Source organism: Gigantopelta aegis, chromosome 4 (assembly GCF_016097555.1).
Source record: "Gigantopelta aegis isolate Gae_Host chromosome 4, Gae_host_genome, whole genome shotgun sequence".
Lineage (NCBI taxonomy): Eukaryota > Metazoa > Mollusca > Gastropoda > Neomphalida > Peltospiridae > Gigantopelta > Gigantopelta aegis.
Window position 1 is genome coordinate 99,392,462 of NC_054702.1, and position 144,179 is coordinate 99,536,640.

General features: G+C 37.0%; 7 protein-coding genes across 17 annotated transcripts; 4 read left to right on the forward strand and 3 right to left on the reverse strand.

Moving 5' to 3' along the window:
* The first annotated feature begins 13,875 nt into the window (after positions 1–13,875).
* LOC121371555 lies at positions 13,876–30,077 on the forward strand. 6 transcript variants are annotated; one of them, XM_041497538.1, is made up of 9 exons: positions 13,876–13,952; positions 19,766–19,885; positions 20,171–20,236; positions 24,684–24,755; positions 25,234–25,302; positions 26,059–26,133; positions 27,318–27,622; positions 28,244–28,348; positions 29,510–30,077. In XM_041497538.1, exons 2-9 carry the CDS (start codon positions 19,873–19,875, stop codon positions 30,011–30,013), a joined length of 1,209 nt encoding a protein of 402 aa, XP_041353472.1. In that variant the 5' UTR covers positions 13,876–13,952; positions 19,766–19,872; the 3' UTR covers positions 30,014–30,077. The 6 variants fall into 6 exon arrangements, with proteins under 6 accessions (XP_041353472.1, XP_041353471.1, XP_041353470.1 ...); XM_041497537.1 differs by lacking the exon at positions 13,876–13,952 and adding an exon at positions 15,954–16,084; XM_041497536.1 differs by lacking the exon at positions 13,876–13,952 and adding an exon at positions 15,956–16,089.
* A 1,631-nt stretch (positions 30,078–31,708) lies between these two features.
* Positions 31,709–41,364, reverse strand: LOC121371557 (clathrin heavy chain linker domain-containing protein 1-like). 4 transcript variants are annotated; one of them, XM_041497547.1, is made up of 10 exons: positions 41,253–41,350; positions 40,653–40,694; positions 39,409–39,664; positions 38,485–38,672; positions 37,501–37,643; positions 36,729–37,061; positions 35,848–36,072; positions 35,107–35,281; positions 33,840–34,225; positions 31,709–32,079 (listed from the first exon to the last, which is right to left on the reverse strand). In XM_041497547.1, the coding sequence occupies exons 3-10, from the start codon at positions 39,601–39,603 to the stop codon at positions 31,880–31,882; spliced, it is 1,845 nt and encodes a 614-aa protein (XP_041353481.1). In that variant the 5' UTR covers positions 39,604–39,664; positions 40,653–40,694; positions 41,253–41,350; the 3' UTR covers positions 31,709–31,879. The 4 variants fall into 4 exon arrangements, with proteins under 4 accessions (XP_041353481.1, XP_041353483.1, XP_041353480.1 ...); XM_041497549.1 differs by lacking the exon at positions 40,653–40,694 and adding an exon at positions 40,214–40,287 and having other exon boundaries at positions 41,253–41,295; XM_041497546.1 differs by lacking the exon at positions 40,653–40,694 and having other exon boundaries at positions 41,253–41,364.
* A 21-nt stretch (positions 41,365–41,385) lies between these two features.
* Positions 41,386–55,132, forward strand: LOC121371558 (26S proteasome regulatory subunit 6B). The gene is made up of 9 exons (XM_041497550.1): positions 41,386–41,442; positions 47,818–47,919; positions 48,242–48,428; positions 48,967–49,113; positions 51,393–51,596; positions 52,113–52,280; positions 52,835–52,911; positions 53,728–53,952; positions 54,926–55,132. The coding sequence occupies exons 1-9, from the start codon at positions 41,410–41,412 to the stop codon at positions 55,037–55,039; spliced, it is 1,257 nt and encodes a 418-aa protein (XP_041353484.1). The 5' UTR covers positions 41,386–41,409; the 3' UTR covers positions 55,040–55,132.
* A 652-nt stretch (positions 55,133–55,784) lies between these two features.
* LOC121371556 lies at positions 55,785–71,810 on the reverse strand. 3 transcript variants are annotated; one of them, XM_041497543.1, is made up of 15 exons: positions 71,578–71,809; positions 70,937–71,074; positions 70,265–70,442; positions 68,659–68,782; positions 67,985–68,173; positions 67,443–67,633; positions 67,037–67,210; positions 66,128–66,402; positions 65,483–65,619; positions 63,962–64,135; positions 62,851–63,485; positions 61,962–62,055; positions 60,005–60,150; positions 58,332–58,519; positions 55,785–57,232 (listed from the first exon to the last, which is right to left on the reverse strand). In XM_041497543.1, exons 2-14 carry the CDS (start codon positions 71,070–71,072, stop codon positions 58,366–58,368), a joined length of 2,607 nt encoding a protein of 868 aa, XP_041353477.1. In that variant the 5' UTR covers positions 71,073–71,074; positions 71,578–71,809; the 3' UTR covers positions 55,785–57,232; positions 58,332–58,365. The 3 variants fall into 3 exon arrangements, with proteins under 3 accessions (XP_041353477.1, XP_041353479.1, XP_041353478.1); XM_041497544.1 differs by lacking the exons at positions 55,785–57,232; positions 58,332–58,519 and adding an exon at positions 58,640–58,905 and having other exon boundaries at positions 71,578–71,810; XM_041497545.1 differs by lacking the exons at positions 70,265–70,442; positions 70,937–71,074; positions 71,578–71,809 and adding an exon at positions 69,568–69,627.
* A 33,493-nt stretch (positions 71,811–105,303) lies between these two features.
* LOC121371559 lies at positions 105,304–108,685 on the reverse strand. The gene is made up of 3 exons (XM_041497552.1): positions 108,637–108,685; positions 108,322–108,363; positions 105,304–106,388 (listed from the first exon to the last, which is right to left on the reverse strand). Exons 2-3 carry the CDS (start codon positions 108,361–108,363, stop codon positions 105,450–105,452), a joined length of 981 nt encoding a protein of 326 aa, XP_041353486.1. The 5' UTR covers positions 108,637–108,685; the 3' UTR covers positions 105,304–105,449.
* An 8,318-nt stretch (positions 108,686–117,003) lies between these two features.
* LOC121371560 (lysoplasmalogenase-like protein TMEM86A) lies at positions 117,004–122,745 on the forward strand. The gene is made up of 2 exons (XM_041497553.1): positions 117,004–117,545; positions 121,572–122,745. The coding sequence occupies exons 1-2, from the start codon at positions 117,487–117,489 to the stop codon at positions 122,248–122,250; spliced, it is 738 nt and encodes a 245-aa protein (XP_041353487.1). The 5' UTR covers positions 117,004–117,486; the 3' UTR covers positions 122,251–122,745.
* Positions 122,746–132,596: 9,851 nt separating this feature from the next.
* Positions 132,597–140,682, forward strand: LOC121371561 (lysoplasmalogenase-like protein TMEM86A). Its single transcript, XM_041497554.1, has 2 exons — positions 132,597–132,871; positions 139,286–140,682. The coding sequence occupies exon 2, from the start codon at positions 139,293–139,295 to the stop codon at positions 139,965–139,967; it is 675 nt and encodes a 224-aa protein (XP_041353488.1). The 5' UTR covers positions 132,597–132,871; positions 139,286–139,292; the 3' UTR covers positions 139,968–140,682.
* Positions 140,683–144,179: the final 3,497 nt, after the last annotated feature.

Below are 144,179 nucleotides of genomic sequence, written 5' to 3' on the forward strand. Positions count from 1 at the left end.
GATACAGGTTACATAATAATTATTCAAATTTCACACAACTCAACCACCATTCAATTCCCCGCCAATGAAACATTAAGAATCCCAATATGGATTACCATTTGTTTATTCCAAGAGAATGAAAATCCATCGAAAACGTAGCTAAACATTCATTTCCACTCGTGAAACCACAAGATTCCCAAACGTGGATTTATTATGTGAGAAACGACAATGATAAGCTATTTATTTATTATGTAATTCATTAACCAAATGGTAGTGTATTTTTGTTAGTTGTCACCGTCTCGCATTGCATTACCGTAAACCTTAAAATTATTGTTAGGCATATTTTGCATTGACACTTGAGAGGTTACTAAAGTATTTTTGAAAGAAGATTATTGGAATTTCGGGGAGAGGAATGGAGTGAAGGAAATATTATTTCTGTCTCGTAAATTACCAAGTATTCCACGTTTGGAAATCTTGTGGTTTCACGAGTGGAAATGAATGTTTAGGTACGTTTTCGATGGATTTTCATTCTCTTAGAATAAACAAATGGTAATCCAAATTGGGATTCTTAATGTTTCATTGGCGGGGAATTGAATGGTGGTTGAGTTGTGTGAAATTTGAATAATTATTATGTAACCTGTATCTCTCAATGTCAATCATGAAATCTATTAAAAATCTTAATTATTTTGCTGGTTAACTGTAATTGTTTTTATGATCTATTGACACCCTTAAATAAACACTGTGAAAAAGGACGACTTATGTGATTATTGTATTAGTTAGTGAGAAAGGTTAATCATGAGTTTACATATTAAAATGTGAGTTTTGGAAGTCTACGACCGAAAGGGGTAGCCGAACCCAGCAAGGCATTTTTAGAATTGTATTTAATTCGATTCTAGCACCGGTCTATAAGTGGGCACGTGCTGAGAAAGCGAAATCGTTACATTGGAACCTCCGGCGGGACTCCACAACTAAAAAAAAAAAATAATAATAATAATAATAATAAATAAATTAATTAATTTTTGTTAAAATAAAGTTGCATATATTTTTTTGTTGATATGGATAGTCGAGAGCATGAAGTATTTGATATGGAAAGACAAAGGTTAGAAAGAGAGATTGCAGAAACCCGCGCTAGACTGTCGGCAAGCGAGACGTATGACCGTATACCGTTTTTGATAAATGAAAATAGCTATCACGAGGGAGAGAGAGTCATTCTACAACCTGTAGTAGTGCCCGAGACCATAGATTTAGGTCATGATTATATAATGCCTCCTACTAGCACTCCAAATATTGTGACATGTGACCTACTTAGTTTGGTGAGGGACGGGGAAGAAAGAGTTGGGATGGGTAGACCGAAAGTTATGACCGATACATACGCTGGTCAAACAAGTTGTAGAGATTGGCTTACTCACTTTCAGTTGTGTGTAGGAATAAATAATTGGTCGGAATCTCAGGCATGTCAGTTTCTAGCTGTTCAGTTAAGGGGTAATGCATTACAGGTTTACAGTGATTTGCGTGTCCATGAGAAAAACAATCTAAAATCAATTACGTCTGCTCTTTTGAATAGATTTGAGCCTGAACGAAATGCGGGTGTATATTGGACACAGTTAAGGAATAGGTTGAGGAGAAAGGGAGAATCATTATCTGAATTAGCAGGAGGTATTCAACGGTTGGTGGGTTTAGCGCATCCATATGCTGACGATGTGACCCAAAACAATATTGCTGTTCAACAGTTTATCGAGGCTTTGGAGGACCTTGATATAAAAAAAAAACAGCTGAGAAGAGCTCAACCTGTAACTTTGTCGTCAGCATTACGCATAGCCCTTGATGAAGAAAGTTACCAAAGGCTAGATGGTAAAGCTAAAATAGGTCAGGTTGGGGAGAACAGACTGGAGATTGATGAGATGAAAAGTAAAATGGAAAGGTTGCAGGATCAGTTACAGCAGTGTTTGACAGAAATGAGTAACATAAGAAGTGGGCACGTGCTGAGAAAGCGAAATCGTTACAGTACATGTCAGAATTACCAAATGTTTGACACCCAATAGCTGATGATTAAGTAATCAATGTGCTTCAGTGGTATCGTTAAACTAAACTAAATGCGTTACACAACGAAGAGAGAGAGAGAGAGAGAGAGAGAGAGAGAGAGAGAGAGAGAGAGAGAGAGAGAGAGAGAGAGAGAGAGAGAGAGAGAGAGAGACGTGCCCGCTCTCACAAAACCAGCAACCAATCTTCTATATGCACTTTGCATTGTAAATGAAAATGAACTAAAGTCCATTGTAGCTGGCAGTCATGCAACCCATCGTACTTCAGGTGAAAGCTCTACTACTGAGCCTTATCGACCCCACCCCGAGGGAAGGGGGAGGTGGAGACCCTGAGACCTTGAGACCTGCCGCTGTTCAGTGCATTGATCACAACGTCAAGGACTTTGACTCGGAAGATCGCTTTCCTTGTTGACTTTAGGTAAGTAATCAGACTTACTGCTTACAGACCCTCACAGATGAGACAACGCCCTGAATAGGATACCTAATGTTCAGGTTATTTAACAACTTATCACATAAGGGGTGTTTGTAGAGGAAACTTGAAATCAGTCACATTAAAGATGCAATCTTGAGTAGTTGTCGCTTTTTAAGCATTTAGATTACAGTGAGCATGCGTCAAATGACACATGAACTGGAGTTTAACTACATAATGAATAATTCTAAAACTTGTATGTGAACATTTTATTAACTTTTAAACCCATACCAACTAGCATCATAACATATGTTACAAACTATTGTCAAAATAAATAACAACGTTTCTTGACAAATCTCATTTGAAAGCAAAATGCAAGAAGAGACAAGGTTGGTAGTTTAAGTCTGACTTTGTTACGAGTAATATACATTGTATATACAATACACAATCTAAAGGAAGAACGTGCAATTGCTTCTTCTGTATGTTGCCTTCATCCCTGTATTAAAAAGCAGATTTAACATAGTAGTATATGCAGTTTGATGGTAATTTGATAACTTGTTATTTACTACGAATTTTTTTTGTAGTAACAAAATACTATAAAAGTTGGTATAGATTTAATTCTTAATATGTTTTTTATGAGTCTTAGCATTATTCAGTGCGAAGTTAACAATTCATCAGTTTCCTTTTGACGCAAATGGACTACAGATCTATCCCTAAGAAACAGCACTGAAAACAAGACGCATATATACAATTCAATTACAATCGTAGCCATCTGAATAGATTCAAATTATCAGAAGCTAAGAACAAATACAAGTTATCACAAAGGAAACTGCGTTCATCTTACCTGATGCAAGAAGGAAATATGATTGGTACTCTCAGGAAAAACAACCCCAAAGCATTTTACAAGAAATTTAATAAATCTAAAAAAAGGCATAACCGTAACATAACAATAGACGAATTTGTTAAATACTTCAAAGACCTCGTTGGTTCTAAGTAAGACGATAATACACAAGGAACGAACGATTGCACTGATCAAGATAATCAAGCCTTGTATGAAGGATTAGACAGTCGAATTACTGAACAAGAGATCCTATTTGCGTTAAGTAAAGTTAAACATAACAAAAGCCCCGGAATAGATGGTATATTATATGAGTTTTTCACGGAATGTAAAGATATAATGGTACCTATTCTCTGTAAACTTTTTAATGTTATTTTAGATTCGGGTATCTTTCCAGAGAACTGGTGCAACGGCACTATTATCCCCATATTTAAACAGGGAGATAAAAACGATGTAAACAATTATAGAGGTATTACTCTCACGAGCCACTTAGCAAAATTGTTTACCTCAATTTTAAACAATAGATTACTGAATGCGAGTTCAACCTACAATATAATATCTGATGCCCAGTTTGGCTTCAGGTCTGGTTTCAGCACAGTTGACGCTATTTTTGCTTTACATAGCCTTATAACTCTTACGCTTGGCAATAAGAAAAGACTATATTGTGCCTTTATTGACTATAGTAAAGCATTTGATACTGTTGAACATAAGGCATTATGGCTAAAAATGTATAAATTAGGATTAAATAGCAAGCTTGTAAATGTTGTAAAATCAATGTATGGTCAGATCAAATCATGTGTTAAATATCAGGGGAAAATATCTGAATCGTTCTGGTACAAATCTGGTCTAATTCAGGGAGAAGCCCTCTCGCCATTTTTATTTTCTTTATTTGTCAATGATTTAAAAATGGAACTGTTAAATACCACGGACTGTCTATACCAGTTAAATATGCTTCACCTCTGTCTTCTAATGTACGCCGATGATACAGTATTGTTCTCTGAAAGTGTACATGAATTGCAGAGTATGTTAGACACTTTGTATATATACACAATTGAGTGGAATTTAAAAGTAAATATTAATAAAAGTAAAATCATAGTATTCAGAAAAGGTGGAAATGTGAAACCTGAAGAAAAGTGGACCCATCACGAACAAACTTTAGAAATTGTCGATAGTTTTAACTACCTGGGGGTCTGTCTTCATTATAATGGAAAATTTAACACCTCTCAGAAGGTAATATGCAACCAAGGTAGAAAAGCTATGGCTGCTTTATTTGCTAAAACTAGTAACTATTTTTTAAATGCAGAAACCTTACTATCATTGTTTGATACATATATTAGTAGTATTTTAACTTATGGGTGTGAAGTGTGGGGTTTTAACAAAGCAAACAGCCACGAGATTCTACATTTGCAATTTTGTAAACGAATTTTAGGCGTGAAACGGAGGACTACTAATATGATGGTGTATTATGAATTAAGCCGATCACCTCTGTATATCAGTAGGAATATACGAATTGTAAAATATTGGATAAAGTTGTTGAATACAGATAACTGTATTTTAAAAGAGTGTTATACCGCCCTCTATGACGAGTGCATAAGAAAACCACGTACCATCAACTGGGTTAGTCAAGTACGAGACCTCCTTCTCACTAATGGTTTTGGCCATATATGGTACAATCAAAATGTAGAAAATAGCAGAACATTTTTATCATTATTCAAGTAGAGAATGACAGATCAATTTATTCAGGCTATGTTTGCTGTATTTAATAATTCTCCAAAGTGTCTCCTATACAAATTCATTGTTAATTATTTTTGTCTACAACCTTACCTTCAGAAACCTATCGCCCTGAAATATAAACGTATTTTGAGTAAATTTAGACTTTCTGCACATATTCTCTCCATAGAAACGGGCAGATACCATCATATCGATAGCAACATGAATGTACTAGAAGACGAATATCACTTTGTTCTAGTTTGTCCGTTCTACTATACTATAAGAGATAAATATATTAAAACTTATTATAATAAACCATCAACTCTGAAATTAACACAACTACTGTCCACCGATAACTCAAGAGAGTTAATTAAACTGTGTAAATACTTGATAACTGCTACCACACACAGAACAGACAACCTTGATTTATGAGTATGTTTTTATTTATGTATTTATTTCTTTGTTGAACCAGTTATGGATCACTGGTCGGTGCAAGTGGTTTACACCTACCCATTGAGCCTGAGTGCGGAGCACTCACTCAATGGGTAGGTGTAAACCACTTGCACCGACCAGTGATCCATAACTGGTTCAACAAAGGCCATGGTTTGTGCTATCCTGCCTGTGGGAAGCGCAAATAAAAGATCCCTTGCTGCCTGTCGTAAAAAGAGTAGCCTATGTGGCGACAGCGGGTTTCCTCTAAAAACAGTGTCAGAATGACCATATGTTTGACGTCCAATAGCCGATGATAAGATAAAAAATCAATGTGCTCTAGCGGCGTCGTTAAATAAAACAAACTTTACTTTTCATTACTGTATTTTACTATCGACTGTGATAACTTTTAATAGGTCTACCCTGTAGACCTCACCATTCCCCGCAATGTGTACAATGTATTATTTTATTGTAAATATGTTTGTATGCCTATGAAATGTATATTTTTTGGCAAATAATAAACTACTTAATAACTGGTAGTCTACATAAGTGGTGGATCGTCAATTAAGCCAGAGAGCTCACGTATTTAACGACACCACTAGAGCACATTGATTTATTAATCATCGGCTATTGGATGTCAAACATTTCGTAATTTTGACATATTATTTTCGAGAGGAAACCGACTATATTTTCCCATGTGTAGCTACGTCCGGCTCCTTTCAAAATATTTTTAATTTTAAATATCGGGGTGTGGGGTGTAATCAACCACCCTATGGACCCACTTTAACAACAGGTACTGCCTGCTAAATCGATAACTAATCAAAACATATGTTATTGGTTATGACAACATAATAAGTTAATATCGAACCCTACCCTCGCTCCACCACTGCAAAGGTCACAACATTAAGTAGAAAGTAACAGTTAATCAGTCGTCTATGAAACTAAAATTCAATTTCTTTTATTTGCAAGGTCTCAAAATTGAAGTAGAAAGTAACAATTAATCAGTGTCATTTTGGCTAATTTCTAAAAAAAAAAAAATATATATATTGAGATATCTAAACCTATTTGTTTGTAACGGTCGGTAACCATGCCCGTTTGTTACTCAGCCGGAATGTTTTGTCAAACAATTTTCTTTTCTAATCAACATTAGATTTGACATTTGATAACAATTTTTTATTTCTTTACTTTTTTTCCTTGTATATCTTTGTATTTTTTTTTTCATTTTCATTTTCATTCTTTCTTTGCTTTTTTTAAAACCACTAAGCAGTACATAAAATGCACCGGAATGACTTCATTATTAATTCATTTGCTACGCCTGACATCGCCATAATATAAATCAAACAATATTTTGCGGCAGACTTACAATATCTCTTCATCTAAACTGCACTGCTATTAAGTACAAGCATACGAGAAACTATTTTTCAGTTCTGTTCATGATAAAAGAAACAACGGCCCCTGCGCTCCTTACAGAGGTTTACCATTGTCTGTTGCAGTCAGTCCTGGACTTTTGAAATCGCTTTTTGAATGACATTTTTGGGACTTTATTAACAGCGTTACGTCGTGTAACCGTGTTAACGCGTTGTCAAATTGCAGTTCGATTCACTGCCGATTAAACCTTCATACAGAATAGAACTTTTCTTTGGTACCTTTGAAATTTCAGGTTTAATCCGTTACAACGCATCGTTGAACTCTGGGTAAACTAATGAACAGTCTCTGCATATTTTCTAAAGATAATTAATTTTGATGGATTAGGGTCGGGTAGTTGGTAAAGGCTACCCCTCTATAGGACTAGTAATTCTTAATTCAGAATGGAAATTTGATCCTTTTGATGTGGAAAAATTGGTGGGGAGCTTACGTAATGATTGATATTGACAGAAAAAACACCGCAACTTACTTCATCTCACCAGAAATATTTATGTATCTTTGATGCTCTTAAATATATACTAGATTCTTTCAAAGAAGCTTTTCTTTCATTTTATAGCCATCCTATATCCGACTTTGTATATATTTCATATAAAAAGTAGGCCTACTATTTTGTTTGGTCCAACAGACAAGACTGGAAAGAGTCATTATAAACCCCAGTATATTCCCTGCATCAACCATTTAATTTTGCTATTGGTTATAGTAACCAGTTTCACTACATTTTGTAACTGCGTCATCGGTCATCGCCAACAACACCAGCTAGGGATATTTATCCGGGAAAACAATACACGATGTAAACGGTGTTTTAAGTATTGGTTTCGTCTTTACTAACCCGCTTTAATACTTTGATATCTTATATCAATGGCATCGTAAGGTATTAGCAACGAATTCGCTTTTTATAGTGTTGGGTCACAAAGAATCCTGTATTCCTGTGGGAACTGGATACATCCCAGGTGTGCACTCATTAACCGTGTCCAGATCTAATGACTCAATACACTCTGGATACATTACCTATTATTGATTAAAACTAGCTTCCAGCATGCTTAATTTAGACAAACCGTATATCGGAATCTCGGAGATTTTATACTCCACTGTTGGTGTAGGATTCTGGTTCTCCAATAAAAAGGAAGGTGAACTAAACCCACGGAAGAAACCCCTGCCCTCTGTGGTGCAATGGTTGAGTCTTCCGGTTAAGGCCGGTGTGTATTGAGTTTATACCCCAGTACCAGCTGCAGAGTGAGATCACAACCCGGTGACGAAGCGTAATACTGCGTACTACACAGACTTCTAATTACGTGCCCAAGACATTTTGTTTGAACCTTATTTCGATATGAGTTCATAAAATAAAATTAATAAGATTAATAACATAAAATAAATCACAAAGTCATCTCCCATTCTCCTTTTCTAAATTTCGGTCCTTCGGGCAGTATTTGTGGCAAAGATAAAGGGAGATATATTAACTGTTCACTCCGTATCGTATTTTAATTTTTTGAAACAATACTGAACTACTAGTATATTCTTCGTTTTCATTGTGACATGGGCACCAAATGGCACACAGTATTTTCCTTGGGTGTGAATAAATTGCATTTACAAACAACTTTGTGGCAGTTCAAGAAGGATGTATAGTCCAGCAAAGGATCCCGGCCTTTGATACAACAGCCGTGGGGAACTGGCTGGGACGGGCAAAACAATGAGTCCACCGAGGAGATTCGATCCTAAGACCCATGCAATGCAAGCAGCGAGCTAAAACCAAAAGAAAATCGCCTGCAACACACCCCAAATTTCATATCTAAGTACGATTCTACGTCCTCTTCTGAAGATTAAGATCAATTACATCTGTAGAACTCCTTCTCCCCGCCATCCCACAGACATATGTCTAATCGCATGCCTCGCATCAGTAGGTATTCACACTCCTTTTAGAGAAAAAAATATTCTGAATAGAACTTTTCAGGGCCCCGTTCCACAAAGCGATCTTAGCGCTAAGATCACCTTAAATGCATATGTTAGTTGTACAGTTACGGTTATCTTAGGGCTAAGATCGCTTCGTGGGACGGAGTCCAGTACAGTAAAATAATTATTAAGGATTCTCATTTTAAAAACTTTAAACGTTTACGCCTAAGGACTTAAAGGTCGTGGGCTATCACATTCATAACGCTCACTGCATCCTCACGAAGTCCATTACCAAATTCTAGCAGACGGCGACGATATTGTTTTGGGCTCATTAATGTCCGTGAATGACCACTCTACAGGGTTTCAGACGAGTAAGTACGCACAATATTGTGATAGTTGGGTGTCCATTATATATCCGCCTCTAAATGTCAAAAGTGGCAGATTGTTTGGCAAGATAAACACCCGAGCAGAGATACTTACCTTGCTTTTGGGCAAATTTTAAATAAAGTATCGAAACGATCTTAACGGTGGCTTGGACGACCAGTTGATATGTAATTCGATACTGTTGAATGACATTTATGGTAGGGAAATACGAGACAATATTAATCCAGTGGAAACCGTGTCAAAACAAGTTCTAAACCTATTTTTGTCACACAAGAAAATAATGGCTGTTATAACAGCTTATGTTTTGATTTCTAATACAAATATATCAAGTTACAAAATATGCTCAATGTGCGATCGCTTCAAAAACGACAGCATACCGGTTTAAATGAAGCGTGTGAACTGAAGTTTTAGGTTCTCCATGTCCAGTAGAGATATGAATAGCTTGTTTGAAAGATTTGTTTTCATTTGTTTGCTTTTTAACCTAAAATGATCATGGCTGGAGGCGGATGTTTGAGGAATATTAGCTCATTATTAATCAAGCGTTGACAAAATAGAGGGCAAGGCCATTTGGCTTAGAATGTTGGCGATGTTTTGAGGATATTACAGTTGAAGGCAGGGCAACAAGGCAAGCTTCAACAAGTGTCTTAATGTAACACATCAGCACCAATTCAAAATAAAGAAGAGTGAATTCTTTTATGTTCTCATAATAAAACAACTTACAGAAGTAACTTGCGTTTGAGTATGATGACCAATTACTAACATGCAAACTAAGGCACGGCACATTTGGCCGTAAGACTGTCTTTAATTTTCAGGGCATTAGAGCATGCGACTAACACATTGCATCAATTTACCGCATGGCCGTTGTTAAAGTATAGCCCTGCATTATATATACATGTATATATTCCCATTGTTACTGTACTTTAATAACCAATCAAACTATAATTAATTTTACTATACCAATCAGAAACAATTTCCGGTACATTTATACAAGGTTTAAACATTTATTTATTACCACAATGAGATCACTCATACAAACCCTAAAACCACCAAGATGGATTCTTTTTTAGGAAGACGTCTTGCCCCCGCGATATTTTTTCCAATTATTTTAGTCGATTGGTTCGGCGACTCGTATGGCAGCTATTCTGCAGAACGCTAGGGTTATTCGCACTTATTAGTCACTAACGTGTCCAGCCTGTGCTAGCAGCACTGGGAGATTGACCGCCCCACTCAACGAACAAATAGGAAAAGGGATCGGCTCCTACTGCTCTTTTCTAAAGTTTATTTTATTTAACGACGCCACTAGAGCACATTGATTTTTTTTTATCTTATCATCGGCTATTGGACGTCAAACATATGGCCATTCTGACACTGTTTTTTGAGAACGTCTGGTGCCCACATTAAGACTGGCTATCGTTCTGCATTACGCTTACATTACTATTAGAGTAGCACTTTTGGGGTGCCAGTGTAAAGAAAAATATCGCGGCAAAATATAACAATGGTTTGTAAACATTTACATTGTTTATAGTTTAACTTACTTGAATAATACAAGATCAGTAGGTATATTAATGTCATGAATGTGTCACAGACTACTGGTAGCCAAATATATTTAGTGAAATGTTTTTAGTGAATCTAAACTGTTTCAGACCTCTCAAAGTTGGAACTTTCGCAAGGAGTGAGATTTTATCTCGTCGGAATCCGACATCATGAATCCTAATAAACCGGCGCGAGAAATAACCGCGCTGACAATTGGTCAAGGTTCGAGATTCTGACCAATAAACAACGCGGACACCTATTAAATATGATTTTAATGCCTTACGATGCTTAAACGGCCGACAGTCGCAGGCTTGTCTGTCGGTCGTCGAGATAGAATGAACAACAAAAAAAAAAAATATGTATATGTATATATGTGAGAGCGTGACACGACGTTCAAATGCGTGAAACTTGACAGCACTGCTGTTTGTGGAAAGTGAAAGTAAAGATGTACTTTTTGAAAGTTCAGTGGTAGATTTAGAAACTGATGATGTATCTGTGACACAGTGAAAACCGAATGCTTAATGACTATTGTTAAGCAATTACAAATTCTTCTACCAGATGTCACAGAACACTTACGTAAACACAACATACTGTCTGTCTGCCTCTCTCTATCTCTCTAGAGACTCTCTCTCTCTCTCTCTCTCTCTCTCTCTCTCTCTCTCTTGATATATATATATATATATATATATATATATATATATATATATATATATATATATATATATATATATATATATCTTTCTCTCTCTCAGTCTCTTTCTGTATCATCTTAATTTTCCTAAGGGTTTAAAATAAACCACAATAAACTTGTGTATGTGTGTGTACGAGGTTACGCGTATATATGCATACTCGTGTGTGTATATATCTTGCAGAAATCACAGTTTTTATTTGATTGAAAGACAACGTATGAAACCAAAGTGAAAGAAAGCAGATGTGCCTAGTGTCGACCAACCTGCAACGGGAACAAGACCAGTTCGCCAATTCCACCAAATGGATAGCTCAAAGATCCTGGCCCATATTCGGATGGGATTATCAGACATATAAATTGAATACACTTCTGAATTTTAGAAATGACAAAACTATATTCATTGTTTATCAACTATGTTTTTATCTAATCAAAACAAAAACATATTAAAATGGTCAAATAATCATGTACTTTTTAAATTATTAATATCCGAGAAGGAACAGCCAATACAATATCATAATGACAAAGAGGAGTCAAATGAACAATTTAACCAACAATTCAACTGAATTGAAAACAAAATCGTCATACTAAATATTCCATATTCCTGAATGTAATGTGTTAGATGGCCTGTGATGATGATATTGACTGGTTTGGTGTAACGAAAATCACATTACGCTATTTGAGTATTGTAATATTTTTACAGCACACATAATAAAAGAGAACTCATTATTAAACGTAAATGCATCTTGCAAATGAGTAGTTAGCATTACCCAATAAAATCAACTAAATTGTAAACAATAACCTGGATCTAGAAAAATGGGGGTTTCAAATGCTGAGTACGTACCAGTACTACACAGTCGAAAATTAACAGTGTTCATAATTTATAAATAAAACTTAAAAAGTCAAATGATTAAGTTAAAGCTACAACAGAAGTTTCGGGTTTATTCGTGCATAGTTTCTTTGCCACATACGGTTTTAAACAACAAGTTGCATTTGACCAATTTTACCCATCTTCCTGTGTCATGCAAACAATGGACGCCATTTGAATGTTTTACCACATCCACACATTTTGTTCATGTCACCGTGCTTACCAACCATGTGATCTTCCAGGGAATCTGACGTTTTGAGTTTTGAACCGCATTCTTTACATGCATATTTTTCAGGGTTATATCGATACATGGTCCTTTGTGTTTTCACATACTTGAAACATATGGAAACTATTTTTTCAGTATTTTGGGCAGTTGTAAGGCTTGTTTCCAATATGGTTATTCAAATGGCCGAAATAAAGTGATTTATCACAGTTATGTCTTATCACAATACGTACACGAATACTTGTATGTCTTAGCATGGTAACGTTTCTTGTATATAGAAAGTTCCTGTCGAGTTTTATAGACCTTGGAACACACCTCACATAGCAGTTTGCATCACCGTGCGAGAAAGTACTGGAATACCTTCTCGAACATTTGTCACAGCTGAATTTTTTTTCTCATGCTTAGCCTTGACATGTCGTTTCAAATTACCGCCAACTGGACTTTCCTAAGTACAATGATCACTTCCTTTTTTCTTTAATAGGCCTACTCCACTAACCTTTGATAATGAGTTGATGTTATAACAGGTTAAGTCAAAATTAATATCAGTACAGTTGTCAGAATAGGTGATATTGTTTTCGTTGACATCTGGCAAAGAAATGTTCATTGATATATCACTTTCATTAATGTTAACAGACGATTCATCAATGAATGACAATTCTATAATCAAACCAATTAGGTAAACACGCCGTAACATCATTGGAAGAACGCCGTAACCTATAAATAGAAATCGTCAAAACTCCGTATGATTTCTGTTTTGATTTAGAAAAGATAAACATGCATTTTCTGATATTTTAAAGGAACATACCCTAGTTTTTAAAGACTAAGGCATATTGTTTGCTATTAGAGCCGATTTTGATAACTGAAATCATACTTTACTTAGATTTTATTGTTTAGATTATTCATTTCCGTACATTCGAAGTGTTTTTGGTCATCCTGGTGTTGTTAATATCACAAAATGCATTTCTGATATTTTTAAAAACGCACGTGCGTCTGAGAAGTAACAGTTTTGGAGTCGAGTTTTAGTCTATTTTTAGAGGGTATTTCAACATGTCAAAGTCAGAGACTCATGTTTCACTCAGTTGTAACTTTATTCAAATTTGTTACAGGTTTGTAGATTAACTGAAGTTAGTGTTAATTTTCACGGATTGAAACTAGGGTTGGGCCTATGTCCCTTTAAAGCAATGTTTTAACAATAAATTGTTGGTATGAAAGTTACAGTGAACATAGGTAGTCTTGACATATTTTTCTACGGATTTTTTTAAAAACATGCAATATTGCACGACACTGTATTAAATAGTACTTTAAACTACGCTATACATCGCTATGCACTAAATTAAACACGTGCATATATGTACGGAACGTTAAAATTAATATCTGAGTTGTTTGAATAATTAAATATGAAAGTTACCTTATAAGCATGAACAATATTGTCTAAAAATCTACCGGAGCTCGTGCAAAAAACAAGCAACACGCCGTAACAAAAATCGTCATCAGTCTACTCTCGCTGTAAACGAGTACCGACACAGTGAAAACAGTCACTTGCGTAAGTTGCGAAGTCAGAGATTGTGCCCGGTGAATACGAGTCTGAACCGTAATTGGATCTAAACCCATCAATATGGTATCAGGGATGGAAATTCTCCTTGGATTAGCTGTTTTCCTCTCATGGAACACTTCGTTTCCTCGCATTTTAATCGTCCTTTCCTCCAAAAACCTAGGATTTCAAGAATTTCCGGGACCCCTCTAGATTTCCTCTTTTTACAGTTCACCAGTTCCCGCCCCTGGCCCGTATCTCTTTAATATACAAAGGAGCTGAAAATATTCATCAAAGACACCGATCATTAGCTTTATGCGTATATTTAATTATTGCCATTTAATGTCCTATTATTTGAAAACACATATTTATTCAGTAGTTGTGCGAATGGACCCTACTACACGCCATTCCGAAACGTTGTGTCGAAGTGTTTATAAATACTGTCAATGTGTCATTCCTTGGAACAATTTTAGCACACAAGTCTTATGATAAAGAATAATACATGAGTGGCCGTTAGACACCATTTCTCTTACAACGGGTTGTTTTAAAATGTATCTAACGAGCGAAAGCGTTTTCAGAGAAAACAAATAGCTGAGATAGCATATATAAAATAACAAAATCGGCACCAGTTATTATCAAATTCATATCCCTCAAATTTATATCCCCCGAGGACATAAAGTTGAGAATAACTGGCAACTCATTTATTATCATTGATAATAAAAGTTATGTCTGTTTAAAACCACAAGTTTAAAATCTCAACGTTTCGTCAACTAAATGTTAACACCGTCAGGAGAAAACTTCAACTTTTTAATAGTCGATATTCCCTTTATGTCGAGCAATATTCCTTCTGTTCCAGCTTTTAGTATCTATAGATACCACAATTTCTGAGATATATCTACTGCATACCGCTAGCAAACAACGCCATATTATTGTGACATAGAGGATGGTTCACCAGGCACTCCTGAATGTAGTGGTGTTTCGGTGGTCGAAAATGATCAGTTTGGTTCTACTGATATGATGATCGATATATATATATATATATATATATATATATATATATATATATATATATATATATATATATATATATATATATATATATATATATATATATATATATTTAAAAATCCATAATCGATTCTGCGGGAAAATGTTAACAGTGATTAATTATTCCTCCAGTTTAGATTATGGAATTGATGTAAATATGTTAACTGGAATTCGTGTTTGTTTTCATGTGTAAATAAAGAAATAAGATATTAAATAGTTATTACAGGTGAAATGAGCAATGTGCAGGGTCTAGATCCTGGTGAAATGATAGTAGGTACACGGTTCTTATAGCTCAATGCTTTCCTATGTCCATATATTTCTCACCAATGGTGTAATCGAAAGATGATCGGCGGACCGTACCAATGATCACTGAAGAAATGCTAACTGATTCCCAACACCACCTGAAGGCTTTCACAAACTGACAACACTATACATTTAGAGGCTATTTCCCGACGTAATGGACGCATGACTAAAGTGATATTTGATGGTACACATTCTTTGAATTTTTACATACTTTTTTTTTCTTTTTATCTTTTTGATTAAAATATTGTACATAGTTAAAAAAAAAAAACCCCAAAAACCCACACCTGACATTGCTTTACAACCTTGTCAAAAAGTATCTTTGACTTTAATTTGTACAGAGATACGACTAGAGATTGCGGTACCTGTTTTATTGTTCAAATTAAAGGTTTAAAAGCGCCCGTATCGTTTTTATGTCTCTCATCTCCCTATGAGTATGACGTCTCCCTTCCCCCGTAGGCCTGCCATATGTAAGTTATCATATTGACAGGCTGTCTTTTATTTTAGTCGTTAAATTGTCAGTAATATCTGTTATCATTGTTTTCCGTATTGTTAATAAAAAAAATTCCAAATATTCCTACAGGACTCGCTTTGAACGACAACAATAACCAATTGAGACTAACAGTTTCTGCGGTGCTCCGAAAAGGTTCGGGGGATTTACAACCTATCAATCTTGCATGGCTGGATCCATGCAATTTTGATGTTTACAAACAAACTCAAGTCAGAATGTTGGTTCCGACTTCTTTCGTAGAATTAGGACTTGGAGATACATATCGTCTGCCACATATACCATTAATGTAGGGTCTGTTGATATTTCTTAATGAGTTATTTAGACATCTGCTTGTGATGGTTGAGCTGATTTATTATTAATATTAATCTTTGGTGATATTTCCTGTTGTCAGTGTTAAACTAGTCCGAAGCACAGGTACCTCCAAACAGAAACCCCTAATACAAATACTATAGTTACATATATATAACTATTGTGTTTGGGGATACCTGTGCTGTGGTCTGAAGGGCCATAAAAGTATAGTTCTTAGTATGTCCGGATCGTGTTACATACCCTATATAATATATACTAATACAGTGCTGTCCGGTGTATCGGCGCACCTAAGCTTTCAAGGACCATTTTCTATGTGAACATTGTGAAATATTTAATAAAATGAGTTTCTCACCAATGAAGAAGTGCATAATCTGAAATACACTACAAAATGTTTTATGTCTGTAGTAAATAAACATTTTAAAATGGTGCATAAATATAGGCACCCCCTTGTATCCAAAACGATTTGCATGTCCGGTGATTCGGCGCAGTAGATGTGGATCGTAGACCCCGCTATTTATAAACTGCCCATGACCTCACTTTTAGCCCATAAATGCTACACTATAATTATCCCAGAATTATTTTAGTACTTTTTTGTTTTGTCTTGTTAAAAATATTACTATGAAAATGAACGATCACATATGACCCATCTCATGATCAGTTTCGGAATCGTTTTCTTGAGTGGCACAGTACTACAGATGCAGACATGTTCATTGTCATGCATGGCTAAGATGCCTACATGGATTTTATTTTTCTCTGGTAGATTATGCACACACGTGGATCTATTTTTTATAACAATGTGACAATTGTGAACTGGGATGACTGTCAATTAAGGTGTAAAATATTCGTTTTCTTTACATTTGTCTGTGTTTTCTTTTTCGGTTTAAATAAAAAATAATTACATTTATACTCTTTACTATAATATTTAAAATGCGGGAAAGGTGTTTTTAGACTGGTTTTAACATTCTTAATATCAATAAGGCTGACCTACTTCGCGTTTATAAACACGAAAACAGGTGAATGATTTATTTTGAAATTATTATATAATTATTGATAATTCTAAAAAACAAATTAATTGCACCCTTAACAATAAATATGTTAATACTTGATTAACCATTGAAAAAGGAATTGAACTTTAATTCGTTAAAAACTCCGACAACACGACAACTTCCTCAGCTGTGACGGTACATGCTCTTAATTTCTTTTCGCCTGTGGCGATATTAATTGTGTTAGAGGGCCGTGTGCAGTTCATTGCACTTAGCCAGGTGGGCAACTTGTTACGTAATACTTCTGCGCGACAGTCCTCGATCGGTACGCCTAATACACACCCAGAGCAGGTGTGGAGGCCATGTGGCTAGTAGTTACGTAATATCTCCGGTAGTGCTGTTTATGGCCAGGGGATTGGTTGCGGATTGGCGACAGCCAGACTGACGATCAGAGAGAAATATACTGACTCTGGTAGAGGTGGAATATCAGATGATAAGATTCGGTGCCGCGATTTACCCCCAGGCGATATTTCGATTTATAATAAATAGCTAGTGTTTTAGAGTTATGAGGGGAAGCAAAAAGGGAGAACGAGAGGAAGGTATCCTGGGGGAACGTTAGTCCGGTTGGACTTTGGTAAATATTTTATTTTCTGCTCTGTGTATAACCTTGATGTGATTGATGTGACTTTAAATATTTTAATACTGTATTATACCAATATTCTTTAGACAGTGTCTTCGGTCATCTGATGAAGTAAATCGTAGACTTTTTGTTCTAAATTTATACGAGAATTTGGTAATATAAAGCTTAGCCAGTCATCCTAGAAGACCTAGGTAAACTGTAGGTTATTGTCTTTATTGTGATAGGTACCAGTATTAATTCTGTGTTACAAGGTTACTGAATGATTTGTTAGGGTTAATTAAAAATTAACCAGTTAGGAATAGAGCTGTAATTCCTTTATTAATTAAGTTCCCCTGGAAGCGTTTCTCAATTATTACACGTGTGGGTGTTGTGTCACGGTGAAGTGATTAGCATATTGTGTAAACTAGACACCTAGAGATTAACTAATTAAGTGATCAGTTCTGGGTTGTTATTATTGTTGTTATTAATTAACTACTGCGGCTGTGCATTTGTCAGCGTAGGTTAATACAGATTCCAAAGTGTATTGTGTTTTCTAGTGAACTAAACGTGCTATAATAACATATACTTTATATAAGATCGTATCTCTGATCATACCTAGAGATGAGCCAAAGCAGTTTTGAACCGCCTGTTACAGAGAGATCTAATAGATATACAGTTAGGAGAGATATTTGGACAATCGTGTTTTATTCAGTTACGGGTATTATAGAATCCCCGTGACATCAGCATACTTAAGCAAAATACCAAGTGCGCCAATACACCGGACACGGTTGTATAGCCTGCAGTGTATTCAAAACTTGTGGCACCATGTTTCAACCATTTCTCAACCAAAGGTATCATGTCGTTTCGCCCGTATCCAGATTCGCCCTGAGTCGTTTCGTCCCAGGTAGGTTCGTCCTCCAAACAGGTTGTTTCGCCCCTCCCCTCCCACCCTCATATATAAATATTGTATCTTTTTATTTGAGACTCTACTAGTGATAATTAATTTCAATGTTTGTGTCTGTATATTATATACAAATAATTTTTATAATAATAATATGATTATTTAAAAAAAAATATATATTACCAACAAACTAAAACTGTATTTACGTGAAGGTTCATGCACGTCCATCCCGATTGCCTCCTCTGACAAATGTTGGTTGTATTGATCGGTATAGAAGGGAGATTGTTTGAATATTGGGGGAAATTTAGATTGGTGTCTTTCACTGTCAAATTTCATCTAGTTCGCAGATTCATAAGAGTTTTGGTGATGTCACGTGACTCTTGAAAAACTATAGCCTGTTTTACGGGAGTTGCTGAAGAATGTCAATACTAGACTAAAACATGCAAGTAATCTCTTCACAACAGAAAATGGCACGAGGGAGAGGACACAAGCCACAAAGATTTAGATCAAAATACACCAGGGGTGAATCGACCCGGATAAAGGGCGAAATGACGTTACCGGGGAGCGAAACGACTCAGGGCGAAAATGGATACGGGTGAAATTGTTTTGGGCAAAACAACCCGGATTCAACCAAAAGTATTGACTTAATGTGCCCAGTGCACTAAAGTGTCTCCTCTCTTCCCAGAAGAAAGGGGAGAAGTTTGATAAAGATAGGTAAACATTTATCGGTACATTTCGTAATGTTTCACTGTGTTCTGCATTTATTTGGAAAAATTCCAAATTATACACTCTGTTCTAATTGTAATATTTGAATATAAAGTAGGCCTACTACTACTTGTGTGATTTTGTTTTTGAAATTGGATTAGGTCCAAAATATTACTAAATATTGTGAATAACATGGCGAATGTAGGAGTACCAAACATATCACAACTTGACAAGCTTTACCACTAGCTGGTCTGTGTCCCGCCCAAAACTGGCATTTGTATACAATGGCATGATCACAGAGTCCTGTTCAGTGACAAGGATGGGTAAAATCAGTCTGTGTAAACTGGCACATTTCATAAGTCTCACTTAATCTGATTTAGACAGAGTCCACTGTATTATTTTTATTTTACATGTAGCAATAACTCTTTGTTTTATTTAAAAATATTATAGGACTGGATGAATAAACGGAATCTTCCAAGCATATACAAGTGCCGAGTATGGATGATTGATGTGCTAGCAGAGAAAACTTGTGATGGTGCTTTGAAGATTTGGTTGCAATGAAAATTTGGGGTAAATGTTACTTCACTATATTAATATGTACATTATCTTAGTGATTATCAAGGCCAGTGCTTATAAAACCTTTAGAGTTGAGACTCAATCTTCAATGACATCACACACATACAATTTGTACGACACATTAAAGTCTCAGACTCTGTTAATATTAGAGTCTTGTGTTCAGACTCTAAACGTTTTATAACCACAAGGCCAGATGTTATTTTCATTTTTGTGCTTGCATACATCGTACAAGTGTTGAAATTTGCTTTTGTAATTTATAATGTTTTCTCTGTGTTTAAGATTTCAACAGAAAATGGTGCAAAAAGATTATACTAGCTAGTGTGGCTCTCACTAGCTTTGTGTTTGGTGAGTGTTTTTTTAATATATTGTAGATAGCATGGTATCTATGTTTATATTCATTTGCAAAATGTGTTGACTGGTTTTAAAAATGTAAAAATGTATCATTAGTTTTTGCATTTACACAGCTATTCCCCCACCCCATTTTTTATGGACATAATTTTTATTTAAAAAAGCATAACGTGTCTTCAAATATTGCATGGTTTAATAAAGAAAAATGTGTGTATGAGTACACTTGTGAATGAATGCCAAATAAAGACAATGCTTTGTATACTATAATGCAAACAGGTATTGGGAATACTTCAAACTAACAGACTTGTAAATAAATTACCTGGTATAAATTTACAAACTGCTGTTTATTAAAATAATTTATCATTCATTTTAATTTTAGGTTTAAAAATTTCTTTTTTTACTACCGTACTATGTATTGTACATTTTGATATAATTGGTAAATGACATTACTTTTCAGCTTTTATTTTATAAAGGTACACGTATGTAAGTGTTGTTGAAACCTTCAGGCTTGAGCACATTGTATTCAGTAGCTATCTAATCTTTGGTTTGTAAAATGAGAGAAGAAACCTGAACTGCTCCCACCTACATGTAGACTAGCCAGGCCTCATTCCCATGTTGCTCATTGATTTAAGCAAGTTACATCTAGGACATATTATGCAAAAATTAAATAAGCTACCTAAATTTGTTTTTGCATAAGCCAATTTTTAATTTTAATTCTGAAAAAGAAAGAAAGAAATGTTTTATTTACTGATGCACTCAACATGGTTATATGGAGTCAGACATACGGTTAAGGACAACACAGATATTGAGAGAGAAAACGCGCTGTCGCCACTTCATGGGCTACTCTTTTCGATTGGCAGCAAGGGATCTTTTATATGCACCATCCCACAGACAGGATAGTACATACCATGGCCTTTGTTACACCAGTTGTAGAGCACAGGCTGGAATGAGAAATAGCCCAATAGGTCCACCAACGGGGATCGATCTTTACTTCTGAGATACCTGCTAGTCCTGTCACTTAATGCAAGTAGTGATGGGATTATGATGAAACATGATTGATCACAAGTTTGCACCAATTTTAACTGATCAGTGATCCTTGAACGTAACTTATTTTCTTTTCTTTTGAGGCATTTGTAGGTTTCCTATATTAAAAATCAGTTTCATTTCTTAAGTAAATACTAATTAAATAGCATGTTACTTCTGTGACAGTTTTATATGAAATAATAAGTCATAGTCAGCCTTTCATTCAACTTGAAAATATTAGAGAGTAAATATGAAATAAATTTACAGTTCACTTATCCATTTATATGAACTGTAAAATACTATACTGGTACCGTACTAAGGTCTCACTACACAGTTCAATTCCGGGTGAGAGTTCATTCATCACGATCCACTATAGTTCCTAATTGTGACATATGTTGTGGTTCACATATTCTCTTCTAGTAATTGGGGAAGAATTAAAACAATTGGTCTTTTTCAATTGTAAAATAAGCCTCCTGGCTGGATTTTTCCCATGTCATTTTATAATATTGTGCATTGACTTTCTGGGAAATGGGTGTATAGCAGAAGAACCGGTGGTTGTGAATGGGTTCCTGAACCAGTAGTTCGAACTGGTACTACAGCCAGATGCATATAAGATGCATATATAACATATAGCTAAAAACTGAGACGGAAATGTTGGAGTGAAAATAAATGCTTATATAATGTATGTTTGCAATGGTGTATGTTGTCAATGGCAACGAGAACCTGTTCTATTGCCAATCTTCATTTGAAGTTGGTCAGTTTAACATGGATTTCAATGGCAGATGACATCTGTGTAATGAGACCAAAACAACATCAGTGCTAGAAGGGACATAACTCTGAATTGTAATCTGTCATGAATTTTGTACTTGGTTAATTGGTCAAATGGGTCTAGCAAACGTTACTCAATTTAAAAATAAATATTTGGGTCTTATTAGAATGATGTACATAACCAGAAGAAACATAACCAAGGCCGTTAGAACCACTTGCCCAAAACATTTACTTTTTGTGTCCTGTTATATAAACCAAGAAAAATATGCTTGTGTTCCCTAACTTGGGCATGTGCCCTGCCCTTCCCCCTCCCAAAATGCACTAAACATTGTTCCTATGGGCCTACTAATTTAGGGGTTGGTGATGATTAAAGTTTTCTTAACTTTGAATATACAATAATTAATGTCTCTATTTACTAACATAACATACACAGTCTGCATTTTTCTTTTTATGATCATGGGCTTGTTTTCTAGTGTATACACATGCTTATTTTGTTTTTTTGTGGTTGAAGGGTTTGCTAATATTATATCATAATTTATGGCTGCACATTTTATTTTTTAAATGTCCTTATGATCAGAACCCGTTACAGGTATTGAAGAAAGTTACAGATTTATTACATGTAAAAATATTAAAAGTAATATGTACGATTATGATTTATAAAAAAAATCCCAATCCTTGATCCTTTTGATTTCTTTTATAATTACTGTATTAATAATATAACTACATTAATTTGGAAAAGTGGCTCAAAGCCAAATACTGAGCGACAAAAGAAATGTGAGGAAATTCATACATCGTGCACATGTTGTCCTGAGCGGAAATTATAATCATAGCTATAAAATAAGACACAAACTCCCTTGTTGTAAGTATTTGTTGGGTTAAGTTAAAAAAAACCTGCAACAATTTCATATTCTTTTGCCTATTTCAAATTGCTTGATCAAACACATTTTGCACATGACTTGTGCATTGCATGCTTTTCATGCAATAAAGAATTACCTTTTTTCTTGTAACCTTGTGTCAATAGAAGCTAGAACAGTTGGATTTTTTTTTTAATGCTCACATAATCACTTCATTTAAATGCTGCGCCTAAGTACAGATGATAGGAATAGAGCATTGGGGTGTGTTGAAGCAGGATGGAGCGTGCCAAGAGTTGCACAGCATTTTGGGGTACACCAGTCTACCATCAACAGGCTTTTCAGGCGTCATCAGCAAACAAACGTTGCAGATCGACCATGCAGTGAAAGACCGAGGGTAACAACAAACAGCAGGACAGGTACATCGTGACATCACATTTACGTAATCGCTTCTTGCCAGCGTCGTCAACGGCACAGCAAACCATTGACCAATAGACCAGTAAGTGAACATACAGTGTGACGTCGCTGGGGAAATGCACTTCTTCATAACCGATGTCCTTATGTTGAACCAGTTGAACGAGACGTCATTGACGTAATTGGGCCCAGGCTCACCGGAATTGGTGGAACAGGCAATGGCAGAACATCGTTTTCTTGGATGAAAGCAGGTTTTGTGTGCATGTGGCCGATGGTAGAGCCCATATATGGAGACGTCACGGTGAACGATTCAGAGATGCTTGCGTTATGAAACTTGACTGCTGGGGTGGTCCATCAGTCATGTTGTGGGGTGCCATTAGTTAGGGATGTCGTATCCCACTTGTCATCTTCCAAAACAACAGTGCATGTCGTGGTAGAGGCGTTACAGCGAGACATTACATCGATGAAGTCCTGCAGCCTGCAGTCGTCCCATTCATGGTGGGTCGATGTCAGTTGATGTTCCAGCAAGACAACGCGAGGGCTCACACAAGATCTCTTAGCACAGAATAACATCCATACCATTGATTGGCCTGCGTTGAGTCCTGATTTAAACCCAACTGAGCACCTCTGGGACAAAATTGAATGTAGGATACACCACCGTCATGTGCTGCCAGCAACGTTGCAGGAACTTTGTGATGCCATCATTTATAAGTATGACAACATCCCTAGAGCCTTGATACGGAACCTGTTTGTATCTACAGAACGACGATGTGCTGCAGTGATCAACAACAATGGTGGCCACACCCAGTACTAACTTTTCGGATCCATTCATTAGCGATTTTTAATTAATTCTGGCAGATAACGACATTTGCTGATTGAAACAATAAAGTTCATTTATAGACAGCTTCGTATTCACATTGGGGTTTTTCTGTAATAAAATATCACCTGAGAAATATCTGTTTAAAATTTGGCATATTTGATGATAATGTTGCACCTCGAGTTTCTTTTGTCGCTTAGTGTATATAAATTGTTATTTTTATATTCTGTAATCTGGAGTTTCTTTCCAATAAGTTCTTCTTTGTGAAACCTTTCCCATAGCTTTCACCAACTGATGAAGATCATACTTTATTTACATGCCATAACATGGCTGTGGATACATTTTTATGAAACACCGTTTTAGTATTTAATCAGTTTTTCTTGGTATAAAGAATTGTAATTCTTGTTTAATAGAAATACCAATTAATTAACAGAATGGCACTTATTAGTGATACACTTTTACAAAGTTATCATCTGTTGAGTCTAAATAGAATAGAAGTCAAGGGTAATAATCTTTTATGTATTAATAAATATAAAATAAAATAAAATACCCTTCTTCTTTTTTTGTTCAGTATTTCATTGGATACGAGGAATCTTCAGCAATGACATTTATGTTTCTTATTTGAAGATTCCAAGACCCTCAGGTAATCTATTTTTATTATAATAACGTCATGCTCATTTTAGTTTTACTAAATTAATATACCGGTAATATTAAGTCTTTATTTGCATTGATGTTTTCTATTATTTATGTGGTTTCATTTTCCATCTGCATGTCGTAGGTCAAAGAGGTAAATAAGTTTCAGTATGAAACAAAATGTGAGGTGGTATGATTTAATATTGAATTGGCAGAAATATTTAACACTTTTCAATTTTTCACTTATCATTTCTATCATGTATATGTAATGTGAAAAAAAGAAGAAGAATATAAATAATAATAATTTATATCTCAAATGTATCTTAAGCTTTTTTACATATTTTATTTGATTAAAAATATTTCATTTGTTTTATTGTGTTATACCTATTATGTACTACTACCAGAATGTTTTTACTTTAATCTTTTTTTATTTTTTTATTCTTTTTTATATCAATGCTTCTTAACATTTTAAAATATTTCATTTACAGGAATTATTAAGCTGCATATCCCAGATGATATGAAAAGTGGAGTGGCATATATAGAGTACCTCAAGAAACGTAGGTATCATATTGACCTCGGTGGCATAGTAGTTAAACAATCAGACTTAGGGCTGGTACATTGTGTAGGTACTGGATTCACACCCAGGTACAACCACCCAGAGGGAGTTTTAACGGCTTATTGTGGAGGTGTAAGACCACTACACCAACTGTTCTCTCACTAACCACTGTTCAGGACAGACAGTCCAGGACCCTGTTTTACGAAGCGGTCTTAGTGCTAAGATCACCGTAAGTGCATAGCTACTTTATCTACTTAATATGGTGATCGTGGTGCTAAAATTGCTTCATATAACAGGTCTGAGATAGCTAAGATGTGTGCCCTGGACATATGAACATAGGTATTAGGTTCTTGGAAGAAAATAAGTTGACCATTTATAGTGTCTGACCTGGCTGTACTGCAATAGAAGAATCTATCAACATTCAAGCTGCTCATTTCATTTAGCATCAAGAAATCTTTAATTAGGGAGTACCCAGAAACATGACAGCACATACCAGACTTTAATAAAACCGTTGTGATCCCAGTCATGACAGCATATATGACAGACATTAACAAAACAATCTTAAAGAACTGGTCCCATTAGACATGACCACATATATCACATATGTTAATAATAGATATGGTATTATATATATTAAAGACTTTATTAAACCAGTTGTGAAGGACTAATTGGTATACCTAAAACTTCACGTTCTTTGTAAGGGCTTCGACGATATGTTGAAGTGTTGGATAATCTCTTTTGTATCTGTTGGTTGTAGGATATGACAAGATGAAAGACTACATGTCCACAGCAGCATCCAGCAACATATCATGTGACAGTCTTAAAGACGATGGTGAGTGTTTGTGTTTTATATTTACTCTGTTACTAAATGCAGTTTATCCATTTTTTAGAGCATTACAATCACAGACCTTAGTTTTCAGGATAGTCTCCTTTACAATTATTTTGGATTGAGCATTTGAATATTGTCCACAATTTTATTTTGTTTAATGACATCACTAGAACACACATTGATTTATTAGTCATCAGCTATTGGATGTGAAGCATTTGGTAATTTTGACAGTCTCAGTAAGGAAACCTGCTATATTTTTCCGTTAGTAGCAAGGGATCTTTTATATGCACCATCCCACAGACATGATAGCACATACCACAGCCTTTGATATATTACTATTACTAGTCGTGGTGCACTGGCTGGAACAAGAAATAGCCCAATGGGCCCACTGAATGGAGATCGATCACAGACTAACAATTCATCATGCGAATGCTGTACCACTGAATTTCATCCCGCCTAGAATATTGTCAACTGAACTGCCTTGATTCAACATTGTTGACATTTTTGTCTCTTCTCGAAATCCAAAAGGGATGTATAGGTGTACCTTCCATGCTGTGTGAAAATATATTTTAGAATTATTCAGAAAAACTTTTTAAAATATCAAATTGTCAAAATATTAAACTAATGCTGACAGTGATAAATATCTGACAATTAATTTTAATTGACTTTTACTTGATTGAGTTATCATATTTCAGAGTACTTTTACTGTAATTTCCTGTATATTGCCTATGGACAAGACATTTTAAAACATCAAAAAATACCCCAAATTGACTTTCATTGGTGTGGGCTGTGACCATTTCTGTTCCGCAGAAAAAAGAAATGTGCAGGCAATATGCTTGTTTTGGACAGATTGTATAATAAAACAAAATGAAGTAAATAATGGTACATCAGTCTATTTTAAAAGCACTAGTATTTGAACAGTATTTTAGGTGGAATTATAATAAAAACAACAGTAAATAACAATCAGTTTACACAGGACACACATGCAAACAGTGTTCATGTTTGTAACATGATCGATTGTCTTTCGTATAGTAGTCTTATGTCTATCCACTAAGCAGGCTATCTGACTTTTTTTTTCATAAAACCTAATTACAGTTATCAGTATCTGGTTTAGTAGGCAGAGTACAGGTTTTTTTTTAATGATTTTAAAAATTATTAACCATAACATAATGGGGTTTTCTTTTCAGCACAAACTCCCTGCATTGACAACACATGTAATGTATTCTTTTCAACACCGGAAGAAAATTGGAAAAAGATGGAAAATTACCCATCATTGAAGTATGATGAATATCTGGCCAAGATGAAGGATTTGGTTAGTGCTGTGGCATCAGGCAGTGAAAAGAAAATCGTCATGGTGACAGCAGCAACATCAGAGTACTTCTACCGGTCTCAGGGACTTCTTCAAGAACTGCACGAGAAGGTGTTGCGTTACTACAACAACGTGTTTCTCATCTATTATGATCTCGGCCTGCATCCGTGTGAACGTCGTCTTGTGAGTATATAGGTCAAATGACATCTGTGTGAACGTCGTCTTGCGCGTATATAGGTCAAATGACATCCGTGTGAACATTGTCTTGTGAAATGACGACCTTTTGCAGGCACTGTCAAGCTCAATGATGATACATGTTTCATAGTGGGGTTTAGTAAAATATTAATTGATTAATTAATTAACTATGTGATTAATTAGTTCATTCATTTATGCATTGTCAGGATGAGAATAAAAACTAAACAATTCTTATTTGAACAATTGGATTCTAGAATTTCTCATTTAACATGTGTTAAATGGCAGCATGAAAACATCCCCATTAACATGTAAGGCAGCACATATGGCTTATTATTAAAACCCTAAATCAATTCCTTATAAGACATATTCAGGGAACATTTTGTGTTCAAAATCCTGATTAGAAATCTTTCTAGTCAATTGAAAATTGATTAGCAACTACTGTTTAATGTTTTAAAATGGTGTAGCGATCTCTGAAACTTGCATAGCGAATCATGATGCAGTACTGAACAAAATCCCCTGATATTGTATTGAAGTTCATGCAGATAATGCATCATAATATATTTTGTGCTCACTTCTATTTCTATTTTAATTTTCTTTTTAATACTTTAGATTGAAAAATACTGCAGATGTGAAGTGAAAGACTTTCCATTTGAAATATTTCCTGCACATGTGAAACATACCAAAAACTATGCATGGAGGCCTCTACTTATCCAGGTATTTAGTTGATGTATAGTCTAGCGTCTCGCTATTTATAACAGCAAGCCTCAGAATATTGTTTACTAATAAAAGGCAAATGCGGAAAGCTACATTGGTGTTTTAAAATGAAAGGTAAGAAAGCAAACAACCTTTGTGTAATATTTTGACTCCCAATAGCCGATGATAAGATAAAAAAATCAATGTGCTCTAATGGCCTCGTTAAATAAAACAAACTTTACTTTTTGTGTAATATGTACATTACTTTATAAGACAGCTTAAAATTTTTATCTTGGGCTACTCCTTGTAACATTTATGAGCCTAGACTCTGGGCACAGTCTTAAATCATGTTATGTTCGATTCAAACTTAAATCTTGTTATGTTTGATTCAAACTTAAATCTTGTTATGTTTGATTCAAACTTAAATCTTGTTATGTTTGATTCACTTCAATCTGGTTATGTTTAATTCAAACTTAAATCTTGTTATGTTTGATTCAAACTTAAATCTTGTTATGTTTGATTCAAACTTAAATCTTGTTCTTTGATTCAGACTTTAAGTGAGCCTCGAAACAAAACTTTGAAATTGTCCAAGTGTAATGTCTTGGTTTCATAGTTTTTTGTCAGACTTCTGCAATTAGCCCTTGTATTAAGTACTTGTATCTAGGTAGAATTGTCCGGATCCATTTCATTTTAAATCAGTTTTCATGTTTTACATTTATATCCACTTGGTTTAATCGTGCAGCTTTGGTAACACAACAGCTAACTGGGCTATCTGTTGAGGATAAAAGTTAATTGTTAGTTATTAAGAAAGTAGTTGATGTTGTGACCTTACTCCCCCTCATTAAGCTGTTGCGTTAAAAAGACAGTATTATATTTAAATTATTAAACAATTTAAGTTGCATGTATTACATGTCCAGTGGTTATGGAGTTAACTCTTGTATTGAGCTCCAATAGTCAGTTTTGCATTTATGTCGACTTCTCACAAATTATACATTTTAGATCAGTGAAATGCGGTTTATAGTTGGATCTACGAATGTTCATCTCAATACATATTTTAAAACAATTCAAAATTAATTGTTTTAAAGCATTTGATCCTAAACATTATCTTTATTCACCAAATCAGTTTACGATAGGTGAAAAGTTTAATTCCACAGTATACGTTATATTCTTTCTTACTTTCAGCTGGAGTTGTTGCAGCATGAAGTTGTGGCCTGGTTCGATACATCTGTCCGATTTAAACCTCAAATTGTGGCAAATATCTTTAGGAAAGGTGTGAGTTTCGGTATAATGCCACTCTATGGCGAGTTCTCTGTAGCACAACAGTCTGATGTTAAAATATTCCAGTGGTTTGGCGAAGAGCCATGCTCTTTCTCCAATTACTTTGAAATTCAAACTGGACATATCATGTTTTACAAAAGTAGTCTTGTAGAAAGCATTATCAAATATTGGGTAACATGTGCTTTAAACAAGGAATGCATATCACCTGAGAACTCCGTGTACGACTGCGATAGTTCTACTAGGAAGTATGGAAAGTGTCACAGATTTGACCAGTCAGCATTAAGTATCATATTAACTAGACTCTTCCAGGAGTCTAGAGCTGTGTTACATTTGACCAAATTTGTTCTTCACAAAAGACAACCAGTCCATTATTTCCCAGAAGAACCTTCTCTTTTCTGTCTACAATAGTGATTTTATATAATTATTTATTTATACCGTATGTGTTATGTGATTAAATGTTTTCTGAAAACCAGAATGCTTGTTTTGTTGAACTAGAGTCTCATATTGGATGTCATTTATATGTAATTTAAGAACAAGATCTTGACGTGATATTGAATTAATACAATCTGTTGTTGTCCGTCATCGTGCTTAAATGTTTCACATTTTCGACTTCTTGTTCCTTTAAGAGGTAAACTTTGTCATTAAAATTATGAGATGCACAAAACATTTAAATAATTTTGTTCAAATGGAACATACTGAAGCTAGGAACCAAGGGCAATAACTCTGGCAACTACCTCAATTTGTATGGTATAGGGATTAACGTGCACATTCAGAGCAAGCTGTTTTAGTGCACGCTTATCATGGGCACAGGTGCCGGCCTCAGCCAGCTCCTCCGTCCAAGACAAGAAAGGGTTGGGGTGGATGGGAGAAGGGACCACCTGCACTGGTAGGTGCAAGAGAGCACCAGCAGCACGACCGGGGTCGGTAGCAGGCGGAAGGTTGGTTTTTGATGCTATGAAATTTGGAATGTCCTGTAGGATTAATGCCAAAGGGAAAACCTACACAATTTGAATGAAGGAAATTTGGTGCATTTTTTATCAGTCCACGGAATGGAAAAGGGAGCTATATATGTTTTGTAAAGTTGGGATTTTTAAATAAATGAATGGACAAAAAGGCCCAATACTCTATAATCTGGTTGCCAGCTTTGGTGGTACAGTAGGGGTAGGATACATCTCAGTGGTAAAACCCTTGCATGAGGCATGACAGGTCATACGATTGGTTAATGGTTGATTGCAATGGAATTATATGTTTTCCTCATCCCGACCAGTGCTCAACGTCTTGTACCAAAAAAGTTGGTTTTGTTTAACAACACCACTAGAGCACATTGATTAATTAATCATCGGCTATTGGATGTCAAACATTAGGTAATTCTGACACTTAGTCATCAGAGGAAACGGACAGGAAAGCACATACAGTTGTGGTGCACTGGTTAGAATGAGAAAAATTAGAATGGATCCACTGAAGATGTTCGGTCTTGCGATGCAAGCACCACAAGCGAGCACTTAACCGACGGAGCTAAATCGCACCCCAACTTGTACAACAAAGACCAGTTTAAAATGTGCTCAGGTGTCATTAAACATTCCTTTTCTTTGGTTATGCCATAATGTCTGGAAACTACTGAATGTAAGAGAGTGCATATAATGCTATTCGGTTGGAGTAATAGTTTCTTTTCACTACTGAGACCAAATGACAGTTAAACAGGGTTTTTTTTTGTTCAACAACAACATTACATCACATTAGTAATTAATCATCAGCTACTGAATGTCAAACATTTGGTTGTTTTTGACATGTAGTCTTAGAGGAAACCTGCTACATTTTTCCATTAGTAAGAAGGGATCTTTTGCATGCACTTTCCCACAGGACAGCACATACTATGACATCCGTTATACCAATTGTGAGGCACTGGTTAGAATGGGAAAAAATATATCCGTGAAAGATCCACTGAAGTGATTCGATCCTACGATCCATGCATCTAAGGTAGCTAGATCCTCCCCCTAGATCGATATTAAATAGCCATGCTGGGAAGAATATTACTATAAATATAGCATGGTTGTGCAGCTTGATAACCTTTTAAAATATTATTAGAAATAAAAATAAAACACCTTTAACTGTTCATCAATATATTATTGTGTGAAAATATCACAATTTACTTCAAAATGACTAAAAAAACTATAATTAGTTTATAAAATTAAATATCACAGCATATTAAGAGAATGTTAGGATGTGCACAGTAGACTGGTACTGATACTTTGTTGATAGCCCTGAAGACTGTCATCATAGTAGACTGGTACTGGATACTTTGTTTATGGCCCTGTATAGGGCGTCCACCACGGTGACGATCGCTGTGAGCTGCAGACCGGCCTCCTGGTAGTCGGTATTGTAAAGGTGTTCAATAATTCCATGCCAACGGTCCAGGCTGGTCTCTTTGTCTTGTAACACTGCACTGCGCAGCGAGTACGAGTAAACACTTCCAGCTGAAAATAACACACAAAAGGAACTTTATGACATAAAAACATAAGTTGAGATAGATATTTGGAATAGTAGCATAATTATAGTGAGATGTATTAAGTTTTGAAAAGGTTAGCTGTATTTAAATGCTTATATAAATGAAAAACTAAAACCTGTAAGTTTTTTATTATGTGAAGCACGGTCCTGTTTTTCATTTAAAATGTTTCTCCCATTTTAGTGTAAACTGAATCATTAAAACCTCCACTGATCATGAATGATACCAGTGGTGTACAAGACATGGAAACCGTTGTGTCTGAACATACAAGAAAGCTTGTTTTGTTTAACGACACCACTAGAGCACATTGATTTATTAATCATAGGCTATTGGATGTCAAACATTTGGTAATTTTGACATGGTCTTAGAGAGGAAACAAAAAGTTTGTTTTGTTTTAATGACACCACTAGAGCACAATATATTAATCATCGGTTACTGGATGTCCAACATTTGGTCATTTGTTTTATTTAACGACGCACTCAACACATTTTATTTACGGTTATATGGCGTCGGACATATGGTTAAGGACCACACAGATTTTGAGAGGAAACCCGGGATCTTTTATTTGCGCTTCCCACAGGCAGGATAGCACAAACCATGGCCTTTGTTGAACCAGTTATGGATCACTGGTCGATGCAAGTGGTTTACACCAACCCATTGAGCCTTGCGGAGCACTCACTCAGGGTTTGGAGTCGGTATCTGGATTAAAAATCCCATGCCTCGACTGGGATCCAAACCCAGTACCTACCAGCCTGTTGACCGATGGCCTAACCACGAAGCGGTAGTTTACAATGTGGAAAAGAACGGGGTAAATATCACCACGTCTATTTGGTGTCTAACACGTTATTTCCGCTCTTGATCCAGATAGAAAAAAACACCCGGCCCGATGCCGACAAGCAAGCTATTCCTACCGAATAAGGATATTTCCCATAAACAGGAATGCGCGTATCACGGCTTTTGATACATCAATCGTGGAACACTGGCCGAACCCAGTACCTACCAGCATGTAGACCGATGGCCTGCCACGACGCCACCGAGGCCAGTTCTTAAAGTGGAAACCTGCTACATTTTTTCATGAGTAGCAAGGGAAAACAGTTTGGTTCACAGAGGGTGACTGATTGTAGGACTCGTCACACCTCATTGAAACCATAAAATAGCATAAAAACCATGGGTTGGGAAGTAATTAACACAAATGTATCATAATTTAAAATTATTATATACAAAACACAAGCCATGACAAACATCCTGTCTATAGTGTTCTCTAGCTTGTTTTAGCATGGTGCCTCATTAGGCTAGAGTCATCTTGCCTTAAACAGTGCCATGCTGCCCTCTGATTAACCAGACTTTTTCAATAATTAATTCTAAAATTGCCTTTATAAAACATGCAGAAAATTTATTATTAATTAATAAAATATCGCTGTTATATACTTTGTCATTTATTTATTAAAAAAAGAAAATTAATTACATATATTTTTATTTAAATAATTTTTTTGTCTTTAATGAAACAAAACAAAACAAAAAATGGTGAAAATGCCCCACACGTGTTGTCAATGTCATGAAAAAATACTATAGGCCAAATTTACAAAGCCTATTTATGTCTTACATGCATATAACTACATGCATTTAAGAAAAACAGGCTTCGTAAATATGGCCCTAAATCTACCATTGGATAACAGTTACTGTTCTGTAATATTTTCTCTTTATTTCGAGTTCCCAACCACAAGCACTAACCTTTAGAAGCTCCCTGTAACAACTTCTGAATGAGTTGTGCCAGGAGGTGTGTGTTTCCCGACTCCTTCAGAACGTGACCCACAGTTCCGAATGGCAGCAATGGCGGAGAGTAGGGGTCTTCCTCTATCAACACCTGTGCCAACTTCAGGGATGGACAGTTTATTAGCATGTTGACGAGGTTTTCCTCCGACTGTATGTGCTTGATCTTCGCATACTGCAGCCCTGCATACACGCGGCCTTGACGTAGCAGGCAGATGATGACCTCCTGGTGGGCGCGGAGTCGACTGAACACGTTCTGGGCAAGGGCCTGACAGTTGCACATGCACGGGATGGAACACGAACAGTGGTCTTGGATCATCTTCCCAATCAGTAGGGAAACAGTCAGTCTGCACAAAGATAAAAACCAGAGGATCTGTTATTTATTTCAACTTGTCAAAGAGCTTAATAAGCAATCCAGGAATATTTCCATGGCAGTATACTTTTAAAATTTATAAAATGTATGCTTCAACCAAGATGCAAACCATAGACACTGCCGCCCTTTATTTCAGCTAGTACAAGAGCTTAAACAGTTCTAAAATATTTCTATAGTTTTTGTTGTTGTTTTTCATCAAAATAATCAAGGGGATAAATTTACTACCAAAAGCCCATGACTGATTAGTTTCTTATGCTTTCAGAGAATCCATTTCAGAGATATTTTGACTTGTTACAAAAGAGAAACCTTGTGGGTGATGTATAAAATTGATTGCAGTTTTTTGTTTCATAAAACTGAATTGAAACTACAATATTAAAAGCTCCAAGTGCATGTAATTAGTCAAAGTTTATGTGAAGCTTAAATTTCAAGCATGTTTTAGATAATCATTTGGCAGAGAATACATTTTCCTGAACAAGTTTACAAATTATTTCCACATATATAGTGTAGAAATGAGCCAGTGTGTATAACGAAATCTGTTTCTAAAAGCCAACAAATAAATGTTTATAAGAGGACTGCAAGTTAAAATACTGGCAATTAAATAGAGAACTGAGTATTCATTAGATACAGTTGAATCCCATTGGCTCAAACACTGCTGGTGCTCGAGAAAGTGTTCAACCCATCGGGTAGTTCGACCTGACCATTTGGTTAACATCGTGTAAGTGTAACTCGGGACTTTGTTTTTGGTTCGAGTGTTGCAGTGTATTCGACCCTACCGAGTTCGACACACCGAGATTCTACTGTATTACATACAACTGATTGTTAAACAAATATGCAGGTGGAGTGTGTGATAATTACCTGTCCTGTGCCAGCCAATGATACAACAAATCCAGCTTGTTTTCATCGAGTGCACACCGGACACAATCTGCCGAGAGACCTTCATTTGGCTTGGAACCAGCAGCTTTCACAGAGGACATGAGGGCATCACAAAAGGCCAGAAGAGGTGATCGACCAGTGTATGCCCCTTTATAGTCTAAATTGAAGACCGATCAATCTTAAATATGTCAACCAGTTTCAATAATGTAGGATCCCATTACATTTACATAATAATAATAATAATAATAATAATAATGCATGTAGACTGTAGACTATGGTAAAATATAGAAAATAAATAAATATGAAGGACAATCTGAAAAAAGAATCATTTGTTGTAACCATACAGACTCCAGCCATTACTTTTTGTCTGTAATTTTTAATTTTTCTTTCTGCCTTTGTTACAATAAACTGATTAGGCCAACTAACCAATTGACTGCTAAAATGACCATAAGAGTTATAATAAATACTACACCTCATAATAATCACTGTTTTTAGGGTAGTATAAAAGTGGTTACGGATGCATTAAAATACTAGAAGTAACCACTGAACACTCTTTGAAGTGATTAAACACAGAAAACAGCCAAAACTAACTGGAAATGACAGGTGTGTAGAGAAACCTGTAGCCACAAGAAACAAGCACACATTGTGGTTACAGAACCGAGAACTGGGATGTGGAGGTGGACAACAAAGAAAGTTGAAAAAGAAGAATTAAAAAGTGAATACCTCTAAATTTGGCAAGGGTCGCTTGTGTCCTGAGGATTCCTTTGGGGCTGTTGGCAGCGTGGATCGCTGCTTCTTCAAAGTTTCCATCTTCAAAGAGCTCGTTAAACTTCTCAATGTATTCCAGCATCATCTCGGCTTCCTTTTCCTTGTTTGGGTCATCCTCTTCAAATAACCCGGTGTGAGAGGGAGTACTCTCACGGGCCAACCCATCAACACCATCCTCCACTGAAATTGGTTTTCAGATAATAATAATATTTCCAGAGATGAGAATAACTGAACACAAAATCCAGATAACGTTGCAGTGTCTTAAAACGTTAGGGACTACTGTTGACTTTTTATTAAAAAAAACAGGGACAGGAACACTTTTTGAATGTCACTAACCTTTGGAATTCTGACAAAATCTTGAGAATTTTTATCTAAGTCTATATATTTTTTTAAATCTGGATATTTAGAAAATGGATGTACTGTGATTGCGAGGGTGGGGGTGGGGGGTGAGAGGGGTTGTGCCCCTCTCTTAAGACCTAAAACATTACTTTTTTGTTTTACAATAAATTAAAATTTTAAGTGTGAATGTGTCCCTACTATGCATGTGACAACACCCTACTTCACATATTGTTCTTATGCTCCTGGGAATAACAAAAACAAAAAATTAATACACAAATACAAAAATCTTTTCATCATAATATGTAAGATTTGAATACTTAAAACTGTGTAACATATAACTAATGCTTCAAAAAGAAAACAAAATAGTGAGGTGAAAGATGATGAAACATCCCAGACAATTATATCTATTTAGATTTGAAATAGCAAATTAATATTATAATTCTGACAGTATACTTGTGACTTTACTCGCAAATTAATATATTTCTGACCCTACTTACTTCTTTCTATAACTTGCGCACCAAACACATGTAAAAATGCATAAGCAACAGCATCGCCCACTGTCTGGTGTGGTGGCTTTACACGGTTGTATTCCTCCGCAGCCTCAAGTGCGACCTTCAACCTCTGTCTCTTGGCCTTGTACACTTCTCTCTGCCACAGCAGGTCATCTCGGTATGTAACCTTCTGGTCGAGAGTTTCCTTAAGTTCATGTTTTCTACTCCTAGGCAGGAACCGAGTTTTATAACTGATGTTCAGTTCCTTTAACTGCCGGTCAAGCTTTTCCAGTTTCTTGTGTAAGACTTTCAAATCGGTTGTTTCTTCCAATGACAAACCTGTATTTCAAACAGAGAACAGTAATGATAGATTTTCATTCCTTTTATTATGTCTAACAATAGGTAAGGAATGTAAACAGATCATGATTCACTAAATATTGTCAATCGTCCATCTTTTAACATCACCGATATCATTTTCGCATTTATTTTAGTCTGACACTCAATAGCTGATATATTTTTCATGCTGGGGTATCGTTAAACATTATTCATTCATTCATTATTTTAACATCACTGAATTATATATATTCATGTTTCAAATGTATAAGAAACACAGTTGGAACTTTAAAGAATCCACAGAAATTGTACTACTATGATGAAGTATTAAGTTTTTCAGTAAACTAGTATTAGATCAAGTAATACTGTATGGATTACAGACCAGTGAGGAAAATAATTAACTCTTGTTCCATCAATCTTTACTACTGGTACAATAGAAGTCAACCTGGTATTCTTCTGCTGTCCTTCTTTAACCGATGTTTGGGTACTTCCTTGGGGTCTTCCTTCTTCTCTCTTTCAGCCCTAACAGATCTTAGTTCAGCCAGCTCGTTTTTCAAACGGTCGTTATCTTTATGTACTATTAATATGCTACAATTATAATGGAAAACAGTAAATCAATTGGCCTACAGATGTACATGTAATGCAACAATATAACATAATATTATAAATTGATAATTTTAAACCAAATCTATTCACCTAGCACTCTAAACAACATGAAAGCTTCAGACATATTATAATGCATTTCCAAGCCATTCCTGTTGAGTAGAAAATCATTACATTGCTGACCTGTTTATTATTATTTTTAAATTATAAATTCTGTATTTTTAGTTATTGTGTTTTTATAAAACCATTTGACTAAAGACTACATGTACATGTAGCAAAACTATTTGTATTAAACTGAAAATCAGGTAAAGTATGTAGCAAGATATATTTGGCTTGTTATAAAAATTAAAGTTCTAAAAAATAATGACTAATGAAGTAACAAATAGCCAGTTATCACTGAAGAAATGTAATAATTCCGGTTAGGAAGAATTTTACAAAAAAAAGAAAGAAAAAAGAAGGAATATTTGTTTAACAACACATCAACACATTTTCAACTACAGCTATTTGGTCTCTAACATATGGCTATTTCATCATATTATGTTGAGAGACAGAGAAAAACCTGCTGCCATCACATAGATTACTCCTAACAATAAATCATTGAGGGTACGGTAATCATTCCTTTGACCCAACACAGCACAGGAAAACACTCTACCATTGGTCTACATCTCACCAACAATTTTCGAGAAATGATCTTTTCTGACCAAATATTTAGGGCTGAATTTGCTATGCCTGTATATGTCTTACATGTGTGTGACTGTATACATTTACAATGCTTAAATACCTGTATTTAAGAAAAACAGGCTTCATAAATTTGGCTCTTAATTACCGTTCCTCAAGCTCATCAACTCTTTTTCTGTAGTTTCTTATTGTAGACGGTTCTGATGCCATGGCTTTGAGTTTCTCCTGCAAGAAAATGGCTTCTCGGTGGTCTTTTCTAATTGTTTCAATCGTATCCTCGTATTCTTTCTTGATTTCAGTGACAAGTGGGAGATAGGCTTTTACCTGCTCGGTCACCTATTAAATACAAACAAAAAGAGATGCAAACTGTGTTAGTGCAAGCTGAGTTAAAGTTTGTTTTGTTTAACGACACCACTAGAGCACATTGATTTATTCATCAATGTTGGCTATTTGATGTCAAAAACATTTGGTGATTTTGACATATAATTTTGCAGAGAAAGCCAGTTACATTTTTCCGTTGGTAGCAAGGGATCACCATCCCACAAACAGGATAGCACACACTATGGCCTTTGGTATATCATACCAGTCGTGGTGCACTGGCTGGAACAAGTAATGGCCCAGTGGGCACACTGATGAGGGTTGATCCAAGACTGACAGTGCATCAAGTGAGCACTTTATCACTGGGCTATGTCCGGCCCATAATGTAAGCTGAAAATTCAGGCTGTTATTCTGACATGACACACACACACCACACACACACACACACACACACACACACACACACACCACACACACACACTCACACAAATATTCATGTAGCTTATAAATGCATGGGGTGCTTGTAACACTTGGTAAAAATGTACTTCATAAAAGGCTATCCTGTAAAAAGAATATATGAATGAATGAATGAATGAATGAAGTTGTCTTTATAAATGTATCTTATAATTAGTTTTTTTTTTTAAACATTTATAATTATAATCGGTACTGAACAGATTATGAAAAAAAAGGAGAAAAAAAAGGCCTCAAAATGTACACATATATTTGTCACATGGTTAAAATATGTCACCATTACCTTATCAAAAGCACCTTTGTAGACTAAATAATGCTGCTCCTCATCATCCTGGGCAATTTTTTCCATTTCCTCTTTAATATACAGATTGAGTCCATGAAGGAATTCACGATCAGCAGTGGTCGTTATTATTGGTGGCAGCTTAGTGTAGCCTGTCCGGCTACTAGTAGGTGTTGTGGATCCACTAGCAGAAATCATTCTGAATCTTTTACTACAGAGTATCTTCTAGTTACAATGCCTTCTTGTTAGTGAGACAATTCTACAAATATAGTAAGTATAATACACTGAAAACAATTAAGATATTCACACATATTCAAAACTGTAACACTTTCAATCAGACAAGGAACAACAATCAATGCTTTATAGTTTAGCTTAGGCATTAATTCACCAAATATGGGATAGAAGGGAGGAGGTAAAAAAAAAAAGGAAGAGAAGAATGAGACAGAGTGAAAATAAGAGAGAGAGAGAGAGAGAGAGAGAGAGAGAGAGAGAGAGAGAGAGAGAGAGAGAGAGAGAGAGAGAGAGAGAGACAGACAGAGAGAGAGAGAGAGACAGACAGACAGACAGAGAGAGAGAGAGAGCGAGCGAGAGAGTGAGCGTGTGTGAGAAAGAAATGGAGGGTTTCTGCCAGAGGATATGAAGGGTAAAATAACGTACCCTAAAATCTTGGTAATTAATGGATACATTTCAAAATATTAAAACAAAATATTGTATGAGAACTACTGTTTAACATTTGTCACAGTACATGAAATACAGTGTTGAATTTCAAAAGATTTTAAAGCCATAACCACCTAGTAGGGTTACTTACAGTCTGTTATGTTTATTATGTACCCTCGAATTATTTTCTGCCAAAAAGCCTGGGACGGTAGTTCGAAATCAGACCTAAAAATGGATTGAGGGTTTTTTTCTAAGTTTAAAGAGTGTTTTTTCAAAAGTTGTGGCACAATTTCTCAATCAAAATGGTGCAAGACATGGACAAACATAAAATATAAAATCTAGCATACTCTTTGAATCCCCATAGGAAGTAATTTCCACACAAACAATTTTGGAATTCACTTTGGTCCTTGGATTAGGAGAGAGAGTGAAGGAGACAGAGATAGCAAGTATAAAGATTTGGAAGAAATATACAGAATTGGGAGGGGGGTCAACAAAGACACCTGTGGGAAATATTTATCTAACTGAGAAGTCAATACTGAATTACCTACTATAACTCACTATGTGCACCAATTAAGTATCAGTTTGCATACCAATGACTGTGTATATGCTGCATACTTTATAGTCCTTCCCAGCTTCCATGAAAAAAAAAAATTGTAAATAATTTTGGTTTATTTGATAGACAAAGAAAAGTAAGGAAGGACTTTCCTTTGGCACTGTTACTAACCCTAACTCTGTGTATGATAAGTATTTATAATTTTCTTTATACGTGACAGTGCCAAAGGAAAGTCCTACCAATGTTCAATATCATACTACAATTCTCTACAAAATTCATCTGATCACAAATTGTTGATAATCAAAATTTTAAAAACAAAATGTTTCATGCATAGTAAAAAAAAAAACATGTTTAATGCTGGGAAGGGCTATAGCCAGTATAGGTCAATGGCAGTCCCTTGTTTTGGCTTTGTAGATAAAAATTTATCATTTATCTGACCATAATTTCACTTCAAATACATATTTCACAAATAGTACATTTGAAAAAAAAATCTTCAAACACAGTCAGGTGCGTTAGTAATTTTCAAACAATTATTTTTTCCATTGAGTTTTTCAAGCAGACATCGACTGACATCAGAAACATGCACCCAGTTTATTATCCAGAACGGTACATAATCCCTTAAGCAAGGTAAAAATACCTTTCTATATCTATTCTATTTAAAATGTCATCTTGTTCGTGGTTCAAATAATTTAGTTCTAATATTGTAATAGAACTGGGACGGAAGTCTCCATTTGTAAACAATCAGTCGCGAGGAAGTGACGTCATATTTTATATTTATAAGGGTTTCCGACAAAATGGAAGAAATCGGCATCATTATACCAGAAAGGGTAAATATCATGTACCTTTGAGACTAAATAGCAATTATTTAATAACACATATGTGTAATGATGATTTGTCGTCTCAGTCATAATAGTGAAATACTTAATAGGATTTTTTTTAACTTTAAAATGTAAGTAATGTTTCTGCAGTGTCATGCCAAAAAGTTAGCATACCGATTTCGTTTATTGTTACGCCGCATTACATATAATTGAGGCCTGGCAAGCGTATATCGAATATCCGTCTATCATTTTCATTATTATTATTATTATTATTATTATTATTTATTTATTTTAACAAAATAATTGCAAACTTTTAAGGATTTGGAAAAGCTCATCCAGTTTAAAATTCTTAAAGGTACTTCACCTTGAAAATAATTGTAGTCCATCTTATCAACCTACACACATTTTTTTGTTGTAAATCATTGCAGTTTAGTTTGATGTAAGAAGAAAAGTAAAAGTATATTGGAATTAGCAAAAGGATATTATTTTTGTCTACAATTTTGAAAACAATCAATTCGGAAATAAATAACTTGTAGTATGAGAAAAGGCGATCACTGTGGGATGGACTATAGTCTATAGAGCAATATTTCAGTGACAGTATTTCACGCAAACATGTTAGGTTTGCATCACAATTTTAAATTCATGTGAACCATCAATTACATAATGAAATGTTATACATCCTGAAATAAAAAATGACAAATCTGAACAGCCCTTGAAATAAGTCGCAAATGACAGGATAGAGAAGTTTTTTGTTTTTTTTAAATCTGTGATAAACAAATGTGATTTACCAGTCAAATAAGTTATTTCTATTGATCAAGGCATTCCGAGTTGAGCATTCGGAACTCGGTATTCTGAATATTTATGGGAAGCGACTTTAATTACCAAGACTGTTTGTTTTCAGTGCATTTGTCTGGTGTGCCTCTTTAAAAAAATTGACTATTTGGGTGCATTCTAAACTATAGACCCGAGGACTGAACTTAGTCCATGCTTGAATTCCCTGCATATTTTCATATTTATTTTTAATTACAATAAAAAATTGCATCGCAATTATTTGTAACACAAAAATTCATTTGGCTAGCAAATCACAATATTTGTGTCGCATTGTGCGATGTGATACCTCTTATTTTGTGCCCCGTAACTGCTGAGTTACCTAACCCCAGGGGTGCACAAATGTGAAATTGTGATAGTTGTCCGGTGGGCAACCAGTAGCTGAAGTTTGGTTGCCCAACATCATCTCTTGGTAACGTTGGTTGCCCACATATTTCATAAAACGTTTTATGAATATAATTTTGAACCGTCTTTAAAATGAAACTGAAATTTAAAATGTTTTTATTATCATTACTTATCAGTTTAGTTTTATTTCTTTTTTAACATTATTTATCTACAGCTCATCTTCACTTAGGCTGAAAAAAAGTTTGTTTTGTTTAACGACACCACTGGAGCACACTGATTAATTAATCATCGGCTATTGGATGTCAAACATTTAGTAATTCTGACTCATAGTCATCAGAGGAAACCCGCTACATTTTCCCTAATGCAGCAAGGGATCTTTTATATGCACTTTCCCACAGACAGGAAGGCACATACTGCAGCCTTTGTCCGGTTGTTGTTCACTGGTTGGAACGAGAAACAACCCAATCAGCTGAATGGATCCACAGAGGTGGTTCGATCTTGCTTGGGCTGTCAAAGTCATAATACTTGAACTCAGGGCTCATCCAAGATTAAAAATACCGGTTGCCAAAAAAACTGCCAAATGGGATTTTTATTTGCCATAATGAAAATGTTTTAGCCAATATTGTTTTGTGTAGTACTGTATAGAGTATTTATATATGAATATGAAACTTGTATCTTTTTCAGCTAATTATGTACAAACTGGAATACATCTGAATAACAAAATTATCCCCGATCAAAATCAAAGACAGCAATGGGGGTAGGGGCAGTTAATATATTACTTTGATTTTTCAGTGGGTGAGGGGAGGTATGCAGAGTTGGAAGCCAATGCCCTCTGCAAACACGCCCAAAATTCTAAGGCCTATGACATTAATAAAAATCTGAGAGCCAATACTCTTCTTATTTTTTTAAACAGTGCTCATTAATTCTGTAAAATAGCAATCTTTATTTTGGTTTGAACTGCTTTTAATTGTATTTTAAAATAACCCATCTATTCCACACCCCAACAATTTCGTAATTTGCGCCATTTTGTTGATTTCCGCGTCGTGTTAATTCCTTGTTGTTGATTTCAGCTTGTAAAACACGTTGCCTTAAGAATGCTGACTTCACGTTATGACAACTATCCATTTACGTTAAAAGGTCTTGATTAAAAAGATAATGAATTAAAATTTTACGGTCTTTTTAAAATCTAATAAATTTATATAATATTTTATCTAACAAATATGATTATTGTAAACTATTTGTATTCAGTGTACGTTTAACCGCAATTTGTATAAATACTGCATGTTCCTTTCCCGCGATCGCGAAATGCATGAGTGCGAAATTAACAAAGACAACAGAAATAAACAAACGAAACAGCAGTTAAGTATTCATTAATGCGAACAACTATTTCGTGGTGTTTTTTTTTCTCACAAATTTACATCAAGATTTACTTGCGTGTAATCGTATTGTTTAATGTCTGCAACAATGTCTTTTGACACGTGCAAGTCTCGGCTGACTGTCAAGCGTGACCTACTAGTATATGCACAGTGACACTGAAATCGCGAACTATGCGATTGGTTCCCGACGTGGACATTGGGTTTAACGTGAAGCGCATAAACCAGTTTAATGGACTTTTTGTTTTGCTAGGTCTACCTGAACTCGGCCCTAGCCTACTTGTCTTTGGCCCTGAACTAGCAGGTGTATTGAAACTGACACGCAATTTCGGTCCGTTTTTATTACTTTGGCTCAAAGACTTTACAGAGTTAAAATAACACGCTACAGATTTTTTAGACTTTTCTTGCATACATGTTACCGTTAAAATTAATAACTGTGATTATTAAAATAAGCAAACATTGTTATGCCGAATTCTTGATGACACCGCTTCTCGTTACCAGTCGCGAGATCCCTGTTAATATTTGGTATTATTATTATATGTTAGGTGTCGGATAGATTATGTAACCAATTGTTCACATCAGAAGATAGAAAATGGCTTAGCAAAATTTTTAGCTCAGAACTGGATGCTTGTTGGTGTAGTTTGTGGCCTTTCACATGTCTTGTGCCCTTTGCTAATAGCCACCATTCTGAAACGTATCTGTCTGCATTGAACTCATCAAAATCATGCACAGTGGACGCTGAGTGGATGGCAGTGTTAGGGTGGATATTTATATTGCCTGTCAGTCAAGTTATCAGTTTCGATACTTTTGAATTGTCCGAGTGTCGGGAAGTTTTGTTTTTCATTTTACTTGTTTTATGATTTTCTTGGTTGCCCGTCGGGGCAACTGTTTGATAAAGAATGGTTGCCCGCAACATATTTTGGTTGTCCCGGGCGCGCGGACAACCGATTTGTGCACCCCTGTAACCCTAACATACAAAATGTATTTGTTCTGCGGTTGTGTACTCAGGGTTTGACAAATCCACTAGCTCTTGATCCCAGCTAGTGAGTTTTTGGTCTGGGCTTGTGGAAATTATGAACTGTATTACTATTATTAGAGGCACTGATTTTCTGTTTCAGATTCTTCCCTTTTTCATTTTTTGCATTTCAGTATTAAACAAATTCCATTCACACAAATTCACACAAATTCACACACACACACACACACACACACACACACACACACACACACACACACACTTATTTCATATGACAAAACAAAATTACGATCGATGGTCAAAACAGATGTTAAAATGTGGGAAAAGGCCTATGGACTACAATTATTTTCAAGGCAAAGTACCTTTAAGAAAGATAGTGGACAAATTACATCAAAGAATGTATGATAAATGACTGGTACTGTGCAACTAATGCTGGTATAATTAAATAATAATAATTAACGCCACAACATGCACAGACTTTGAACATTATCGGTTTTCTTTACGAAACTATCCGGAAAATAATTACAACCGATCACACTACAAGCCACTTAACTGGTATAATTTATTTTGAACAAAGCCTGGCATACAGTATGCAAAGACCACATTCCTTTGTAAGATCGGAAATATGGCAGATATAATAAATTAATAGGCAAACAATATAAAATTATAATAAATATTTCATTTGAGTAAATATAGGAGAATTTTAGCTCACATTGTGTTTCCCCCCTTAAATTGACGGGAACAAGTGAAAAAAACGAGACTGGTAAAATGCCTAGATACACTACATTAAACATTTGGCGTTACATACAAAGGTACTAGTGTCGTAGAGTGGCACAGGCAGATGTTGGTGTCCATAATTTCTAGTTCGGAAAATAAATTTTAATTAATCAATTTATACACTATATAAAGGCAAATGATGTTTTAGAATAAAATCGGGAATTCCATTTCAGATAGGTATTTCAGCGAGATTGTGTCCACGATTCTGTGATCACGGAAAATCAGTGCCTCTATCTAATACAAAGGGCACTAGCTGAAACTCCTGTGAGGGCTAGTGACTTTCTCAAACATTTGTCAATCACTGTGTGTACTACATGCTTAGGCATATCATAAAATATTGTTTGTTTCCGGTTACCCGACCGACCCTAATTTGAACCTGCCGACCCTAAAACCTTTTTTGTATATCCAAAAATGTTTTTTTAATATAACAACGATTTCCACGAAAACATTCCAAAACTATCACAAGCACTAATTTGGTGTCATTTAGGGGATAACCCTACTCTGTTTTCCGATTTGCGGATGTATATCGGTGGTTTTACTGTCGCAAATTTAGTTTAATTGGCGACCCGTTAGCCATGAAATGTTTTCTTCTAACAATTGATTGATGGAGTTACTTCCCTTCAAATTGAAGTTAAGTAACTTTCGTGAGATATCGGGCGAAGAGTCGGGAAAATTGTTTTCACGAATATATGCGATCTTTTCCGATTTACTCTACATCTAGCGTAGCGAGGTGTTCCGATTAATAATAATAATAATAATAACTATATTTAATGATTTACTCCAGCGACAAACTGGCCTTGTAGAAATTTAGTGACCTTCTGATAAACTAGGGGAGGGAATGTTTACCGATACTGATGGAGTTTACTGCCAAATCAAATGATTAAATATGTCAGTAAGATCTCGATGCATTTCGTTATTTTTTGTAAGTGGTCACTGGGAACTTCACGGGTTTCCTCTAAAAACAGTGTCAGAATGACCATGTGTTTGACGTCCAATAGCCGATGATATTAAAGATAAAAATCAATGTGCTCTAGTGGCATCGTTAAATAAAACAAACTTTACTTTTCAACATTCATTTGAGCATCCTGAGCATTTGTACTGCATTTCTATTCATTGGACCAATTGATTGCTTCAAACCAAGTGTGTACTTTAATACTGGATGCATACAGAATAAAACTAACATTGCAAATTATAAAATTGGTAAGTCTACCATTTCTTAGATACACTAGGAAAGATAATATTCATAATTTTTTTTTTAAATGTTATTGTTGGACAGATAAATATAGAACCCTTCTTTTCAGTTTTCATTAAAAGAAATTGTTATAACTTATTTACTGGTGTCTATCCAATTAAGGTTCAACCAAGTCTGTCCTGAACCAGTACAGAAGTTAAGTGTTAGTAAACCTGCTTATTATTAAACAGCAAGGGGTCTTTTGTATGTACTCTCCCACAGATAGGTTAGCACCATGTTGCCCTCAAAATCAAAATGCCTTGCCTTTTATAAATTTATAAATTGCCCATGTAAAAAGAAGCCTTTAAACACACCTATTTGGATAGTACTACATGTATATTTTTATGTAGGTTTTTGTCCTTTTGAAAATTGTATAATGGAAAAAAAAGCCCTTATATTTAAAACTGCACATAAAATATGCCCCCAAAACGTCACTTTACCATGCCTTACTTCATTTCTAGGGAAAACACTGTGATGAATGGTATTGTTGGTTTGCATAATGCATTTTCTATACATGCAGATTTTATTTTGGATACCGGTAGTCAACACCTTTATTTAATTATTTTCCAAAATAAAATGTTTTTCCTACCTACCTACCCTATATTTTTCCAGCATGTAATAGGAAACAAGTATTTTAATTTTTTTCCGGCCTTATTGACATTTTAAATATTCATGTGTATTTTAAACAATCTGGTTTTGCAATGAGGTAGTTTCTTTCAGTTTTCAATTCTAAAACATCCAGGTTAATTGTTTTATTCAGTTTTAGGTTTTGTTAACTTGTGGTTATACTTGATATATACATATCTTTTTCTTGATCATTCAGTTGTGTTTACTGCTGTGTATTGGTGTTGCAGGAAGACAGCCAGGTGGTGGACACCAGACCCGGCACGGCAACAGGCATAGCTCACGTCGATCCTCTCCAGATAGACGTCGAAGATCTATATGCCAAATACAAGGTTTATTATACTCCATCAAATATATTTTATAAGTTTACCAGAACTCAGAATTATTCCTGTTGATAAAATAATGTCAGTTTTTAACCCATCAGTACTTAAACTTTTATGTGAATATTTACACATAGCTTTGTGTTTATTTGTTGGAAACTCTAAATATAATAGCCAACTTATAAAATTATAAATATAATTAATGTCATTTAATCATGTTATTACGTATCTCTCATAGCAAAGTTATTTTAAAAATAGAATAAACGTCTTAATTGTGTAAACACTGTCTCCAACTTGCTGATTATTTATTCTGTATGACCGTTACTGTTTTCAGAAATTACAGCGTCAGCTAGAGTTCCTAGAGGTTCAAGAAGAGTACATCAAGGATGAGCAGAAGAACTTGAAGAAGGAGTACCTACATGCCCAGGAAGAGGTGAAGCGGATCCAAAGTGTCCCGCTGGTGATCGGCCAGTTCCTGGAGGCTGTCGATCAAAACACCGGCATCGTCGGATCAACTACTGGTATTTTGGTTTATTATCAACATTCATAAACATTTATTACTACTAACGATGTCTGTTTCTTCATACATGTTGTAATTACTTGAACTAAACACTTCTCAGTTCACACAACATTATTCATGGAATTGTGATGTGTGGTTGTGTTGGGTCGAATCACAAAAGCTAGAAGTAAAAATGTGTTGTGGGAGTAGGGAATAAAAAGTATATTAGTATGGTTTGATTAAATTGTCAAAAAATATATGAATCTCTGTCAGATAAGAGTTAATGTTGCTGTAGTGTTAAATTTTATAATTGGATCTAAGATCACAATTTGAATAAAGAAAATGTTCAGGTTGAAATGCATTAGTGTCCCAGCTGGTAGTATCTGACAAGGGTACAGCGTAACATACACTAAAACGTATTTCCACAGGTTATGACCATTCCTTTCATTAAAATGGAGTGTAAACATTAACATATTGTTTATGAGTGCCTATCTTTCGTATTAAATATTTTAAAACTGTTTTACACTGGTATGCTTGAAAGCACATACAATCTTTTTCAGGTTCTAACTACTATGTGAGAATATTGTCAACGATTGATCGTGAACTTCTGAAGCCGTCGGCTAGTGTGGCTTTACACAAACACAGCAATGCTCTCGTTGATGTGCTGCCCCCAGAAGCAGACAGCAGTATCAGCATGTTGCAAGCAGGTAGGTGGTATTCCCAAGTGTTAGTGTTCTTCAGAACATCAGTGTGTTTTATACTCAAGTAATTTTATATATACTACTCAAAAGAATTTAAGGGTCAAAAATTTATAACCAAATAAGTTTCAGTGTATTAGATTGATGATGTAAACTACACCAAAAATTTAATTTATTGTTCCATATTTACAAAAAACCACAAATAAACGTCACTGTATACAAGAAAGTCACATGACATGCTGTCAAAGTTGAAGGTTGTCAAACATGGATTTTACACATTAGAACATTCGTTTAATAGTGTGTGAATCCACCCCTGGCGCGAATACACTCGACACATCGTTGCCTCATGCTGTTGATCAGACGTCTGAAGAACTCTTGGGGAATGGCCTGCCACTCTGCCATAAGAAGTTGACCCAGATCATGAAGGTTGGCCGGAGGGGCATGGTTATCCCGAACTCTCCTGCCTAATTCGTCCCAGGCGTTCTCTATTGGGGCCAAGTCAGGCGAATATGCTGGCCAATCCATCCTGGCGATACCTTGTTGTCTGAGAAAGTCCGTTACCACCCTGGCGCGGTGGGGTCTGGCATTGTCATCCTGCAGAACTGCCCCGCCGCCAATCTGCTGAAGGCCTGGGAGAACCAACGGCTGGATAATCTCATTCAGATAGCGGATTCCATTCAGATTGCCATCCACCACATAGAGGGGGGTCCTATGGTGGATAGAGATGCCGCCCCACACCATGACGCTGCCACCACCGAACCGGTGACGTTGTCTAACGTTAACGTCAGCGAAGCGCTCCCCAGGACGTCTGTAGACACAAACCCGACCGTCGTTGAACTGGAGACTAAACCTGGACTCATCAGTGAACATCACTCGACCCCACTGAACATGTTGCCACCGCAGATGAAGTGTGCACCAGTGACGTCTGGCCGTTCTGTGACGTGGTAGGAGTGGTGGTCGAACAGCCTGGCGACGGCAGCGTAGATTATTGGCTTTCAGACGATTGCGTATGGTTTGATCAGACACTCGAGTTCCAGTCGCAGTCCGCAGATTGTCACGTAATCAGCGTGCAGTGGTTGTGCATTGACGTAGAGCCATATTGGTGATGTAACGGTCCTCTCTATTTGTAGTGCTTCGGGGTCTTTCCGAACGTGGACGATTTCGAACAGAATTCGTTGCTTGGTACCGTTGCCACAGTCGGCCAACGACACTCTGACTGACACCCAAGTCTCAGAGCAACATTTCTTTGCGTATTGCCATCCTGAAGCCAAGCAATAGCCCTTCCTCGATCTTCGATAGTCAGCTGACGTCGTACCATTGTCGAATTTGGAGTGTGCACCGTACATGAACGCAAGCTCCAATTATACGGAAATTCAGCATTGGGAACATGGAATACACATGCAAAGCGTGCAAATGAAGTGCTTTGTGAAAAAGCAAGTTATGGGCACTTAGCAGACCTTTCGCTTTTGCCCTAATTTACGTGCAAATGTAAGCATGTTTTCGCCATTAGAACTAGTCAACAGTGTCAACGACAGTGGATTTTAATTCATTTATGGGTTGCTTAGACCCACTTTCGTCAAAATGGAACAATACCATGCGTGACATTATGGTCTAGCTAATATAATTGACATTCAGAAAATAATGTCGAAAATATCGTCTGACCCTTAAATTCTTTTGAGTAGTATATTTATAAATCATGCATTGATGTCAGTCTGCTCAAAACTCATATTAAATATTTAAATGCTTAAAATTGAGGGCATTATTGATTTGTAGAAGGGATTACAAAAGAAAAGGCAACATGATGTAGCCCTGTTGGAAGAGCTCTCCCTAGAGGTGCTTGGGTTGTAGGATGGAACTCCTAGTGGACCTATTGGGGGTTTTCCTATCCCATCAAGTGGTATGTGCTTTCCTGTCTGTGGAAAATGCATACCAAAAATCACTTAATGATAATGTAAACAAAAAAACAAAGAAGCAAGTTCCCTCTGACCAAATGTTTGACATACAGTAACCAATGGTTAATTAATCAATGTCCTCCAGTGATGTTAAACACAATAAACTTTATAAAATAGAAACAATTATATAGTTTAACCGTGATGGCTCAGTGATTAAGTCATTAAGCCTTTTAAACTGTATTTGTATCCAACTGCCTACTTGAATCCAAATTGAGTACCTTGGTAGGTTTTTATTTTTATTTTTTTATTTTTTTTTATAAAGTAGTTTGGCAGGGAAAATTGGTATTTTTATTTGCCATCCGAAGCACCAGTACATTGCTGTTTTGCTGTTTTCAGATGAGAAACCCGAGGTTTGCTATGCTGATATTGGTGGCATGGATATTCAGAAACAGGAGGTTAGAGAAGCTGTGGAACTGCCTCTGACGCACTTTGAGCTGTACAAGCAGATAGGAATTGACCCACCACGGGGTGTTTTGTTGTTTGGGCCACCTGGATGTGGCAAAACTATGTTAGCTAAAGCAGTTGCACATCACACAACAGGTGAGTTATGTAGTCTGTGTTACACTAAAGGCTCATATAGACTGGATGCAGTGTGTGTTTCAAGTCCGACTGTTGCGTATACGTTTTATCTTTTGGGCATATACACCATATACAATTATTTCCTTGCAGCTGGCTGCATGTGCTTGAAGGTGCACACATCCAGTGTAATGTATTTCTTTCTTTTTTTAATACATGCCTCACATCCAGTCTCCATGAGCCTATAGAGAGAAATGTTTCATTTAACGGCACACTCAACACATTTTATTTACCGTTAAGGACCATACAGAATTAGATTTCTGTTTTAGTTAAAATATATATGCTAGATTTGGATATTGTTGTTATTACCCTGTATGGTTTCAGAGTATGTACGCAGAACTGCATTCGTTAATGCTTAGATTATTGTCGGTCTTCAAAGTTTATTACATTTCTTGTCATTTATCTAGACAGCATATATGTATTGTATACAAAATGTGCTAATGTGATTTTAAATTCATTTATTGTGTTTTACATTTTCAGCTGCCTTTATTCGTGTTGTTGGATCGGAGTTTGTACAAAAGTACCTTGGTGAAGGACCTAGAATGGTTAGAGATGTGTTTAGATTAGCAAAGGAGAACGCACCTGCAATTATATTTATTGATGAAATAGATGCCATAGCAACGAAACGATTTGATGCTCAAACAGGAGGTATGTCAATAGATATGAGATGTTAGCATTGTGGTAAAGTAATTTTCTTTATTTACATTTTAATTGTTAAACAAGTATAAGTATGTACTTCCCAATGATATTAAGTCCATTTCTCATACCTTACAACTAAGCTGCAAAAAGAAAAAAACTAGAAGATGTGTTTTCTCTTTCTGTCATGTTGAAGTATTTTGCATTTCTTGTATCGGCTAAACAAAAAAAAGCATTTGGCATGTTTTGCCCTTTATGAAACGACATATTGTTTTCAAATTATGCAGCATATTATATATTCTTGTGCAAAATAAACTTGTGTAATAAATAGGAAGTGAAAACAACGTATGTGAAAGAATGTAATGAAAGCCTGTGATGCAAACCAGATACATTGTGTAATCGTCAGTTGATGTAATGCCTTCTTTTACAGACAGTGTATTGCCATTGTCATTATGTGAATTGCAAGTGGTTTACTTAAGGTTGATCAACACAGTAACTTGTAGAGTAACCAACACATATTTTTTTTGGATACTATTTATTCTCATTTAAAAATGTTTATATTCCAGCTGACAGAGAAGTTCAAAGAATTTTACTGGAACTTTTAAATCAGATGGACGGGTTTGACCAAACAGTCAATGTCAAGGTGATTAGTTTCTGCCTATTTATGTATCATCTGGATATATTATATAGTGTTTTACACCTGTCACAGTAATATGTCTGGGTAAGAGTCACTGACTGATGTTTCTTGAACTAAGAGTACACGCTGAAGTTAAATCATTATAAATAAATATTTACAAAACAAATAAACACTACAGAGAAATACTATACATTTTTGGAATGTTTCATTTTCAAAAAAGTTACAAACTGAAGTAACAGCTGCAAGTATGTTTTCCGGAAGAGGAATGTTGGCTATGCCGGAAGTTCATATTGATACTGGAGTGAATCATATTATATGGAAATTATTGTACCAGTACCTTGAAGATGGAACCAAGACAAGAAACAGAACCATAAGAAGCCATTGGTTGAGACAGACCAATATTTATTTCTTATTAATCAAGGTTCGGTTAGGGGCAAGAAAACACTTAGGTACAAGAAAAGAAAGAAAAGAAATGGTCAATCATCTTAAGACGGTGGCACGGGTGCGGAGACATACTTCTCTTAACGCACCTTATCGTGCAATTTTAATTTTTTGACATATTGTTTACTTACCTTTTTAAAGGCTACTTTCCTTGAGACGATTTGTTATATATTTACAGAGACGGTTTGGTTTATATATAAATAACTATAATTTTAGTTATTCTGTGATATATGTTGCTCCTCGTGGTTGCTAAATTATTTTTCACTATAATTGGTTTTGACACAAATATCACTATCAGTTACTTTTAGTCCAAACACAGGTCTCTCTCAACTGTACGACTCATGATGACCCAATTTATGTGACCATTATTTTCTGAATTAGGTTATCATGGCAACCAACAGAGCCGACACTCTAGATCCTGCTTTACTACGACCCGGAAGACTAGACAGAAAAATAGAGTTTCCGATTCCCGACCGGCGACAGAAGCGACTGATATTCTCCACCATCACTGGCAAGATGAACCTCAGTGAGGAGGTGGATATGGAGGACTATATCGCGCGCCCCGATAAAATCAGTGGAGCTGACATCAACGCCATCTGTCAAGAAGTAAGAATGTTTCCAATTTAGAAAACAATCTGATCAGAAATAAATAACTTGGAGTAAATTCCAAACTATGAGAAAGGTTTTCCCTGTGGAATGGACTATAGTCTCAGATTTCAGGTGTCTGTTTCTGTATCTGTCCTTGTTCGTTTCTTCCCCCTCCCTGTCCCTTCTCTGTGCTAAGACAAAAATAAAGCTTATTGTCAAATGTAGGCTGCTGTTGCATCTTTTTTTCACACCTTTCATATCAGAAACTGAAATAAATATGTATTGGTAATATGTTTCTGTTGCGTAATCAATCTAGAATTGTTCTGCCTGCCTCGGTGGTGTTGTGGTTAGGCCATCAGACATGAGGCTGATAGTTACAGGGTTCGCAGCCCGGTACCGGCTCCCAGCCAGAGCAACTTTTACCTACTCAGTGGGTTGGTGTAAGACCACTATGCCCTCTTATCTCTCACTAACCACTAACAACTAACTCACTGTCCTGGACAGACACCTCAGATAGCTGTGCCCAGGACAACGTGCTTGAACCTTAATTGGATATAAGCACGAAAATAATTTAAAAGAAAAGAAAGAAAGAATTGTTCTAGTGTATAGTATTGATCCCATTGGGCCAATTATCATTCCAGCCAGTGCTCCACAACTGGTGTAACAAAGGCCATGGTATAAAAGATCCCTTGCTGCCAATTGAAAAGAATAGCCCATGGAAAAGTGGCAGTGGGTTTTCTCTATCAGTATGTGTTGACGATAACCATATGTCTGACTGTAAATGAAACGAGGGTCGAGTGCATTATTAAATAAAACATTCCTGCCGTCAAGCTTAATAAATACCAGCAATTTATTGGAGTAATATAATAGATACAACTTTATACTCACAAAAACACACCAGCCTCTTTATTTTGAATACAAAAGATCTGCAGTAGTTTTTGTTTTAAGTTTTGTTGGAAATGCATTTATGTGATGAATGTTTGTTTTCCAGGCTGGTATGCAGGCAGTACGTGAGAACCGTTATGTGGTGCTTGCTAAAGACTTTGAAAAAGGATACAAGAACAACATTAAGAAAGATGAAACTGAGCACGAGTTCTACAAGTGATTTGTGGTTTTTACAATAGGACAGTCAGTCGCATTCGTTATCTATCTTTAAAATGTCATGGGAGAAAAAAAATCATTAAATATTCACATTGAATATTTTGCAGTGTTGTTCTTCAATGTTCCGGGTATTTTTACTTAGTAGTTTCAGACATGGGCTGGAAAGATGTTTTTATAAAAGAGATAACCATATGCAGTTTTTAGATTTGCAGGTGTTAGGCCTATTGTCTGTGTGTGTGATACCTGCAAATGTAAGTTTTGACAGGTGTTACATTTGTGGTAGAGTGTGATGACACCATCAACTAATCAAAATGATATTATGACATTCCTTAATGCATTATGGTTTTCTTTAAAGTATGATAGGTTGCAGTATTGAATGTCCTCAGTAAATCATTTGGCTATTTTCTATTCTAACTAGTACTCACCAGCCTTTTTTTTATATATTATATATATGCTATCCTGTCTGAGAAAGTGCATATAAAGGTTGGTTGCTAAAATTGTTATAATTACCATGAATTAGGCATCTAATCAATCTCCTGATTAAAACAGTGTACTAGGGTGTCGTCCATTGCTTTTCAAAATGTTTGATAATTCATACCTAAAATGCTATAATACTAAAACAACAGGATTCTTTTCAAAATTTTATTTGCTGATTTGTTAAATGAAATAACCTAAAACATGATTACAAAAACAAGAGTAATAAATAAGTGAAAATGTGTTGTAAAATTCTATATTAATAATATATATAATACATCTCTTAAATTTCATCACAGCATTATGTTATAAGCACGATATATGTTGACTTTCATGTAAGATTTTATCACAGTATTTTTGTGTTTCTGAAATAAGCTAAGTACCATAGAATATGAAAACAATATACAGACACATAACTAAACTCAAAATTAATAAATCTAAATGCTATTTGTTTTGTGCTTTACAGTCTGAAAATAGTCAAAATGATGCACAATATAAAAAAAATTAAAATCTACCCGTTTTCGTGTCGCTGTACACAACACGGTAAATTCATATTTAAACAAATATGTAACAAAGTATTATCACAGATAGAAATGTTATCAGACATAAATGGACCCTAATACAAATTGTATCACAATACATAGAGGCTATTTCATGTTATTTTTCAAATACGATTTGTATGTCAATGAGTGATGTGTGAAAATATGGTTTTTACACATGATCATGAGTTGACATAATCATATTCGAAAAAACACCATGAAATGGTCTATTCATTAATGAGCTTTGCATTTAATCAGTTTTTAGTTATCTTATCGTAATTGCACTTCATATCCATTTTTTATAGATACAATTGTTTAAATTACTTTTTTTGTAATAATTCAAATACAACCAGATCCATTGGTAATCATCAAACTTAAAATCGTAATAATTTACAAGGGAGATAACTGATTCATTAAGGTTCACTAAATTATATTACGATTTCTATATTTTTTACTGTAGCTAAAATACAGTGAAAATATGATTTTTCACCGAATATCACTTTTATGGTTTCTGTAGATCAATATATTTCATTGCTATGTATATAATAAATATGCATATATCACTTTTTTTGTAATAAAAAATAACTAGAATAGCAAGGCCATGAGAGCTCGTGTGCCATATGCTGAATGGTGAAATCAATCCACATCACTGCTACTTTTTAAAAAGTCGGTAGGGAGCAGTGGCATAGCGTGGGTTGCCAGTGTCCGGGGCAAGGCAAATATTGCACCCCCTAACCAGTGGACTGTTAGCACTTCCCCCCCGAGTCCCTTCCACCAGTCCAGAATTGTGTCTGGTGGCCCCACCCATGCTACGCTACTGGTAGGGAGAGTTAGACCATCTGCTTATTTCTATCACTGTTACACCAATTGCTTGTGTCAAACCATAAAGAACATTACTAAAATAACATCTGTCCTTAACAGCCAGCTCAGATAGTTGAGGTGTGCCCTGGACAGTACAATAATTATAGTAAATAATCTTACAACAGTGAACACCTGGATACTGCACACTAAATGTTACAAAATAGTGCAACAGGCAGATCGTTGTCTTCTAAACCTTATACACGAAGCCTCAAATTGATTGCCATGATAAAAATCATGACATTCACATGACAACTGAGATAGCCGATCCAAATCTTGCCTCGAATCATTACTGGTATCCCATGATTCAATGCTAAAAAATAAACCTAGAAAAAACAAATGTTAAACTGATTTATCTAACTAATTAATAATACAAATATGTGGAGTGTTAAGATAAAATAAAGCCACTTGACTATAGAATTCTGTGACTGTACAGTCGATTATTAACAATGATTAGTAATACTTGGCACGGTTGTTACTTCAATCTGTATTACATTTCAGAAATACATGAAACTATGGTTTATTCAATAAGACAAATAGCAGTGTCTGAATTTCTTTTATGTAGTTAAATGTGTTAAAATATATAGTACACATCAGATGTTACAACATCAGGTATTACATGACAAGATTTTCAAATATAAAAAAAGTGACAACAAATAACATTCATAAAGCTATTAATTTGGTATTATTTTTAATCCCGAAACAATCACCATTATCTCCAGGCTTATTTTATACCTATATTTACTCTTGGCGTGTCCACTTATCCAAAATACAGATCACATGAAAATGAAAATGGAGTTTTCTTCTAATAGCCAGTCCAAGGTAGAATGCAAAGAGACAGGCCAGATAGCTGAGGGGCAGTTCCATAATGAGTGACATTATAATTTCAACCAATTTTCAAACTTTAAATTGTATTTATAAGCATTTCGTATTGTTAGGTTCCTATTGGAGGACCATAAGCTGCAGTAAAATTTAGCCAGGACCATAAGCTGCAGTAAAATTTTAGCCAGGACCGTAAGCTGCAGTAAAATTTTAGCCAGGACCGTAAGCTGCAGTAAAATTTAGCCAGGACCGTAAGCCGCAGTAAAATTTAGCCAGGACCGTAAGCCGCAGTAAAATTTAGCTAGGACCATATGCTGCAGTAAAATTCAGCCAGCAAGTTTGCAACTACCTAGCAAGAAGTTAAATGACTGTGACTGGTCATTAGAGTTTATTTAAAAGTAATCTGATGAGTATTTTAGTTTAGAGTTAAGTAGCGAGTGGCATCTGACATACAGTAAACCTAAAAGCAAGAAATGTTTTAATACTGACCAAAACACCAGTATTTAAACTTTAAAACTTGACTGAAATTGTAATATCAGTCAACTTGAAATTGCAAAGAGGTGTGTTCCTAGACTAGCATGTTAATACACTAAGTGGTCTTACCTGCAGTAACATCTGGCGTACTGCATGCCGATTGCTATAAAATAGTGCAACAAGAAGATCTGGCACGCTGTCCACCAGCAAGCATCAAACTATATTGATGATGATCGTGATTCAAATCATGACATGCATTCGACAGCTCAGACAGCCGATCCCAGCTCAGATCCGAGTCATTTTGCATTGTTTTAACACTGAAAGATAAACCCAGAAAAACCCATATTTAAACTGATTAATCTAACTAATAGAATTACGCTGCAGTAAGATTTCACACTGAAAGATAAACCCAGAAAAACCCATATTTAAACTGATTAATCTAACTAATAGAATTACGCTGCAGTAAGATTTCACACTGAAAGATAAACCCAGAAAAACCCATATTTAAACTGATTAATCTAACTAATAGAATTACGCTGCAGTAAGATTTCACACTGAAAGATAAACCCAGAAAAACCCATATATAAATTGATTTGTTTAACTAATACAATTACGCTGCAGTAAGATTTAATCATGACATGCATTCGACAGCTCAGACAGCCGATCCCAGCTCAGATCCGAGTCATTTTGCATTGTTTTAACACTGAAAGATAAACCCAGAAAAACCCATATTTAAACTGATTAATCTAACTAATAGAATTACGCTGCAGTAAGATTTCACACTGAAAGATTTCACACTGAAAGATAAACCCAGAAAAACCCATATATAAATTGATTTGTTTAACTAATACAATTACGCTGCAGTAAGATTTAACAGTATAACACTGAAAGATAAACCCAGAAAAACCCAAAAATAAACTGATTTGTTTAACTAATACAATTACACTGCAGTAAGATAAAAGAAATCTTTTTATACAATTTAATGAGAGTACATTGTGTCATTTATCAACGGCTATAAACTGACACATTGTTATTCTTTCAGTCTGTATTGCATTTCACAAATATTTCAAATTTATAGGGTATATTCACACAAAAAAAGAAGAGAAAACAAGATGTGCAATATCCTTTATGCTTTGTTTATAGATAAGTTGAAAGATACTACAGTTTATAGAAAACTAAAAAAGTAATTGGCAATTATTGGAAAAATTGTATATAATAATGAAACGAGAAATGCATTATTAGCTTAATTTATTTCTTTGTGACATAAAAGTGGAAATATATAGCATTAAAAATTATGTTGAGGTGACTTATTGTTATCAACACAAAGCATCCTCTTTTATCTTTACCCATTTCCCTCCTCGTAAAAGCTTACTGGTATATCCACTTAAATTTTTATTTTGTAAGGAATATATTTGATCACAATTTGTATCATTAATGCCCCTTTCAAAGTACAGTTTCGTTTGCTTGTGAAACCAGCCTCGGTGGCGTCGTGGTTAAGCCATCGGACATAGAGCTGTTAAGTACAGGGTTTGCAGGCGGTACTGGCTCCCACCCAGAGCGAGTTTTAACGACTCAATGGGTATGTGTAAGCCCACTACACCCTCTTCTCTCTCACTAACCACTAACAATTAACAACTAACCCACTGTCCTGGACAGACAGACCAGATAGTTGAGGTGTGTGCCCAGGACAGTGTGCCTGAACCTTAATTGGATATAAGCACGAAAATAAGTTGAAATGAAATGCTTGTGAAAATGTTGATAATTGTGAACACCCCCAATCAATGTCAACTGTAAAAACTTACTAATTATCCATTTGCTTTTTTTCGACTTCTTCCCGTGTGAACTTGGTGCTGGTAGATTCATCTAAGACATCATTCCATAGCTTGTCCGTCTTCAACTCGTCAGCTGTGGCTGTTCTGGCCATCGTCAGCGGTTTATCTTGAAAACACTGAGAAATAAACAAATAGAAATGAAAGGAATGTTTGTTTATCAACATCACATGAGTTAATATGTTGTGACAGTCTGTGTACACAAATTAAACAAATTAAATTATAATAATAAAAACCTCAGCACATTTCAAACTACCGGTACTGCTATTTTGTGGGACATCCTTCTGTATTCTGATACTTAGTCAAAAGAGAGACAGAGACGGAGACGGAGACGGAGACGGAGACGGAGACGGAGAGAGAGAGAGAGAGAGAGAGAGAGAGAGAGAGAGAGAGAGAGACAGAGACAGAGAGACAGACAGACAGACAGAGTGAGAGAGAGAGAGGGAGGAAACCTGTTGCTGCCACACCGGCTACATGTACCGGTATGTACATTCACTCATTCCAAAAAACAACTAGAGATAAACTCTATACATTTTTTTATAGACAGGACAGTACATACCATGGTGTTTGATGTAACAATCATGGGACATTAGCTAGGATGGAGAAAAAATCCAAGTCCATTGAAAGTAATTGATTATGCGACCCATTACTTCTGAGGCATTTACTCTAGCAGTGAGGCACGTCATGCCCCAAGCAAAAAGAAAGCCATATATATATGATATTGGGGCTGGTTCAAAGTTGATCACATGAGGAGTGTTGGTTATAAGAGGATATTTCATGTTTTTTGTCAAATATGATTTATATCTCATCGAGTGAAGTTTGCAATCATATTTCATGAGTTGCGCTTGCGCAATGAGTGTGATATGATTGCAAAATCACGAAACGAGATATAAATCATATTTGACAAAAAACATGACATTTTGTATTTTTTATATAACTTTTGGCAGTTTATCTTTATTTTTAAAATGCCAGCAGCAAAATAGTTCCGGCTTTCTTACAGTGAACATAACACTTTCTACAGTGATGATAACACATTTTAGAGTGAAATTTTCACTCTAAAATGTGTTATCGTCACCGAGTGACTAATATAACACTTTTATTTCACTGATATTTTAAGATATTTCACTAAATGTTATATAATATAAAAAATGTATTTACCCATCACCTAGAAAATAAGCTTTCACTCAAACCAAATATGCCTATGCAGGGGCCTAGCTTCCATATATGCAGGTACACAGCTGCATATATATCAGGTAAATGTGTGTATGCTCTATGTACTTGTGGACTACCATACTGCATTTAGGGTCTGCGTACCATCTGACAATCCCACGCTAGACCGCTGCTATGAAAATATATGTGGCAAACCAATCTGTCATACAATAATCAATAGGGTGAACAATACAGGAACAACTCTTATGTAGATACTGTGCCAGCAGAAATCACATCTTTTAAAGTTATCTTTTAGGATTTTTGAAGAAAAAAGAAAGATTCAGAATTCATTTTTTTTAATGAAGAAATTTTTTTACTTTCAGGATTAGGGTGAACTTTTACAAAATATGACCTTTGACACGGAACCCCAAAATCAATAGGCTGCTACACAGAGATTATATAACTTATAAATCCATTAATAATGATAACTCCATTATGAGTTAACAAAGCTTAATAATATAGTGACCTTTGGATCCCAAATATAATTCATAGCCCTGTAGAGTCCAGTGGCTTATCAATTCACTATTACACAGTAATCATGGTAAATTTGGTAAATACAAGTAGTTAGATGTCAGAAAACAAAAAAGGACAAAATTATCCCCCTCCCAAACATAATCCACCCACCACCCAAAACCCCCCAACAAAAACAAATAACAAAACAAATCCACAAACAATAAAGAGAAAAAGCCTGAGGTAAATCAATACCTGTACTTGTACTTACCTCTGACAATGTGACACTGTCTTGATCAACATTCTCATTTTTGAGGTGCATTTTAATAACACTGACAATATTGGCCTGGCTGGCTGTGCTTGAACTGAAAACAAATATAAAACATGACAGTAACGTTAGGTGTCAGACAGGGACTCATGATACTACTCCAGGTAAGAACCATGCAAACACACGGAGATGACTGAAGATCCAGACATCATCAGAATGATCAGACAATGTGATGTGGCACCCTACCAGAGAGGTAATATTAAAAAAACCCACGGAAGCCTACTGAATGTAACCTGCATATCTATCTATATGGCTGTCTTTAGAGCCATGTGAATTCGTACTGCACTTTTTCAAATTTAATAGCTTCTGAAATTTGCCAAAATATTTGTGACAGAAAACCCAAAGTATCCCCATTACAGAAATCTTGTAACATATAATAAGGACCGGGCCAACTTTTAAAAGGTTCATTCCTGTAATCTGATTCCTAAACACAAATACACTTTTCTCCCATCTCTAGCCATGCAAGACAGACGCAGCAAATATGACAGTGTAGTTTATTTATGATGAAACGGTCAAATAAAGAAGTTACTTTTTCAACCATCTTTGTTTGTTCATGTTTTATTTATCGAATGGATGGGAGAAAAAGACTTCATCATATGTAGTCATGTGGGATAGAAAAAGTACACCCTCGGTGGTGGAAATTTCGACCCGGAATGAGGCTTGCCACCGCCTCTGGTGTACTTTCTCTATCCCACGACCACATATGATGGGAGTCTATTACTCTTGGTTTCTTTCAAAAATATATGCTGTACTTGTTTTAATGCTTTCCTATTCATTCACTACTAAAATGGTGAACAAACATTTTTTGTTGTTAAACTTTACTCATGCCTACCTGAGATGATTTTCTTCAATATCCAAACAGACCATGCTCAATGCGAGATATTCGGACAGAGTACACGTGTAAGTCCCCTGAATGGTTTCTCTTGTCATCTTAACAGTGTGATGTGCAGAGTACGAATTCTTCACCAACGATATGGCTGTTTTCTTCCACAGTGTATCGTCCAGACACACAGAGTATGGCAGAAGCTGCAAATAGAAAGGTTCGTCCACGGACTTCCGACACTGAATCAAGTAAACAAGTTTCCTGTTGGCCCCGGCTCTCTGCCGACACAAGGCCAGGTGCAGCTCCTCCATCTGTTGTGGAGACTGGGAGTACTGGCTGGACACAAATATCACAATGTACTTGGCCGAGTCCAGCAGCTGCAGCCTTTGAGATCGGTGCTCGCTGAGGAATATACACTTCACATCCGGTAACAGGGTCACCATCTTCTTACTGAAAACAGCAGCGAACTTGAGGCTTTGGAACGAGAAACTGAAAACGATGTCACAGTCCCCTGCCTTGCTGTTTACTTCCTTTGTAAGTACCTCCTTCCGACACACACACCCATTTTTGATGTCGTATTTTGCCTCAAATGTGTGTTTCCGGTACTCTGCAATTACCTGATAGGGTTTTATTTTCAGTGATGGCTGAAAAGATTTTTAAAATGAAAATTATATTAATAATGTCATGGATAATATTAGTGTGTTGATTTAAGTTTAATAATGTTATTCTAGTGTAATGCTGTATTAAATTGTTTGATTAAGACGGATGCAGTGTTCTTTCACAAACACAACACAAAAATAAAACTAGTATAATGAAACCTATTTATACTTTCTTATAATAATAAAAAGCTAAAACTCAAACAATTTCAGATATTGATTCCAAAGCTATATTTACGATGTCTCGGATTGACTACATAAAATTTTAAAACAAAAATTCATCTGCTCTGTAATCTAATTGTACTTATATCATACAATTATAAAGAAAGTGTACCAACAAACATAACGAAGAAGGAAGGCAGAAAAGTTTTATGTTACAATACACATTTTAACTATGGTTATATAGCATCAGAAAAAACATTAATTTATGTTAACACTGCAGCAACATGTTATATGTCACCCACCTCAGAGAACAGAGAGTCTGTGATTCCTTTTCTTGACAGTTTTATAGATTTCTCTGCAATCTGCTCCAGCTTGGCCTCGGTATCTGTCCTGCAGTCAACCATTTTAATTTTCCCATACTCTGGTGGAACACTCTCCATGTCAGCAATACACACAGGAAGGAAGTACATGTTATTCTACAAATTAAAAACAGAGACTCAACTAACAACAGCATTTACAAGATATAATACATAACAGCTGTAAATTATAAGAGCTGTAATCAAGAAATATCCCTAGATGAACTAATTAACAGGTCTATAATAATTCTGCTAACAATTGTTTTCTTCATGCATTTCTTTGCAAAAGTTAATTTGCAGTTTGCATAACCTGTTATTTAATTTTCACATCAAATTTAGGACATGATTTACTTGGTTTAACAAGTTACAAAATATCAAATGAGTCACCTGAAATGTTTCTGTATAAATGGGTTACATACACTTTCCATTCTCAGTAGTCTGAAATATGACGGGTAGTCAAAAACATCCTAGAACTAGATACCAAAGTTTGGTACACCATGATTTGTTTGGGTTTTTCTAAAAGCTTGTTCTTTTGGGCGGGATTTAGCTCAATTGGTTGAGTGCTTGCTTGCAGTGCTAGCATCACAGGACTCTGAACCACCTCGGTGAATCCAGTCAACTGATTGGATTTTTTCTCATTCCAACTAGTGCACCACAACTGCTTTCCTGTCTGTGAGAAAGTGCATATAAAAGATCCCTTACTGCATTAGAGCAGGTTTCCTCTAATGACTACATGTCAGAATTACCAAATATTTGACATCCAATAGCCAATGATTAATTAATCAATGTGCTCTAGTGGCGTCATTAAACAAAACAAACTTTACTTTACATTTGTACAACTGTCCTGTCAATAACACAACTCTGTTTGCATGTATATATACATATTACTGCTTAATGATAACCAGCCCTCCTGAAACCATGAACCAGACTGGAACAAAGAGCCGTCATCATGTTTCTCACCAAAAAAAGTGAAGATGCTACTGAAATTCACAAGTTTATGGCCAGCGATTATTATCTGTTCTAGAATTTGAAAGCCTTCCTTCATGGTACCCAGTATGAACATGATAAAAGTCTGAAGCATGCAAAAATGGTGATTAATGAGCCAGCCAGAAAAGTTCTATTTTGCTGGCATCAGTAGCTTGAAAGATAATTGGGCCAAATGCATTGAGGTTAAGGATGATAATATTAAAACATAATGTAGAGAAATATTTTATCTGACATTGCTTTCAGTACCTATAGTCTGTCCCACAGGAAAACGCCTTTTTTCATGCTTTGGAATTTACTACAATTTATTTATTGGACACAAATATTGTTGGCTTTTACTTCTTTTTTTTCTTACAAACAAACAAAACTGAAATTATTTACAAAACACATTTTTGTAGGAGGATGGGACAGACTATAGTTATAACAAACGTTTTGACAGCCCCTCATAGGATAATACATAAACAAAGAGAAAACAATGCTAACATGAGCAAGAAACCTGGCTGCTGCTACGTTGTATTCCTCACAACACACAGTGGACTCAAAGTACGTCTTGGTGACAAGGGCTACTATACACTTGGAGCTGCAGATACCGCCATACAGAGTGTCCTGCCATCGGCTGCCTGCAAGTACAGACAACAAGTTTTGTCTTATGTCATATATATCATTATAGATATGTCAAATAGATCATGAATATTACTTAGGAAAAACAGCAGAACTTAGTTATATCATAATTAGAAATGTTTTTCATATTGTCCTTTTATTATGAAATAAGTCATAGAAATCCCTGCTGGTACCTTTTTTTTCTCAAATATATGCCAAACATTGAGTCTGATTTTGCTTAGGAGGGTAGAGGAGTAGTAATATTAGGTTATTTATTCAGGTGAAACCATCTTGTAAAAGTTAAACTTAATCTTTTTTATGAGGAGGTGTAACATTAATCCAACAAACTTAAGTTTCCCCAAGTACAAGTAGTCTCAATCATTTGCACCTTATTAATTACTTTTTATATATAGCAACTAGGTATACATATATGCTCATTTATCAACATTTTCAAATACAACTTACTAAAAAGGTCAGTTTAGAAATAATATCAATATTAACTAGTTAAAACTAGTAAAAGTAAATTACCCATTTTGAGATCTGTTCTGTCATAAAAGACATTTAAATCTGAATCCTTTTCTTCAAGAAGATGAAGAAAGTGTTTAGCCATTGACTCATGTTTGTGTGAGTACGAGATAAACACATCGTATGTCTGATTAGTCGAGTTTTCATTTTCTGGTTTCTTTTCCAGTCTGTCTGAGGTATCACTTGGCTGAATTGTTGCAGCATCTTGTTCACTGGTCAAAAGACTATTGCAGGCATTCTTAATCTTTGTCAAAGTAACGTCACCATCCTTACGTTCCCTGTAACAGACTCAATATTGATAACCATAGTAACAAAGTTAGTTTGTTATGCTAACAACACCATTAGAACACATTGACTTAGTAATCATCGGCTACTGGATGTTCTTACATACATTCTTGGAAGAAACCCACAACATTTTTCCAAAATTAGCAGCAATGGATCTTTTATATGCACCATCCCACAAACAGGACAGCACATACCACTGTTCTGATTAATTTTCACATACATATGTTGGAAGTTAATCAAAGTATTACAGACCAATGTTAATTAGATATTGTTCCTTCCTTGTCAAATGGCATGGATGGCCCTTTGGAGGTGCCTCTGTGTAGGACATTAAATCCAAGGTTTGGATAAAGTCACCAGTTGAGATTATATCAAGATAAGAATGAAAGTGATACTTGGTAGGTGTCCGAAAGAGAATAAAATGACCAGTAAAGTGAACGAGAGAGTGAATCAGACCATCAGGGAGATAGAGGGTTTGAGTGCCCTTGTGCTCTTCGGATATTATTATACTAAATAAAACATATTTAATTTAATAACTAAAAGCAAATGTAATTTATTTATTACAACATACAACGCACAATGACATGAACCAGCCACTTGGCTACACATAGACTAAAATCATAAACATACCTGCAGTCAACATACTGGACGAGCTGCATGTAGGCGGGGAGAGAGCTGACGGTTTGTAAGTAGAACGGGAAGACAATATCTTTGTCTTGTTGTCGATTACAGCACAGCGCCATGTTGAACTGCTCCAAACACTCAGCACTTTCAACATACCCCGCAGTCAGAACTATGATTATTCTGTCAAAACATAAAATGCTGATTAATACTGTGATATATAAAACATTACTTTATCATATGATTTAATTTCTGTAACAAAATTATCTGATATTGATGTTGAACCCCCTCTTGCTCCAAACAAATTATGTTTTTCAATGCATTTTTGGGGGGGCATGACCTGACCCCCTAAAAACATTGCTCCGTACAGACTAGACCTCACTGCACAGTTTCCTGCACACAGTCCTGATATTACCGTTTTGAGTTGGTCATCTCATGAAAGATCTCCTCCTGCCAGACGGACTCTTTGTGGTAGGAAATCTGGCGACTGAAGATGGTCAGATTTGAGTCGAGACTCTTCAAACACGACAATATCTGGTTCACAAAGCTCTCATCACCCTCATGGTAAGAGATAAACACATCATTCTTCTTCACCTCTGTAATGTGCTGAAATACAATATCATAAATTTCATATTCACACACAAGGATGTGACTCTCCTTTAGAAATAAAAATAATAAAGTACCAGTAGAATAAAATGTAAAATATTCCATACCATATTTAAATATTGGTATTTTCCATATTGCCCGAACCCCTACACACCCCTTAGATCCACCACTGCTGTACCATGATCTTTGATATGCCACTTGTAAAAAACCTGGATGGAACTGGAAAAAAACAAATAAATTGGGTCTACCAATGGTGGTCATTTTGCCAAATCTTAATATCCAAACTGAAACAAGTGTAATACTGTCAAAGACTTTATCCACTGTAAAACAGTACACTAAATGTTACTGTACCTCAGTCTGTTTAGTTGTCCATCTGTCCTTCAACGATGTGAACATCTTCACAGCATCCTCATCCTTTACACGGATTTGATCATTGTTGGTAAACAAAACTAATTTCAAACACTTGAGGGGCAGCCCAGCTTGAATCCACTGACACGCCCCCTCCACCATTGCTTTCAGAATCTGGGGAGGTGACCGATTCTGAAATAAAAATAGTTGATGTACATATATAGAACATATAACTGAATTCAAATATACTGTTTTTGCAGTTTATTCCTCTTCAAAGTATATTGCTTAAAGGAATAATTTAGATATAATACAAAGTAATACTGTAGTTATTTCCACTGACTACATAGTCTTGCATCACTGAGCTATTTACAATTACAATCTACAAAAATACTTAAATATATATTGCATATTTCAAATATTACCAGCAAACAATCAAGTTATTTGCATACAGAAAACAACAACTAAAATCAATAGTTACTAATAAACCATTTTTATGTTTCTACAAATAACTTTTTTCATGTCTGTTTATGAAAATACTTCAAACTGGCTACAACTAAATGCTTTCTACTTCCTGTCTGTCTGTCTGTCAGCAGAAAACATTAATACATCACCAGTCTTTGTGATAAGAAATATATATTTAAAAAAAAAAAATGAATCTGAATACTGAATATAATCACCTGCATGCCAGTTGCCAGTAGAGGTGTAATAATAGTTGTGTCATGGTTGTTACATATTGGCATCATTGCCCGAAACACCAAACTGATTTGCTCTGCAATGGTGCCAGCTTCACTATTCATATTTCTATAAATAATAATTGAAACAAACTTAAGGAACATAATATTTGAGAATCAGGAAAACTTAATAATATCCTCTTATCATTATTCTTGGATTAAAAAGACCCAAACAAACAAAACAAAAACATGATCAAAATTAAGAGTCCTGGTCCAGTGGTGTATAATTCATTTACCATTTAATATATTAAAATAAGCTAATAAAATTGTCAATCCATTTCTTCAAGGGGTGGGACGTAGCTCAGTGGTACAGTGCTCCCCTGATGTGCGATCGATTGAGGATCGATCCCCGTCAGTGGGACCATTGGGCTATTTCTCGGTCCAGACAGTGTAACAAAGGCTGTGGTATGTACTATCCTGTCTGTGGGATGGTGCATATAAAAGATCCCTTGCTGAATAGCCCATGAAGTAACAACAGCGGGTTTCCTCTCAATATCTGTGTGGTTCTTAACCATATGCCTGATGCCATATAACCATAAATAAAATGTGTTGAGTGTGTCATTAAATAAAACATTTCCTTCCTTCCTTTCATTACTTCAAAAGTTCCCAGGTGCATGTGCAGGGAGGGGGAGAGATCGGGAGGGGGTGATTGGGAAGGGGAGAGATTGGGGGTCGAAAACTATAGTTGGAGTAGACATTAAAATTTTATTTCAGTTGGATTCCTAATAAACATGGCTACATACATAAACAACATTATATAGAGGATTATAAACGAGTTACCAGTTATTATTAAATTTATGTCCAGAGTGAAATAATTTTCATTTGTCACTCGCTGTTTGTTATTCTATTTATTACCTCAGCTATTTTTTTCTCTTCTCTAAAAGCCTTTATTTTCGACGCACATGCACGAAGGCCAATCTGTATAGAAACGATGTAAACCACTTTACGCAGTGTTCTGAGAACTGCTATAACTTTGTAATTTAATCACGTTCATAGATAATTTTCAAAAACAAAAGTTTTCTTTATTCTGCTACAAAATCTATAAGGAATTGCATTAAAATGACATTTTGTTATAAATTTAACACCAAAAACAGAGAAGTAAATGCAAACTCTTTAAAGTACATGACGTCATTTTGTGTGTTTGCCAAATCGTGATGACGTCATATTTAGTACCGACAAGGCCATTGGTTTGTAAGCGTCAAATTGTCCAATAGTATTGTTCGTTAGACCAATTCAGAATATTTCTCACTGAGAAAATATGAAAAATATTTTCCCTGTTATGAGTGACCGCTGGGGTAATAAAATACATATATTACAAAATATAATAAACATTGTTGTTGATTGACACACATTGTTATACACATAATAAATATTATCCAAAACAACATTGTTACACAAAAGTAAACATTGTTAAGCTCCTAAAACATTGTTAAACAGACAACAATAGTATTATACATTTATAATAAACATTGTTATACTAATAACACACAGTGTAATAGACATTTTAAAAACTGCTATGTACATAATAGACATTGTGATAATATATCCTCACCTTTCAAAACAGACAAGTCTGCCGAATGGAATTTTTTTCAGTAGTGGCTTGGACACCCAGCACGAAAAATGTTTACGTAAATCAATTTCTTTATCAAAAGACAGATGCTGAACAGAGATTCCCAGATTTCGACTCAAGGCACCCATCAATGTGCTGGTATGGTGGTCGCTGTAGTCACCTGGGGAAAACAATCATTTACATTAGTGATGCTTCATCTAACAGTACCAGATATATATATTGACCTACAAGTAGGGCCTCCACGAGACCAAAATATCTGACTTGAGTACTCGAGAATCAAACTCGACCTTGACCCGAAGATAATGAAACAAAAGAATAAAGTAAAATTGCATTACGCATCTTAATTCCTCCACTAAATATAGCTGCCAAATCATGCCACTGTATTGCATTCCACACATTTGTTTGTTTTCCCTCCAAGTCTCATAGCCTTATAATGTAACCGGCAGCAAGCACATGGCAATAATGTAAAAATATAATTAAATGAAAGTGCTCTTCCTTGCATGGGTACTTCAGTTCTGTGAATGGACGCGAGTCTTGCTAGAATCGGCCCGTTTCAGAGTACTCGACGAGTAGGCCTACTCGTGGAGACCCTACTTACAAGTAAACAGCATGCAAGTAGTTAAAGTTTCTGACTTTAACCGAGTCTGGACTTACCTCTAAAAGCGGATGTCATCACAATATCCACCTGGTCTTCCAGCGCCAGCTTCGTGATATCTCCCATGAGAAGTTCAATCTGGCTGTTTCCAAACCGGGTCGATACGGTTATACTGTCCACCTTCTTCAGCGCCATCGCTAAATGGATATAACACAGAATATAAATTATATGACTAAATATCATAAACATATAATCTCCAGACCAAATATTTCTACTTCTGTAAGGCTCCCATTTTTGTAAGGGGGGGGGGGGGGGGGGGGGGAGAGAGAGGCTGATGTTTGCCTGAATTAAACGAAAATGTCTGAATCTGGATAACAACATTTATACATATTAAAATTACTGCCAAACAGCTATATAGGGCTGCAAATGAATCACTACGAATCACCCATTTTTACATGGGTTACAGCTAATATAATGCATTGGTAGAATGATGGAAATACTTAGTGAAATAGTTTCAGGCAAGCTCATTTTTATTTGCTCTAGACCTGGGGGGAGTGGTTGCCCCTCCCCCCCATATGTTTATGTGCCTGTAGAAATGATATGTGAAGTGTGTGTGTGTATGTGGGGGGGGGGGGGGGGCAGCAATTTGGGTTTTTTAATTGGAATTAAAAAAAAAAAAAAATGATCAAATTAAATATACCTTCAAAGGGCCTCAATAATGAACTAACACTGACAGGCTTGTTTGTCCCACTGCACAATGATCAACGTTAACTTCACATTTAGATATATTCTGTTTGTCTGCAAAAAACATAACAGTCTCCTCATCGCCACATCGCTGAAACAACTATGAATATTTCAGATGTATTCTGTTAATTCTCGGAACCGAACATACGGGTACTTCGACCCCTGGCCGCCATTGTTTATCACGTGACGCGGTGAAGGTTCTCCTTAGTTACGTATGGTTTGATAGCGAAAAGAAGCAACTTTGGTCGATCATTTACAACAGTTAACGGTCACGATGCCTAAAACATGTTGTGCAGTTGGCTGCATAAACCATAACATGATGTTAAAAAAAAAATCGTTTTACAAATTTCCAAAAGAAGAGACTAGGCGCCGCTTGTGGGTAGGGTCATTAAAACGACATACCTGATGGAATTCCATGGCTTCCCTCACATAATGTGACTACGTTGACTTTAATGTTGTTGCTTGTTGACACCAGCAGAGATTAATTTAGCAAACAAAATGATTAAAGCATGTGCAGTGATAAAAATCCCACATTATACTGTAAATAAAATACACAATTCCATCGTCTTCCATAGCCCCCCAAACAAAACGATGCATCCAGTTCTTGAATAAAGAGTATATTCCTTTATCATTAAATTTGTGTGGTCTTTATTTTTCATTTAATCTTAGTTGCTTGGATATTATCTATACTTGTATTTATTTTGCCATACTACAGCTACTACATCTTATTTATTTATTTTTCAATTTTAAAATAAGTTTATACTGCTAAATTACACAAATATAATAATTATAATATAGGCCTAAATTCTTGTTTAAACCTTATTATTTTTTTTTTTTTTTTTTTGCAAATGTGTTTGTAGCAGGCCTGCAGTAAGAAAATATAGGTCGTCCCCCCCCCCCCCCTCTCCATGTGCTTAGTATTTACTTTGGTGCAGAGGGTAAATAATGTGTGCCTTTGTTTCAGTATATACATGTATATATATATATATATATATATATATATATATATATGTGTAAATAATGTGTGTGTGTATATATCTATCTATGTGTATATATATATATATATATATATATATATATATACACACACACACACATATACATAAATCTAAAAATCTACTCTTGTGATCAACATAATTTGGTGGTTGTGGTACATTTGTAAATTTTGCTTAAGTTAGAGGACTTACCTTTTTACATATATATGTCGTTTCATGGTATTCTACAGTTCAGTGTGTGTGTGTGTGTGTGTGTGTGTGTGTGTGTAATCTGCTTTAGCAATTACCTGCAATAAAATGAATGGTCAACTGCCATAGCTGATATTTGTTTTCCATTTTGAAAACACTGTTTGACATGGAGAATATAGCATTTAACCATCTCATTCATATATTTTCCTTGAATATGCTACATAAGTGCATCTACGTGAGGTAATTTAACCCGGGTTAAAGGCAACTTAGGTTAAATATGTGTAGTCTAGTAGAAGGCATATGGATATAGATCAGTTTATTAACAACCATATTTGCCTCCTTTCTGCAGCGGTATACTATTAAAAATTAGTTTTGTAGATATTACTTAAATTGAACTGCAATAACAATTCCAATACAGCACAAGACTGAACAAGAAAATATCTGCAATATCCATTGTGACTAGATATAAAACAACACCAATATTATATATATATATATATATATATATATATATATATATATATATATTATTAACCATTATTTACTCAGGTAAGTTTTTGTGTTTTATTACTAAATATACCAGGTTAAACCCTATTATTAAAACATTTGCATGTTTGTTCGACGAGGTAACACTTATGTTTTATTAGGTTGTAGACCTCGACATAAAAATAACTGAGGGAACTGATTATTTGCTCCCTAATGTAGTTTATGGGAGGGGGGGGGGGCAATTTAAAATATTACCATATTGATACATGTATATAAATTCACATGCCAAAGGGAACTATATATTATTCTCCTTGAACTAATCTCAGGTGTGATGGGTAAGTAGAGAGAGATATTGCTCCCCCTAGATGTCAAGGTCTGAGGATGGCTATATTTTATTATTGCTTTTTTTTTTTGCGCCTGCATTCAACCGGTAAGGAAGGGCAACATCATGTGGTAATTTTGCAATCTGTAAAAACAAAAGCATTTCATTATTTCAAAAAACTATTTTGTTTTAAGAATAAAAGAATGTATTCAGTGGAACATTATAACTGTTGCCATTACATCTATATAATAAGATATGACAATAATACTATTGCAATTTTGAAGTTGTAAAGTAACAACTTTGCCATTGTTTAATTATTACATATTATTTGGAAATAAAAGAATGATTAAATCATGCATACAAATTATATATTTTGTAGCCCACATCATAATTATTATATTAATAATTATCTTATCATTTCAAAATTGTAAAAATTTATAATTAACATTACCTGAAAATTGCATCAACAAAAATTATATTCTGCCCAACCTGCCCTGTCCCCTCGACATTCAAAGTACACGGAAACACATCGGTACTAAATATAGATTATACTAATTCAGATTCCCGTTGTTCGTTTCTCTTATATGGCAACCCAAGCTGTTATAATACACATAAGACGTATTGCAACTATGTGTTAGCTAAAGAAAATAAATGACAATATGTAAGGCATGTAAAAAGTTAATATGATAACTTTATTCTGTGTAAACCAGTAATCACTAAGGCTTTGCTTCACCTCCAAAGACCCGGATGATCGGTAACTAGGCCGTGTGACGTCACGCCGGTTCCGAGAATTATATGAAATGTTATTGTTATAAACGAATCTGGGTAAATGCATTATTAATTTTAATACATGTTTATTCTTAACACATTGATTTCACATAGGAAACCCCATTATATACCTTTTAGCAAGTAAATTTATAAATTTTAATAATATTTAAAAAAAAAATAGAAATCCGTTTTTCCATTGCGACATTTTATATTTACCTTTTTCTTGTTCCGAAACGTTCGGATATAGTCGACCAATCTCATTGGTGATTGTAAATCAGCCGAAGTGGTCCGAATGGTATTATCTCAGTCTCGCTCCTTTCCGCCAAACTGTGGTGCATAGAACAAGGTTAAAAAATAAATAAATAGTAAACAGCAATGAACACACTAAAGGGGTCCATTTTGGGTCAACTAAAAAAAGAAGAAAATTCACTCATTTATCTTTTCGTATATGAATATATTATCGGTAATCTAAAACATAAAACTCTGATTTACTTTCTTTCCGGTTTTGCTTTTTTTTAAATGTGTAGAAAAACGAAGAGAATTAGCTAGGCTTATCGGTAACAATGAAAAAGAGGAAATGTTTTATTTAACGACGCACTCAACACATTTTAATTACAGTTATATGGCATCGGAAACGAAAAAGAGGTGCCATACCTTAGCTCGAGTCACCTCCAGCCCCAATCTAATTAAAATTAGCTCCACTATTACTGACCAGTATATACCAGTAGAGCTAATTTTAATCAGATTGCTCCAGCCCTGCCCTTATTGATCTTAATATGTAGGGAAGCCCTACATATCGAGATCAATAAGGGAAGGGCTGGAGGTGACTAAAGCCTTGCATACCTTTGCACCACATCTGGACCGGTTAATTATTGATTACATGTAATATATATGCGGGGTCGTATCTCTGCACAAGGCAGAGTCGAAAGGGTGTTAGGCAAAGTAGTGATTTGCTTCCATGATCAACTTTCAGGTTCTCATCCTTAGGAGAACTTCCAATCCCCTCGGAGATCCGCAACTATAGATGTTTCATCCCTCATGCTCAGCGGTACAGAGCTCGCCTCATGTGCGATCGATCTAGGATCGATTCCCGTCGGTGGGCCCATTGGTGTAACAAATGCAGTGGTATATACTATCCTATCTGGGATGGTGCATATAAAAGATCCATTGCTGCTAATCGAAAAGAGTAGCCCATGAAGTGACGATAGCGGGTTTCCTCTCTCAATATCTGTGTGTGGTCCTTAACCATATGTCCGACGCCAAATAACTGTAAATAAAATGTGTTGAGTGCGTCGTTAAATAAATCATTTCCTTCCTTCCCTCATACACCGCTTGTAGGAGGACTGCCACTCCCAAGAATAGCTTTAAAAACCCAAACTTGCACAGGATAGAACCCAATTGAATCTATACAGGTGTTATGGCATGCACCCGTGAAACAGTCTCGTTCTAGCCAGTGCACCACGACTGGTATATCAAAGGCCGTGGTATGTGCTATCCTGTCTGTGGGATGGTGCATATAAAAGATCCCTTGCTACTAATGGAAAACATGTAGCGGGTTTCCTCTCTATGACTGTGTCAAAATGACCATATGTTTGACATCCAATAGCCGATGATTAATAAATCAATGTGCTTAAGTAGTGTTGTTAAACAAAACAACCTTCTTCTTTTTCGTGAAACAGTGATGATAGCAGGTGTTCGCGAAAGTTGAGCATATCCCGCCCCACCGATGGCACCTGTCATCAGCACAGGCTATGTGGCCATCAAGTTCATAGTTGAGCATATCCCGCCCCACCGGTGGCACCTGACATCAGCACAGGCTATGTGGCCATCAAGTTCATAGTTGAGCATATCCCGCCCCACCGGTGGCACCTGACATCAGCACAGGCTATGTGGCCATCAAGTTCATAGTTGAGCATATCCCGCCCCACCGGTGGCACCTGACATCAGCACAGGCTATGTGGCCATCAAGTTCATAGTTGAGCATATCCCGCCCCACCGGTGGCACCTGTCATCAGCACAGGCTATGTGGCCATCAAGTTCATAGTTGAGCATATCCCGCCCCACCGGCTATCAGCACAGGCTATGTGCCCATCAAGTTCATAGTTGAGCATATCCCGCCCCACCGGTGGCACCTGACATCAGCACAGGCTATGTGGCCATCAAGTTCATAGTTGAGCATATCCCGCCCCACCGGTGGCACCTGACATCAGCACAGGCTATGTGGCCATCAAGTTCATAGTTGAAATGTACAGGATTTTCACCAAAAAGATAAATAAAAAAATGACAATATTGGGTATTGCATCAGACAAAATTTTAGTCAATGATGCATCATATCATGAAATCGCCTCTGGGTTGCTACCATACATTTTTTGAAGGCTTTCAGGAGTCCTTGAATGTTACAGCCCTGGTCAAACAACTTCTCTACTAGAATGACATGTCGATCTTTAAAATCGGCATATGATGAGCATATGATGAGCATACCCAAATGTATATCAGAAGTTGCAAAATATAAATACCAAAAGCTGGAGCAGAAGGAATTGTGCTCGACATGAAGGAAGAAATGACTATTGGAAAGCTGAAGTCATCCCTTTGTGTGAAGGCCAACGTCGTCCTGAATCCCTATGTAGTGATCAAGGTATGACATTAATTTTTGTTTGTACTCTCTGTCGTTTCTGTAGTTTTTAATTGCCGATCTCTATTTTTGTGCTGGGGTACTGGACCGTTCGTTCATTCATTCATTCATTCATTCTGTAGTTTCCTTTATTTGTAACTCTGGTGGGTAAATTAATGAAAGGTAATCTGTGATCTTATTATACTCAAAGGCAAAAGTTATTGTGACATGGATTGTTTGAAGTAATAAATTTGTGAATGGATTTATAGATGTAAACCAGAGAAAATATGCATGAAACAGCTCAAAGAAATGCAACCAAGCAGTTGTTGCAGCGATTGCATGCTTTGTGCAAGAAACATGGAATATTCGTGAGAAATTCTGTCCAGTGTTCACCATAAAAGGCCAGACATTCAGTCGCAAATCATTGCCACTCTGTACAACCTTCAGAAGTCAGAAAAACACCATTAGTGAACTGTTTGATGCAATTCAGTCATGCCACGCCTCAGTGAAAATGCAGATGGCGAGTCATAGGGATGCTTGATGATTGCAGCGTGACGTCGCACGTCAATTCAACGTCAACAGAAACACCATATGACACTTATGGCAACGATATGAACAAAACAACCATGTCAGGGACCGTCCCAGTAGCGGCCGACCACCCGTGACAACCCCTCGCCAAGTCACATGGATCCGAACCGCGCATCTGCGAAACAGGTTCCAGCCAGCAGCCCTCACAGCCTCTACCATCCCTGGCAACAGAGGTATATTATCGAGGACAGTGCGACGACGTCTACGCATCTGCAGCATCCGTGCAAGACGCCCAGCCAGAAGGCCAATCCTGACGCCAGAACATCAACGTTGACGTCTACAGTGGTGCAGACAACACCTGCGATGGACAGCACGTGACTGGAGACGTGTCCTCTTCAATGATGAATCCCGTTTTCTTATTCACAGATCTGACAGCAGGACACGTGTCTACAGATGTCAAGGTGAACGTTATATCACGCCATGTGTTTTTGAAGGGGATCGTTTTGGAGATGATGGTGTTATGATATGGGGTGGAATTACAGCCACAGGCCGGACCCAGATGGTTGTGATTGAAGGCAATTTGAATTATGTGAAGTACCGAGAAGAAATTTTACAAACAACTGTGTTAACGTTTTTGCAACAAAACGGCCCCGGGATGACATTACAACACGATAACGCCAAACCACACATTGCTAGAGTTGTGTAGTAGTATCTGTGAATCAGAACAATGCTGATGTGCTACCCTAGCCTGCCATGTCCCCGGATTTGTCACCAATCGAATATGTCTGGGATAAAATGGAGCGACGCTTGCGACGTCTTCCAAATCCTCCAACAACACTGCAGGAACTCCGGCATTCCCAGGAACTTTCTCCAGCGTTTAGTGGCCTCAATGAGACGATGGTGCCAGGCCTGTATCAGTGCTCGAGGTGGATACACTCGCTACTGACTGTGTGAACTTCGTTCTGGACCCCCTCTAGTGATGTAACTCATTTGCATATGGCAGGTGCGCCCTTTTCATGGATTATTGCTCGTTTCCATACATTTCTCTTTCCATGTTATAACGTTTCATACACGGCAGTAAAAACTTATCATAAATTATCTTTGTCTTTTGTGTGTCACAATAACGTTTGCCTTTTAGTATATTATTGAATGATAAAAGATCATCAGTATAAAATAATATTAAATTAAACCTTTTAGCAGACTCCATTGTTTTAGCTAGATTAGTTAGAAAACTGATTCATATGCATTTAGAAACAAATCGCGAGTAATGGAGAAGTTGGTGTCCATGGGGATACCTACTTCCTGGCTATGTGCCCTGTCCCCAAATCTGAAATAATTATATGTTGTCAGTGACGAAGTCCAGCATTTTACACATTTTCCTTAAGTTCAATTTGTTGTAGGAGATCGTTGTGTATAGTGTTGAAAAACGAATGTTTTAACACTGGTGAACTTTGATCTGGATTGCGACTGGATAATTTCAAGTAAATTTGTGGAGTTCTTGAGAATCTACATGTGATTAATACCACTTGTTTCGAAGACCTTTTGACAGTATATTGAAAGTCCATCCTTGATAGTGATCAGGGTGGTGGTTAGTTTTTGAGACAAGGATTTGGTGGTGCATTTGCTGGACCTTGCAATATACCTCTCCTTATATGGATTCTTTTGAAGTTTTGGAATCCAATACAGAAGAGGAATGGACGTGTCATCAGATTTTAAATTCAAACAATTGTGCAAAGAACAGATTCGTGGTTTTGACAACATACTCACAGTGTATGAACGAGAACTATATTTATATTTTTTTAATTTCCCGGAAGCTGTGACGAATACTTACTTTTGGTTGGAGATGAACGTTTTAGTGCGAGTAAGTTTGACCATAATTTTCTTCTTTTTAGGACTAAACACAAAATATAAACTATTGTTCTGGCAAAAAAATCCATCCCAAATTACCACAGCTAAATTTTATAAATATAAATAAAAATCAATAAACGTATTCTAAATTTTTATTCATCGCTGTTTTAAAAAGTCATTTAAAAAATCTATTTCGGCTCCTTTTGAAAGTAGATTGTGTACAGTTTCGATTATTATTATTTCTTTTAATTATTATTTAGTTTTTCAAGATGTATAGATGACATTAGGCACACTGAAGTTGAAAAACAGTTTTTAAAATAAAACATTTGCAACAAACAAGACTTTTGTTAGTTTTATATGACCTTATATGTAGCACTAAAAAAAAAAAGAAGAAAAAAGTACTAATTAAAATTAAACCCAGGTGATTTTCCAGTCTTATATATTAGTTATGAAAATCCCTGGAATAAAAACCATAAAAATGTGTCAGTATTATCATGACCTGTTATGGTATTCAAACAACCGGTAGAAAAATTTACAATAAATGACCTGTTATAGATAGAAATATGAGATGTATTTACGTATTAACAATTTTACTGCAAAACATATGTAATTTGGAACAGACTATAACACCCAGATTGATATTGATTAAAGCTGACAGGTGAAATTACAAGTACTAAGCTAAGCAGAGGGGTGGTGTCAACATGGGCGTACGACCCGGGGGGTGGGGGGCAGGGGGGCAATTGCCCCCCCCCCCCCCCTCCAAATTCGGGCAAAACAGTGAGAAAACAGTGGGGGAAATCGGGCAGTTTTTATCTGGGTAAAATTTCGGGCAAATCAACCCCTCCAGCCCCCCTAAATCAAAGAGTCCACATACGCCCATGGGGTGTCAGGTGTGTTCAATATAAAACTGGGTGTTATAGTCTGTTTCAAATTACATATGTTTTGCAGTAAAATTGTAAATACATCTCATATTTCTATCTATAATTGGTCATTTATTGTCATTTTTGGTATCGGTTGTTTGAATACCATAACAGGTCATGATAATACTGACACATTTTTATGGTTTTTATTCCAGGTATTTTTATAACTAATATGTAAGACTGGAAAATCACCTGGGTACAATTTTGATTAGTACTTTTAGTTGAATTTTTGTGAATTCCAAGTTCATCTGTGTAATGGTGCTTACATGATCATGGTGGTTATGTTATTAGAGGCTTTGTCAGTGAGCACTATCACAAACTGTTCGTGTAGGCAGGTAGACTATCTATCACTGATAGCTGTGACAGAAAGGGTTTCCTGGCAGAACGTGTTTTTGTTTTCGCAGTGTATGAATTCGCCCAATGACAAAATCGCATATTGATGTTTCGCTGTTCGCGATATTTGAGACCATATTGGAATAACTGCCGAAGGTCACAGGGGATAACCGCATGCGGGTAACTGTAGTTACTCGCATCCAAGATGGCAATGAACGCAAATGATGAGTATTAATCAATGTGAATTTCCATTCTTAACATGCATTTTTGAGATATTCATATACAGACTTCATGAAATATATAAAATATGCATTTTTGAAGCATACGTTTTTAAAAAAAATAGTATTTGGGAATTAAATAACAGGCATCAAAAATCGCGTGTGATGTTGGTAACTGAAAGTGTCAACATCATAAGGATGTGGGTATCTGTTACGGTTGGACGAGTGTTCGATGCAGAATGCCGTTCAAATCACAAATAGTTAAAAATTGGGTGATTGATTACTTTATTTTGAATATAAGACGAAATGACTCGACGGCAAAGTCATACTATAATATAGCTTTATGTTTTTATAGTTTTCTTGTATTAACTTTCAAGATTGAAATAGTCCGACATATTACCCAAACTCTGAAAGATAAAAGGACAATTACCCCAAACGAAAATTTAATGTTAGATTATATCAAAGTTAAAATTAAAATATACTCCCAATATTTACCGAATCACGCACGCACGCACGCTTTCCATTCACTTTTGTATTTTGTTGTTGGACATCAAAATGCCCCGGCAAGGGAGAATAAAAAACAAAACAAACTAAAACAAAACAAAACAAAAAACAACAAGAACCCCCCCCCCCCCCCCCCCAAAAAAAAAAAAACCCCCCCAAAAACACACAAAAAAACAACCAAAAACAAAACAAAACACGCTAGAGCTTAGCTCGTCAGCAGCCAAATGTGTGAAGCTGTCCAACGTCTTTAGGTATGAGTGCTTCAGCTAAACTTAGTTTTGCCATTGCCATTTGTGTAGTTATTAGCTGTGGACTTGCAGAGCGCGTGTTGGTCGTGACCGCGGGCTGCGACCAGAAGACATTCGAGCTACTGTCCATTCAGTACAAATGTATGACAACCACACACATATCAAGACATCCGTATCCAGTGGCGTAGGCAGGATTTTGTATTGGGGGGGGGGGGCATCCAAGCCCTCTGGGCCCCCTGGCTACGCCACTGATCACCCCTAATTTCCCGGGATTGGGGGGGGGGGGGGGGCATGTCCCGGCTACGCCACTGTCCGTATCCAACGAACTGTATAGGCTAGAGTCCAAGATCATAAGGTGAAATTATTATTATTTTCTGAGAAACTTAATAAAAAGTAAGTTGCCTTCATGCCACTCTTTTGAAGGAAATGTTTGCCTTGGTACCCCTCGAACTTGCCTTAGTGCCCTAATGTTTGTTATTAAATCAAATGCAACACTCGCCCCTCCCCCCCCCCCCCCCCCAATTATTCACCATGGGGCCGTTGAAATATTACGTAACGCTATTATATCAAAATTAGACACCCTCCCTCCCCTCTTTATTACATGGCGGTGGAAGAGATACACATGTGATATTTATCGTCTCTTCACATATGAAAATACGTCTTTCGAGAGGTGCCACACAGTACAACTCCGCATAGATGTTATGCGAAAAGTGTGCACATGGTGCTTTCGATTCATATTTTTAAATTGGAAACATACTTGCTGTATAATTAATGTTAGCAGCATAATTTAACAAAATATATATTTTAATAATTTAGTTTAGCCTTGAATATATTTATAATATTGTTTGTATACACTTCATTGATAGATGTGTTGCGTAGGAATGCAAAGTTTCATTGATAAATAGCTAAATGAAGTAGCCATGACATGACGTTATTTTCCCCCTTGTAACGCCACATAACGTTTGGCGCTACACCCATCAACACCCTCGAGCGTTACGTAATATTTGAATGGCCCCAGTGTACATTTTGATGGGGTGTGTTAAAATAATATTGGCTCGGGCGGAGGATGTATCGCACAAATAGCACATGTAATAATCTGAAAAAGAAAATGAAGGGAAAAACATAAGAATAATGTTTTTTACTAATTGTTTCTAGACGCATATGGCGACCATTAGTTATGAAGAGATAACTACTGCAGATACTCTCATCCTACAGTTACGCTCATCATTGCAGTTACCTGCATCCCTTTTGTCAGATACCCACATCTCATCAGAAGCTGACTAGAGAGTTACCTACATCACCACTTCGAAGTTACTTTCATCATGCCTAACTTTGTGATTTCATTATCAGCAGAATGACACAACTTATCATTAGTGCATCGATTCAAAATATATTCATACTAAAGCAACTGCCGATACGCTCTATTAAAATGTGAATGTAATGCTTAGAAATACGGAAATTCACATTGATTAATACTCTTCATGTGCGTCCTCCGCCATATTGGATGCGAGTAACTACAGTTACCCGCATGCGGTTATCCCCTGTGAAGGTTGGGATTTTCAATTATTGAGAGAAAACACGAGAAAGTGAGGGCATTGGAAGCAATGTTAGAGGTTGGATACATCAAAACATTAAGTAGTGACATGTGAAGTCGTACATATTGTAATTTATTTAGTAAAAAACGAAAAGAAGCAAAATAAACTTTATAACATATATACACTTTGACTCTTCCCTGTTTAGGACTAAAGCATTTAGGTTGTAAACGACCACGATTCCAAAGTGGCAGACCCTACCCCTTAATGGAATTCAATATAAGTTGTAAACGACCACGATTCCAAAGTGGCAGACCCTACCCCTTAATGGAATTCAATATAAGTTGTAAACGACCACGATTCCAAAGTGGCAGACCCTACCCCTTAATGGAATTCAATATAAGTGGCAGACCCTACCCCTTAATGGAATTCAATATTTCCTGTGGACAATATCTGCAAATATTATTACAATTGCATGACGTCGCGTCTTTGTTCTTGTGTTGGTAAAGACGTTTTGCTGCTAGAACACCAGCAACGGTCTAAGAAACAATAACTGCACGTGTTTGCGTGCATGCACGTGCGTTTTTAATGTGTTAAAGAGTTGTTAAAAGAAACATCCGTCATAGTTGAGTGAACTGCTAATCCAATACCTTCTACCTGGTACGCAATAATAGACTCACCTTCTATTAACAATTAAGATACAAGAACAGAACATATATTCACATTTATTTATTACAAATTATCTATTTACCATGCGATGATAGACAACAATTGGTCACACATTATTACAATAAAAACACAAATTATCATAAACGTAATTATCATAAACTACAGATTCAATGTCTGTTAAAATTAAAGGTGCAATATCATAGTTGCAAGTTGCATATTTTGCTACACATTATACAAAAAAACCCTTTAATTGAACTGAACAGTTGAATTGAACTAGACTGTTCCACTAAGGTTATAGGGGTTTGCTTAATTAGTCCATAAGCTGACTGTGTAAGAACTGGGAATATGCAGGTGTGTAACAAATGGGATGTGTAACAAATGGGAGACAACCGTATAAATGTATGTAATGTGTGAATACAGTGCGAATGTATAATTACTGTTGAGTTTTACTATAGCTTCTTTGCCGTTTATTATTGTAGGTTTTTAAACGAAATTCGTATTCAAGATATTTTTATTGACAGACACCTATTTACAAAATTGTTTTGCCACCACTCAGTGGGGGCGGGGTCAACGATAAAGATACATGAACATACATATTTACCAGGCATACACTGACACATGCATACATTCACATAACAAAAAACCCACCCCCAAAACAGAATAATTAAATAATTTACCATATACGGTAACTGTAAAATACAGCATAAATTATAATAAACGCATAAACTAGTGTAGTTCGTTGTTTATTGCTGTTCATTCCACCCTGAGCGTTGTCCTTTTTCACGTTTACCTGAAGAGTTATAGACTGCTACAAATATTACGTAAAACTAGAAAGACATGGGTTTGGCAGACGTTTTACGTAATTTGTAAAATGTTATAAAATAACAAAATCTTTACAATAGGAAAAATTAGAATTTGCAAATGTTGTTGGTAGTTTTAACTGTAGGGCTATTCGAGCCTCTCTTTCTTGTAAAGGGACTGTTCTGAGTTTGCATCCATTGATTATAAGTTGTTTACGACTAACACATCCTTACTGATGACTAAAATTACATTTTAAGATATTTTCCTGTTTAGAATACCAATATCGCTATAAACAAGGTGTTTGTTGTCCTCCAAGTGTTTGTAGTAGCCCAAATCAGATTTTACCTTCCAATAATTTTGTACGTACGAAAAATATACATATCAGGAAGAAAATCAATAATGACTGCTGCAAACATTAGCACACGACCGCAAACATTAAATATGAATACTGATATTCCAAACAAGAAACTATATTTAATATGTAATTTTATTTGCCAAAAAGACTCAGTCTTCCAATGGCGGAACATCCCATGACAGTCCCTAAAACTTAATCATTTTGTGTGCAAAGGCCATTTGAGAAATGATCTCATGAGGAGGATAGGTCAGGTAATGTGTAATGGTTTCCAAAACCCACCCTCGATAAAATAAATGGCGCCCAAATCCCGAAGGCTAATCCATTTAAACCTCTGATGGCATGTAGCAATGGTTTCGTGAAACTCTGACATCTCTACTGACTGCAGCTGTGGCCGGCCGCATACTTTGCCGAGGCACCACCATCTTATTGGCAGACGCTTGATCTGACGGGCCATGTATCACGACGTTGGGTATTCTCAGAGGTTTGTTAAGACCATTGTCGCCCGTGTTGAACAAAGCTTTAGACCTTTCAGGCTGTAGCGGTGGTTTGATCCTGGGCACAAACAGTTTAACTTGCTGTCTAAGATCTGCTATGTCCATTCCCATCGGCCGCCATGTTTCCTTCTCACCGTTTACGTTATCTGCAGTAACCAAACCACTATCGTGTGTTTTGCCGCAAAACTCTGCCACCCTGTATTTCAAGTTCTGCGTAACCTGTCGCTGGAAGTCCTTCCTCAGGTCTAATATATATTGGTAGAAGGACGCGCGGTCTTGTATCTCGTCCTCTACAAAGTATCGAACCTGCGCCTCCGGGTAGTCACAGATGGATCCTCCTCCACCTCTCTGAAAGGCATCAGTGGTCTTTGGTCTCGACGCCGCCGCCGCCGCACACGCTGTGGCTGGGCGGAGATCAACTTTCGACTTTCTCCGACCACCGAACAGCTCTGAGTTCGAGCCATCGTCCTTGCAGTCCGAGGCGGCGTCGGGTGGTATCAGTTTGGACATTCGCCTTATGAGCGGTGAAGAGTGGGGTCGTGGAGACAGCACACTTATCTTCTTCTTCCGCTTGTGGCGCTCCAGAAACTGCTCTATGGAGATGATGCGTGAGTCGTCCCGGTCTCTCGAGATCTCCTTCAGTCGGTTCTTGTATCGCTGCAGACGGCGTCGCATTTCGGTTTGCGCTTTCCTCATGTCTATTGCAACGTTCCTCTTGGCTGCGTCATAGCTGGACAGCTCAAGCTGAAGACGTCTCTTCTCCAGTAGATTACTTCTCATCGATTTCCGCTCACCTTCGTTTTCCATCATAATTCTTGTTAACGTCTGCAGAAAATAAAAGTCCACGGTGAATGGAAGTAACGCATGCATATATATATGGTGAATTAGACTAATGTATGAAAGTAACGCATGCAGTTATATATGGTTAATTAAACTAATGTATGAAAGTAACGTATGCAGTTATATATGGTTAATTAGACTAATGTGTCATAAGTTTTTTTCCCACACAATTTTGATGTCAAGTATAAGAAACAACAGTAAGAATAGAACACCAAATGTCACGGTTTTGAATGCAATGGATTGGAACTAAAGCCAAATAATTTCTTTTTATTGTGAATGTTGGGCGTATTGGAAACACTATCTCCTACCCCACATTGTCCTCAACCAAAAGCCTAAACAGTGAAAGGAAAAATTGGCAACAACAACGAGAGCGCAGGATAGTTTTGTCTACAAATAACATACTCAACAAAATTAATTAATGTCCAAAATATATTTATTGGTAAAATTACCAAATGTTTGACATCCAATAGTCGATAATGAATAAATCAATGTGCTCTAGAGGTGTCGTTAAACAAAACAAACTTTATTTTATTTAAATGTTTAAATATTAAAAATAACATACTCAACAAAATTAATTAAGGTCCAAAAGATATTTATACACATATATTTTTATATATACATATTGTGGTTTTACAAAGCATATAAAACTTGCTTCTTTTTGCGAGCACAACTGGTCAAAACTTGCTCAAATAATATGATATTACCAAAAACTCTGACCGAATCGTCTACGCATTGTATCGACATTACAGTTTTAAGTACCCCAGCCCGATCGAAGTCAGCTTACGAAAGGTATTGTCGTGAAGGGTTAAAACTTTTAGGTACGATCAATGTTGTAAAATAAATACGTGATTAATTTGGACGCGAATGTCAGTTTGTCATAAGGCTTATGTGAATCTGATTAAATGTGTCCAGGCTTTCACACCATATGGTATAATCTGTTTACACATGCATTTCATACGTACTGTTTACTGTCGTATACACTCTCTGGTTGTTATGTTTCATCGCTGAAACAAATCAACTTTGTTTTAAACCTATTATGAATTCTAGTTGACAGATGCGGTTGATGGTAGTATCCCTTACGAAACTGATATTAGCACGTTTGTCGTGGGCCCCATATCTGACCTAGGTCGGCATAATTATGTCTCAATGGTAGACGGCAATACGGTAAAATGTTTAATCATTCATTCTTATTTTTGTGCTTATATTCAATTTAGGTTAAAGCACGCTGTCCTGGGCACACAGACACCTCGGCTATCTTGGCTGTCTGTCAAGGACAGTGGGCTAGTGATTACTAGTAGTTATTAGTATCTCGTATTTAGTGCCTGAACTTCTTTTGTATATAGGCACGTTAATAAAGTAACAGTGGCAGTGGTGAGTGAGACAAAGTGGTCTTAAACCTACCCACCGAGTCGTTAAAACTCGCTTTGGATGGGAGCCGGTACCGGGATGCGAACCCAGTGACTTCCAGCCCGACACCACCGTGACTTGTAAGGTTTAATCGTGTAGATACGATTAATATTCTAAAGTAATCACGTGGGTAATTTGGACACGTCCAGCAGTGTGTTACAGCATGAACACACGGGACCTGTGGCTGGGAATCTGATTAAACGAGTTACTGGCTCACAAGATTTGCACGGTTCACACGCTCCCTTAATCTCGTTGATACGCTGGATGCCCTCCGGATGCATGTACGCTAGCGGTTCAATACCAAAAAAATCAAAGAAGACTTAAAAAGCCCCACACTTACTTGACCTCAGAGGCTTAATTAGACACAAGGCCAATTGTAAACAGTGATAAATACCTTGTATCAATGTATGTTCAAGACTTGTGGGTAAATTATCATGGTTGATTGGATATAGGAGTACGGCTTAGTATGGCGTTGGTGTATCTGAATGTATGTGTCTATGTATGACGTTTGCTCCACTAGAGCACATGGATTTGTTAATTATCGACTATTGGATGTCAAACATTTGGTAATTTCGACATATAGTCTTAGAGAGTAAACACGCTACATTTTTCCATTAGTATCAAGGGATCTTCTATATGCACCAATCCATAGACAGAATAGCACATACCACGGCCTTTGATATACCAGTCGTGGTGCACTAGCTGGAACTAGAAATGGCCCAATGGGTCCACCGACAGGGATCGATCCTAGACCGATCAGGCGAGCGCTTTACCACTGAGCAACTTCCCGCCACCATAATGTATGAATGCACGTGTGTGTGTGTGTGTGTGTGTGTGTGTGTGTGTGTGTGTGTGTGTGTGTTTTGATGTATGAATATCTATATATTATATACATAGTGGGTTCGATTGTTACATACATAGCTATTAAGGCACTGGCGCAGAGGATAATTAAATTCTTTCTGGTCTCACAAATTATCTCACGCCGTTGCTGGGACTCGAACGTGTGGTACCTAATAGCTCGCACCTTGCATCCTTGCATCCTTGCTATGTGTATATGTATGTATGTGTGTATGTATGTATGTATGTATGTGTGTATGTATGTGTGTGTGTGTATGTGTGTATGTGTGTATGTATGTATGTATGTATGTATGTATGTTTGTATGTTTGTGTGTATGTGTATGAATGTATGTATGTATGTATGTATGCATGTGTGTGTGCGTCTGTGTGTGTTTGTGTGCGTGTGTGTATGTGTGTCCGTTTGTGTTTCCTTGTGTGCGAGTGCATTTGTGTGTATACGTGTATGTATGCGTGTGTGTTTGAATGTGTTTGTGCCTTTCTATTAGTCTTACATACACATATTTTTGTAAAGACGCTGTAGTACACTGTTCAATCACACGCTCGTAAGCTAAAGTTTGTTTTGTTTAACGGCACCACTAGAGCACATTGATTTATTAATCATTGGCTATTGGATGTCAAACATTTGGTAATTTTAACATATAGTCTAAGAGGAAACCCGCTACATGTTTCCATTAGTAGCAAGGGATCTTTTATATGCACCATCCCATAGACAGAATAGCACATACCACGGCCTTTGATATACCAGTCATGCTGTATAGGCTGGAACGAGAAATAGCCCAATGGATGTGTGTTTTGTATGCGTTTATGCGTTTCTATTAGTCTTACATATACATATTATTTCTGTAAAGACGCTGAAGCACACTGTTCAGTCACATTCTTGTAAGAGTCAAACATCTGACATTATCCATGCAATATGTGTTAACCTTTTTCTAAAATCCAAATAACCGGATTTCCGTATATCATTACCAGCAGACCAATTTTCTGAAATATTAACACAACAGGGGGCTGTATTACTGGGTTCGCCAATACGTCATTCCAGCGAACATTTATGTTGAATTTACACTAATTGAGCGCCCACGTCAATGTAACAGGAATGCCAATATGACATGCTTATTATATACAGCATTTCTTAATTTGGAAATTATACTGTTAGAATGTTATAGACTTTAAATTCTTAATATTTTAACATCCAATAGCCGATGAATGATTAATTAATCAATGTGCTCTAGTGGTGTCGTTAAACAAAACAAACTTTTTAAAACTTAATATTTGAATTCTTTCGGAAAGTATCTTTTTTTTTATATGGACGGGCTGTTTTTCCTTTAAAGCATTAGTTCAATGAAGATAGAATGTTGTCCACAACGATTGTTTTGGTTTTAGTACATCTTATTGCAGTAATATTCTCTTGTTTTGTTTGTCTGTTTGTTTTTGTTTGTTTGTTTTGTTTTTTGTTTTTTTTAACAAAATAATTATACATGTATATTGCTATAGGCCTAGTAATTAAACTTTTAACTGTGGTCCATAACCTTCAGTACCCCAACCACTAGCCCCACGCTTCCATCGCATTTTTGCTATCGGTTTCAAACTTCTAAACTATGTTTGAGAAGCATAATGTTTTTGTAAAACTGTATAAACAGGACTCCCGTGAGTCGACCATTATCTGCTACTGTACCGCGGATGTATTATTTATTTATACTGTATTATAAAATACTGATAAGTGTCGTGTCATTTTTCTAAAAGTCCTTACCTTGTAAATGATGACGTCTTTGGCATCAATAGGTAAAGACAAGAAACGCCACAAGCACCAAACTATGATAAAACATTGCTGACGATCGTTCGGTGGGCTAGTACAAGTTGTCTCAACAACCAGGCTTTCATGCTTTTCCAGTGGGCGGCAAATCTGCCAGACCGTCTTCAGGTAGCTACGATAATCGGCAAAAAGTCAGCATAGAGCCCACCACAATGGCTAGTTGTTCACAACCTGCTGAATGCACTTAGCCAATTGCTTGATTGACCTTACAGCTTTAACAGCACTTTTACGTAACGTTTACTACACCACGGTCCAACTAGATTTGGTGCGGTCGTACCTCTAGGGCATTAATTCACATTACCTACACCTACTAAAAACATACCAGATTGGAAGTAGAATTGTTTTTACAGCATGGTAAACCGTGAAAGCTAATGACAAACCAGCGAACAAAATCTTCCTTTCATCACAATTCAAAATGCTTACAAAACATAGCGAGTTTTCTTTTGTCATGTCGACAAGTCAAGCGAAGTTAATATAATTCAAGTTATTCGATTATATTTTCATGTTCACGACAATATTAATGTTCACGGGTTCGTTGGCATTGTAAAACACGTTTCTGGTCGCTCTGTCAATTTGACAAGGTATTGAGTCGTTCATACGGCTTTCCTTTCTCTGTAGAAGAGGTTATTAGCTACCGGAATCAACCAGTCTATAATATAGTCCAGTCAAATCCTTCTCAACTGGCCACCTTTTGATAGACCGTATTAGTATTTTTCAAATCATTTATGTATATATGTGTGTATGTATGTGTTGTGGTGTGTGTGGTGGTGGTGGGTCGATCGATCGACCTCGAACAACTCACGCCCCAACCAGTGCCCCACGACTGGCATGATAAAAGCTGTGGGATATATGCTGTCTTCATTATGGGAAAGCACGTATAAAAGATCACTTGTTACTACTTGGTAAGGGTAGCGGGTTTCTTCTTTCACTGTCTGAGTTGTGTAGAAATAACAATATGTTAGACGATAAATAGCTTTACTGCTTTTCAGCAAGAGTAACTTGTATGTGGAGATGGCGGGGTTCCTCTCTCACTACCTCGTTCTAGCCAGTGCACCACGACTGGTATATCAGAGGCCGTGGTATATGCTATCCTGTCTGTGGGATGGTGCGTATAAAAGATCCCTTGCTTCTAATGGAAACATGTAGCAAGTTTCCTCTCTAAAACTATGTCAGAATTACCAAATGCTTTACATCTAATGATTAATAAATCAATGTGTTCTAATGGTGTCGTTAAGCAAAACAAACTTTAACTTTTTCTTTCACCACCTATATTATGTGTTGCAATAAACATGTTAAACACCAAAAGTCCATAGATTAAAAACTAATTTTCATTGGGAAGTGCACTGTACGAGTAACCATCTGGTCATGTTGGGTGCAGGGCGCTCGCCTAAGATGCAGTGGGTCGTAAAATCAATCGCTCTTGGTGGAACCATCGACTTTTTATCCCGCCTCAGCCAGTGTTCCACGATTGATGTATCAAAAGCCGTGGTACGCGCATTCCTGTTTATGGGAAATATCCTTATTCGGTAGGAATAGCTTGCTTGTCGGCATCGGGTCGGGTGTTTTTTTCTATCTGGATCAAGAGCGGAAATAACGTGTTAGATACCAAATAGACGTGGTGATATTTACCCCGTTCCTTTCCACATTGTAAACTACCGCGAAGTGGCGTCGTGATTAGGCCATCGGTCAACAGGCTGGTAGGTACTGGGTTCGGATCCCAGTCGAGGCATGGGATTTTTAATCCAGATACCGAACCCAAACCCTGAGTGAGTGCTCCGCAATGCTCAATGGGTAGGTGTAAACCACTTGCACCGACCAGTGATCCATAACTGGTTCAACAAAGACCATGGTTTGTGCTATCCTGCCTGTGGGAAGCGCAAATAAAAGATCCCTTGCTGCTAATCGGAAAGAGTAGCCCATGAAGTGGCGACAGCGGGTTTCCTCTCAAAATCTGTGTGGTCCTTAACCATAATTATGTCTGACGCCATATAACCGTAAATAAAATGTGTTGAGTGCGTCGTTAAATAAAACATTTCTTTCTTTCGTTCCTTCCAAAACTAAACAAAAGACAAAACACATATGACAGACGTAAAGTTTAATAGTTTTCCTACTGACGAACAACTGTTTAGAAACAAATCGATACACACATGTAGATACACGTAGATTTTACTGTTTAAAGATCACAGTTGAACATTTCATAAAAATAACAAAATACGCTTATTTATTCACATTCACATTTAAATTATATGACATTCTCATACAGTATAACAGATTTGATGAAGTATTGTTTCCAGGTTTACTAGACTGATGGAAACATTGTACGCGTTTTAAATATTCTTTAAAAATTAAATAATATACTTGTAATAATACCCCACATGAATATTAAATTATATAATACATAAAGTACGTGTGATATGTGAAACGTGTGATATGCCTTTACACAACCAGATTGTTATTAGTTAAAACTGACATTGACCACACAGAAGATTATTTAACCGACGTCGCTGGTGTTGTAGTTAAGCCAACTGGAGTTAAGTTATTGCAGGTAGGTATTGGGTACGCATCCCGGTACCGGCTCCCACCCTGAATGCAATAGGTAGGTATAAAACCACTACACCGATTTCTCTCTTCACTAATCTCTGACAACTAACCCACTATCCTGGACAGACAGCCTAGATAACCGTGCTTGAACTTTAATTTGATATAAGCAATAAAATAATTAGACATGAAAATGAAAGATTACAGATTTCGATTTTTCTGCCAAATGTTTATGACAAATACATATATGTGTTACTTGCCCACGTACACACTTGCCAAACAATGCGTTTCACAATCCCCATATGCATACCACATCAACTTTGTCAAACAATGCATTTCAGGTGTTTCGCAGCTAATAGACGTAGAGAGACGAGACAATCCCCATATGCATACCACATCAACTTTGTCAAACAATGCGTTTCAGGTGTTTCGCAGTTAATAGACGTAGAGAGACAACACAATCCCCAAATGCATACCACATCAACTTTATCAAACAATGCGTTTCAGGTGTTTCGCAGCTAATAGACGTAGAGAGACAACACAATCCCCATATGCATACCACATCAACTTTGTCAAACAATGCGTTTCAGGTGTTTCGCAACTAATAGACGTAGAGAGACGAGACAATCCCCATATGCATACCACATCAACTTTGTCAAACAATGCGTTTCAGGTGTTTCGCAGCTAATAGACGTAGAGAGACAAGACAATCCCCATATGCATACCACATCAACTTTGTCAAACAATGCATTTCAGGTGTTTCGCAGCTAATAGACGTAGAGAGACAAGACAATCCCCATATGCATACCACATCAACTTTGTCAAACAATGCGTTTCAGGTGTTTCGCAGCTAATAGACGTAGAGAGACGAGACAATCCCCATATGCATACCACATCAACTTTGTCAAACAATGCGTTTCAGGTGTTTCGCAGCTAATAGACGTAGAGAGACAAGACAATCCCCATATGCATACCACATCAACTTTGTCAAACAATGCGTTTCAGGTGTTTCGCAGCTAATAGACGTAGAGAGACGAAACAATCCCCATATGCATACCACATCAACTTTGTCAAACAATGCGTTTCAGGTGTTTCGCAGCTAATAGACGTAGAGAGACAACACAATCCCCATATGCATACCACATCAACTTTGTCAAACAATGCGTTTCAGGTGTTTCGCAGCTAATAGACGTAGAGATCCCCATATGCATACCACATCAACTTTGTCAAACAATGCGTTTCAGGTGTTTCGCAGCTAATAGACGTAGAGAGACAACACAATCCCCATATGCATACCACATCAACTTTGTCAAACAATGCGTTTCAGGTGTTTCGCAGGTAATAGACGTAGAGAGACAACACAATCCCCGTATGCATACCACATCAATTTTGTCAAAGAATGCGTTTCAGGTGTTTCGCAGCTAATAGACGTAGAGAGACAACACAATCCCCATATGCATACCACATCAACTTTGTCAAACAATGCGTTTGAGGTGTTTCGCAGCTAATAGACGTAGAGAGACAACACAATCCCCATATGCATACAACATCAACTTTGTCAAACAATGCGTTTCAGGTGTTTCGCAGCTAATAGACGTAGAGAGACATTACAATCCCCATATGCATACAACTTTGTCAAACAATGCGTTTCAGGTGTTTCGCAGGTAATAGACGTAGAGAGACAACACAATCCCCATATGCATACCACATCAACTTTGTCAAACAATGCATTTCAGGTGTTTCGCAGCTAATAGACGTAGAGAGACAACACAATCCCCGTATGCATACCACATCAATTTTGTCAAAGAATGCGTTTCAGGTGTTTCGCAGCTAATAGACGTAGAGAGACAACACAATCCCCATATGCATACCACATCAACTTTGTCAAACAATGCGTTTCAGGTGTTTCGCAGCTAATAGACGTAGAGACACAACACAATCCCCATATGCATACAACATCAACTTTGTCAAACAATGCGTTTCAGGTGTTTCGCAGCTAATAGACGTAGAGAGACAATACAATCCCCATATGCATACAACTTTGTCAAACAATGCGTTTGAGGTGTTTCGCAGCTAATAGACGTAGAGAGACAACACAATCCCCATATGCATACAACATCAACTTTGTCAAACAATGCGTTTCAGGTGTTTCGCAGCTAATAGACGTAGAGAGACAATACAATCCCCATATGCATACAACTTTGTCAAACAATGCGTTTGAGGTGTTTCGCAGCTAATAGACGTAGAGAGACAACACAATCCCCATATGCATACCACATCAACTTTGTCAAACAATGCGTTTCAAGTGTTTCGCAGCTAATAGACGTAGAGAGACAAGACAATCCCCATATGCATACCACATCAACTTTGTCAAACAATGCGTTTCAGGTGTTTCGCAGCTAATAGACGTAGAGAGACGAGACAATCCCCATATGCATACCACATCAACTTTGTGAAACAATGCGTTTCAGGTGTTTCGCAGCTAATAGATGTAGAGAGACGAGACAATCCCCATTTGCATACCACATCAACTTTGTCAAAATATATTTTGAACTGTCTTATGCAGGGGCTGGATTTAGCTCAGTCGGTTGAGTGCTGGCTTGAGGTGCTTGCGTCGCAGGATCGAACCACCTCAGTGGATCCATTCAACTGATTGTTTTTGTTTCACTCATTCCAACCAGTGTACTATAACTGATCAAAGGCCGTGGTATGTGCTTTCCTGTCTGTGGGAAAGTGTATATAAAAGATCCCTTGCTGCATTAGGAAAACGGTAGCGGGTTTCCCCTGTCCAAATGTTTGACATCCAATAGCCGATGATTAATTAATTAATATGCTCTAGTAGTGTAGTTAAACAAAACACATTTCAACTGTCTTGTGCAGAGGTGCGAACTTTGATCTGCACGTTACTGTCCTTCAGATTATACAAACTTAATGTGTCAGCTAAATAAAAATTAATGTGTCATAAGGCCAAAAGATAAATCTTGTGTTTCCGGGAAAGTGCTGAAAAAAATTGGCAGGAAAGGTCGACTTTTATTATTTATTATATATATTTGTTTCTACTACATTTACTCCTACGGGCCCAGATAAAATGCTATGTATGTACTCTTTTTTAGGTAGGGTCGGGTTTCAAGAAACAATTGTTTTAGGCCTAAGTTAAAACTAGGAAATCTCTTACAAATAATACTGTAACATGGCCTGCGATTTGACACCCCCACCTCAAAACAACAACAACAAAACAAAAACAACAACAAACAAACAAACAACCATACCTACCTACCTACCTACCTACCTACCTACATACATACAACATGTATACCCAATACTTTTGTTTAAGCAGTCGAACAATGTGTAATACAATATTTAATGTTTTCAATTAAAAGGTAACTCTATTACACTCGAGCCATTCCACAACGACGTTAGAGGAACATACATACTAAATAGAATATAAATGACAAGATGGTTTACACATTAGACAACATTATAACTATAACACTGAACCGAAAAAAAACTCACTCGTTTAAAGATTCCACTTTAATGACAATTTACTATTTTTATTGTTGGGTGTAATATATACAATGACCAGGGCGTTGGTTTATATAGCTTATAACTTGAACGCACACACCACCATCTGTAATCGTGTAAACGTAACAAAACGTCAGGATTGGAGCAGGCATCTTTCAACCTCAAGATTAATATAGGTCCCAAGTTCTTTATCTGCTTGGAGATTTACAACTCATCAGCTGAATACATAACATACAATGAAACAACATAGAGTTATACAATATTCACACGTGCATAACATTGACGGGTTGGGGTTTATGTATAATCATGAACTAATTATGTATAATCATGAACTAATTATGTATAATCATGAAATAAAAGTGATATGTTACATTTTCAACATTAACTATCCTCCTGCATTAGCCGATCTCTAGTTTTATTCGTCTGCACTAAATATTCCCTAGGTTAGTCAATTCCTTATTGTCGCCGGTGGTTAATAACTGTATAAAGCGATAAACACTTGGCCGCTTATAATAATACATGTTTATATACTTTCTACGCAAATCGTGAACACTCGACTATAAACTGATATCCATCTTCTATAACATTAGCGTTACACAGAGAACATACTCGTTTTGATCTTTCACTATTTCGATACCTGCCAGATTTTACATTAATTTATGATCGCAGATTCTAATCTTACAGGTTTCCTATTGTTTCTATTGGCAACCTTAAAGGGACATTCCTGACTTTACTGCAATTTTTAAGATGTTATCGACTAACAAAAACTTTTTAACGATTGTAATTACATATTAAATACATTTTTTCTATATAAAATATTAGTGACTGTCTAATAAACGTGTTTCTGATCGTTCTAATATTTGTTCTTGGTTAAATTTCATTTTATTTCATAATTATTTTTTTTCCGTACGTACGAAATTATTTAAAGACAAAATCCAGTTTGGGCTTCTTCGAAATATTAAGACGACCAGAAACACATTGAATATACAGACACTGATATTCTAAACAAGAAAATATATTTAATAAAGTAAAGTTTGTTTTATTTAACGACGCCGCTAGAGCACATTGATTTTTTATCTTATCATCGGCTATTGGACGTCAAACATATGGTCATTCTGACACTGTTTTTAGAGGAAACCCGCTATCGCCACATAGGCTACTCTTTTTACGACAGGCAGCAAGGGATCTTTTATTTGCGCTTCCCACAGGCAGGATAGCACAAACCATGGCCTTTGTTGAACCAGTTATGGATCACTGGTCGATGCAAGTGGTTTACACCTACCCATTGAGCCTTGCGGAGCACTCACTCAGGGTTTGGAGTCGGTATCTGGATTAAAAATCCCATGCCTCGACTGGGATCCGAATCCAGTACCTACCAGCCTGTAGACCGATGGCCTGCCACGACGCCACCGAGGCCGGTACATATATTTAATATGTAAGTTTAATCGTAAAAATATTTTATTAGTCGGAAACATCTTACAATGCAGCAAACTCAGGAATGTCCCTTTAAATACCTGTGTAATCTAAGGGGAAAGACGTTGCCCAGTTGTAAAGCGCTCGTCTGAAGTCCACCGCGACTGGTATATCAAAGGCCGTGGCATGTGTTATCCTGTCGGTGGGATGGTGCATATAAAAGATTCGTTGCTACTAATGGAAACATATAGCGGATTTCCTCTCTAAGACAATATGTCAGAATTACCAAATACAAATTAACAAATCAACGTACTCTAGTGGTGTCGTTAAACAAAACAAACTATAACTTTGTTATCTAAATTCATTTAACATATAAAAGTCCTTTAGGCGTTTTAGGTGTAACGCTAACAATCACAGCATTCAGGGAAATACCTAATCTCGATCAAGCATTTGATTTGTTTTATTATTCCAAGACTTTCCATCATGGAGCAAGAGGGTGCCGCTGGGATCTACAACCTGGATAGTCTGTAGCAGACGTTGCCAAGTTCAATAGACAGGTCCATCTAAGACCCGAGGGGTGGGCACCACGAAACTGGTTCGGTATCTAAGCATCCGAGATCTTGGTTACTATATATGTGATATCATGCATAGTGGACAGACGCATCCGATTGTTTTATCTCTGTACGTATTTTTCGACTTATCATTTATCTAATTTATAACTCTTTAAGGCAAGAGTATATCAGTAGACCATGCGAACTCGTTTGGAATGCGCCTGGAATGTCATATATAACACTCATGACAATTGTCATATGCGACATGACTATTTTTGTAGAAAATATGACTGGTAAATTATGAATGCAGCATATAGCTAGTGATCTATTCTACATGTCTATCTACACGTTATAATTGATGGATGTACTTATTTATTTATTTATTTATTTATTTACTCTTCACTATCATTTGTATAACAGTCACATACAACTTCATTTGTAATTTCAGATATTTCCGAAAAAAAGATGAGTTTTTTTCTTAATAATGTTGTTGTTTTTTGTTGTTGTTATTTTTTTTTTTTTTTATATATGCATTTACTTAGACCTACAGTTCACTTTCACTTGTATCACAGTCACAGTCAGATATAACTTCATGTGCAGTCTCTGGTATTTCCATCACCATTTTAAATCAATATTTCAGGCCATTCATTGCTATTTTTTGTTACATTATGTTTTGCTTTTGGAATATTTATATTTGTAGGAATCCAATACATATCTGGCCATACTAATGTTTTATAGAAATTCAAATTTCACAGAGCATCAATTTTCTTTTCTTTACAAACGCTAAACAAAATTTTAAATAACTGGGTGAAATGGAATCTCGACAACAATTCCGAATGTATTTATCCGTATAATGCTTTAATTTTAATATATATGTGAAACTCCAATATTACGACCATCTGTGGGACTTTTTGAAATTGATCTTAATAAACGGAGTAGTACAGATACCGAATTACCCATTTTAATTAATAATGATTGTTTGGTACATATTGATTGTGTATTTTACAACCCACCCCTTGGTTTGTCAACAAGATTGTTTCGACAAATAAAATTTAACTGCAAGAATAATCGAGTATATCAGTTATTTGTTATTTCCTTAAAGGGACACACCCTAGTTACGGCTAGTTGTTAACCATTACGGCGTTGTTTTTCGCTATTAAACCCATTTTTTCACAAATAAAATTGCACTTTACTTACCGTTTATTATTTAGAATATACATTTCCATTCACCTGAAGTGTTTTTTGGTAATCCTGGTAATCCTGGTGTTTGTAATACCACAAAATACATTTTTCGTATTTCTTAAAAACGGACGTACGTTTGAGAAAAAACCGTTGAGCAGACAAGGTCTAATCTATTTTTAGAGGGGATATTTCCATTTCAATGTCACAGACGTTGGTATACCATGTGACCGTTATCATTTTGGTTCGGTTTGTTTTTTCGTGCATGATTCGCGCAATCAACATCCGATTTGTTGTTGTTCATTTGTGAGATTTTTCTTCACAGTTCGTGAACATTTTCAGTAACAATAAAATTCAGACAAGTAAGTGTCTCAATATAAAACGTTACAAACCCTTAAAACCAATAATTTTGCTAAGTCTTACGATATCTGGAGAGGGGATACAACCAGGACAGAACCGTTGGAACATGTCCAGGAGAGGTGAAAGAAACGCACCCCAAGTCTGTGAAATTTGTCGTGACGTAGGCATTGTTGTGCTTCGAGCGACATCTACCGGTGACATCAAAATACTAACTTTCAAAATTATTTCAAGCAATTGGGACATGGGGATTCCCATGGTATTTATCGATAAAAAACCTTCTTTTACACTCCATTTGATAAAAACGTGATCTAAGTGTGTTACAGGTTTGTAGATTAACCAAATTATAATTTATTTTCGCTGGATGGAACTAGGGTGTGCGGCTTTAATTGTTACAACAGATACAGAATAGTGTCCACAAACATCACTTTTTCAGAATCGTTGACATCTGTCTATGTCCCATTTTTGCAGAGGTGTGTGTGTGGGGTGATGATATTTGCCCGAATCTGGATAACAAACTTTATTCATATTTGCAGTACTACCTATACAGCCTATACAGGGTTCCAAAAGAGAATCATTTTACACACACACACACACAAGCGCGCGCGCGAGAGAGAGAGAGAGAGAGAGAGAGAGAGAGAGAGAGAGAGAGAGAGAGAGAGAGAGAGAGAGAGAGAGAGAGAGAGAGGGAGGGAGGGAGGGAGGGAGAGAGAGAGAGGGGTGGGGGTGGGGGTGGGAGTGAAATTTTATGGTAGAGTTTCTGATATTTACTATGTACGAATTTGAAACGATGGTTTTTTGGACGTTAACTTAAACAATAAAATCTTTTTTTAATAATAATATTTCGTGTTAAGCATCTCCGATATATATACTACTCAAAAGAATTTAAGGGTCAGACGATATTTTCGACATTATTTTCTGAATGTCAATTATATTAGCTAGACCATAATGTCACGCATGGTATTGTTCCATTTTGACGAAAGTGGGTCTAAGCAACCCATAAATGAATTAAAATCCACTGTCATTGACACTGTCGACTAGTTCTAATGGCGAAAACATGCTTACATTTACATGTAAATTAGGGCGAAAGCGAAAGGTCTGCTAAGTGCCCATAACTTGCTTTTTCACAAAGCGCTTCATTTACACGCTTTGCATGTGTATTCCATGTTCCCAATGCTGAATTTCCGTATAATTTCAGCTTGCGTTCGTGTACGGTGCACACTCCAAATTCGACAATGGTACGACGTCAACTGACTATCGAAGATCGAGGAAGGGCTATTGATTGGCTTCAGGATGGCAATACGCAAAGAAATGTTGCTCTGAGACTTGGTGTCAGTCAGAGTGTCGTTGGCCGACTGTGGCAACGGTACCAAGCAACGAATTCTGTTCGAAATCGTCCACATTTGGGAAGACCCCGAAGCACTACAAATAGAGAGGACCGCTACATCACCAATATGGCTCTATGTCAACGCACAACCACTGCACGCCCATTACGTGACAATCTGCGGACTGCGACTGGAACTCGAGTGTCTGATCAAACCATACGCAATCGTCTGAGAGCCAATAATCTACGCTGCCGTCGCCAGGCTGTTCGACCACCACTCCTACCACGTCACAGAACGGCCAGACGTCACTGGTGCACACTTCATCTGCGGTGGCAACGTGTTCAGTGGGGTCGAGTGATGTTCACTAATAAGTCCAGGTTTAGTCTCCAGTTCAACGACGGTCGGGTTCGTGTCTACAGACGTCCTGGGGAGCGCTTCGCTGACGTTAACGTTAGACAACGTCACCGGTTCGGTGGTGGCAGCGTCATGGTGTGGGGCGGCATCTCTATCCACCACAGGACCCCCCTCTATGTGGTGGATGGCAATCTGAATGGAATCCGCTATCTGAATGAGATTATCTGGCCGTTGGTTCTCCCAGGCCTTCAGCAGATTGGCGGCGGGGCAGTTCTGCAGGATGACAATACCAGACCCCACCGCGCCAGGGTGGTAACGGACTTTCTCAGACAACAAGGTATTGCCGGGATGGATTGGCCAGCATATTCGCCTGACTTGGCCCCAATAGAGAACGCCTGGGACGAATTAAGCAGGAGAGTTCGGGATAACCATGCCCCTCCGGCCAACCTTCATGATCTGGGTCAACTTCTTATGGCAGAGTGGCAGGCCATTCCGCAAGAGTTCTTCAGACGTCTGATCAACAGCATGAGGCAACGATGTGTCGAGTGTATTCGCGCCAGGGGTGGATTCACACACTATTAAACGAATGTTCTAATGTGTAAAATCCATGTTTGACAACCTTCAACTTTGACAGCATGTCATGTGACTTTCTTGTATACAGTGACGTTTATTTGTGTTTTTTTTGTAAATATGGAACAATAAATTAAATTTTTGGTGTAGTTTACATCATCAATCTAATACACTTTGAAACTTATTTGGTTATAAATTTTTGACCCTTAAATTCTTTTGAGTAGTATATATATTTGTTGGATTCTGATAGAATTATCGGGACTCTTACCATTAGACTCGTTACAAATCAATAATGACCGTGTACTCTATTGATAAGGTGCAGGCTTCCCAACGGGTATTTTCACGTGATCTCGCGTGAGTTCACTGTTAGCGTCCAGGAGTTGCAACGGAACTCGCGCAGTCGCATTGGAAATGTGAAACAAGTCTGCCAGGCACGCTTTATTACCCGGATAACAATTCCGGTGGGGGCGACAAACCGTAACGCAACAGGCTCGTCACACTCGCTCGAAAGTTTCGGTTACATAGCCATAGCAAAGGAACAAAGCACGACTTGAAGAATGGCAAATACCGCAACACGAACACACTAATACTACATCTGGACCCAAAGCAATAAAGTGAATCATGTCGCCATCGCCGAACCCCTTCATAGACTGGAACCGAAACTAACAGCACGAAAGTCACCAGACTGGCCTCAGATTACAGTTATCTTCCCATTTGGTTGTCAAAAATCCGGAAATTTGACCGCGCAAGTAGTCTGCTGTTTGACTGTGATTATTTCATGGCAGACAGCTATGAAGTGGCAACTATTTGACTGAAGTGACAGGGGAGAGCATGTAGTTTGTAAACATGTGTAACTTGTTTACACTGAAGACTTGTTTGTGGTAATTCCGGCCCATGCAAAAGTAGTGCTTTTTGTGTAAAATGGGTGTACTCCGGCCTGGTTTAGAGGGTGTGTTTGTTTAAACCAATATGCTGGGAGAAAGAGCTGGACAACAGGGTATGTGTCCCCCAGGCAGGCAAAGGTACATACAAAAATCCACGGGCCTGCTGATATTAATAAAAATGTTATAGCCACTAAGGCTATATAGAAACATATAGCGAAATTAATTGTGGTCTGAGGCCAGACTAACAAGCAACGAATCGAGATGCATCTCTGCGCATCGATCTACTTCCGGTTGGTTTTCCTCGCCGACAACCTGTCTGCGTCGTGAGATAGTCATACAACAGTCACAGAGCGCCGTCAACAGCAGGAGAACCAGTGGTATCAGATCAGAAAGTAGCATTAGAATGACAGAATCTTTCTGATTAAGCCAATAACGACAATACCGAACAGTAGTTCCGTTCCATAAATTGTACCCAGTACCCAGTACCAAAGCGCTGTAGATCAACGAAAATAAAGCCATTAAACAAACAACACTGTGCCCTTCTTAAAGATCGTACTTGACGACATCATACCAACCACGATAACAATAATATTAAGACATGCCAGGATCAATGTAAACGATGATTTTTGGAACGTGTTTTCTATAAAAGTTAACACGTACCGATTCCAACGTGGCAGTTGCAGATCAACTTCGTAAAGCCAGAGAAGACGATCGATTAAGACCACCAATCCAATAACCAGGTCCAGGAAAGCTAGGATAGTAACTAGAATGTATTTCGCATGGGCGTACATAGGATTTTGAAAAGGGGGGTTCCAATACATAGGATTTTGAAAAGGGGGGTTCCAAAATAGATTGCAGAGATATTGGGCATATATTTCTATGCTGAGTAAATATAATAATGTCAGATATATTAAATTATATAAAAAGAGATTTCGGGGGGGGGGGGGGGGTTCGGTCGAACCCATCGAACCCCACCTATGTACGCCCATGTTTCGGGGATTGTCTCAAGGTTTTTCTGCACATAATTGTTGCAATGATAACGAGATTGAACACGGTAATGAACATTACCAAGCTAATGACAAGGAGGTCTTCAAAGAGGTCGGTATTATCTTCGTATTCCTCTAAATACACTAGGCCTACAGTTGAAGTGAAGTAGTTGGATAACACGTCCTGAAGTCAAAAGTAAGTTAACCAAAATTATATCCATTTTCATCCCATGATACCCATGTTAAATGGAATCATAATTATACATAGCAAGCTTTCTATAATATACATGTTCCCTTCAAATTAAATATCCATTCCAGCTATAAAACATGTAATACACCCTGAATATAAAGGTCAAATATTTGCATAGGAACTATTTTGCAGATCCTATTCGTGATCTTTTTTACGACAGTATGAACGACAACACACTTATCGTCATTGAAATCGTATTTCTACACAACACCGTCAATACGACGTTTCTTTTACAATGTTGAGACAACAGACGTAGCCAGGTGGTAAAACGCTCACCTAATGCGCGGTCAGTTTAGGATTGATCCCCAATGGGCTATTTCTCGTTCCAACCAGTGCACCACAGTGGCGTAGGAAGGTGTTTACACACTTGTATACTATTATAAAGCAAATATAAAGCAAAATATCTGAAGTCTGTGTGTGTGTGGGGGGGGGGGGGGGGGTGCACATGTCCCCCCCTTGCCCCCTGCTTCCTACGCCAGTGCACCATGACTGATATATGTGTAATCCTGTCTGTCGGATGGTGCATATAAAGATTCCTTGCTACTAATGAAAAATGGTGCGGCTTTGCTCTCTAAAACTATATGTCAGAATTGCCAAATGTTTGACATTCAATAGCCGATTCAATAATAAATCAATGTGCTCTAGTGGTATCGGTAAACAAACTTTTATTTTACTGCCTCGTGCTGTCTATGGGAAGACTGTCACTCCTCGGTATGATACACGATTCCTATTCCTCATGCCCAAAATTGTGTATCCATTAAATTCGAATTTTAGGCCGTCGTGATAAAACAGAGCCGTACCTATTGGGGAGGGGGGGGGGGGGAGAGCGGGAGGGGGGTCTGTGGCACTCTCGGAGAGACAAAGAAGCTCTTTTGTTTAAAAAGCATTCCTTTTGTCTACCTGGTGACTATTACTGCGCCCTAATTCATTTCGTACTGCCACCACACGTATTTTAAGCTAAGTACGGCCCTCGTAGCATGGCAATGCAGTAATACAAACAACAAGATAAAACCTTTGTTATTTTTTCCACTTTTTTAATAAAAATCCACACTTGTGCTTTTTACAATGTAGTGATTACGGGCCCTTTTCCCCATAAACCTAAAATAGTCCCCTCCTTAAAATACAAACCAGGAATGAAAATAAACTAAAAATTGAATTAGCTGTTAACAAAAACAACGGCAGGTAATAAGCCTTGTTACACCAATTCTATAGTCTCTGTTGCAAATCCATAAGAGTGGCACAACGCAGGACTTCAGAAACGGTAAGTACTGGAAACATAGCCAGATAATATCGCAGGTTTGTATGTCACATATCGACGAATCATAGTAGAGGAGTACCCCGAAGACAGAAAGCGGAAGTACGAGGAGAATGGTAAACAGACTAACGAGCAGCGCGTCGAGATGAATGTGCGCGCGTGGATCTACTTCCGGTTCGTTTTTCTCGTTAACGACTGTGTTGCTTGACATGATGCTCGAACACACATTACAGAGAGTCGTTAGGAAGAGAACGAAAACAGGAATGAGGCCAGAAAGAAAGTAGAGAGCTAGAGAATGTTTGGTATTTAAAATGTAAAAACATTTCTGCTGTCTCAGTGGGATGTCTCTGATTTCTCGAACTCCTGTTCCATACACGGGCGCTAGTACCAACACGCTGAACGCCAACGGAAGGACCGCCATTAAAGCAGCAGTGACCTTGCCTTTCTTGCCAACCATACACGAAGACCTCATGGCAACGACGATGACGACGATGTTGAGAAATGTCAACATATATATAAATGACGTCCTTTGAAAGTATACGTTGATAAAGTCAATTAGATATAGACTTGCACACGAAATTCTCAAGTCGTATTTAAACAGTGTGAGGATACGGATTGGTAAAACGACAGCTCCAACAACGAGATCCAGAAAAGCCAGAACAGCGACCAAGATGTATTTCGGGGATCGTCTCAAAATGTCTCTGCAGAGAACTGTTGCTATGGTACCGAGGTTGAACACAACGATGAGAATTGCCAGCCCTGAGGAAACGCAGATTTCTGCAAGTTGTTGAGTCGTCATTTCGGAATCGTAATCCTGACGTGTGACAGAGTGGTTTTGGAGTATGCTCTGAAACATTAAAAAATGTAACGTTTTTCAACTGTTTTCAAAATGAAAAAAAAAAAAATAATAATAATAAAAAAGAGAGGAATATTTGATTTAAAAAACAAAACAAAGACAAAATGAAGAAAGAACAAATAAATAAAAATAAAAATAAAAGTTAAAGCAATAAAAAAGATAAATAAAACAAATAAATCCAAACACGTAACTGTAACATATCTTCAGAACTGAGTTAACTTGTGGTAACATAGTACCGGCCTCAAGGATGTAGTGGGCAAGTAAAGCCATCTGCCTTAAGGCTGGTAGGTACTAGGTTCGTATCCCCGTATCACAGCTAAATGGTAATGTATAAGACCATCGACTTCTCTCGCACTAATCATTAACAAATAATCATTAATATAACTCGTTCTGTAGTGGACAGACAGTCCAAATAAATGCTCAATTGGTTTAGATTTGAATTTAGTTCACAAATCGAAAGAATAAATATTTTTAATAATTTTGAAAAAAATACCATTAAAATAAACGATGATTACAATTAAAAAAACTAAATATTTATGATAATTATGTAAAATGAACGATGATTTCTACAAGATGAGAATGGATGCTCTAAAGTCCACTATTTTACAATAATTGTATGATAAATATAAGCAGTCCCCGTCCCCTCAAAACACCCAGCCAATCAAAATATAACTCTCTCCCACTAAAAAAACAACAAAACAAATTCGTTACATTCATGCATTAAACACTGGCATTTTCAAGGCACTTCGAAGTTCTGAGAGGAGAATCGTACCCGCTTCACCCTCCTTGGATCCACACCTTGAGTGTAGAAACCCATCGCACCACTGATGCGCACTGATCACTGGTAATGACAAAATGAAGCCGAAACGGACAAGTGCTAAGATGATGAATATGCATTATCATCACGTGATGCCGCCCATTGGGATGACAGAAGACGTTCATCAGAATGAAGTCACCAAGGAATACACAGAGATGTGTCTTTATTAACTTAGGTGAAAACGAAGAGCAGGATGGTGATCAATAACAAAGATGAAGATGGTATTAAGTCGGTCTCCAAAGTCTTCGTAATCACATAGTCCAATAGCACCGGCGAGACGGTGAGGAGGGAAGATGTGTGTGTGTGTGTGTGGGGGGGGGGGGGGGGGGGGGTAGAAGAAGAATAGGGACAGTTGCCCACCAAGATGTTTTCTTACCTGGCTTCTGGTGATTGAAATGTAATATTAACAAATACTAAATCTGTCGCGAATTTGTCAAAACATCCGTTAGAATATTTTGTGCAGAAATACGAATTTCAATGTACGAGTGGTTTTATCGCTCAGCTTAATACTACAGTTCCCCAAAATCGATACCTTCCATTCACTTGCGATTCTGTAGATGTATGCAAGTTAATGGATAATATGACTACCACCTACATCCCAATCAATGTGGGCTACTATACTGAACAACAAAATAAACGCAAATATCAGTTTAGTTTCCTTTTAATTTATTTTAAATTATTCACTTTGAGTCACATTAGTCTATGGGTCTATCAATGACTTGTGAATATTTTAGGCTTATTTTAACGGTCTATTTACCGAATTAACTGTATCATGTAAAACAAAAAATATATATGAAAATATTTGCATTTCTTGTGTTCTTCCGTATGATATACCTATACTCTGTTAAAAAAAAAAATACATCCCTGTAATACATAACATTTCAGTAAAACATTCAGATGATCCTTAATATATCTTATTTCCAACTAACCATATATGGATCTCACCTGGTAACAGTTTTAGATATAAGTATTTATTGCAAGGCTGTAAATTAAAGGCACTGCAACTGTAACAAATGAGTACTGTCCAACGGTGTAAGGTGTAATTACAATCAACATTTTCCTATTTGTTCTGTGTTATCTGGTTCGTGTTAACAAGTAGGAACTTACGTAATTTTGATTTGCAAACTCCATTTTAGTTTCAGCTGCCATCTGAAAACAAAGCCAACATATTTTCATTATTTGTTTGAAGATATGGACGAAAATCACTATATTGGAAATGTAAAACATTATGCAAAAATAACTTATCACATTTCAGCACCGCTACCACAAACAACAACAACATGAATAACATCAACAATAAACAAATAAAACAATAAAAAATAAATATGTATGTACATCTGTACATAAATACACACTGCTGTAATTATTAACAGAAAATATAACATCAACAATAATCTGAAAAGTGAATGGAACCGAAATTACCTTTATACCATATGCACCTCGTTCTGTTGGCAGTAGTTTGTCTTTGTGAGTTTCCGTTTATATGAAACAACGCAGTCGACAAAATTGGTGTAATTATTGTTATTATATCGGTAAGTAAACTGCCCATAAACCAAACAACAGCTATTAATTGTTTTGTCCGTGACATTTAACCAGGCCACGAGTAGACGCCAATCATTAATCGCGCCCAAGAATTCATCTCAACGTTTATTAACTGTGATAATGACCGAAACACAACCGCCCTGTTATAAACTATAATGCGGTACACATTTCCTACCATAATATAATATTTTTTCTTTCGTGTTGTTCACCCTATTTAGAATTTGTTTATTGAGCTAAAAAAAAACACCCAAACAAACAAACAAACAAAACCAATTAGGTACCTTTTCTACAAGAACAATTGAAAAACGCCTGGATTTTATTTCTTCTGTTTGTTATGGTTTTGCAAGTTTTTCACAAAGACAATTTTTAAAGTACAAGTTCACCTTTTTAGGTTACCACTGCCCCTCTCTCCTCCTCCTTCACTAGGGACGGTTCTACAAATTGGAAAACGTACACATGCATTGTAACTATCTTGAATAGATATAATGGTTGTTTTGTATTAAATTAGGGGCTGCAGATCCCCTGATTTATTTCACCTGGTTACTAGCCACAGGCTCATAACGACAGCAATTTTAAATTTGCATTTTTATTGGACATTCGTAATCCTGCCTCGTCTCGCCGCTTGTTAGTTTATGACGAGAAAATAACTAGTAGTAACCGTATTCGTTACACTGTTTCTCATGCCCACAGGACTTTAATTTTCCAGACCGCACCACGACCAAGTACATGGTCTATCGGAATTCACAACTGCTTAACTTTGTATGAGAACAGAATGTAATTAGATGTCCCCCCCCCCCCCCTTCCTCTTAATTAACAAAATTGTATTGTACCCACCGAGACCGCCAAGGGACGAAACTTATACATAAATTTATATTAAGCCTTCTGGGAGTAGTTGGTCTTGAGTCAACCATAGAGGTTGCATAGTACCAAAGAAGAGAGTTCTGTGTCAGAGTTCGACGTGCACCTCAAATATTTACGGAGTGAAAGCAACTGTGGGTGTGATTGGTAGTAATATGTGACATTGATTATTTGTGCAAATACTATTATCCATTGACAATAAATAAATACACTTTTATTTGTTATACAGTTGTTATGCAGTATATACCAGAGGTTGAAACTAATGCGGGGTACCCCCCAAAATGGAACTGCAATTTTTAGCAAAAATGACGGTTGCTATTAAAAACATTAATTAAATCTCTTAAATGATACGTGACCCCCCATTTTCTTGCAGGTAGATTAGATGTGAGGTGCCACACTTTCTATTGCTGTACTTCCTGGGTGTGTTGAAACGCTGCTTATATCAGTTTTATTAGTAAACGTTAACATTATCGGCAATAGGAATTGATTTGGTCTATTAGAACCTAGACGTGCTAGTGGAGGTTCCAACGAACCAAATCAATTCCTATTGCCGATAATGTTAAAGTTTTCTAATAAAACTGATATAATCAGCGTATCAACACATTTAATCTCCCTGCTAGAAAATGTGTGTGTGTGTGTGTGTGTGTGTGTGACATACAATTTATTATATGTATTCAATGTCTTTATTAACAGCCCTAATTGTTTTTTAAAAATCGCACTTCCATTTTTGGGGATACGCTGCACTGGTTTTAACCTCTAGTGTATACTGCATAAAAATAGTATAACAAATAAAAGTATATTTATTTATTGGCAGTTGATAGTGATATTTGCACAAATAATTCACATGTTACTACCAATCAGAGCTGCAGCAGTTTTTGCACCTTAAACATCGACATGGAACATTCTTATTTGGTACAGTGCAACCTGGATCACACATATCGGTCGTGTTTTTTCTTCAGGAAATTCAATTTGTAATTACATTTGAACGGCATTATTAACAAAAGTCTAAATAAAAAATACCATATTGATTTGTAAATATGCTGATGTGTCTCCTAGCCAAATTGAAGCTTCCTGCTTTTTAATTTAGACAACAATGTTCGGAGGTTCGGGAAATAACCTATTAAACAAGACCAACACCAAGAACTGTCCCAGAATACGGCAATGTTGTTACAGGTATATACACATGTTGTGCAGTGCACGTGTTCATTAGTGAGAATGTTGACAAGTACACAAACACGTTGTCTCCGTGTGTCTTTTTCAGACTTGTATCTCAATGTGTCTGTTCTCTCTATCTGTCTGTCTGCCTCTGTAACTGTCTCTCTATATCTCATTTACAGAAACCATGTCTTCTCGGTTTACGTTTCTGTCTGTCGCTCCCCCTTCTCACACAGCTATCCTCTGTCTGCATTATCATCTCTCTCTCTGTCTGTCTGTTTGTCTGGTTGTCTCTGTCTCTCTCTGTCTCTCTCTGTTTTCTCTCTCTCTCACTTTGTGTGTGTCTCCCTCTGTGTCTTTCTCCCTCCGTCTGTGTGTGTGTCTCTCTCTCCCTATCTCTCTTCGTCTCTCTCCCCCTATCTCTATCCGTATCTCTCCCTCTCTCTCTCTCCCTCTCTCTCTGGCTGTCTTTCTCTGTCTATGTCTCTATAACACACACACACACACACACACACACACACACACACACACACACACACACACACACACACAGTAATACGTACATTATACCAAAACCTATTGACAAGGACTGCTGGAACACTGAACATCATCAGACATTATAACTAGTTTGCGTCAAAAGAAGACCGGTGAATTGACAAGTATCTATAACCGCAACCGTTATAACAAACAACTACAGTTTAAAAAATCCAACCAAACCTGCATAGTAACGTTTCTGCCTGTGAAAAAGTACATATAAAATATCTCTTGCTGCTTTTTAGTAGGAGTGTCCTGTGGCGGAAACTGGTTTTCTCCGTCTCAGCCCAGTGTGGAAATAGCCACGTGATGGTCACCAAACAGCAGTAGTTTGAAGTGTGTTAATATTAGCTGTCGATAAACATATATTCCCTTCCTTAAAACTGTATCCTAAATTGTATTTAAGCCACATTATTTGATGATAGTTTGTCCAACTACCTTTAATTACCTTTTAAGAGGTGAGTACATGTATTTGATTTGATGTGTTTACATTTACGTTTTATCATTATTCAAGGAAATGTTTTATTAAACGACGCACTGAACACATTTTATTAAACCTCATATGGCGTCAGACATATGGTTAAGGACCACACAGGCCACAGACCACACGCTATATGTTTCTATATAGTCTTAGTGGCTATAACATTTTTATTAATATCAGCAAGCCCGTGGATTTTTGTATGTACCTTTGCCTGCCTGGGGGAAACATACCCTCTGAAAAGGACAACCCCTGTTGTCCGGCTCTTTCTCCCAGGATATTGGTTTAAACAAACACACCCACTAAACCTGGCCAGATACAGCCATTTTACAGAAAAAACACTCCTTTTGCATGGGCCAGAATTATCACAAACAAGTCTTCAATGTCAACAAGTTACACATGTTTACAAACTACATGCTCTCCCCTGTCAACTTCAGTCAAATAGTTGCCACTTCAAAGCTGTTTGTCATGAAATAATCACAGTCAAACAGCAGACTACTTGCGCGGACAAAATTCCGGACAACCAAATGGGAAGATAACTGTGATCTGAGGCCAGAGATTTATCATTATTCACTACTGACATATTATATCAATTCATCTGGATCCTCTTCCTGTAGATTCTGCAACAGACGGTAGTATAATATCCTAGACTTATTGCTGGTCCCAATAGGAACATCAACCTCAGGAAAGCTGAATTATTTAAAATTGTTTCAAGACAGAACTCTGTAACAGTCGACGTGGCTTTGACAGTCATCAAAGACCGTATCAAGTCTAAAATAACGGGGATGGGGGGGGGGGGGGGGGGGGGGAGGCAGTAATATAAGAATCAGGACACGGTAATATTTGGTCGTCTTCAGATAGGAATAAAAGCGAATTTAAATAAAATAGGCATATTTTCGTATGTTTCTGAGGACAATAGCCCCCTGCTCACAGCTCACCACTTAGGCTAAGTACTGCCCTTCCCGCTAAAAACACGGACATTATATTGGAGTGCGGTCTACACTGTAGCGATAAAAATTTCTTCACCCGGAAAATATATTTTAAAAAGAAAGAAAATTCGCTTTGCACCAGGGATATTCGATTACCCTCCACCCTTCCATAATATAGGCGCATGACAGCGGTGATGAAAACTGACGAAGTCCGTGTAGCCGGTAGTGGCAGGAATTGGGAATGAATATTTAAAGACCCCTGGCAGTTATTAACGGTGAGAAGCATATGGTAATTACCCGACCTGCTGTAGACAGAGAAAAATTAGCTTCTGCCGTCACACCGGCTCTTTTTAAAGTCACTGTCGCTTGATTAGGCTGTGAAAATAGTTTAAACTCTTACAGCTGTTTGTACAGTTCATCTGAACGACAGTTGTCGTAATTAAAATCTTATCTCTGAACAAGACGGAGTTTAAAGGATGTTTTAAAAAGGTAATGACTGTTCACTCGTCAGGATTATGCAGCCTTCCTGCTGTGTAGGGGACCACTTGTCAGAACGGTACAGCCTTTTTACTTTGTAGGAGGACCACTTGTCGGGACGATACAGCCTTTTTACTTTGTAGGAGGACCACTTGTCGGGACGATACAGCTTTTTTACTTTGTAGGAGGACCACTTGTCGGGACGATACAGCCTTTTTACTTTGTAGGAGGACCACTTGTCGGGACGATACAGCCTTTTTACTTTGTAGGAGGACCACTTGTCAGAACGGTATACCCTTTCTACTTTGTAGGAGGACTACTCGCCTGGACAATACAGCTTTTTTTACTTTGTAGGAGAATTACTTACAGGACAATACAGCTTTCTAACTTTGTAAGAGGACCACCGCCGAGGACGATACAGCCTTTCTACTTTGTAGGACCACTCGTCAGGACGATATATCCTTTCTACTTTGTAGGAGGACCACTCGTCAGGACGATATATCCTTTCTACTTTGTAGGAGGACCACTCGTCAGGACGATATATCCTTTCTACTTTGTAGGAGGACTACTCGCCCGGAAAATACAGCTTTCTACTTTGTAGGAGAATTACTTACACGACAATACAGCTTTCTAACTTTGTAGGAGGACCACCGGCGAGGACGGTACAACCTTTCTACTTTGTAGGAGGACCACTCGCCAGGACAATACAGCTGGCTAACTTTATAGGAGGGCCACTGGCGAGGACGGTACAGCCTTTCTTCTTTGTAGGATGAAAGTCTCTATCAAGCCTCGTTTGACAGAACACACAATACTAACAACGTCGTGCATACATCATCAGATTTGCAAGCCAATGTGCTTCTAGTCGTCTAGTCTGTAATGTATTTGCCGCACACAGATCATCTACGCCGATCGACCTTACAACCTCTGGCTCCTCGCACTCAGCAGTCAGTGAAGTAAGATGTAAACACGAGAGGTCGAGTTCCAGTGCTGGGATCCACAATCAATTCTGACTACAGTCAGCGGCTTAGTTACTGCCTGGACATCTGCAGTTCTACACCAATCGATATCTGCAATAAATTGACCCTTACTTCAGAGAACTAAATATAGCTCATGCAATGACACATTTAGACACGAATATGTTCGTAACCGGCAAGGAACCAACTCTGCGATATCTGTTTCACCTGGACCAATGTTTTACGAATGCGGTGATATTTTTTGTGAAGTCTTTACGACAATAACCAGCTGTCCAAAATGTTACATTCACTCCGACATACGACTGATTTACTTTTATGCATGTTTACATAATTTCCAAGCAAGTCAGTTTGGGCACAGTTCTCATGTAACAGGGATGCCCTATCCAGAGAGACCAACATATGTTACTTGGTATGCCAAATTTTAACATCACTTTGCTTCCTATAACAACCATGCATCTACATATTAGTACTCACTGTGTCAATCGTTAGTTATATCTTGGGTATCAAACGCACAAATCCAGAATACTAGAGGTGCATATCCACTTGTAGTTTGAGGTGCCCAGAAACTTTAGTGTTTAACACACGTATTTTGTCTTTCAGTTTTGGATTTAAAATCGTGGATGGTTTTTGTTTTCACAGGAAGCCCGCAAAATATATAGTGCTCTTTATAATATTGTAGATGACCTTTTTAAATTTGCACCCGTCTTACAAATACCGTTTCCAGCGAACTATATTATTCGTGTATGGCGGAAGGATAATAGTGATGCAGTGCCTCCAGATTTCGTCACCCGGTCCTCCATTAAAAACAACGTTGACACACTGATTCTCGTTCGACATATACAATGCTTGGAAATTATGTCAACATATGCATAAAATTAAATCAGTCGTATGTCGGAATGAATGTAACATTCTCTGTTAGGCTACCTCTACCGAAAACTACCAGGGATGTTTTGAATTCACTTCTCCATTGTCATGACAGTACATACCACATAATTTGATGCTACATTTGTGGGGCACAGGTAGGTGCGAATAAAAACCAGAGTTCATTGATGGCGATCTTTGCATCTCAAACGTGTGCTCGTTACAACTGACCCCGTGCCGAAGACAAGTATTTTGGTTCCATTTAGTAACAAAAAAAACGTTTATATACCCTTTCCCAGTCGTGGCGCACTGCTAGGGACAGGACAAAATCCAATCAAAGAATGGGGCCACCGAGGTAGTTCGGTTTTTCGACTCAAACACTTCAAGCGGGCGCTCTACAGACCGATCTAGATCCCGCCTCTTTTTATTTAGTACACTTTTAATGTGTGAGGAGAATACCCGTTGTTACTGCGAACAGTATTTCATCTTACTGCCCATCCAGCTATTTTACGATAGGTATGGCCCTGATATGAAAACAATGACTTGAACGACGTGCTAAATCAGATTAGTAAAATATCTGGGTGAGGTTAACTTTCATGTGCACATCACTATCTTCTGTGTCTTGGTGGTTGGGAGAACCCAGTTACTGTATGACTAGCAGGGACGAACTGATAGTAACTCAAAACAGAACACGTAGAGAATCAAGGTTCTGGACAGAGCTTGGTCACCCATTAGTCACACAGGGCACTGTGGCTATGGTCATTGAAAGTTATAAGTATGAAATGAGTTGAAACCATTATATGTAGTGGTATTAACAAGCGATGAATAAAGTAAAGTTGTTCCTGTTTTTGCTTTTTTGTTGTTGAACGACACCACTAGAGTACATTGATTAATAAATCATCGGCTATTGCATGTCAAATATTTGTTAATGTTTTAAACGTAGTTTTAGAAGAAACTTGCTACATTTTTCCATTAGCAGCAAGGGATCTTTCCCCACAGACAGAACAGCACATACCATGCAGGTAGGAATCGGGGAGCGCAGTAACATACTATGCAAATTATATTTTATTTAGGTCTGTAGCTAAGGGGCGTCGCCCTTACGATTAACCCCTCAGAATCTTCTGAAATCAGCTATTGTATGTGCCTCAATTAAATATCTCCCCCATAAAACACCGAATGACACAACCCCTCACGTGACAGCAGCTGGCTACGTTCACGATTTTATTTTTAAACTGTATCATCCATAAAATACAAAATCCGTGTGTGTGTGTGTGTGCGTGTGTATGTGTGCGTATGTGTGTGTATGTGTGCGTATGTGTGTGTATGTGTATATGTGTGTGTGTATATGTGTGTGTGTGTGTGTGTGTGTGCGTATGTGTGTGTGTGTATGTGTGTGCGTATATGTGTATGTGTATGTATGTGTGCGTGTGTGTGTGTGTGTGTGTGTGTGTGTGTGTGTGTGTGTGTGCGTATATGTGTGTGTATTTCGTTTTGCTTTTAATTGTAAACTGATGGCGAGTGTTCTGTATTGTGATTGGTTAATTACATTATTTTCCCGTGATCAAATAAAAATAACACCCGGTAAGCTAATGACGACATTAGAAAGTGACGTCATTAGCAATTGGAATAGGCGAAGTTGATGATTCAAGTGTCTACAGTTAGATTATAGGCAGCTGTTTTTTTCAAGAAATACCAAATATACAGTTAGTTCCGTAGAAAAACGATTCAGTTTACAATGGACATAACCATACTGCGTTTTCAGATTTACGAGCGTTATGGTCTATTTGATGCCCGCAAATGTTTCATTTTTCACCTCAGGCTAACGCCTTCGGTCAAAAATGGCATTTGTGGGATCAAATAGGCAATAACACCCGCAAATATAAAAACTCCTTATGGTTATCTCCTAATTCAATATATATTTTTGCTTCTGACATAATGATAACAAGAATAACTAACAAGATTCGAACTTGCTGCACCGATTCGCATATAATTTGACAGTCGATAACGTTAAGAATTCTGCCAACCGGGCAATGTTCTAATAACATCACGTGGACCATTTCAGATATCATTTGGCGCTTTATATTTGCAACCATCCCATTTAGGGCCCCACGGTATTCTTAAATCACAACGTTTTCCATTTAAAGAGTGTCCCGCTATGATGCCACACCACCACTTAGCATGGACTGTACTAAAACATGCCATCAAAAGTATTTTAGAGCAATGCTGCCCGTGGTCCAAGACTATTGGGACAATATGACGTCATCATTGACATCATTATGTTGATCCAGATCAATGTTATTCCACTGAATCCATTTCCAACAAATTATCTAACGATTATTGGGTGTTCTCGACCTTTGTTTGAGTAGTATACACGCCGTAGTCATTTGGGAATAGGTGAAAATTAGATTTCTTAGAAGCACAGTCACAACACATTGCCGGGCAATTGCTACGCTTGGAGTCCGAGATGGAGCCAGAAACAGATGTCAGATCCGCGCAGACGACCAACTCCGGAAATAGCAGAAGGTAAAGCTTCCATTTACATGATGTAGCCCAGTCATCTTTTGTAAAACACGGGCACTTGATTATCTGTTCATGATTACAAGTGGATTTAGAAATGTTAACGATATCACCATTTAAAGGGCATCTTCACGCTAAATGTTTTCAGATTTTGAAACGGCTTTAATGTAGCCTATTGTTTATGAGTTTTTAGGTGTCAGTTTGGTACTTTTTACTTCCTTGTTTTCTCGAGACATCTTTATTATGTTTAAACAAAATAAAATGTTATTATTAAGCTATTTTAATTTTTAAAAGAAAGAAAGAATGTTGTTGAAAACCTGTTTCGTGTGCTATTGTTTTCAAACATTCAATTTTGGTTTTGATTTATCGATTCTGTAACAGGCCCAAGTTAAAAGTTAGGGTCAGCCCTTTTTTTCTTGGTAGGCTTGGGTTCCCGGAAACACTTTTTTCTTTAAGAAGTTAAAGTAACTTTTTGTTAGTTATTTTCTCCTTTCGTTTTGCGATCTTGATCTCTGGTTAGCATGGACGGATTCAGCAAATTTGGAAAGGATGGATTTGTGAGTTGTACATCACATTTTCTTTATGGATTTCATCATATTCCTTAAAAAGAAGGGTTGGGGCGCGGGCACAAATGAAGACAGGTAAATGTTTATCTTGTACAATAGTCACGTGTTATGGGCGGGAGTAGAGTGGGGGGAGTCGTGTCACGGGACACCTGTGCTCTCGTTTTAGATCCGCCAATGTAGTTGTTATTAAACACTAGCTGAAAAGACTTGCGCCTTTCTCGTCTTCGATCTCGTCTCTCCCCTATAGTCTAGTCCTTCCTCCGCTCGCCCCTCTTTTACATTAGCACATCCCTCTCTCGCACTATCCCCCCCCCCCCCCCCCGCCATTCCTATCACCGGCTCAGAATGATTTTGTTTATCAAGTATAGTTATTATTACACAAAGCTAAAACGGCTTCGGCTACAGAGACAAGATGAACGTGAGAGCATCTACAAATGACCGATAACACATGATGCATCCATCAGAACTGTCCGATCAATACTCAACGCGCAGAGATAAATAAATAATGGAAAAGAAAGGAATGTCTGTTGAACGACACGTCAGATGACTATTTAAGCAGGCTATTAGGCTAGGTGTTTTTAACTCACGGTGATGGCAACACTTGGTCTAATGAAGTCTTATAATATCCATTTTCCTACAGGCAGGATTAAGTTAACACAAGAGAGAGAGAGAGAGAGAGAGAGAGAGAGAGAGAGAGAGAGAGAGAGAGAGAGAGAGAGAGAGAGAGAGAGAGAGAGACAGACCGAGACAAAAACGGATTTTTGCCCCAATTCAATGAAAATGCCCAAAAATGGATAACATTATTTATTCATATTAGCATTACTGCCAAACAGCTATATACAGGGTTACAACATGGTTTACAAGTGATATTGTGGGTAGAATTAAGGAAGTACATGGTGAACTTTAGGATTTGATCCAGTAGTAGGGGGGCAGTCCTCCCCTTACCGATCTCCTGTCTGGTATGCTTAGGCTCATGCAGCTGATCAATCAATCAATCAATCAGTCAATCAATCAACCATTCGGTCAGTCAGTCAGTCAACGAATCAGTCAAGCAGTCGGTAAGTCAATACAAGTTTAGGGCTGGTAGGTGCCGAGTTCATGTCCTAGTACCGACTCTCCCACCCAAAGTGAGTTTTAAAATCTGTGTAGAGATGTCACTTCGGTATTATTATTATTATTATTATTATTATTATTATTATAGAAATATATAAGCAGTATTATTTTTGTTTGTGAAACAGCACGCCTGCCCTGTGTCTTGAGTGTTTGATACAATAATTGGTATACTCAACAACTGAGCCATTCTTAGAACACCCACAACGCGCTGTAATTTGCCGAACAGTCGGGAAATAATTAAAGCAACGGATACATGCAAGAAATCAATATTGCCAATAGACTGCGGATTAACATTGCGATGTTTAAATTAGTGGAGCACTGTTGTGGACGTGCCACACAAGAAGAGGATAATTCGAGCCCCGGGCTTTTCATACAGGAACCATCCATAACTATACTGTTAGTAAAATCAACACAAACACGGTATTAAAGAGTAACAATCTATGCAATACAAAATGGTATGATAATGTGTCTGAATTAGGTTGTTTCATAAATACAATTTATACTCATTAACGTGTCTGAATATGGTCTTGTCTCGGTCACTTTACTCTGTCAACAAATACCATAGAATTATTACTTGTGATGTATTTTTCCTGTCCTCGTTTTTGTCAATTCCGTCTGTTGGCTATTGTTTCTGTTGATTGATTTTAACTTTTTATAAATTTACCTCATTGTCTCAAGTAATCTCCATTTATATAAATAAATTATAATTGTCATCTAGTTTTGTTTTGTATTGATGTAGAACAAAAAATAATCACGTTTTATCAGTTTATTCATCCACTCATTCATTCGCATGCCGGCCCAAGTTATCTACATATTACTCTTCAAAAGAAGAAACGCAAAACCACATTGTCGTAACATTTGGAGAATTGATTTAATTATTGAATGGTGAGTCCGATAATTACCAAATGTTGCAGGATTGTTCACAATTCACTCTAGTCCATTGTGAGTAAGTGATAGGACACACCACCAAGGTCAAGGTCATCTGGAGTCAATACCGGGTGTGGCCTCCGCGTGTGTTGACAACTGCCTGGCACCGCCTGCCCATTGAAGCAACCAGAGTACGGATGACGTCCCGGGGGATGGTGGCCCACTCGGCCTGCAAGGCTGCTGCCAGCTCGGGCAGGGTCTGGGGCTGTGGTTGTCGCTGTCGGAGGCGTCGGTCCAACTCGTCCCATAGATGCTCAATTGGGTTCAAATCCGGTGATGTCGATGGCCAAGGAAGGACATTAATGTTGTTGTTCTGTAGGAAATCCGTTGTGAGACGTGCTGTGTGAGGCCTGGCGTTGTCATGTTGGAACACTGCGTTGGCGTTGGCCATAACTGGAACGATGTGTGGCCGGAGGATCTGGTCAATGTAGCCCTGTGCATTCAGGTTGCCCTGCACGTGGACCAGGTCAGTTCTGCCAGTGTGTGAGATGGCTGCCCACACCATGACACTACCCCCGCCGAATCTGTCCACTTCCTGCACGCAGTTTGCCGCATAACGTTCACCACGACGCCTATACACGCGACATCTTCCATCATGACGTCGGAGCAGAAATCGGGACTCGTCACTGAACCACACCTGTCTCCATCGCAGTTGAGGCCATTGTCGATGAATCTGGCACCACTGCAGTCGGAGTCGACGGTGTTGTGGTGTTAAGATGACACCTCGAACTGGACGTCTGGCACGAATTCCTACCTCACGTAGGCGGTTCCGTACGGTCTGGTCGGATATCCTGCGCAAACCTGGTATTGCTGCGGCTGTGGAGGTGGCAGTAGTCAATCGTTCCCGAAGGCGGCGTACCCGGATGTAGCGGTCCTGCCCGGGGGTTGTGACCCGTGGTCGACCGGATCTAGGGAGGTCACGTGTTGATCCATGTTGCTGGTAACGGTCCCACAGTCTGGAGATGGTGCTTGGGGACACATGGAATGCCCTGGCAACGGCCGTTCTGGATTCGCCTGCGTCTAGTCGGCCGATGGCATTGTTTCTCTGCGGTTCACTGAGACGTGGCATGTCCTGGATTGTCAACTGTCGGCCAGATACAGAGGCCAGACAAGCGAACACCCTGCACTTTTATACTGTCGGTGTTCATGTTGCACGTGCAGACAACGCACGTGCAGTGGTGACATGGTTTGCACGTGGCTGCGTTTTTGCGAATATTCACATTTTGGAACTTTATTGTACAGTAGCTGCGTTTTATCGAATGTAACCGTGGGAATGTGTTTGGGACATGCAATGGCCTTATATTCACAAAGCATGAACCGGTAGGAAACATAAAATCGGAGTTATAACCCATTTGTACCCTTTTGCGTTTCTTTTTTTGAAGAGTATATTACCATTAATACGTTTTGTTTTCTTTCTGTATTTTAGGTTCAACATGCAGAAAGTGTTTGACAAAGATCTCTTGCCGTTCTTCGCTTTAGTGGTGGTATACTTCATCATATATAATCCAGTCTTGCAGTTACCGCCAGAAAACCTGACCGCTGCCTTCTTCAAAGTGCTTCCTGTTTGGTACTTATTGTTCTTTGTCTACTTCCGATCATACAGAATTCAGCAGGATAAATATGCTCGCCATTTCATCTGTGGATTGCTCGCTTCTAGCCTGGGCGACGCAAGTCTCATTTGGAGAGAGGCGCTTTTCATTCCAGGAATGATATTCTTTGCAGTGGCTCACATCTTCTACCTCTTTGGACTGTCGAAAACGGTGAACAGGACAGTCTTGAAGCGGACACAAACACTGTTTGCACTTATATACTTTTTCTTATATCTGTTTATTTCATTCGGAATTGAGAACCATGTGATGAAGACTCTTGTTTTCATTTATTCAGGATGTATCGTAGCCGTTGGTTGGTTGGCGACAGCGAGGTACCTACACGACCAATCGATGGCAGGCTTATTTGGTGTAATTGGGGCATTCCTCTTTACTTTTTCTGACTTTATTATCGCAACCAACAAATGGAGATTTCCCGTGCCACTGTCAGGATTGTTGATTATGATTTCGTACTATAGTGCACAGTTGTGTCTTACACTCAGCACAGTTCATTATTAGTGAGGCGTTTATTTATTGTACTGACCGCGGACTACGATTGCCAATTTGACACGTCATGACATAGTTCATAAGGTTTAAGCTGGACCGAATAGATTATTCGCAATTTAGCGAATTTGGTCAGAAAATCTATAACCAAACTCAAGATTCAATGAACCAAACAAAAGATAACAAAATCAAAGTTTATTGAAGAAAAATATTTATTTGATTTTTAAATTAACTTTTTGGCGATTTAATAATGGAATAAAATCGCCATGTTTTTTGTTTGTTTGTTTGAATCGCATTTAGAAAACTCCAGCTTACACTCTGATCTCTTTGTAAACTATGCATAATTTCAAACAATTGAATCTTACAGAAAACCAGCCCTTTTCACAGTAGCATATAAGTTTAATCTTTAAAAATGTTTGATGAATATTGTTATTTGCACATTACTAAAGTAAAGTAAAGTTTGTTTTATTTAACGACGCCACTAGAACACATTGATCTTATCATCGGCTATTGGACGTCAAACATATGGTCATTCTGACACTGTTTTACGACAGGCAGCAAGGGATCTTTGATTTACGCTTCCCACAGGCAGGATAGCACAAACCATGGCCTTTATTGAACCAGTTATGGATCACTGGTCGGTGCAAGTGGTTTACACCTACCCATTGAGCCTTGCGGAGCACTCACTCAGGGTTTGGAGTCGGTATCTGGATTAAAAATCCCATGCCTCGACTGGGATCCGAACCCAGTACCTACCAGCCTGTAGGCCGATGACCTAACCACGATGCCACCGAGGCCGGTTTGCACATTACTAATGACGTCTTACAAGGTAATACTTTGATTATTAATTATCAATTTTATCTAATCCATTGTGCTTCTGGCCATCCAAGTATTTGTTGTAGCATTTCAAATTCAATTATTATTTTTTAAAATTTAAACAGTAAAGGTACGTACCTCAAAACCTAGGGTTATCTGCTTTAATGGGTAATAATGGAGGACCTCTAAACGCTGGAGTGCTATACATACATTAACAAACAAGGAGGAAAGTAAGAGGTCGCGTATTCAGCACCACATACAACTTTTATTGTCAAAACTTAAAACATGACGGTGTATCATTAACACAAATCCTCACTGACCTAGTTTTCGATCCAACCAGTGCATCACGACTGGTATATCAAAGGCCGTGGTATGTACTATCCTGTTTGTGGGATTGTGCATATAAGAGATCCCTTGATACTAATGGAAAAATATATCGGATTTCCTCTCCAAGACTTTATGTCAAAATTACCAAATATTTGACATCCAATAGCCGATGATTTTAAATAAATCAATATGCTCTAGCGGTGTTGTTAAACAAAACAAACGTTACAAACAAACTTTAACACAAATGTATTTTCGAATTCACCGAAACTCGTGGCTATAAATGCACACAGCAATAAAGTTCCTTGGTTTAATAATTACATGTATAAAAAAAAATTCGCGACGTCATTCAAAGTGTGGTATTTTGGTGTTTAGGAATTTGTACAAACGTCTTTTCTTCTAAACGTTGTTTACTACTTTTCAATGTTATATCGTTCACATTTACATTTTTACCTTTGTCTTCACTCCTCATTTCCATTTGATAGACACAGGATTTTGTTAATTACAATTATAAAATATTGATTGATGTTGTTTTCTGTTATTCCCAGTCCCTTCCTTTCAGTACTTTGAAAACATTACATACATGATCTCAATGAGGGGACACAGGTTCAAATCAAACTGGTAAAATGGCTAATATCCTATCATATACATTATTTATTACACTTCACACACATATTTTCGATTTGCTAATTTATATAACTTAGTATTTGGATATGGTAGAGCCTACATGTTTTCATAATGTCATTGTTAAAAAAACCGAATATTGATTTGTTGGAGACGTATTTTATTAATGCATACACTGAAATAAGGTAGATCTATGTTGTGATATGCAGGTTAATGCATCCATGAAATGTGTGAATTTTACCGAAAGATATACGACTGGATTGTACCACATGCATTGTGACATGTGACATACAACTGGATTGTATCATGTGACATGACTGGATTGTATCATGTGACTGTATTATATCATGTGATATGACTGGATTGTTTAATGTGATATGACTGGATTGTATCATGTGACATGACTGGATTTTATCATATGATATGACTGGATTGTATCATGTGACTGGATTGTATCATGTGTTATGACTGGTGTGACGGTACATGCTCTTAAATTTGTTTCGCCTGTGGCGATTTTAATTGTGTTAGAGGGCCGTGTGCAGTTTCATTGCCCGTAGCCCAGGTGGGCAACTTGTTACGTAATACTTCGCGCGATCGGGCATTTCAATATGCACTTAGTCCAGCTGTGGAGGCCATGTGGCGAGTAGTTACGTAATACCTCTGCGAGTGCGGTTTCGACGACCGTGGTTTGGCGACGATGGCGTCAGTAAGTCTGACGATCAGAGAGAAATATACCGACTCTAGTAGAGTTGGAATATGAGATGATACGTGAGGTACCGCCTTGTACCCCCAGGCAAAATCCTGATTTTTAATAAATAGCTAGTGTTTTAGAGATATCGAAGAGAACGAATAGGAAGGCTCCGAGGGAACGTTAGTCCGTTTGGACTTTGGTAAATATCATTTCTGCTCTGTGTATAACCTTGATGTGATTGATGTGACTTTAAATATTTTAATACTGTATTATACCAATATTCTTTAGACAGTGTCTTCGGTCATCTGACGAAGTAAATCGTAGACTTCTTGTTCTAACATTATATGAGTATTTGGTAATATAAAGCTTAGCCAGTCATCCTAGACGACCTAGGTACACTGTAGGTTATTGTCTTTATTGTGATCGGTACCAGTATTAATTCTGTGTCACAAGGTTACTGAATGAGTAGTTAGGGTTAATTAAAAATTAACCAGTTAGGAATGGTGTTGTAATTCCTTTATTAATTAACTTCTCCTGGAAGCGTTTCTCAATTATCACACGTGTGGGTGTGGTGTAACGGTGAAGTGATTCGCATATTGTGTAACTAGACACCTAGAGATTAACTAATTAAGTGATCAGTTCTGGGTTGTTATTATTGCTGTTATTAATTAACTACTACGGCTGTACATTTGTCAGCGTAGATTAATACAGATTCCAAAGTGTATTGTGTTTTTGTTGTGTTTCTAGAGAACTAACGTGCTATATTAATATATACTTTATATAAGATCGTATCTCTGATCATACCTATAGACGAGCCATACTAGGGTTTAACAGCCTGTTATAGAGAGATCTAATAGATATACAGTTAGGAGAGATATTTTGATAATCGTGTTTTATTCAGTTACGGGAATTATAGAATCCCCGTGACAACTGGATTGTATAATGTGATATGACTGGATTGTATCATGTGACATGACTGGATTCTGTTATCTGATTGGATTGTAACATGTGACATGGCTGAATTGTGTCATGTGACTGGACTGTATTATGTGACGTGACTACATTGTCTTGCATGACATTCAGTTGGATTGTACGATATTACACGTTACTAGATTGTATCATGTGACTGGATGTATCACATACTGTAACACGTGACTGGATGTTTTCACGCCACGTGCGTCTGGATAAGCATGTTGTATGAAACTAGATTCGACCATGTGGTGTGCCACTGAATGTGACCATGTTGATCTAAGCGGTCATTACACATTAAAAATGATCCCTCTATCCTAACTTCCAAGGAATGTTTAATAAAGCAATGCCTTTGAATGCCGGCTGTCTCTTGCGCCCATATCCCGAAACGTCAATGCACAATATTAAAAACAACATGGGCAAAATACAGCCAGAAGGCTTACCACTAAAATACATATTGTTTTAATTCTTCCCCAATTCCTAGAAGTGAATATGTGAACCACAACATGTGTCACAGTTAGGAACTATAGTTGACCGTGATCAATGAACTCTCACCCGGAAGTGAACTGCGTAGTAAGACCTAAGACACGAATATCTATTTATTTGTTGAAATCGACTCTTGTAAATGAAAAACCCCACAAAAACCCCAGCAAAATAGTTTAGCCTCGTTCCAAAATGTAACTGTATATTCAAGCATCCTCCCCAAGAAAAGGTCTTGGTCCCACATTTGGATCAGTGGGTTTTTTTTGTTTTTTGTTTAACGACACCACTAGAGCACACTGATTAACTAATCATCGGTTATTGGATGTCAAACATGCAGTCATCAGAGGAAAGCCGCTACATCTTTCCTAATGCAATAAGGGATCGTTTATATGCACTTTCCCACAGACATGAAAACACATACCATACCCTTTGACCAGGTGTAATTCACTGGTTGAACGGGGAAAAAACCCAATCAGTGAATGGATCCACTGAGGTGGTTCGATCCTGCGACACAAGCACCTCAGACAAGAACTCAACCGACTGAGCTAAATTCCGCCCCATTTATTTGTTAAAGTCATCTCTTAAAAATGAAAAACAACAAAATAGTTTACACTCGTTACCAAATTTAATGGTACACTCAAGCACGCTCCCCCCAAAAAGGATCCCTCTCGGTCCCCCACCTGGATCACTACAGACAGTAAACTATTACTGTATCACAACACACGGACTTCTAACAAGTACACTGTACTCGGTCTGTGTGAACATGATCCGCCAGGGCTACGTTATCTGTCACCACGGCTGCACCAAATAGCAACGGAGGATCAAAGTCCTCAAACGTTAAAGGTACACGCTCCTAAAAAAATAATGTCTGGTACTTTTAGTTAAAACTTACAGTTTCTTGCTCGGAATAGTAATGTATGCATAGTCAGTGTTTTTCCAAGGTTGTACTAATGTCTATATCAACGGAAAATAGCGTCTTGTTTTTACCGGTTGTGGCGCGCCAAAGGTTGGATGATATTTGGTTTTTGAAAGTAACTACGGAATCGTCAAAAAGCAGAACTCCTTTAAGCAGAACAGGCCTGTAGCCAGGATTTTGAGGGGGGGGGGGGGGGGAGGTTGTTTAGGTTTATAATGCCTCAGACAAGGGCGCGAAGCATTGAGGAATATTTTTAAAAAATTCACCGATAGGGGAGTCAACCAACCCCCCCCCCCCCCCCCCCCCCGACCCGCCAATAGCTACGGGCCTGCAGAACTTTCCATAAAGTATTGTTTTATCTGGTCTGGATCTAGCTCAGTCGGTAAAACGCTCGCCCGAGCTGCGAACCTTCTCTGGGTTTTTCCGTTCCGGCTAGTGACCCACGACTGGTATTTCAAAGCCTGTGGTATGTGTTGTCCTGTCTGTGGGAAATTATAAAGTATTAAATAAAATTATTCCTTGCTGTTAATGGGAAAATGTAGCGAGTTTCCTTTACGACTATACGTCATAATTACCAAATGAGGATGTGCTCAGTTGCGTCAAAAGGGAAACCAATGAATTGGCATGAAACTTTATAATGAATAAAGTTAAAATTCATATAAAAACACTCTATTAAGTTTTAAAACCATACCAACTCAAATAACAATTTTGTGGAGAAAAAAAATTCAGTGTAACTAAAAACGGTTCTTTACAAATTGCCGTCATATTGCATAGGTTAAAGGGACAGACCCTAGTTTTTAAACACTACAGCATATTTTTCACTATTAGAGCTGTTTATGATCACTGATATCATACATTACTTATATTTTATTGTTTAGATTATCCATTTCCGTAGAACCGAAGTCTTTCTGGTCATCCTGATGTTTGTAGTACCACAAATTGCATTTTTCTTATTTTAAAAAACGCACGTGCGTTTGAGAAGTAGCGGGTTATTGATTTGAGTTCTAGTATATTTTTAAGGATATTTTCTGTTTTAACGTCACAGACTAAACTTAGTGTCCATTTTATACGGGTTAAAACTAGGGTCTGCGCCTTTAAATCTTTTTTTTTTTTTTTTTTTTTTTTTTGACACAAGCATCGAGACAACTGATAGAACAGCCAAACTAAAACACACGCAACTCTACCTTTAGCATCCGTGTACTGCAGTTTCGATTACTTCAGTGCGAATGCAAGTGAAGCTGCACACATTGTCTGTTCTAGCATTTATTGTCACCCCTGTATTACAAATGAGGTTTAATCTATGTAATTTCATAATAATTTGTTTTTATTTACATAGAAATGTTTTCAAAAATTTATGTTTGAGTCGGTATGGGTTTAAAATTAATATTTATGTTGTTATACGAATTTTAACTTTAATAGAGTTGCATTTAAATTAATCGGTTCCTTTTTTTTTTTAAAGTCCGCAGTTAAGCAAAACAATCTTTACGTTTAACTTTTATATAGAATTTGAGCAGGCAAGGACATTAATGTATGGGCTTTAAAGGTAGACTAAACTCCAACAAGAGCCTTATGTGTTGGTAAGATGCATACCCGGACCACCAAGACATACTGTCACTTTAACAAATGAAAAACGCGTAATTTTAGAATTAATAAAAAAAACGTGATTATTTCTGCTAACTGGGGGCAGCCATTTTGTTTCGTTTTTGTGACGTCCGGTGGTATAGCGTGGGGCGAAGTGACGTCAGCTCAGGTCCAACTTCTCTGTTGTGCACAGTGTAAACAAATGCTCTAATTTACGACAAGGCGCTTCGCTTTCATGAACCTGACTTGTAAAACAACATAAATGACTTGATAGTATAATAAACTATTTAACTAAATATATTTCAATTTGCATCAATATAACGATATGGAGTTATAGTATTTTTCTCTTTTTGTCACGGGGATTCTATAATAGTTTTGTAATTTTAGATGGGAAAGTCTACTTAATCAAGGGATTTACATAATTACTTACAGTAATAAAGCTAGTAAAGTCCATTACGATTTGAGGTTATCACACAATACCCTGTGATCTTAATAAAAGAAGCACTTCTTTTTAGTGTGTCTAGACACAGTGTCTAGGGACCGTCTAAATATACACCTGCCAATCAAGAACCACAGGTACAGGCCACGGAAAGAAAATACCAATTAAGCAAGAAAACACTTCGACTATTATTTCAGTACGTGGGTTAATTTATATACAAAATATAATAGTTATTTCAACACTTTGACAATGGTGGTTTATTTTATATTGAAAAATAAACCACATATACACGTTGCTGTGTTACTGGGATATATATTATTACAGAACATTGCGATGCATCCGCAAAAATCAGGTATGTTTTGTTTCTTCAGTTCGAAGACTAATTCCTGACGTGACACGTTAGGTGTTACGTAACCACCAGCTCGCCAGAGGGCGTTTTCACTGGGATGGTACAAAATGGCTACGCCCGTTATATATAATAGCCGTCACATTTAACCGTTTTATTAATTAACTATACGATTATACTTGTTGATATTAAGCAATAATGTGCATTATGTATCGTTGAATATGCACACCAGTCCAAAAGCCTTGCTTTAGCACACACTAATCACTTTTATTGGGGGTAGGTAATCCAATAATAAATTAATACAACCCCTATTTATTATACTGATTAAATAACCCACGTGGATCAGGCTACGTCACAATAACCGAAACTGGGGTAAACTCGACCGCCCGCATACCCCCCCCCCCCCCCCCCCACCCCCTCATCGATCCCATCCTCGCACGATAACACTATAACTTGTTTAATCCATCCATCGGGAGACTTAGCTTAAACGCTTCTTCAGGTCGTCTATATTCGATCATAATTGTTTCCCATAAACATTAATCGACGTAGTCAGAAGGGACGGTTGGGGGCCACGACACCTCTAATCTCATCTTCCCGCCTTTACTTTATACATGTATATCAATGGGCCTGTCTTACAATCCTTATGCCCTTGAACCTGAAGTTCATACAATTGGTCCTATATTAAATAATGTTAAAAATACTGGTACTTTAACTACACTTAGAGTGGGACAATCGTTGGGTCTAAAGGACACTAGGCATATGTTGGGATTAACTAAATGTGATAAATGTGATAAATGCCATGTTGTTGAAAATGTTGGTCACTATTTATTCAAATGAGACCTTTATCGAGAACACCGTGAGGCTTTAGAGAAAACGTTTTCCAATATAAATATATCTTTTAATCCTATTAATCTTTTAAATCCTGATAAAGTTAACAGTCATATTATTTTTAAAGCCTTATTAAAATATGTTTCAGATACAGGGATTAAAATCTAAACTATGTATATTGAAAATTAACTGTTCGCATTGGTCCCCTTACCTCGCCTGTCGAGGCCCCTCTTCTATCACCACCATCACCACCACCACCACACCACCCATCACCCCCATGTGTGTGGGTGGGTTTTTTCTTTAGTTTTTTTTTGTTTTCCCCTCACCTCTCTCCTCATCTTATACAGTGTTAATCACTGGACTGTTTTGAGAGGGGCCCATGACCATTTTTCTTTTGAGGACTTCCGGGGTCCATATCCATGACCCCCCCCCCCCCCCCCCCCGCGTATTTACTCTCAGCGGGCTTGGGCTTGCCTCTTTTGAAGTATCGCGACTCCCTCCCTCCACTTTTACCAAATCCAGGATCCGCTCCTGGCTAGCCTACCCTCCCCTTTTTGCCGCCACTGGCGATTGTACTTTAGTAAGTTGGGCAGTGTGTCTAAATGTCTTTCTCGGTGATAGATTGTTACCCAGAACTAGGAATAACCGCTTCTGGAAAGGACCACTGCAGTATTCATAATTCATATAGCCCTAATGGGGTGTCGTTAAACATTCCTTCCTTCATTCATATACCCCTAGACATTACATACACTGTAAATATCCCCCTCAAATATAGAACTTAATATCTGACGCCCTTGTATATATCAACCTAAATCCTAGTCTTTTGTCTTGGCTCCACTTTTTTTTACTTTTTTTTTTAAATGTGGATTTTTTGTTCGTTTGTCCGGGGTTTTGTTTTGGGTTTTTTGTTTGTTTGTTTGTTGTTGTTTTTTGGTTGTTTTTTCTCCCCCTTCTTTATAATTGTATATGTATATATGCTGTATATGTGTGTGTGTGTGTGTGTGTGTGTGTGTGTGTGTTATGTTCTATGTTTTATGCTGTGTTTTATACGTTTAATTTATCAAGGGTTACACTGCGTCTAATTTCTCTGGCAGGAGTAATACGCTGTATATTAGTAATGCTTATACGTTTTAACTTTTTGACTTTTGTTCTTAACCATATGTGATTAATAAAAACAAAATTATTTTTGGTCTTTTAATAATTATGTGACCCCTATTGGAACTACATCTCGTATGGATTGGTATCCTTATTGAGATTCCAGAGGGGGTTTAACATTAATATTGCCCACAATTTTACTTTACTTTTATACGACTGGACAGTAAAATATAATCATATAATCCACCTTTTCCCTTTCTACTTACATTAACACCTTTTAATCTACTACTATGACATGTTTATATAAATAAAAAATAAAAATAATGTTTTTTTTTTTTTCTTATTTTATTTTCTTATTATTATTGTTTTATTGTTATTTTATTATTTACTTTTTTTTTTATCCTTCTCATTGTTTTAAATGGATGTTAAAAGTTAGGTGATAGCTCTTTTGACTTAAATTAAGTCACAGCACCAATCACATAGTTTTATGCGGGTTCATGTTATGGTTAATATGGAGATATCATTCATCAATCTCCACTTTCCAATTCTTAACATTTCCATTATGGTGGTGGACGGGACGGCCTAGGGAAATGAATTAAAATGGGGCAGACCTTCCCGTCTACTCTCCTCCGACATAAATACCTGATTAACCAGACATATTTTATTGTCAATATTCTACTTTTTACCTAATCATTTGTAGAAACCCTTTTTAACCCTTTGTATAAACACTTTTTAACTTCCTTGTAAATAAAGTTTATTTAACCATTAATTAGTATTTTTATCTAATCAAATGTATAAAAGTTTTTAATTTTTTAATTTATTTTTACTAACACTCTCCCCACCCCTCTCGTTGTGAGCACAGTTTCTGGCCCTAGTCAGAAATCGTGCTCGCAACGAGCGTGCTTGAACATTAAATTGATATAAGCACGTTAATTCCCGACATCTGACCTGACAGTCATTTGTGGGCATACATACATACATACATACATACATACATACATACATACATACATACATACATACATACATACATACATACATACATACATACAATCCTAACAGGACTTAACAGGTTGGGACTCGCTGATAAATGAAGAGAGGGGGGGGGGGGGGGGGTCCAAGAGGTGATATTACGGTGAAAACAAAACAAACATGGGCATACCACCTTTAACAGGCCCTGAATCCACCCTGATGGTTCAATGACATAATATATAACAGACGTTGCCAGTATTATGTACGGTTACCTAATACAAAACGATTAACAATACAGGTCAGTACACGTACTGAGGCCTGATAAAGGAAACACCAAATAACGACGTACGGCATTTCGAAATCGCTTGGTATCGTACCAATAAACTAGGCTTAGCCCGACCACTCGGATTTTACAGATAAGCGTCAGTACCCGAAAACAAAACAGGACATCGTGCTGGTATTAAATTAATGCTAGAAGTAGTTTTTTCGTGGAAAGTGAGCACCTGAGAAGCCGACAACAGTGTTTGAAGGTGGACTAAGTCACTAAGCAATGTAAGTAAGGTCAAACAGTTTCCGTCTGTTTACATAATCATAATGTATGCATGGCCGTAATTATTGTTATTGCCGATTGTTTCTATTATAAGACGTCTGGTCTGTCTGGTCAGTGTTTAGGATCGACTCATATTTTTGTAAGGGAGGACAGGCACGGTGGAAGCAAGTAGACATTAGGGTGGTGGTGGGGGCTGACTGGGATCGAATAGAATAGAATAGAATAGAATAGATGTTTAACGACACCCCAGCACGAAAATTACATCGGCTATTGGACTGAGATCGAGGTCCCAAAGAGCCCGAGTTTCTAGTGGGGTTCGGGGGTATGCCGATTTACTACTAATAATATTTCTGATTCATTTTGTACCATTGTAAAAAGTAATTTCGTACCAAAGTAATTTCGTACCATGGTCATTTTGTACCATTGTAAAAAGTCATTTCGTACCATAGTAATTTCATACTAGACTAGTAGTAGTTATACTAGCAAAGTCCTGATGGGTGCCATGCAATTAATTGTATTAACAAATATCATGTTTAAAAAACCTGTGTTGGGGTAGGAATCGTCATTTGTTGTTATATAAATAACCTTTCTATGAATTCTGTAAAAAAAAGCAAAAAAAAAAAAAAAAAAAAGCAAAGAAAAAAAAAAAAAGCAGCATAAACTGAATCAAATTTATTACTTTTTAAAATTCTGACACTTTTCCTTGTGTTAACAGTACCCCCCAAAACAAAACAAAACAAAACAAAACAAACAAAAAACAAACACAACAACCCAAGACCCCCCACACACAACCCCCCCAAAAAAACAACCCAACAACAACAACAAAACCCACAACAACAACAACTATTACAATTGAACAATATACCAGAGCAAAAAGTTTATAAATACAAGAAATAAATACATTTCTTGATATTATTAGTTACGTGTTGTTGTTTTTTTTGACAGGTGTACGGGATTGTACGCCCCTCCAAAATATGTATTTCCTGAGGGGCAACAAATTTATTACTTTTTAGATTTAAACTAAAATTACACTAACAGTCACACTTTTAAATAAGGTACACACACATTTTGAGTTTGAATTTAATAATAACATAACATCAAATTCCTCAAAATATATTGGATTTTTTTGTAAACAAATAACTTAGTTACTATGCAAGGTATTTACAGCTTTTTTGTTAGCTATTTGGGTATTAAGAGTGTCAACAGGGATTCCTAGTGGTTTTACCCTGAAATAATTTCGAGCCCCGTGTTTCGCAAAGGGAGACAACTCTTAGCGCCTTATTATCTTGCGTGTTTTAAACGTTTATGATTATGTTGTAATCGTATCGGGAAAACAAAATTGAACACCCGCAGCCGAACAAAAATATTTGTCGTGTTGTACTAACTTGTAGAACCTGTAAAAAAACATGTCGAGTTATTATATGTTCGTGATAATTAGCCCAAGTTTTAACGCGGTAACTGATTACGCAATGCATTAGATTTTAATAACGGAAAACTACAATCGAGGAAATTTTTTGGCCAAAATTTACCGAATTGTTGTATTCCCATTCAAAATGAATTCAAGTCTTTTAACAAATTTAATCAGTGAGGCGTGTTGAAGAAAATTTCGTCGGTCTCATCCGCAATTTGTATTTTTGTACAACCAGTCGAGCAAGTCACATGACATTTCATACACCCCGGCAAATTCTGTATTTTCCCGCACATCCTGTATTTCCCCGCAAATGAGCTGTGTAATTGTTGCGACGGAGTGTCACGAAGCGTAGCTGAATGTGGGTGCTGTCGGGTTTCTTTCTGTAGTATGTGTATTAGTGATTAATATGTGGATTTTTTTATATCAGTTAACTCGAAAATAATCGATGTAAAGGTATTTGACGTCAAACATAGGATTGTTGTGGTATTAGAGCGGGAATCTTTGCCTACCGTTTGGTAGTCAGGAATTGCCAAAAATATACATAGGTTGGTCTCTGACTGTAATGAGAGCGTATTTATGTTCAAATGTCCGTCTAGCTCTCTTACAGTCAGAGTACTCGGGCTAGATATGAACATGGTACGAATCGACTAGCAACCGATCGAGCTATTAAATAAAATTCCTTCTAGGAGCACTTATAAATATCACGGGCGTTCGGGTCCTGGTTGGAGGTTCTATAGTGAAGCATGCACACTTTGGAGTGCATTCTCCATATTATTCATTAACTTTTTTTTAATGTGGCTGCCAAATTAGCTGATATTTACATTATCTAATTTGCAAAGTGGTTAAAATGTCAAGGCTTATTTCCAAAACGTATAACCCAAAACAACAGGATCTTTGCAAGCATAATTTGAACGATTCGACCAGCAAATTATTAGCAGTGGATGGCTAGCATTATAGTCCAGGCAGTTATGTAAATTTGCTTATTTTTTTGGCTCAAGTCAGTAAAATGTATTTCTTTTTATTCTTAAGACTATCCAGAATTAGAAATCCATTGGTAGTATTTTTTTCAGTCATTTGATCATGGCGACCATCTTGAAATTCAAAATGGCCATAATTTTGGAATATTTAAAATATATTTTGACTCCCAGTTAACACAGAAACACAATTCTTGTGTCTATTTATATTTTTGAGGTCAATGAACTCGTTGATAACATTTTGTTTAGGCATGACAGCCATCTTGAAATTCAAAATGGCTGCCAATTAAATATACATGTATATATATACTTATTCACAGTTGACCCACAACAAAAATTTAGGTATCTGTTTACATTTATGAGTCCAGTGAATGAAGTTGTGAAAACAAAAATTGTTGTCTGACCTAAGCATCCAGTCTGAAATTCAAAATGGTCACCATTTTAATATATTTTTCCATATATCTCAACTCTCGGTTAACATAAAAACACAATATTTTTTGTCTATATATGTACATTTATGTAGCCATGAATTTATTGATGACATTTTTATAGTCATCCAATCGTGGCAGCCATCTTGAAATTCAAAATGGCTACCATTTAATGTATTTTTCATTTATCGTAACTTCTGGTTAAGGCAGAAGCACAATTATTTTTGTCTGTATATTTTTAGGATCAATGACTACATTTTTATAACCATCCTCCAATCATGGAACAATGTTAAAATTCAAAATGGCAGCCATATGGAGATTTAAAAATGGCCACCAATTTTATCATTTGACAAATACTTTTCCTCCTAGTCCACATACATTTTATGTGAAATAATTGAAATATTGCATTACTAATGACTTTCATGTTCTAGATTTTAAACTAATGAAATGGAGGAACAGACCAATTGTAAACTGTAATTTACAATGACACATTAGCAGGGCTCATCCGTTTAGTATCTGGCTAATAGAATGTTGTTTAAATTAGCCACTTTTTAATAATTTCTAAAGAAATATCCTACATACATGTATCTGAAAATTGACTAAAATTAATTATTTTCCATTGTGACCCCTGATTAAGCATCTACTTCGTGTGTAATGGCATGTGTATTGCAGCAACCATCACCACTTGTAGAGTTCAGTACATTGCAGGTTGTATTCCTTACAGATTCATCGACCTGAACACTTACTGACACCACAGTTGCATCTGATCAGTTCCATCACATCCTCTGGTGCAGCTTGCACTTTCAACCACATTTACAAATATATCCTCCTCCTTGATCCAACCATGGGTCTAGATCTCTAGATTTAACATGGAATCCTAAGCTAGGATATTTGCTTGGGTATGCTGTTATTAGATATTTGGCAGTGTTTCCACACTTTGGGTTGGTGATGGTGTCTTGAACTTCTATTCACTCAGAATAGCTGCATCAATTGTACAAATGACCCTTGAGCTTAGTACCATGGAGTACTGACCTCTTTGTATGATTCCACAGTAATTCCAAGCTGCCTAAGAGCTTCAGATAAGCCAGTGGAGCTTTCCCGAATACATTCAATAACATTTGTTTGTATATACCATCAATGTGTCCTCTTGTGTCACATCCAGTTACTACATGCAACCCTGGTAACGTTGATTTTATTTCTGAACCCAGTTCATCATCAATTACTTGCATGTTGATCTGGTTGCGACTTACGTCTGTGGCGATAATTATTGGGATCAGTGTGTGTGTGTGATCTTCTCAGGATAAGAACCAAGTCTGTGTCTGGTGCAGAAATTCACTTCTAATCTGTCATATATGTTGTCAGTGAACAGAAGCATTTCCTGCATGCTTTGATTCACTATTAGATGGTTACATGAGTGTAAGATTTTTTTTTTTTACACAATAATATTTATGAAAGATAACATCAGATATTTCCACTAACCAGGCTACAGATTTTCGAAGCTATCTGAGCGCTACGATATCGAAAACTATTGCAGGCCATGATGTGACAATGACACATGCGAAAGCCTACTCCTATCAGTGACATCAATTAAATATACAAATGATCATCTGATAATACATATGGCATATAAACTTATATACTGATGTAAAACGCTAGTTACAGTCACAAACAACAAAATATGTACTGAAATACCATCCTACCACAGGTGTCAGTACACAAGAAGAAGCAGACATGCTAATGATTCCTCATACTCGTGAAGTAATCGGGCCAGGCAATGAGGTGGATTGTTACATCAAAGATACAGACTGTTGGGTTTTTATCACCATTAGTTTACACAAATAATTATATGCAAATCACAACCAGATCAACCTGCAACATTGTATAATGAATTGCATCCAGATAGACTCGGATTACAAGATGTTCATGTTGTAACTGAATATGACACAACAGGACAATTGGTGATGGTGGACATCAAAAAGAATTCAATATACGGTATTCATGAAAGCTCCACGTATAAGTAACACCAAAGTCAGATTGGAATCGGTGATGAACCATTCAAAGCGGTCAGTGAAAAATGTGAATATTTTACTGTATGGAACCAAGCACAAGGGTCATTTCTACAACAGATACAACTACTCTAAGATGAAAGAAGTTCAAGAAACTATCACCAAACCAAAGTGTGGAAACACTGCCATCTACTTCTGGGATATAAAAACAGCATACCCAAAGAGCACATCTCCAAGCACATTTCTGAGCTCAAGATGCCATGCTACATCTGGACATTCTTAACCCATGCAAACTTGGTTGGGTCAAGGGGGTTGGTATATTTGTGACTGCTGTTGGAGGTGCAAGCTGCATCAGAAGCTGTGGTAGAACTGATCAGATGCAATTGTGGTGTCAGTAAGTGTTCAGATAGATGTACTGTAATTTAGTGTAAGCGACACAACCTTCAATGTACAGAGTGTTGCAAGCGTGAAACCGATGAGGACTACTGCAATGTGCATACTATTACTGATGAAGTAAATGCCTAATATGCCATTATGAATTACAATTTACAGTTGGTATGTTCGTTTATTTCATTATAGTTTGTCATTAGTATTGCAATATTATAATTATTTGACCTAAAAATGTACTAATGAGCACAAAAGTTGCATTTGTTTGTAGGCTAGGAAAAAAGTATTTACCAAATGATTACATTGGTGGCCATTTTGAATTTCCATATGGCTACCATTTTGAAGTTTAAGATGTTTGCCATAATTGGATGACTATAAATCTAAAGAATTAAATTCATTTACCACTGAAATATACATCTAGACAACAAAATTGTGCTTCTCCATTAACCATGAGTTGAGATATAAGACAAATGTATTAAAATGGCGGCCATATTGAATTTCAAGATTGTTTTCATGTTTCAATGACTATATAAATGAAAAGCATACAATGCATGGAATACAGAAATGTACATGGACAAAAAACTATGCTTCCACGTTAACCGGGAGTTGCGATATTTGAAAAAATATATATTGAAGTGGTAGCCATTTTGAATTTCAAGATGGCTGCCAAGATCAGACAACAATTTTCCTTTTTACAAAATAATCATCTGAGCTCATCTGATGTAAACTGACACCAAAATTATTTTTCTGTGTTCAATGGGAGTAAAAATAGAGAAAAAATATAATGGAATGACGTCCATTTTGAATTTCAAGATGGTTGCCATGTAAGATGAATAATAATTTTAAAAAAAATTAATTCACTAACATAATGTGTTTAAATAGACCCCAAAAATATGTTTATATGTTAAATGGGAGTGGAGATGTATAAAGAAAGTATATGAAAATTACGGCCATTTTGAATTTCAAGATGGCTGACATGATAGTGGTCAGAAACAATTCTACCAATGGATTTCTAGTTCAGGTAGGTCATGGGAATATATGACCAAAATTTTATTAACGAGCAATGTTTTTTTTTTTAAATGCAACCTTCAAGAAATGAACATAACTCCCTAGACTATTAAGCGTGTTACACGTACATTATGATAATCCAGTGTTTAAATCATAAATATTGAAATTAAATTATATAAGATTTCAATTTATATATCTACAGATACAAGATGGCAGGTCATCTGAAAGATTTGAAGTTACTTCCGTTTTACGTCACTACCGGCCTCTTCTTCTGGTTCGCACAACCTCTGACCGAGCATCCAGAAGAAACCGTGACTTCCGCCATCCTCAAAGTGTTACCTATTTGGTCGTTAGCGTTCTATGTGTACACGAAACATCTAGCCAGCGGTAAGAACGAAAGTCCTTACCCTTCGGCATTCTTCGTTGGCCTCCTGCTGTCCAGTATTGGAGACATTCTGATAGTCTGGCACGAGACTCTGTTCGACCTCGGAGTGGCGGTGTTTGCTGCCGCGCATGCGTTCTATCTGATCGGGATCCTGTCGAGATACAAAGGTGGAGCTAGTTCAACGAAGCTGATGTACAACTTGGTTATTCTATCATTCCTCTTGTTCGTTGTGGGCGACATAGAGACACGCGTGGACAAGGTGATGTGCGTCGTGTATTTTTCTTTCCTGGGATACATAGCCTGGCTGACCTCGGCACACGACGAGAACGAAAAGTCCACGTCTTCCTTCTATGCGCGGCTGGGAATGTGCATCTTTCTATTGTCGGATTTCGTCATCACGACAAACAGAGTGATGACGTCACTGCCGTGCTGCGAGTTCTTCGTCATGGTGACGTACTATGCTGCTCAGTGCTGCCTCGCGCTCAGCACGGTACAATAACAGCGATGTCCAGACCTATTTGAAGACGCTCGACAAGAGCGGATCCTATGGAGGGGACCAAGGGATCTTTTTTTTTTTAAACAATTGGTTTATGATTTTTATCACATTCTGTGTAGACTCCATGTGCTTTTTCCCCTTGGTTCTCTCCCTAAAATATTCCCTTGCTTTAAACCAGTCGTCAGTATGTACACAATCACTAATACGTTATTGTTATTATTATTAATTTTTTTTTTTTTTTTAATTTGTTGGTACAAATTACTTACTACCATTTGAGGTGATTTGGTCGAACGATTGAATCCTCTCGATGTATCCAGTAGCTGTAGGGTTTTCCCCATCACAACCAGGGCCCTGGTATATGAAAGGTCGTGGTATGTGTTGTCCTGTCTTTGAGAAAGTGCATATAAAAGGACCCTTGCTGCTGATGGAAATAATGTGGGCTTCCTCTGAAAACTATGTGTCACAGTTACCAAAATTTTAATGTTTGACATCCAATAATTACAGATGTGTTCTAGTGGTGTCGTTAAACAAAACAAACTTCAAACGACTTTAATCAATTATAGTTGATTATCAATACAAATTTGAGGACTGATAACAAGAACAGTTTATGTCCATTCACGGAGGGGGTGGGGTGGGGGTGGATGGGGTGAAATCAGAGCTGGATGTAGCGCTCGCCTGAGGTGTTTGCGTCGCAACATCGAACCAATTGGGGTTTTCTCGTTCCAACCAGTGCACCACAACGGTTCAAAGACCGTGGCATGTGCTGTTCTATCTGTGGTAAAGTGCATATAAAAGATACCTTGCTGTCATAATTACCCAATGTTTGACATCCAATAGCCGATGATTAATTAATCAATGTGCTCCAAACTTTCTAGTGGTGGTGTTAAACAAAACAAACTTTCTAGTGGTGGTGTTAAAACAAACAAACTTTCTAGTGGTGGTGTTAAAACAAAACAAACTTTCTAGTGGTGGTGTTAAACAAAACAAACTTTCTAGTGGTGGTGTTAAAACAAACAAACTTTCTAGTGGTGGTGTTAAAACAAAACAAACTTTCTAGTGGTGGTGTTAAACAAAACAAACTTTCTAGTGGTGGTGTTAAAACAAACAAACTTTCTAGTGGTGGTGTTAAACAAAACAAACTTTCTAGTGGTGGTGTTAAAACAAAACAAACTTTCTAGTGGTGGTGTTAAACAAAACAAACTTTCTAGTGGTGGTGTTAAACAAAACAAACTTTCTAGTGGTGGTGTTAAAACAAACAAACTTTCTAGTGGTGGTGTTAAACAAAACAAACTTTCTAGTGGTGGCGTTAAACAAAACAAACTTTCTAGTGGTGGCGTTAAACAAAACAAACTTTGTAGTGGTGGTGTTAAACAAAACAAACTTTCTAGTGGTGGCGTTAAACAAAACAAACTTTGTAGTGGTAGTGTTAAACAAAACAAACTTTGTAGTGGTGGTGTTAAAACAAACAAACTTTCTAGTGGTGGCGTTAAACAAAACAAACTTTCTAGTGGTAGTGTTAAACAAAACAAACTTTCTAGTGGTGGCGTTAAAACAAAACAAACTTTCTAGTGGTGGCGTTAAAACAAAAACTTTCTAGTGATAGTGTTAAACAAAACAAACTTTCTAGTGGTAGCGTTAAAACAAAACAAACTTTCTAGTGGTGGCGTTAAAACAAAAACTTTCTAGTGATAGTGTTAAACAAAACAAACTTTCTAGTGGTGGTGTTAAAACAAAACAAACTTTCTAGTGGTGGTGTTAAAACAAAAAAACTTTCTAGTGGTGGTGTTAAAACAAACCAACTTTCTAGTGGTGGTGTTAAAACAAACATTTTCATATACAAGTAATATTGGTTTCCTCGGATTTTTATTAGTTTTGGAATGTTTGTTGTTGGTTAGGTTTTTTAATTATTATTATAAAAATTTTTTATTATTATTTGTTAACGTTGTAGATTGTTCTTCCGAAAACCATGGCTTTGTACATAGTCTTGGTTTTCAAACTTGATGTGTTATTTTTCATATAGTAACAGATGTTCTAGAGCAATATTTCTGATAAAAAGTAAAGTTTGTTTTATTTAACAACACCACTAGAGCACATTGATTTTTTTATCTTATCATCGGCTATTGGACGTCAAACATATGGTCATTCTGACACTGTTTTTAGAGGAAACCCGCTGTCGCCACATAGGCTACTCTTTTTACGACAGGCAGCAAGGGATCTTTTATTTGCGCTTCCCACAGGCAGGTTAGCACAAACCATGGCCTTTGTTGAACCAGTTATGGATCACTGGTCGGTGCAAGTGGTTTACACCTACCCATTGAGCCTTGCGGAGCACTCACTCAGGGTTTGGAGTCGGTATCTGGATTAAAAATCCCATGCCTCGACTGGGATCCGAACCCAGTACCTACCAGCCTGTAGACCGATGGCGCCACCCAGGCCGGTATATATTTCTGATAAGTGACTGCTGGTGAGAGAATCGTACAGAAATGACAAAATGATGGTGCATATGAGAGCACGTTGGGTACAAACAATAATGGATTAACATCAGTTTTACAGACGGTGAACAGGATAAAGACGCTCAAAGAAAAAACCAGATGTTGATAATTAAAAGGAACAGGTGCCTTGTCATAATGTGATAAGAACAAAAAGTGTAATAAATATTTTTTTTAAACCGAATTTGTGAGGTTGTTGGGGGTTTTATTATTATTAAAAAAAAATTATTGGGCTTCTAGGTTGTTTTGTTTTATGTGTATTGTTTCATTTTTGCAATTTATGGCACTCCACAACCAAATATTATCAAATATTAGGTGGATTAAATGCAAGTATTCTATTTATCAATTTAATAGTTCTGAATTGTGAATAACCTGACCAATTTGTGGAAATTTGCCAGAAAATAATTTCTAAAATGCTTCTATTTTGGTTTCTATCGATAAAATTGTGTGTAAATTCACGCAGAGAATAATCCATTTGTTCCATTAAAAAACAACATTCCTTTTATTGCCTTACGTTGAGTTTCCATTTGTTCAAAACTCTATAAAGCCTGAGTTATCAGTAACTTCTGTAACTCTTCCCAACCCGGCGGGACATAGCGGGACATAGCCCAGTGGTAAAGCGATTGCCTGATGCGCGGTCGGTCTGGTATATCAAATATAGTTTGTTTTGTTTAACGACACCACTAGAGCACATTGATTTATTAATCATCGGCTATTGAATGTCAAATATTTGGTAATTATGACTCATTGTCATCAGAAAAAACCCGCTACATTTTTCATAATGCAGCAAGGGATCTTTTATATGCACTTTGCCACAGACAGGAAAACACATACCACGGCCTTTGTCCAGTTGTAGTGCACTGGTTGGAAGAGAAAAAACCCAAATAGCTGAATGGATTCACTGAGGTGGTTCGATCCTTCGACGCAAGCACCTCAAGCGAGCACTCAACCGACTGAGCTAAATCCCGCCCCATCTGGTATATCAAAGGCTGCGGTATGTGCTATACTGTCTGTGGGATGGTGCATATAAAAGATCCCTTGCTACTAATAGAAAATGTAGTGGGTTTTGTCTCTAAGACTATATGTCAAAATTACCACGTTTGACATCCAATAGCCGATGCTTAATAAATCAGTGTGCTCTAGTGGTGTCGTTAAACAAAACAAACTTTTAACTGCTTAAAACACTATTGGTACATATGATGCAGATCAGTTATAAATATTATTTCTTCATGAATGTTCAAAATAGTAACTATTACGATCACACCAGCATGTCTAAAGTGTTTTCCTAATCTCTTATATACTTGCTATTTCAAGATCTATATTACAAACGGTGTGACACAACCATTATACGCTGTAAGCGGTAAAGCGCTCACTTGATGCGAAGTCGGTCTAGGATCGATCCCCGTCTGTGGGTCCATTGGGCTATTTCTTGTTCCAGCCAGTACAACACGACTGGTATATCTAATGCTGTGGTATATGCTATCCTGTCTGTGGGATGGTGCATATAAAATATCCCTTGCAGCTAATCGTATAGAGTAGCCCATGAAGTTGCGACAGCGGGTTTCCTCTCTCAGTGTGTCCGACGCCATATAATCGTAAATAACGTGTGTTAAGTGAAAGAAAGAAAGAAAGAAATGTTTTATTTAACGACACACTCAACACATTCTATTTACGGTTATATGGCGTCAGACATATGGTTAAGGACCACACAGATTTTGAGAGGAAA

Coding starts and splice junctions, on each gene's coding strand:
- LOC121371555 (XM_041497538.1), top strand. Junction 20,237..24,683: donor TCTCACTAGCTTTGTGTTTG/GTGAGTGTTTTT, acceptor TTTTTTGTTCAG/TATTTCATTGGATACGAGGA. Junction 24,756..25,233: donor GAAGATTCCAAGACCCTCAG/GTAATCTATTTT, acceptor TTTCATTTACAG/GAATTATTAAGCTGCATATC.
- LOC121371557 (XM_041497546.1), bottom strand. CDS start 39,603: ATGATTTCTGCTAGTGGATCCACAACACCTACTAGTAGCCGGACAGGC. Junction 37,062..37,500: donor GGACAGCAGAAGAATACCAG/GTTGACTTCTAT, acceptor TTTGAAATACAG/GTTTGTCATTGGAAGAAACA. Junction 34,226..35,106: donor CATTGGCTGGCACAGGACAG/GTAATTATCACA, acceptor ATCTTTGTGCAG/ACTGACTGTTTCCCTACTGA.
- LOC121371558 (XM_041497550.1), top strand. CDS start 41,410: ATGGAAGAAATCGGCATCATTATACCAGAAAGG. Junction 41,443..47,817: donor GCATCATTATACCAGAAAGG/GTAAATATCATG, acceptor TTGGTGTTGCAG/GAAGACAGCCAGGTGGTGGA. Junction 52,912..53,727: donor ACCAAACAGTCAATGTCAAG/GTGATTAGTTTC, acceptor TTTCTGAATTAG/GTTATCATGGCAACCAACAG.
- LOC121371556 (XM_041497543.1), bottom strand. CDS start 71,072: ATGGCGCTGAAGAAGGTGGACAGTATAACCGTATCGACCCGGTTTGGA. Junction 70,443..70,936: donor GATGACATCCGCTTTTAGAG/GTAAGTCCAGAC, acceptor TGTTTTCCCCAG/GTGACTACAGCGACCACCAT. Junction 68,174..68,658: donor TACTGGCAACTGGCATGCAG/GTGATTATATTC, acceptor TTTTTATTTCAG/AATCGGTCACCTCCCCAGAT.
- LOC121371559 (XM_041497552.1), bottom strand. CDS start 108,363: ATGGCAGCTGAAACTAAAATGGAGTTTGCAAATCAAAATTAC. Junction 106,389..108,321: donor AGTTTGCAAATCAAAATTAC/GTAAGTTCCTAC, acceptor TTAATGTTTCAG/AGCATACTCCAAAACCACTC.
- LOC121371560 (XM_041497553.1), top strand. CDS start 117,487: ATGGAGCCAGAAACAGATGTCAGATCCGCGCAGACGACCAACTCCGGA. Junction 117,546..121,571: donor AACTCCGGAAATAGCAGAAG/GTAAAGCTTCCA, acceptor TCTGTATTTTAG/GTTCAACATGCAGAAAGTGT.
- LOC121371561 (XM_041497554.1), top strand. CDS start 139,293: ATGGCAGGTCATCTGAAAGATTTGAAGTTACTTCCGTTTTACGTCACT.